The 144179-nt window shown below is 39.7% G+C and overlaps 2 protein-coding genes across 6 annotated transcripts; both read right to left on the bottom strand.

The window, feature by feature from the left end:
• Nucleotides 1-35758: 35758 nt before the first annotated feature.
• On the bottom strand, nt 35759-87215 carry MOXD1 (monooxygenase DBH like 1). The gene is made up of 12 exons (XM_005518636.3): nt 86919-87215; nt 72521-72667; nt 70930-71097; nt 70501-70584; nt 52945-53124; nt 50568-50670; nt 47754-47920; nt 46147-46338; nt 43425-43484; nt 41539-41681; nt 38866-39034; nt 35759-36201 (listed from the first exon to the last, which is right to left on the bottom strand). The coding sequence occupies exons 1-12, from the start codon at nt 87213-87215 to the stop codon at nt 36037-36039; spliced, it is 1875 nt and encodes a 624-aa protein (XP_005518693.2). The 3' UTR covers nt 35759-36036.
• An 18980-nt stretch (nt 87216-106195) lies between these two features.
• Nucleotides 106196-137089, bottom strand: STX7 (syntaxin 7). 5 transcript variants are annotated; one of them, XM_088053359.1, is made up of 12 exons: nt 136982-137036; nt 133599-133771; nt 131257-131287; nt 130460-130601; nt 115901-115970; nt 114279-114369; nt 112517-112654; nt 111787-111839; nt 111038-111128; nt 110334-110406; nt 109266-109348; nt 106196-107599 (listed from the first exon to the last, which is right to left on the bottom strand). In XM_088053359.1, the coding sequence occupies exons 4-12, from the start codon at nt 130539-130541 to the stop codon at nt 107507-107509; spliced, it is 774 nt and encodes a 257-aa protein (XP_087909485.1). In that variant the 5' UTR covers nt 130542-130601; nt 131257-131287; nt 133599-133771; nt 136982-137036; the 3' UTR covers nt 106196-107506. The 5 variants fall into 5 exon arrangements, with proteins under 5 accessions (XP_087909485.1, XP_014119165.1, XP_014119163.1 ...); XM_014263690.2 differs by lacking the exon at nt 131257-131287 and having other exon boundaries at nt 133550-133771; XM_014263688.2 differs by lacking the exon at nt 131257-131287.
• Nucleotides 137090-144179: the final 7090 nt, after the last annotated feature.

The following is a 144179-nucleotide window of genomic DNA, read 5'->3' as shown; positions in this document are numbered from 1 at the left end:
TCTTAGTCAACTTCAACAACACTAGACTTTCTGTAATAAAGCTGGGCACAAAGTTCAGACTGTGCCCAATAAAAGTTCCTGCAGGTAAAACAGCCATGGTCTGGGGGAATCTGCCTTGCCAGTAAATTACTATATGACACATCTTTCTTGTAGAAACAATTTTCACAATAAAAATGGGCCCAAATTCTGTCCAGATTTGGGCTGAAAAGTCTGCTGGTCATCATTTGGTCAGCAGGTCAGGAATGCTTTGGGACAGTCGGTTCTGTTTCTCCTTTTTAAAGCAGATTGTTTGCAGTGAGACACAGATGTTTACAGGCTGTCATACCATGAACTGAGTCTCCTATCAAATTACAGCCCTTAGTCCACAGAGTGAGTGTGCCATTTCAGTTACATCTCAGTGTGTTTTCCATGAAAACTGTGGTATTTAAATTTGGGTCCACCCTGAGGATCCTAACGGGACATAATTAAAAGGGTTGTGTCTAGCCCAGGGTCCCACCACCATGAGCAGGCTGCAGCCTTTCAGTGTTTCCAGGAATCTCTTTGATGTGATTTGCACTCACAGAGGCGCATAGTGTGAGTGCAGAGGTTCAGACCATCTGCAATGTTTGTGTGAGTGGGCACAAGGATAAAAAGTCTCTTTGTTTCCTGCCCTCATCTGCTCCCACACTCAGCTTTCAAATGTGGGTGCTGGATTCTGATGGCACTTTTCAGCACCTACAGCGGCGTGACTGATGCACTTTAAGATTAAACTGTGTAGCCTGTTTTCCAGACTGAGATATTTTGTGTAGAGCCTCATGTTTAAAAATTCATCAGATGTTAAAAGTTCAAAGTGGCTTCAAATTATCTACATCTCGAGGAGTCTGTAAGTGAGCATGTTAGAGTTTCATTTCTTCCTATGCCACCACCAATGAAACCTTCTTGTTAAAGTTTCCTTAGCTAGAAAAAAGGCAATAACAACTTAATCATTCACTGTATCAAATGTGCCATGCACAGCATCATGATGCTGATCAGTCTGAAGCCATTATTTTGTTATGATGCTATTTTTCATTCCAACAATTCCTCTGCTGCCTCAGGAACCAGGTTTCACCAACAGATCAGTACTTTTTTTATTGAGTGTTAGTAGTGTAGAGTGAATGGTACCTTGTTTTCCTTTCACAGCAAGGTCAGGGAGTACATATCTTCCCCTCAGATTAAGAATTAACTGCTAAGGGACCCGATGCTCAAAGGAAACAATATATTAGTGCAAAAATCATAAAGGTCATTGTCTTCACTCTCCAACTTCCAAATGTTTACTCTTGATAATTTCTCCATCACTAAAATTTCAAAATTTATATCCTTCCCTGGTCTTAAAGACACAAGTGAGGGCAAAGAGACAACCTACATTGTAGTAAAGCTCTTATTCGATGGTTCTTTCTCTAATTAACAAGTGTTGATAATTAGATTTTAGACTAACTAAATAAGCTATCATTTTTGTCTCACCAGGAGGAAGGGAGGGAGAAGTTGCATCTCTTTAGCTGTACCTTTTTGTTTCATCACATGACACACATCCTCACTGTCTCTCAGTGCCAATGACTTCAGGTACTGCTCCACACTCAGAACCTCCTGCAGAGCAGTGCTGCACCACACCCGGCAATGAGTACAGAGGGCAGGGACAGGTGAGTGTAGGAAATTTACAGTTCCAGTTCTCCTGGGTATGAACAGCCCAGAGAAAAAAGTGCAGGGGAGTGTCTGTTCCTGGGGAGCTTATGGATATTTGCCTTGAATATATTTGGCTTGAACATTGATATCACATGTCACAGCTGCCTAACCTAAGTGAGGTTTGGGATCTCATTCCTTAGACAAGACACATTTTAAGTCTTTAAATCAGTAACTTTGTCTTTCCATATGTTTCTCATTCAACCTAATGTGCAATTTCCAGTTAAAAAAAACTTGGCTTTAAGATAACAGAGAAAGATAATCAAGGCAGCTCACTATCCCACATCAAATTCCTCCCTTCCTCTGTGTTAACATTCTCTGGCTTGGGTCTGATGCCATTCTAATTGTTCCTGTTGTTAAATACTGTTTTCTTTCACCATCTCACAGTCCTCTTTCCCTAATAATAAGGTTGTTTTACGTATTCTCACGTAACCATAGTATTGTTCTGTCACTTCCACCCATGCAAAAAAAAAATCCCTTTTCAATGGAAAGAGATGCTGCAGGGAGAAAGCAGAAAAGAAAAGGCAGCAGAAGGTTAATGAGGGGAAATTAATGAGTTGACCCAAACATAAACCCAGAGGAAGTGCAGACCACCCTTCATGAGTCAAGGGGCATGTGCAATATTTCTGTTAGAGTGGGCTGACATGGAGGACTGTAGAAGCTCTACATATACAGATCTGGGTCATAGTAGCAGGCTCTAGAGGATGGACAGGACCTTTATATTGCCCAGCCCAATGTTGCTGAGGTGTCCAGAGGCCATTGGTTTGCATGGTGGGGCTGTCCTTCACCCAGAAGCAAATTTTACCATTTTTTAAAAAAATATTTAGCAGAAATCCTTTCACTTCAAAAAAAAAACCTGATGTTGACCACACCAAAACCTTAATGATTACTGTCTAGCTGTAAAATAATAATTACAATGACAATGTCAATGACATTGACATTAACAATGACAATGACAATGACAATAAAATAATATAATAACAATTTTAAAAATGCTAATTAAACACATTTGCAAGGTGAACAAGGGTCATGAAACACTCATGAAAAGGTCACCTTGTAAGATGACCGAGTATAAGGAATTCTGACCTTTAAAGCTGAATGTAGGCCTCTAAATGAGTCTGTTTTTCCTAATCCTGAATACAACATAAACTTCCAATAAATGGGCACTGGCTAAGGAAACAAAGAGATCCTGGGAATGAGACTGCTGCCCTTCTCCCAAAAAACCTCCTGTTATCAAGAGAAGTGAGTGGTTTGGAAGAAAATGTGTTGATGTCTGTCTTCCCCGAAGGTACTTCAAACAGTAAATGGACACACAAAATCCCATGTTTATTTTCTTTTAAATATATTTTTGAAAATATTGTGTGATCCAAAATATGTGTTTTTCAATTTTTCATGGCCCGGCCGTGAGTGATGTATTTTATCCATATTCATAACAGTGTACAAACTTTCTATTCATAGCTCTCTCTCCACAGCATAAATTTGGGTGGGCATGCTGGAATTTCCTTCTGTGGCATATGGTAATCCTTTACCTGAGGGCTTGCTCCAAATAAATGTTTACATTCCTCTGACAGCTCACTTGAAATGTAAAGGAACAAGGTATGTGAGTCTTCCATTAAATAACTGACTGCATTTACATGTTTGGGGGAGGAAGGCACATAGCGTTCTTACACTGGACTGGCTGCAGGAATGTCCAACCTTGTTTCCTCTCATAAATATTTCATAATAGAAAGGACCTTAAAAATATGCCAATCCAAACTGCGGATTGACCCTTCAAACTCCAGGCACCATAGCTAGGAGGGACTGAAATAAACACCACAAGTAAGCAGTGCCTGCAGTGGGCAGTCATCCGTGGAAACCACAGCCTCCTCTTTGGTCCTGGGGACCATCATTTCATTGGGAGGCTATTCCAGGGAGGGCTGGCTGAGAGGGAGGGTGGTGGGTGGCGAGGGTCACACATCAAAGGTGCAAAGAAAGGCGGAAATGATCTGGAGAAAAACTTCCTAGTCTGGGATAGGGTTTCATTATATTTTACACAGTTCAAGCAAATGATGTTTTTACTGATGTAGATGAAAGAATGCTTCAGCAGCTATGGATAAGCCTGCTGAAGAAGTAAACAGGAAAAATGTCCACACATGGTGATTATATCCAATTACAGAAGTAAACATGCTACTGTTTGCTTATTAGAGTACCAGGTCTTGAGCTCCTGTGATTCCAGATAGTCATGTGGGGGGTTTTTAACCTTTTAATCATTATTCATACCACCAGGGCTATTCACTTGGCCACCCTCCTTTAAGCTACTACCAGACCGAGGCTGGCAGGTTACCAACACATCCCCAAGAGAAAGAGCAGCACAGGAAGTCAGGAGGTTGTTATTCCACAGGAATCCAAACCCACAGCTTTCTCTGGTCACTCCTGCCCACCTTCCCTTGCAATTGAGTTCTAATAAGATATCCTTCAGCTGCCTTTGATATCCTTTACTGAAGGGACATGATGTTTAACCCCAGCAGGAAGGTAAAATACAGAGGCTCTTTCTCTGTTGCTCACATTTCTGCACAGTGAAAAATGTCACTTCTCCCAGTTGCAAGTCCTCTGTTTCCCATATGTGCTCATTGAGAGGCTACATTTGCTATTCCTCCCAACTGCTATCAAGATCACTCTTATGCCTCTCTAAAAGGACACAAGGAGCTTGGGCAAACTGAGTAGAAATAAAATTAGTATTGGTCTAGGCTGACAACACCCCTCAAAAGCTGAGAAGTGCCTGAGTGACATCTTGTCCAGGACACTTAAAGGCTGATATGTACCCAACAGCTTTTCTTTAAATGACGAAAAGCTTCATGGATGTTACATTATTTACACTGGCATAAAACTAGGGGAAGCAAATGGACCCTAGTAGCTACAGTAAATGATAATTATCAGAATAATAAACCCCAGCCTCTTCTCTGAGGAACAAAATTTCCTCTGCAACCTTTAATTAAGCTTGGATCTGAGCCTTTTGTGGGTGAATTTCCTGTACAGTGGCCAATTTACAGAGTGGATACCAGCTCCCATATATGTAAAATAACTCATCTGAGTGTGGCAGAAGAAGTCAAAGATACAGCCAGGGGTGGAAACAAACCAGACCATAATATGAATGTGCACAATTCCTGCTAGAGTCCAATAGCACATTTATTCAATCCTGGATTTTGCTCGTACCTACACTGGTACTCTCCCATAGCCGCTCATGCATATCAGTCCAGCCTTTAAACCAAAAACCTCCCAGACTACCCTCACATGATGTCCCCAAGGTTGGCAGGCTGAGATTAACCTTTTTTTTTTTTAATGGTGGAGATACAAATATTGACATCTAAAGATTTCAGCTGATTTTTTCAGTGGGATTTCATTGTATTTGGAGAAGTTCCAAATGTGTTTAGCTGGTGAGCTCTAAAACCCATCCACAACCCTTTACCAAACAGGTTCAGAAAATCATTGCAAAGAACAACCCTTAAAACTGGGCTAAGTGTATCTCCGTATTTTGTTTTGTAATCTTATTGAAGATGCTGAGACACACATCCCAAATAATCAGGACATTTCAAGGCATGTTCCTGCAGGTTTCAGCACACTTCTCACCACATGGTTGGTCACATGCATTTGTCCCCACAGAGGTAGAATTAAAAACCTGTCATTTTAAAGTATTCCTCTAGTACATGGATCATCTTTGTATATCTACAGCCTGCCTGCATCACCATTAAGTCCCATTAATGGTGATGGGACTTCACCACTGGGCTTCCATGTAACCCTTGTGTGGCAGAAGCCAAGGGAAGGGGCTGACGTTTCTGCTCTCAGGAAAAATATCCACTCCAGGGACTCTGCATTTAAATAAAAAATTGTCACTGTGCAGTAACACCTTGTCACACAAGCCCCATCCTTAAAAGAGAGCTGGGCCCACCCCCCAGCCACACAAGGGAAGCTAAGTAGTCTTGTATGGCAAAACTGAATAATAGATTACAAATTGCAAAACAGCAATCAGATAATCTAGGTCAGATTAAAGATGGGAAAATAAGGACTTTAAACAACCTATGTAGGCTTTGAAATTAGATTTCTACTGTCACATTCTGAAGGCAACAAAATCTGTTTGTAAAGTGCTTTGACCCTCCAAAGCAGCTCTTTGCATCTGAGTATTTAATACGGATTGAGGACAGACTATTTAAATTCTTTGAAAAAAAGGAATTTTCTTTTCATTCTTCTTTACCGGAGTGGAAAGTTACTTCACAACTTTCAAATATTTGCAAATTCATCCAGGTTTGAAAAAAAAAAGCCCACCCAAAAGACTATGTGAGATGTATAAAACCACAGATTCCTTGAGGCTTGTTTATTTTCAAGTTAAGAAAATGAAACATTTGATGGCTACAAGAAGAAGGGCAATGTGCTTTTGTGCTGGTTACCTCAAATACAGCTTACTATTGTCTGAAGAATAATTTTCTGTCAAGAAATTGTTTTAACTGGGCTTTGGGGAGAAATGAACTTTTTACTGTTCAATAAAGTTCTGCTTATCACTATCAACTCAGTCTCAGACTGTGAATCACTTCCATTTGCTAAACTACTTTTTATAGCTTTCTGTGGAGCCAGCAAACCCTCTCACAGGTACCTCTGCAGGCATCTCACAAAAAACCCACATCTGCAAATCAAAACACAATGGTTAGAGTAAATACTCTAGAAACATCACTGGTTTGATATATTTCATCTTTTACTATATACATATACACACATACCAAATTTTACCTGCATTCATATACTTTGGAAATTATTGGTGGGAGCACATGACTACTTTGGTGTATAATTCCCAGTGACTCACTCTGTCTGTGCTGGGAAAAGACAAAGCAGTCCACAAAGGACTGAGTGCTTGCATGTCAGATTATTAGTTGTGCATAGGCTGACATCTGTGCAGTACCAGGTTCTCTGTATTAGTGGTGTTTGTCCTCATCAATATCATTCCACTATCACTTGTGCTTTTTTTTCTAGACTCCCCCACTCAGATGCTGTTGGTAAATATAAGGAAAAAAAAAAAAAAGAAAAAGCACAAGAAAGTTGTATTTTTATACACTTTGATGTTTTAAAATCTGCCCAAGATACAGCTCATAAGCATAATTTAAAAACTATCCAGTTACAAAAAACCCTAACCCACATTTTTCATTATGAATAAGATTTTGAGTGGTGTTTTGGACCCTGAATGAGAGATTCACCCACAGAAGTAAAGCTGTACATTATACAGTCTCATAAATTTTGAGATTTCAGTTAATGGGACCTCAAAACACACAATCCTTCAGAAGTGGGGAAGTTATGTGATATGTTCCTTTAAAGAAGTCACATTAGTATCAGAAGTCAGTGCATTACAGAAACAAGAAAAGAATAAGGTTAGTAAGAATATCCAATTAATTATTGCTGCTGTACATTTTATTTTATAGAAAGTGTGTAAGGAAAATAAAATTTCAAACAACCCATGTGTTTGTATAGTAATATCTTGAACTACATCTGTTAAAGCACTTGGTTTCTGGATAGATTACAGCCAGCCTTCACCAACCTCTTAAGCATGGGTGAATGCAGAAGGGGGAAGGCCAAGTTCAGAAAATGCCCTTTTGTTGCCCACTTTTTTATGTGTCTTTCCAGGGCATTGTTCTGAATCACAGGGCACTGTATCAGTAGTGCCAGTATCAGCTCCTACAGCATCTCTCTGTCATCTCAGGGATGTGCCTGTTTTACAACTGATCAGGAAATGGAGAAGCACCTTAATAAAAACAGGAACAGAAACTAATCCATATTGCAGTCTGCTTCAAACAAGTCCTTCAAACCTCTTCATGTCTGTTGGACATGGGCAAGACCAGGCACTCACTCTGCCAGGCAGTTTTCTTGCAGATACACACAGCAGAAAAAGTCTTGTCAGCTATTCCTAAATGCATATATCTTTCTTTGAGCTGGAGGTCTGAGGTCAGGGATAATTAAAATATCATAGTATGTCCCATTATGCACTCTTCTTTTTAGAGGCTTGTTGTCTGTGACACTCTCCTCTCTGGCATCAGCAAGTGAAAGAATAATTCATCCTTTGTGTCCGGTATTATTTTTTACCTCACAAGGATGCAGAAGCTCTTTTCAGGAGACACTGGGTCATCTGAAGAATCATGCCCACAGCCTCCAGTAGACCACCTCCAAGAAGACATCCTCTCGAGATTCTGCTAGTTCTCTTGTTCCACAGTCTGAATTGCCTCTTTCATGGGGACAAGAGTTAATATCAGCCCTGAATGCTGCTTTTCAAAGACAGCCTTGTCATTACTCATTTTAAAGTAAACAACACTTACACTACACAGTAGAATGAGCTAGGTGTTTCTTTTTCTATCTACAATTTGGTGTTTTTTTCTCTGTTTTCTGGTTTCTTTATTTTCTATGAATAAAGGTCAGTAAAATGTGAAAAAAAAAAATATTTATTGCTGTACAGCTTTGTTGAAAAACTAGTTTTCAACATTAACTCACACAATGACCTTATCACCACTCCTTTTAATTAGAGTAATATTTGGACACAGTTAGGCCTCTGTCTTGAATACCTTGAGGACATGATGAGACATAATCTGACCACAGATTTGTTTCACTGGATTATGCTTGAAGGTTTATCGTTTTCTTCCTGTTCCCTCAAATTCCTGTTTTATTTTCCAATTTGTCTCTATTAAAAGTTCTGTCCTTGCCTCCCTCCTCAATGATTTTTTTCAAAATTCTGCTTTCATGTATTTTTTCCTCAACCAAGATATCTCAGCAAAGTCCTGTTCTTTCATAGGAAGCCAAGAAATGACAGTGATGGCACAACTCTAATAGCCAATTTAAACAGTGAGGAGTTTAAATGGCTCGTAGATCCTTTTCATAGTTCATCCAGACTCATTCTATAAGCTTCTGCAGGCATCATTACTGGTGGTATTAATGATCTCATCTCTGACATAGAAAACACAACAGCTAGTGGTCAAGGTGGCTGGGAGTAAGGAATGTACTGTATTTTTTAAACAGTAGAAGACCAAATGACCACACAGCCACTGCTGCTAGTTTAGAGGGGAAAAAAGAGAAAAAATGCACTTTTTCTTGAGTTTCCAAACTATCTTAGGAAATGTACTATTATTATATGTGTTATTTTTAGGAGATCCAAAATATCCTTGTTCCTTGTGATACTTTTCAGTGTGAATTCAAAGTAAGTGATAGGAACTATGTGACAATGGTTCATGGTCTGAAAAATCTGCTTTATTCCCAGACAGCCATCGCTGTTATTCTGTAAAGTGTTAGAAGGACCATCAGAGTACATATCCTGTTTGCCTTCTTCATATAGGTCCATACTTCTACCAAGACAAACCAATTATATGTTTGACTCATGTCATGCAAAAGAGGGTGAGTGAGAATATATTTAAACATTGTATTACACTGAGTTACCATAATAATCTCTCAGGTCTCTGAATTTTAAGAAACAATGCATGTCAGATCTGGATCACGGGGAGAAAAAAAAAAAAGCTGATATAAAACACAGGAAAAGCAATTCTCCAGGCCCTGTGTTTTCCATGCAGAGATTCACTTCTTGGTGGCAAAGGAGCGTTTGAGCCCTTCAATTGACTGACTGTTGTAGTATTTGTCGTTGTGGCTCTTGCTTGTTTTGCTAAAGGAAATGCTTTCGCAGGGAGCGCACACACAGCCTGGCACAAACCGGCGTGTGCCCACATTCCTGACAATGATGGTTTACTTAGCTGTGCAGAGGGAGGCTGTTTTCAGCTGGCTGGGTAGAGTGCCCGTTTTTTCCTGAAAAAGGGGAAACACAGTAATACCATGAAGAATCGTGGACTTGAGCTGTCTGATTTCACCACCAGATCTAAATTCTTCCAAAACAAAATACCTCAAGTCTTCCAGTGGGCAACAAGGTGTGTGTTTGTACACTGCTGTGGCAGGCTGTGGAGTGTTTTTTTTATAGGGACTTTTGGCTAGCTCAGTGTTACAAACCAGACACAGAGGACTTAGGTAACAATTGGTGTCCTGGATGTTAATGTAGAATAATGTTTTTTCTCCAAAAATTCTGCTTTACACTGCATAAGGGCTTTGTACTTCATTCATTTAACACTTAAAGGATTGGAAGAGGGTATTTGCAGGTCATTTTAGGGAATGAGACAGCTATGAGTTGCAGCAGGCTGAGATGGCTCACCTGGAGGGAACAGTATGGGTAAGGTTTGTAAGATGATGAAGGAAGTGGAGAAGGTGAGGGAGAAGGTGTTCACCCAAATTTTCCACTACTAGAACAGGACTCAGTTTTAAACAGGTAAAAGTCACTTTGCAGAGGAGGCAGTACACTTCTGAAACAGGATGCCACAGGAGTCACACTGAGGAATCAGAGCAAGCCTCCAGTTCAAAACAGGATTAGACAAAATTCAAGACAAATTAGGTCCAAAATAGACACCATAGGGAATGGGAAAGAAGAAATTTTCCCTGAGGTGCCATCAATCTAATAGAGATTTTTGTGCATTTTTTAATCTAGAAAAGTTAATCTCTCCACGATGGCTTCTGCAGAGCAAGTCATAGGGATTCTGTCTCCTCCTGGTCGCTCTCTAGTGAGATCAAAGATGCTGCTTCATTTAGGTTAAGTTAGCTTCAGTTTAAACCTCTCAGATAAAGAAAATTTAACTTAATAAGTCCATAACAAAACCAAAAATGGCATACTGTGGAAAAAAAGAAACCAAGACTATGAGCTATTTTTGGAGTGAAATAAATGCTCATAACCCAAAACTCTCAATGTCAAATTTTTCTCCCACCATGACAATCATCTGCTGACACAGAGTTCAGACACAGTGGCCCAGCTACCTCTTTGTCCTGTTGTGGCAATTGGATTTGAGAAAATGACACAATTTAGGCAAAAATGGTCAGCATCTTGAGCCAGGTGCTGTGTACTTTTGCCTGCTGGGAAACAGCACTGTTAGCCCTGCTTTAGCTGGTGAATAGGAACTAAGTGGATTATATTTTTACATCAGTTTCAGGAATGACATTATAGCCTTTGACTCAGAAATTACGCCCAATATTCATTTTGATACATTTCTTTGAATTTATTGGGTCTGACTTCCTTCACTGGGCAGTCATTGTTTTCCTCACTGAGCCCACGCCATAAATTATTTTGGTGTATTGCCTTTTGGTTTATCTTTGCTTACAGTAACCCCAAATTCCTTGATGAATGGCAATCCATGTGTAAACTGTCTGGAAGATAAACTCTTACTGGAAACTGTACCATACATAGCTATGACTCAGTCTGAACAACAACAGAAACTGCCTCGGTGTTTTGATTTGTCAGCCCCACTCCATGCTAACCCATCTTGATAATCCAGAGCAATAACACAGAATGCCTGATCTTTGTACCCTCTTTTGCACCAGAACAGCCAAGTTGCCCCCATTGAAGATTACATTAGGTGGAAAAGAATGATAGAAAACAGATTTACCCCTGGACACTCTTCTGCCTGCTGATTCCATGAGAGATGAAATCTTCACTCTCTCCTTCTGTAGAACTCGATGTTTTGGGCCTCACCTCCTTCCTGGGAAAGATATTTCATTTTGAATGATGCTTTCTGTATTTATTTCAATCTTATTCTTCCCAAGCTTCAGTGTGCAAAGTAGCCTGTTGTCTTTCTGCTTCATGCCTTGCTCTGAACTCCAGATTAGCACAGCTTTCTTGCACGTGCTGGGATTTATTGATACAATGCGTTTCACCAAGTTTACATTTCCAAGAACTTTGCCTCACATGCTAAGGGGGACTGTAGGAAGAAACTGCACATGAAATGAAAAACGTTCTGTTGACTACGGTAGGTATAAATTGAGGTTTGATTGAAACTCATCACAAAAAGTAATCCGGAAAGGATTCAGAAGTAAAATTAGTCATTGGCTTGGTATAGCTGTCTGCACTAAGTTCTCCTTGTATTTCCCAACAATGCACACAGTTTAAAAATAATAGTCATTGGAAACCAAGAGAAATATGACAGATACTGACTTGGTTGAAGTGTAAATGAAACAGCGTAAAAATTTAAAAAAATACCTCAAAGATAAACACATCTGTTTGTCTGGTAGTCACCTCTCACTTTACAGCAACCTTCTTCTTTTCTGTTTGCTTTACCATCCCAAATGGAATCCTGGCTTTCATTTAATTTTAATTAATTTAATACAAGCCATTTATTTAATGGCTTTTCTTGACTTAATTTTTAGAAATCTAAATTAACCAGTGTTAGCATATTCATCAGTCTGCATTAATATTGACTGCAGGAATTCCTTGGGCCTTATAAACAATTTTGTTGCCAGGATATAGGGGCTCTTGACAACAGTCAAGACTCAATTATCAATTGCACATAGGCTGTGGACATGCCCCCTCTTGGCTGTGGCTGCCCCAGCTGAACAGGTCACTGGAGCAACACCTCAGCCCCATGTGCTTATCAGCTTCTCTCCGTGGCCCCTATCCAACATCCATCCAAAAAAGAGACAAGGTTAAGAATTTAGAGATGACCACCCCTGTTATTTTGACTGAAACAAGTTATGGGAAGTCACATGTAGAGCCTGGCCAGCAGTTCAGAGGCATTGGTAACTTCCAGTAGCAGAGTGGGGAGGAGGCTGTGGCACTCATCTTTTTGTTGGCACAGCTGCAGCTGGAACAGGACATGCATCCATAGCCTTGCGCAAACACCAGCTGCAAGGGAGGAGACGGAGCCAGAAGAAATGCCATATGGGCATGTCAACGTGCATGCAGCTTGAGGCAAAACATCTTGGGCTTGCAGTGAACTTATTCCACTCCAGGCAGCGGGAGCTCTGCCATTTACGTCTGTGGCAGAAGTAATTCTGAGTTCTGAGGATGACTTGAACTGCATTAAGTGAAAGGACTGTTTATCACACATCATAAGATGAGTGTCAACTTGCTAAACCACATAATTAGATCATGTGTCTGAGCCCTGAATTCTTACTTATGCACCTAAAGAAATAGATTGAATTTCATAAGCACTGGGAATCCAGGCATCTCCTGTTGACTTAGTCATTCCAAGGGCAACTGTAAGGTACCCACATTTTGGGAAAATAAATCCATTTATATGGCCATGGAACCTACTTTTAAGTGTATTTGTGTCAATCTTTCAGACTGTGAAATTGAACTCAAGGAAATAAAGCCTTTTCGGAAAGGCAAATTTTAAATGATGCCTCACTTATTTCAAAATACTACAAAATCTGTAAGAATACTCATATAGACTAGAACAGCACAATTACAGTGTTTTAGATGAAGGTGGTAAGATCTTAGTTTAGTATCATCATGGTTAAATTACTTCTAGGTACATCATTTCTTTTCTACAGAACATAAACTGCTTATTCCCATCAAATACAGATCAGTCTCTAATTTCCAAATCTAAAAAGTGTGTCAATTACTTCAGAAGCTGTTATCTTTACATGTAAGTAAAGCTTCTTACAGCTTCTATGTTTAGTCATAAAAGAAAATACATAAATAGCCAATAGCAATCTCTGAACAAAGCAATGACATTTTGCCTCCTCACTGATTTTACTGTATCTTTCACAGTGTATTTAGAAATGAAACTGCCCCACTGCCAGGAACGGAAAGAATTACAATGGTTTTGTGCTCTAGACACACAAGATTCATGAGAGTGAGGCAAAGAAATTATTCTTGAAACTTGATGTATTATTCTAGATTTGAGTGTGCTTGGTAATGGAGACCCAGCTGTGTTAAGTGGTCACCTTGTCCAAGCTCAGTGTGCAATTGCTGTGGCAGCTGCCAAAGGCTGTGGAGCACTGTGTTGTGAGCATGGTGTAACCAGAGTGTGCTCTGGTGTAGAGGGGGCTCTTGACCTTGGGAGGAACAGACAGGAAAAGAGACAGGGAATGGGGAGGATGAAACTGAGTAGTAGGAGATATAAAAAAGAACCCCAGGTAAAGTCTCCATGTGTACTGCATGTACTTGGTCTCTTCCATTGCATCAAAACTATGTGCAGTATACCAGAGCACACTCATTTTTACAGGCAAAGTTATAGATATTGCAGTATATTGCTTTCCAACCCTCCTTTTATTATCTCTTTTCTGTATTTTAGGGATGCCATTATAAAGAATCAGATCTGCTGTAGACAAAGTTCATGTATCAGGCATCTGAATGTAATAGGTGGGAAAGGCAGCTCTGAACTGTCTTTATCATTCTCAAAGTGTCTGGACAGATGAGGGAGCAGTAACTTGTCTTTCCCCCTTTATGCTGCCTGCAGAAGCAGGGGGAATCTGTGCTGGCTGAAATCTGGAAGGAATTACAATGTTGTGTGCATTGCCCAGACAAGCAGGGCTGTCCTGGCACAGGCCAGCACAGGTCCCCATGTCCAAATCTTTTACTCTTTCTTGCCATATGATGTCATCAGGCAGTCAAGCCCCACCTTGAAAGTGTGTTCAACCCAAAATACCTTTATTCAATCCACAATTTAACCTTAACACACATATAAATGTAACAATCAATCACTGACTTTATAGATCAAGCAAAGGGGTGTCTGTTACCAGGAACATGTCATCTTGGGGACTGCTTGCCACTGCAAATATACAAGAGCAGCATGAGGTTCTTGCCACCCTTCCCCCTGATCTCTTTCTCATACCTTGACTGACCACTGCTATCGCCTCTTTCAGCACATTCATGCTGTGCTGGGATACTGCTCAGGTCCATGCAGACCATATTTAAAGTGGACACTTTTGGAGCAGCATTAAGTGAGCTCTTGCTAGCTGAGGAATCTGACCACACATTTGGTAGTGTTTTCCCATGCTAGGAAAGCTGGTGTTCTAACATGAATAGGAGAACTGTGGCCTTTCTACCTGCCATTGTCTGTGTTTGAAAATCAAACACTCAGACTTTGATGAATCCTTGAAGTTCAGATGGAGATTGAGGAATGAAAAGCTTTCCCACTTTTAAGAGTTTTCTTTTTCAGTACAAATGCTCAAATCAATTCAACATTAATGAATCAGACAATTAAGGTCCTGAATGAAAAGTCAGTTATGGATAAATTTAACACAACATGTATTATGGTTTGACTCTATGCGGAAAATATTTATGTACATGTTTGAACTGATTCAAGAACTACTGTGATTAGCATAAATAAAGTTAAATACATGTATTAGGACTTACTAGGCTGAAGTCTAAGACCTTGATTCAGTAAGTGATCTCCTCAGATGAAACACACTCATTGGTCATGATAGCTGCTATCTCAAGGGTGAGACAAAACATCCAACTTTGCTTCATATTTGCATAAACTAGGCATGTATCTCTGGTTAGTGACTGTATCTCAGCTGACTCTTGGCATCATCTTATATTATCATTCAGTTTCTCTGACTCTGTGAGCATTAAGCTGGGTTCACAGGTGCAGCAGGTCACAGGTCACAGCAGGTCACTGCAAATAACTCCAGCCTAATTGCTTTATAAGTGTCAAATTTCCAGCCCCTCTTGGAATTTACTCATCTGCTTTCAGCCATTGAAAGCACTTCCATTCTGTCAGATTTCTAAATCTTTATGCAACTTTACTCAGGCTAGTACCGGACTGCTTCACCCATCTGATCTGGCAGGTGTTCTTACTTCTACTCATGAAGTATCACAGTAGAAGTGTTTCCATCTCTGCCTCAGATAATATTCAGCTCCATCCTCCTCTTCCCACTGAACTGCAAGAAAAGCTCTGAACTGCAATGTGAGAAGTTCAGTCTCAATTCCACCCTCTTCTGAAAGGCATGTCCCAAACATTTGGAGGTGAACACCATAAATTCCAGGCAACAGACTGCTCTGAGATCCTCCTTGGTGATTTGAGTAATAAACTACAGTGAATAATCACATGTTCATTAGATCAGAGAAAGAGAATGAACAATTTTACAGACTTTTGGGTCTGATATTCCCATGGCCAGGAAAGCATCTCACATGCCATAGTTTTTGACTGCTTGATTATGCTGCTGGAGGTTTTACCTCTGGGGGAAGAGCCTCTCTTCCTTGGTTCACTGCTCTTCAAGGCAGTGTAAAAATGCTGCTTTTTGCCATAAACAAAGGAACATCTTGGAACATCTAATACTCCATCTAATACTGGTTTAATGGTTATCCAGAAATTCTGCATCCAGTTTTTAAAGGCAATGGAAAGGAATTAAATTTCACATTTTTCTCTCCTCTGGCCCTGTTTCTGTTAGCTCACATATTATTGGAGAAAGCTCAAAATGGCCATAATCTCTGTGAATTTAGCATAGCACAGGCAGATAGGGATTGAAGAGAGCTGAGGATAGTGAATTCTGATAAAAAACTCTTCCAATTTCCTGCAGTTTGAAGATGGTGAAGAAGTAGAATTTCAGATAATATTCCCTCTGTTTTATTTGTAGCCACACTGTTTTGTTTCTTTTATCTAGCTGATGAGGGTTTAGAGCTCTCTACATGTTGTGAAAGGAGGGTAGGATTCTTACCTTTCAGGCAGTGGAGTTGTTTAAGACATCTAAAAGACTAAAGCTGCATTATAACATTGAAAATTCCACCCTGAGCAGCATATTTTTAGTTTAATTCCCACTGATCCACATCAGTCTGGGTGCTTTTTAAAAGTTTATCTCTACAGCCTTAGGTACCAGGCTCTCCAGGGCAGGGACCAGCCATTTCATCTATCTGCAGAGCAATATCTATTCACAGGGTTTACAGTAATAGCAAATGCAGTGGCAGTCAGCAACTTACTATCAATTTAGATATATGAAGTACACCAGCCAGCCCAGAAGCATTTGTTCCTCCTGCCTTTCCCCTCTGCATGTACTGTTAAACTTCATCTGAGAGCAAAAGATTCATCACTATCTCCCTCCAATGGTAAAGTTTGGTAATTTCTTTTGCAGAAAGAAAAAAAAATATTAAAAGATATTACAGTACCCATTATTTAGAGTTATTTTCTAGTCTGATGAGTAGAGGGAAAGATTGATGACTTTAAAAGTCAAATGTCCCTTAGAACATTCAGTCACTTTGAAGAATGATTCTCATTTACTATGTATTTATTTATATATTATAGAATCACAGGGTTGAATCAGAGGCTGAGCAGGTATTTGTATTCCAAACACCTGCCCACAGCAGGGCCAGCTGTATCCGCAGACCAGGATGCTCAGGACTGTGTCCACTCAGGTGTGGCAAATTCCCAAAGGGTCCCATTGTCCTCAGCATGAGAAAGCTTTTCCTTACACCCAGCCTGGACCTCTCATTTCACCTCAGGCCCCTTGTCCCTTGGTCTCCCCTGGCTGCCTCTTCTCAACCACCTGCTCACAGGTGTGGGTTCTTTCTCCGGGCTAAACCAGCCCTGTTTCTCCATGTCCCTGTGCAGGAACAATGTTTTTTCTCAATGCTTCAAAGGCCCGTGCTGAGCTTGCTCCAGTTTGTCCGTGTCTTTCCCACAGAGGTCCCAGAGGAAGGCCGCACCTACGCAAGGTCTGACAAGTGCTGAGCTGAAACACCACCCAATGTAGTGTCTGTGCTCCCATTAATATAACAAAATATCAAACCTGAGAAAGCTCTCATTGTCTTTCTTCCATGCTCAAGAGTGGCTGGATGTCTCCAACATTTGGATGAAGGCAACTGGCAGCATTTATCTGGTGGTGGCAGGGCAGTCGCCTCTCTCGGGCTCTGCCCTCAGGGAGAAGAATTCATATGGCAGTCCCGGCCCTTTACAAGACCTTTCTTTTCAGGGTGTGAAGAGGGGGTGGGCCAAGGCAGAAACACTCACTCAAAGCATGTGTCTTTTACTGAAAACATGGAAAATATGAATGTAGCTCAGCTGAGAACACAGATCGCACAAGTCAAGGTCGGGTCTTGCTGTGGTTTCACTGTTTCCCGGTAGAAGTTGCAAGAATTTCCATGCTTTTCTGATCTGGATTTCATGTGGAAACTATGTAAATGGCTATTTTCATTGCTTGTACTGGCTTAGTCAGAAACTCATGCTGAGGAAGACAGGCATTTTCCAGAATTTTCACAAATAATAAAGCCATCATAGCTCACTCAAGAGGTGCTAAAAGAGAGGTTTGACAGCATAGCTGTGGAACAGCTCAGTGTGGCAGAGCTACTGGTTGTCACAGCTCAGCATGCAGCACTGTCAGGCAGCATGAGGAAGCAAAGGCTGTGCTATTGGACTCCAAAACTTCCTTGTTAATAACTGTGAATTTTCTTGCATCCTTTGTTTTGATATCCTATTCTGCTCCTGGCTCGCAGCAATTTAGTCAGCAAACTGGTAAAACAAATATTAAGTGTTCAAGTGTATGCAGTTTATACAAATAAATTCAAAGACAATGCTCACAGAATTTGCAACTTATTTCAGGGATTAAAATTATGTGTTTAGCGTTTGTGTATATATATACATAAATAAAGACATGGAATAAAATTTGAGGGGTAATTTATTCACAAAATCTAATTTGGCAAGATAAATTTTCAGAAGCAGCTCTGAGAACTGCAAGTCCTGGTCATTGTCACTGTCAATGAGACTGAAGTGTTACTCCAGCTAGTTAGTCTAGCAGAGAGTTGTCATCCATGAGATACTCGAACATCGTCACATCTTAAAATCTAAATGTGCAAAAGCAGAGACAGAAAAGAAAAAAAACATTGTAAGCAGAGCCAAAGAAAGTAATTTTGGTGCCCATGGTGGAATATAAATCAGTTTTTCCTCCTTCCCCAGCCCTCAGCAGACAGCAAACAGCTCACTCAAGGCAGCATCAACACAATTGAAGAATGCAGCAATTTTGGAGACGGGGTCTGATTATCTGAAACGCACTGGGAATCAAACTTTCCAGCTTCTGTTTGCCAGAAGACAGATGAAAGCTTCATTCCCTGTTCCTTACTACTTGTAGCTCACGGAGGCTAGGATCCTGGTGAAGGCTGTCAGTGAGCCAGCCAAGCCTGGTGAGAGGCACCTGAAATGGTTCACTATTTGAGCTTTCCCTGGTACTCAACACGAGGGACACCTTACAGTAGCGTATGCAAGCCTGGGAGATGTTCCTCTTCCCTTACCCTCCTAGGAATGCTTATTTCCTCTTGGCAAAAGAGCAGATCTGCCTTCTGGTGGATCCATACTGTGATTCTCTGTCAGATGATCCAAGACTATACCACTGGGGACACAAATCAGGCCTTCTCACAAGTCCATCTCTCCAGGATGAATATTAAGCATGTAGTGAACTAGATGCTGGATTCCTTACTATTTCTATTTCTATATATTTCTATTTCTATATATATATATATTTCTACTATACTATTACTATTTTCTAATGTATTTAGTCTGATGATGTTATTGTCTGTCACATTTCCCCTTGCCTCTTCCTGTGATAGATCAAAGTCCTTGGAAAAGAAATAAGTCAAATCTAAAGGATGCCATGTTTAAACTTCTTATCTGAAGAAAAATTCTTATCTAGACCTGAAGATCTATCTCCTAGTCTTTCACTGTACAGTCATAACATTCAAAAGGCTCAACATACCAAAATTACATTATTTTACAGATACATGGACTGAATTCAGGAACAAACCAGTCTAATAAAATGAAAAAAAAAAAGAAAAAAGGATTAAACATTAATTAATCATCAAACCATAATATATTGCTCACTCCTAAAAAAAATACATATTTTTACTATCATTGCTTACCATTCCAAATGGCAAATTATGAGTTTTAAACAAGGAATAATAGGAAACCCTAGATTTATGTCAACAGTCTGAAGAATTGTGTGATAAAATATTTATGCTAGGTAAAAAAAAAAAGATGATTTCATACATTGCAGAAAGAAAAGATAAAGCTGTCTAAAGGTCAAAAGGCAAAATGCCATTTTCAGGGGAGGAGGTACATACAAAATTCAAGCTGGGACCAATATTTCCTAGTGCTATGATTTTCTATACATTTCTTATGATCACAACTGCTTCTTAATAAGTTCCCCTAGCAAAATTTCACGCTAAGGAATTTAAAAATAAAACATATGTTACTCTTAAACAAGAACACAAAGAATTCTTGGAAAGAACACTTGCTCTCTCACTTATAAAGCGCTCTTAGGGAACTTACCTGATCGTTTGACATGGGGTGATCTGGGGACATTTACTTCTTTGATATCTTTTAATGACATGCAGTAGAGATTGCATAAGTAACCAAATGCTAATGATAAATTTTCTTAACTAGGCAGAACTTGCTAAATAGGCAGGTACTGTGTGATACATTCTTATCTGTATTCTAATCTCTTTTTTTCTCCATCATTTCAGTTCCTAAATATTGCTGAATTTTATTGTTTCTGGGCTCAAATCCTGTTTGATGTGTCTGAGTACATTTCAGCACAGTAAGGTTCCAGCCTTCCAAAGAGATACATTATACCTTATTCAATGTACAATTTGCAATTTATATAGTAGGTGACACATTAGCAGAAATATATTCTAAAGGCTTTTTTACAAAGAAGCAGAGAAAATGAGAAGAGAGTCTGAAGAAAATCCTGCACTGAACAACCAGGGAAAGGTCTGCCCAAGTCCTGCCATGGGCGTTTCTTAAACACATTATAGCACATAGTGTTCTCTATGGCAGGATGCCGCAGACATACGAGAGCACAAATATTTATTTCACAAATTTGGACTCTGTGGTGGAACATAAACATTTTGTATGTTGCCTGTAGCTTATTATCACGGATCCAATGTTACATTTCTCAGAAATCAATCAGCTAGAGTGCACTTTGTACTGAGATCCAGGGTAGACAAGGAATAATAAGGCTGTGTATTTCAATGATTCTCCAGATGCAAGTATAGGTCTGTCCCCTGGAAGCGTGCTGGAGAGCCCTGAGTGCCCTGACTGCGGGCCAGGCCATGGGTATTGTGCTGTTCATGGTCCTTTCCTCACATTCACAGCCAGCCCTGGAGCCTGCCCTGTCTGGACTAAACAAGAGAGCTGGGTGCCCTTGGCCAAGGAGTGGGTGTTTTTCCACATCTGAGACAGGAAAGGCTCAAGTGGGTACTCGTGAATGGAGGGAAATTGGACAGGTCTCTGCTGCTGGGAGGAGGTAACTCCTGGTCAGGGGTAAGCTGTCAGCAGAGGAAGAGAGGTACGCACATGTTTTTTGTGGAAGGAAAGACAGAAGCCTTGGTAAGAGACACACTCATTTCTCCACTGAGAAGTCTCATATCTGAAATCCCACTTGGAAGTCTCATCTGGCAGACATGAAGGGTCCTTTGTCTCATGTGTATCCACCGATATTTTCACAGTGGGGGAGAAGGTTAAGTGTGATTTTTAAAAGCATTTGAGATTCATTGGAATGAATCACATCTAATGCCAAACTACTGCAAATTAATTTACTCTTTTTCATTTCCTCAGTAGTTAGAATAATAGAATAATTAGAGGCAATACTTCTCCACCCACAAGACACACTCTGAATATGACTGAAGTAATATTCTATATGAAGTAATATTCTAAGAATATGACTACGTATCAGATAACTGAAGAATATTCACTCTGACCACAAGAAGTATCTATTTTATGAGTTGAAACAAAATATCCCTCAGTATTAGAAAAATGTTATCCAACTGACTTTAAACCCATGGGGGCATTGGAATCTTCAAAAATGTATGACATGAATTGCATAAACTGACTTCAAAAAATTTGCAATTTTTGTTCTCAAGTTATTGCACAGGGATAGCTACAAATCTCTCTTCATATTATGATACAACGTAACAGAGGATCTGTTTGTGATTTTGTTTTCTACAGACCAAGTTCCTCTCACCTTTTCTGAACCAGACATGAATAAATGTTGCAGTTTTTCTCAGTCTGCCCCAGCTCACCAGATCACTATCTCTGGCTCAGTCTTATTTGTTAACCATTTTGATTCTTGGCTGTAATTGCGGTACCCACAGCACAAATTAGGGCAAATTCATGAGCTGGTCTAATGTGCAGTCTCCCATCCATGATACTAGACCATTCTACTACCTAGAATTGCCCAGGAACAAGCCACCCTTTCTCACTTGCATGCCTTGGACCTCAGGAGAGTTAGAGTAAGGCACTAAAAGACCAATTGTGCTAACTTTATAATGCATGTGAGAAATACCCCAAGGTAATATTTGGGGGAAATTGAAGGCTGTTGGTGTTTATGCATACATGCTGAGAGGCACATCACTGAGGACCAGAACCTGTTTCTCTATGCCCCTGATTGTGCTGAAAGCCCAAAGAAGGAATTAATGAAACTCCTACTGATTTCTTATGCCCCAAGGACCCTGCAAATTAAGAGAATAAAAAGAATCCTATGTTGTTCCTTGATGAGAGAAATGGCATGATGAGATGAAATCTTTATGAGGTACCAGTATTGAAACTTGGATTAATACCCATTAATATGAGGATGAGGCAGGAACTGGCTCCTTAAGCCTCTCGGACATTAAGGGAAGTAGTAATCTTATGAAAATATCCAACATTAACTGAGATGTGAGTAACATTTTGGATACCTTTTCCCTTTGACTATAGAGGTAACATGATAGGCTGCTGCAGCCCTTCAGTGTTCACTCTCAACTTTACTACCTTAATTAACTTATTACTGGCAAATTCTGTCACTTTGTTTCACAGCCACTTTCTAGAGCACTTCTGGAGACTCTGAGCGCAGATTCTTGCAGAACACAATGGCTGACACCTTCTGTTGTGAAAAGCTGGCACTTCTCTCTTGGTATTATAATCCTTTTAGACCTGCAGAGATGCCAAATCTAAGTAGACAGCTGTGGCTCATTCCAGCAGTTATACCCCTCTGTCATGAGATAATCACCAATAGTATCCTAAACTATGTGTCACTCCTTAGATAGGTGGAGTGAGAGAAGGATAGAGATTTAGAAATCATGAACAGTGCAATGCATTTGAATAAGAAATTATATTTAGAGTCTGTAGGCTGATTTTTAAAGGTTGCATGAGTCAGTAGTCATCATGAGGCTGAATCAGAATTGTTGCTTATGAATATATAGGAAGGTATGTGGAATTTTTCAAAAATTGTTTTAGGTTCTCCTTGCCAGTGCTTTTGAGCACCCAGTTTGGATGCCTGTCAGGAGTCCAGAGCATCAAAATTCCCTTCAAATTAATTAAATTAATAAATGATCAGTGATTCATTTCATTAAACAATCAGTAGAAAGATCACCTGAAACTGTCTTGTGAAACTTCAGGAAGCTAAAACCTTGAGATGACATCCCTGCTGTTTTTAATTGATTTTTTTTTTTGTTACTGTCGTTAATTGTGTATGCAGCATGAAGACGCAGTGTCTTGAAGAGGATCAAAATTCACTTTTAAAATACCCCCCTGAGATATAGTATAAGATAAATGTTTCTTGTATTGATTTAAGATTGTACTTTTCTTCTATGACTTCTACAGTCTGCAATCTTCTATTTCTGTGGTCATAAATTAATTAAAGTGAGGTTAAATGAAGTGCAATTCACACGCTTTAAAATAAATTGTCCTTCATCACTTGTTATTAAAAGCGAAACTCATTTAGATGAAGAGAGTGGCTAAAACTCTAATTTAAAATAGGTGTAAACCAACTTGAAGATTACAGACCATCTGGGTAAGCTCAGATGCAGACAGAACATCTTGGCTCAGTCTGCATCCTTGTTCACAGGGCCAAGAAATGCCAGTAATAGAATAAAAAGAAATGTCAGGAGGTAATGAGTGATTCAGGCTGTCAGATATCCAGGCCTGTCTTTTCTCCATCTCTCAGCTTCCAGCTCAGATCCTCATCTGGCAACTCAACCTGTATGCTGCTGTCCTGCCTGCAGCCACCCACTAATACATCACAATGTATTATTATTGTAATATTATCACAATGTATGTGGTGAGACAAACTGCATCCTGCAGATAATGAACATTATTGGTTCTTCAACAATGTATGTATGTGTGTGTACAAAGAGAAAAATAAACTGTAGGTGATATGAAAAGAGAGAAAAAGACAAAAAGAAACAGAAAGGAAACGTTTGCTATTGATTAATATTTGTTATGAGGATGGCCTCTGTAATGAGAAAATATTTTCCCCATCAGACTGCTTTGGGGTTTTTTCCCAAACTGTAGCCTGAAGAAAACAGGAAGAAAGAAACCATCTGTTTTTCCAGATATCATACCAGGATACCAGCCTTTTCCTAGGTCAACATATCAACCTTGGTGATTGTTCAGCCCACTGTGATCTGCGTAAGTTGTTTTAACAGTTGTGTACCAACAGCAAACATTTGCCTGTTGCCTTCCTGTGTCACTGAGCTCCCCTCTTTGCCCAGGAACTCCTGGCCAGCTGCCACAGACAGTAGGCTCACCATCTTGGCTCAGTCATATTTGTTAACTCATTCTAGATAAACACAGCGGATCAGCAGCAGCCAGTGTCCCTTACTCAGCTGCTCTTCCTGACAAACTCTGTACTCATGAGGTGCTATGGAATTGGAGGGTGACTATCTTCACAGGGCTCTGGAGAAGGATGCAATCAGAAAGTGTGAGGAGTTAAAACACAAGGCTCCAAAACAAGCCCCGTGCACCTTTACAGCTTCTAGGAAACAACCTTTTCCAGGTTGACTGACAAAAGCGTGAATTAACAGACACAAGCTTAATTAATTCACTGCTTCCAATGGAAAATGACATTTCATGGCTTGCCCAAAGAAAGGATAGAATGTGAGTTTAAAGAAGAGAAAATATTACAGCTGAAAGGGCATAGTTATCTTCAGGGATGGTGATTAATTGCCTGGGAAATACATGGTCTGAGAGCTCATGTATAAATGTTTTGTAAGCACCCAAAACCAGTTCAATAAATTTCTTTGAACATAACTTTTGCCACACTTGTCAGTTTTGGCTTTATCTTAAAGATGCAAGGATGTCTTGCATTGAATGCATTGAAGCCACAGCTACAGAAAGGATGAGTGTCAGTCACTGATACAGGTACCTGGGGGAGCTGTTGCAGGGAATTGAGCATCCTGGCAGCCCCTTCCTGCCCTAAAGATGCTTCTCATCTGCAGTGACTCTGGGTCGCTCACACTTACCAAAATCTTGAGAAGCAGAGAGCTAAACAGTGAGTAAAATGATTGCCTGTTGTGGCTTGGTCTGTCTGCTGTCTAATCCTCTGCCACTGCACCAAATTACTTGCATTTTCTGGTTTGAATTTTTCATTCTAATGCTCTGAGCAGGACTATTAAATCTCTGCTAAAAAAGTCCTGCAAGAGGAGAGTGAGTTAGATAAGTGCTGATTGGTGATCCCCAGATACTACCAGAGGTCTGTTGTGGGAAGGAGAAAGGAGTATTTTCACCACTGGCAGCTGTAGCATAAATCTCTATTAGCTTTTTTGTATTTGGTTAAAATAGTTCTCAGCTGGGCTCTGCGTGGAAGTCAAGGCTACACATGCCCCTGTTTTTCACCCTGAATAGGGATTTTGTTCCTCAGATCCTCTGATGTCATGAGCTCAATTTTACTCTTGATGCAATGCCCACTTGCTCTTACCCTGACTGCCAGGAGCACAGAAACAGGCACACAAGGATGAGGGAGCCCAAGTGTCCAGTCACCTACCCACCAGGGCACAGGGCTGAAAACTGGAAAGGAAGATGAATAGAAAACAGTCCAAAACCCAGTCCGAAGGAGCTGAATAAAGCTACAGAACTGGATAAAATGGTCCCTCTTACCTTCGGACCTGCTGTCTCAGCTCTGGAGGCAATAACAAGCTGGCTTTGTTTTTGTGATCCAGCCTCTGGTTTGTGGGAGAAGGCTGGCAGCCAGAGGCCCTTGCCCCATGCTGGCAGGGAACACTCACTCCAGGACAGTCAGTGGGAAGATGGATTTAGACATATTGTGCAAACCTCAGCAAGTCCTCTTTTTACTAATTTTTTGTTGTTTGGGCAGTCATAAACCTTTCCAAGGAAGGGATGATACAGTAGAAACAATATGTGATATTTTCCAACTCTTCCTTAACCTATTATTTAATAAAAGAAATTGATCATCTATTGTTGACATATGCCCTGTTCTCCTGAAAAGTGGAGAATAGAGCAGAGGAGGGAGGGAGGCAAACTAACCGATTTTGATATGTCATTTTCTGGGTGATTTATATTTCTTTACACAAAAGCAATTTGTTAAAATTCACAGTTGAAATAAGAATGGACAGTTGTGGTAGAGTCTGGATAAGCCTGCAAGAAACTCAAGAGAAATACTGAATTTCAAGTTTTTAGTAGTTCTGACTTCTAATTATCACAATTCAGAAAAATCTTGCCAATTCTCCCCCATGTGATCAAAATGTTGAGGAACAGGATGATAAAAGTGAGTGGTATTATTTTATATTAGCTTCTGAAAAGTTCATTAATTTGTCTCAGCTACTGATGTATCTCCACAGAAGATGAGTTAGAAGACAGGTAAATATCAGCATTGATGAAAAAAGCTGTAAAAGAATCAAAACATCTCTGGTGAATTATTCACCATTCCAGCAAGATTACTCTAAAACTGCTGAACAGAATCAGTTTACTACTAAGGTTTCCCCATCTTTTCCCATTTGCAGGTCCTATTTTCAGTAGTGTATAATGTTTCTGAATGCTTCATTTGGACAACATTTTCCATGTCTTGTGTCTGCTTTAGGCTGCTTTGTTTGTGGAAAAATTCAGCCAAAATGATTCATTGGTTTCCAAGTAAGAGGCTAGTTAAAAATACATTGTTTTTCACACAGTAAAAATGTTCTGATCCCTTTTCCCTGAAGACACTGAGGTGTCCCTCTCATTTGAAATCTGGGATTTGGCTTGGCACAAAGGCTGAAAGGAGAGGGGTACTCAGGTGTACAGGTGGGCCTAGAGCACACTCTGATGTTTAGCTACTAAATCAGCAAGCCCTGTAGTGTCTCCTCACTGGGGTCCTTCCAGCAGGCGTCTGACAAATCTGTTGTTGGGTCATTCCTCCTTTTTCCCTCTTCCATATCTATCACTCCTGTGTGAGTGCTGTGCAGCTGTCTGCAAGAACCAGGGAGCTTTGTACTGTGTGTTTGGAATGCTCCCTGGCTGACCAAAAATTGCAGATGTTTCTCTCTTCTTGTCCAGGAGAAACTGAATTGTGGGCATTTGGCTGCTGAATTGTCAATACCTGGGAAAAGCAGCTGGCATTTCCATGGGCAGCACCTGGAGGTTTCTGTCTGATTTTCTGATCTTGCTATTTTTAAGGATGAAATTGCAGAGAAAAAAAAATTAAGAACATCTTCCAGGTTGAAAAGTAAGGCCTTTTGATCTGTGGTTTGTACAAGGTGTCTGCCTTATCAGTTGCAGAGGATAAATACAGGGAAATATGAATAATGCTGAGAACTGGCTGGCAGGTTTTAAGCAATTCACCAGCTGCTTATTTGGCATAAGAAAAAGTACATTTTTATGTGTCTCATCTCTTTGCACAGAGGGAGTACAGAGGTGTGGTGCTGGTGGGGAGTCCTAATGATCCATCAGAGAAATGGGCACTTCTGAGAGACTGCTGGTCCGTGTGCTTGTTCAGCCATGCCCTGCACTGCCTCAGCACATCCTGTCCTGGCTTCTCCCCCAGCTCCATTTAGAATTATTTCCTTCTGTAGGTGTGGAGGTAAGGGGGTGTAAGTGTCAGGAGCTAGAGCAGGACCACAGGCCATGTGTCCAGGTACCAGAACCCAGAGTGGGAGAGGGTTTGTGTGTCAGTGTGCAACTATCAGACAGTATTACACCGGTTTAGCTGCTGAGCAGGACAAGGGGCTTGCTTGGGAATTGAGGGGGGTGTCCCTGTGTTTTTGGACACCAGCAAATGAAGCAGGGTGGTGGGGCTTGGGGGCTTGCCTGTCCAGGAGACAGCTATCAGAAGGATTCCCATTACGTATATACAAATATTTCCCACTGATGGGTCTTCATCATGAACTGCTGGGGGGAGGGAACAGGGTTAGGCTGTTTGTGCTGTCTGTGCACCTGTCAGTGTCACTGCTGGCACTGCTTTTTGGGGTCGGTCTGTGCATTTGCATATAATAAAGCCTTTTGGGTCTATACACTTTGTCTTCCCACTGGCTAGACCTGGGGACATGCAGCAGCACCACCAGCAGCAGCAGCAGCTTCACCCCTCTTGGGATGCCAGATTCAGCAAATGAAATAGCGATGGTATTTGTAAATGCAGAGTTAACATCCTGTGTGCTAATGGGAAGGTGAAATGGACGAATAAAATAGGCAGATAAAACTGCTGAATGCATTTTAGTAGTTCCAATTAGGTGACAACTGAAATTTTACAGTATTTTAACCCCTCCCTCTCCCACAGCCTATCACTACTTTAAACAGCGACGGCTGTTAGAGGCACTGCTGGCTGCCAGAGCAGCAAGACCAGGACGGCTGCAGAACTCGAGTAATTCTCCCTCGGTACCACAAGATGGCAGGGCCTTAGTTTCAAATATTTTCTATTTTCTACCTTATTGATTCTGCTTTTTCTTTTTTTTTTTTTTTTATTTTTCTTTTTTTTTTTTTAATTTTCTGTCATTTTTGGGTTGCCTTACATTCTCAGATACTTCTATTTACATTGTTATACTTAGAAAGTGAGTATAAATGATGTGTCTTTAGTGCTGAGGTTTTGTCTGCATAGCAGCTTTGCTTTAGCTCTGGGGGGGATTAAACACTTCAAAAGTAGTTCTGCTTTATAAGTATAATTTGGTATAAGTAAGTATATGAACCTTTCTGGTTCTGTTTCTGTATTAATTTTCCCCTTTTCTTTCTGGGAATATTTGCCACTGCAAATATCTTTATACTGGTATAAATTACAGATCACAGTTTACAGCTGACATGTCCCAGCTTTTGTGCCTGGACAATACCAGTAAAATGACCTCATTGAAGAAGGCAGATGTTTAGCTGTTGTTGGAGGGGTTTCTATTTTTGTAAAGGTATTTTCTGAGGTGCACTGATACTGCCTGAGTTCAGCCCTTCCCCTCTGACCCCTGCACACTCAGCAGCAAAATAAACCTGATGGGGGCTGAGGATGGGGCTTTAATGGCTGAGTGTCCTTTGGGCTTTCGCTCCTTCCTTTCCTTCACTGCCAGCGAGTTCTCTCTGTTGCCTGGGGGGGCAAACAGCAGGGCTTAGTGCTGGCACAAAAGAGTGTGCAAAACCAGCTCTTTGTTTCTTCCACGGTGTGAAGTGCCCATTTTATTGAAAAGCTTAGAGCTGATACCATGTGCAGATCTCTCACAGGGCAGCAGAGAGTGCTATTCAATAAGCAGTTATTTTTTCAGTCTGGTTCTCTCTGTTCTAGGTTTTAAAGCAAAAACAAGGAAGAAACCATGAAAGTGAGGTGGGGAAAGAAGTATTTTATTCCTTCTGCTTGTAGGAAAGAGCCCTCCCTCCCCTGCAAATTAAGCAGTGTAATAAATACAAGCTGGATGTCCAAAAAAGACATGAAGAGCCTTACAAGTTTGGCAAGTCCATTTCTCCTGCCTGGGTATCTCAGCTGTCCATTACTTCAAGGCCAGTGGGTGGGCCGGGGGGTAGGTCCACTGCATATTGGGGGGAAACTGGAAATTACCTGAATTCCAGAAGTCGACACTTAAAAATTCCTCCTCTGCTGTTATCCCACTCTGTAAGCAGGAGCAGCAGAGAATACGTCAAGTATTCATCAGGGCCAGAGAAGAAAATAACAATTTCTTTGTGTCAGACAGAGTAAAATCTGTGGCTTAAAAAAAAAAAAAGACAAAAGAAAAATTGAAATCCTGTTAGTAACACCGTCATTAGGTGGGATCTTGTGTTACATGTTTTAAGGTAGCAGAGGAATAGAAAAATTCTAGCTAGTGTTAGAATAGGAAGGAAACCACAGAAAAGAAATTATAGTGGTAAACCAGCTGGGAATTAAATCCAAAGAAATGAAGATAACCCCTAGTGCAACAACTACTAATGGAAGGAGAACAGAAATACTTGAAAATAGAGAGTTTCCAGTGAAAATTAAACTTTGAAAAAGATGCTGTACAGATGGATCTATTTTACTCTCCCTGTTGGGGTTGAGGCTAACTAGAGAATATAATATGTATCTTTTCTAATATGAAATTTTTTCTCACCTTGTAATTTCCAAAATTTTTAACCCTTTGCAATGTCATACAAATATTTTTTACAGAAAAATAGAGACACATTCTTACAAACCCCAGTCTGGTTTAAAAAAAAACACTTTATCAAACAAACAAAAAACCAGAAAAGAACAGTTCTTAGGAATCAGTTTTGGCAGACAGATATTAGGACTTTAACACAGTTATATAGTTACAGAAAAAAGAGGCCCTTGGAAAAGTTGTGTTTTATCTTTCTATTTACAATAGAAAGATCTTGTCTGGTTACCAGAGTACCTTCTGCCCAGACAGGAATGTCCTTCAAAGTGGAGAGTTTTTTCCAAATCTATGATTGCCTGTCCCAGATAAAAAATTGCTAGAACTTGAACAAGAAGATGGATAGATCTCATAATCTGAAACTCCTGGCTACTTGTCTTTTCCAGCCTTCCATAATTTTGTTTTGCCTAATTGTCCTTCCAAAAAAGTCTCTTTAATAATTTTTTCACTTCAGCACCTATACTGCCTCTGTACATTTCTGGAGTTCTCTGTCTCCCTGTGGTATCCATTTTCACAGATTTATGCATCATCACCCCATCTTGAATGGTTTGGAGACATATTTCTGGTGATGGCATGGATACACTACTGAACTTGGGACTCTTAAGCTCATTAAATAAGAACTCAGTTGTTCTTTCAGTCCATCATGCTTTTTAAAAAAACCTACAAATTTCATATTCAGTGATTATCTCTCTTCTCTCTGTATCTCAGTTCTTCCACATGGTAGCTAAAAAGCACTAACCTTTGGTGGTATGTTCAGTTGGACACAACTATCTTTAATTTTTTCCCTATGGTGTGGTTCCTGAGATGCCTTTCTCAACTTTCTGACCTGCTTTTCTCTGTCTTGTCAGCCTTAGAAGACTAACTCCTCTACTGCTGAAGGAGGAGGTAGATTCATATAGCTCTATAATGGATTTGTGTCACATCAGCAGCAAATGCAACCTGTCAAATCTAAAAATGTGTCCAGGTTCAGTATTTCACTTAGAGTCTCCCAGAGAGGCACAATCCAGGAATAGCTTCTCCCAGATTTATTACATGATGCCACAAAGAATGGCCAAGACTCGAGTGGCTTCTATGGTTTGCACAGAACAGTGCAGACTTGTTATAAATAAGTTTACTGTATTCCCCAGAAATGCTTTGCAAGGTTTTGCACGGGTTATGAAGAAGTTTTCAAACCTTTATCCCTTTAAATATCTTAAGATAGCTTCTAAAGACAAGCTAGTCATGCAGTCTCAAGGCAACCTGTGAGAAAGAAAAATACATTGTGCAATGTTCTCTTTTAGACCTAAGGGCATAAATTCTCCATGAAAACAACAGAAGACTCACAGAAATGCTATCATGAAAACAACAGAAGACTCACAGAAATGCTATTTGTCTTAACAAAGTCATTTTTAACATATTTTCTCTTGTACTGAGAATGTGTGCTTATAGCCATTTGAGATTGTCACATTATTTTTATTCCTTCATAATGCAAAATGTTTCCCAGTATTGTGTCAAGCTGTAAGAACCTTTCATTCTCTAGTTCACAGGTTAGAGCAGGGGAAGGAGTTAGCAGCTTAAGATTTTGCCAAGTTTTCTCTCAAGAGATTAGAAATTTTTAGTGAAAAAATGCTGTTATGTTTCCTAAAAATCACTGCAAAGAGGGAGGTTTAAACAATGGCAATGTGCTCAGGAAGCACTTGCTCAAGTCTCTAAAATTAAAAGACGGAGTAACATTTTTTTTTTTATTTTTTTTTTTTTTTTGCTTTGCCATTATTTTGTAACAGAATTTTGTAACAGAGTTGTAAACTACAAGCAGTCTGGTCTGGTTTCTCTAGTGAGAGAAGCATATTCAGCTCCCAGCTGGTTTCTTGCTTGCTAGGATGCAATCTTGGAAGCCTTTACAAGGTGATGTATATGCAACCAACCCATGGGAGGCATCCATAGGAAATGGGAGAGCAGCCTCACAAAAGGCAATTTACTTTGCCAATAACTCTCCGAGTCTCCAGGAGTATTTACACAATCTGTTTATGTTTCACGAGAAGAGCTTTCTGTCTCTCGGAGCTCACCTCCACACCACAGTGTTAGTTGCCACTGGTAGTGAAATTGCAATATGTGGTCCTAGAGCAGATGCAAAACCCCAGGTTTCATGTTACACGAGTCTGTAGTTGCATGCAGTGCAAAAAAGACATTCACTTAAAGTAAATATTTTGCTAGTATGCCCAAAAGCAGACTCTAAGTCACATTTTTAGTCATCTTAAATTTTCTAATGTTTGCCTGGTACCTTACAGTTTTCCTGTAAACTAGAGACACCACAAAACTAAAAATTCAGTCTAGGTACGTAGTCTACTTTGCTTGATTTGATGTGCAGATATAAATTGTGCCCATGCCTTTTTCCTAGGTGAGTACCCTAAGTACCAGGCCTTAGGTTTTGGTAGATGGGGAAACTGCACCTGCACCACCAGCACTTTGTGGGGGCTGAAGCAGGGAAGCTTCATGGCTGTACCCACCCCCTTTGGCACCCTGTGCCTGCCTCAGTGCACCTGCAGCACACTGGTGTGGGGATGGCAAATGCTTGTGAGGGCACCTATGACCTAGGGAGTGCTCTTTGGGGGTGGAGGAAGCGAGCCAGAGGAGCTCTCTGTGTCACAGCTGTCATTTTATTCTCCCAGCTTTAATCTCTGCTAAAAGGTAAGTTTTCTCTCTCTCTCTCACACTCTTATGGAAGACACAGATGTATCAAAAATCATAAAGAAGAGGCAAAGGGCAGAAGGAACAAAAGTTCTTAAACATTCCAGTAGTAATAAGTGGTCTAAAAATAGTCACTTTCTGCTTGATGGGAGGAAAGATGAGAATGAGGCCAGTGTTTCTGCTGGATTTTATTAAATTTGTGCCCCTATAGCATTTGGGATAATATGGTCAAACAGGCCTCTTTTAAAGCAAGCCAGACTTCCCCAGTGAAAGGAATTAAGTCCAATACAGTTGCACTCCCACCAGCTGGGGCTCTGCCTCTCACCCTTGCACTGGTCCACACTTGCACCTTGCCTAGATGTCACTCCAGGCAGCCACGGATGGGCTGATATGGGCTTGTGTGATGGGCCTCCAGGGTGGGATATGAGATCAGAGACAGGGACAAATATTAGAGCTATGCAAATGCCAGCGTTCCTGTCTCAGACATCCTGCGTCCTGTTTTTACTACACACAAAAATCCCAAATGGTTCTCGATTTAGATAAGAGGAATATTTGAGGAGAGACACATGTTTAAATGGAAGCTCTGTAATGGATAAATAATACACCCAAAAGGGATTAAATGCTATAAACAGTATGTCTAGAGATAGTCTGCAGGTGACAGGTGACTGGACCATTTTGTGGGGAAAACGATTAAAGCAGAATGGGATTTTCAGCACCTATTGGAGAATGCAACCCACTGAATATTTAAACCCACTAAAACATTTATGTATTTAGCTTCTCACTAGAAACTTTTAGCACATTTTTTCACACAAAGAAAAGCATGAATGACATAATTGTTAAAATAACATATTATGCATAGTCATTTCTGGGCTCATCATCTACAAGTCATAGATTTTCCAGTGTATACACATCTTCTCCTCCACCACGGTTTGCTTGATAATAGTATTTACTGTATATGCTTTTATATATAACTATTATGAATCCTTTGGGTAGAAACACAAAGAACATATGCTTTACTAGAGCTCAATGATGAGAGAAAACCGCAGAGATCTGTGTCTGAGAGCTTTTTCATGTGCAGTGTGACTAGGTGTGTCCTTGCTATGTCTTTTCTTCAGTGACATAGAGTTAGCTTGTGGCATTTCTCGCTTTTATCCTTATTTGAATTGTCAACAATTTCAGACTGTTCTTTTTATTTGTTTTCTGGATTTAAGTTGCTTTAATAATGTGCTCACATCTGTCTTGGTTTCTTTTATTTTGAAATATCCTGGAACTGTATCACCGATTTCTCTTTTATTTACTTGTGAAGCAAAAATTTCCCTTCCATTCCTCCAGAAATCATAAAACACTTGTGAGTTAAACAAAAATGAGTGTAGTGCATATAACAGGTCTCTCTGAAGTGCTGGCAGCTATCTCTCACAGACATCCTTTCTGAGCTGGCTCAGCTTTACATCATCTTGTGCCATACTGGATGGCAAAAACACCCATCTGTTCACGTGTTCTTAGGATGGGTGCTCATGGAGAGGAAATCCCTGTAAACTGCATCAAATCAGAGAACAGACAGAACGGAAAATAACCCTAGATCTGCTTTATATTTGTTGCAAATCAAGTCAACCTAGGATGGATGCCAGTAGTAGCAAATGAGACACAACACTGCAAGTGAAAGGGCTCTCCGTCCAACACAAAAGCTCTTTTCTCATTTCATTCCCTGTTATTTTTCCACTTGCTCCCTGAAGAAAAGCTGTTAAAATATGCCCACCTTAGGGATGGATTTGAGCATAAGAAAGGCCAAGGTCCCTGCTGACTGCTGTTACAATAGGACACATCCTAGACTCCATGACATCTTAGATGGAGGATGCCTCTCACTTTCTCACATTCAGAACAGATCTGCACAAATAATCAGATTTTTCTGCCTATAATTCACCATGACTACCTTTTGTTTTTTGTTTTTCAATTCTATTTGGGAAAACAAAACAGAAGAATGGCTGCTGGCAGGAAGAAGACACCTACATAGTTACATTTCTTTGTTGAAACTTCAGGAGTTTAATCCCCCCAAAAAATGTTGTTTGGCATCTCTGCTTGAGATATTAGCTCCTTCAGCGCCTCTCTCCTGTCAGATATCGCACGCACTGTAATTTTGGCTACATGCAGAGGAGCCCTACTAGCTCTGTGATGCTTTCCTTCTCACTTCTCAAATTCAGAGAATACAGATCCAAAAGCCTCTCCCTGCCTTCCTTCTCATGTGGTATTTCTTTTCATAAAACAGCCTGCCCTCCTTAAGAGGAGGAGTTGCACAGAGAGCTGGTATCAATTGTTAACAGTCAATGAACAAAAATGGGCAGAAAACCATTTTATCTCAGCTCAGGGTTTGGATCTGCTCTGGGCTCACCACACTGCACAGAAGTGCTCAATGACATAAAAAGTACATAGCAAAGGCTGTGTGTAACAAAGTCTACAGAGGTTAATTGTAAAGCATGTGTTGCACCGATCAGGGAAGCACTCTCAGCATCGAGACTAACCTAACCACAGTCCAGAAATATTTATGCAATGCTAAAAAAATTATAGCTTATTGTAACTGCAGTGTGGCTACAAAAATTAACTTTTTTTTTTAAATGTTCAAAGTCCTTTTCTACTGTGTGACATAATTTCACTGGGGAGCAATAAATTGTGTCGCTTTCAGGAATCTTTCCTACCCAATACCACCTGAGTTGAAAAGTCGATTTCCAAGTATAAATAAAACATTGTACATATGAGACGGAAAGACAACTTCTTAATCAGCAGTTTGGCCTATTGCAATGCTCAGCGTGTGCTAACAATAGCTCCTGGCAGGCTCAGTTCCCTGTGCGTGCCAGAGCCTAAATGTGAGATAAATCTTTATTGCTCCTGCTGTCCAGGTCAAATATAGAAAAGGAGTGCCTACTTCTCGCCAAAGATTTATTCACTTTGCAAATATCTTAAGACAGAAGGAATACCCTGAACTACCTAGGATTGAGAAAAAGAAATGCCAACCAAGCCAAAGGACTTGTACAGGATTCATTATAGGGAGATTTAGGGTTCTGCCTGTGTTTTCGTCCCTTTAACACTCACAGCTCCCATGTGTCAGGAGCTGAGATGGTTTTGCACTGTGTTGCTTCCAGAAATGTCTCCTGAATGAATCCTTCCCATAGCTTTATGGCACACGTCAGCCAGACATGCCCAAATATATGTTTTCAAGGTCTGCCCATACAGCACTACTTTCATTACCTGCAGATATCAAGAACAAATAATACAACACAGACTGGACTGAATGTGGTTAACTAAGTTGCTTTTAGTTTATTAATTTTACCCATATACATAGACAACTTTGAAAGCACCACGTGAAAGAGGCAAGACAAAGTATAAGAAAGTGGTACAGGAAAATATTTCATTATGCAATGTGTCAGTGTACCTACTGTATTTCATACATATTTTACATTGAAAACAAAAAACCCCACAGTTTCCAGAGGATGTACACTTTTTTTTTGCTCCAACAAATTTAGTTCATTAATAAGTAAAAAAATAAATCTACAATAGCAACAGTGCAAACACATCAGAACTTGCGTGGCATACAGAACACAGATGAATAATTATTATACAAAGGGCCCAGTGTTTCCTATGGTACTGGCTGTGATGTATGCAATACACAAGAGGGTAAGGAATAAACTGCAACTTAAACAGGAAGATGAACTGCATATTACTGGCTCTGTCTTGTATGGCCGCTCTATTTCAGGAGGTAAAGCTGTCATGCCTTGGATCTGAAATTAAAATAACAAAAAATTATCAGAGTTTTGTCACATAAGATTAGAAAACTCATTTTGCTCTCAAGATAATTGACAGCTTGCCTGATAACATATTGATAGTTTTGTACTTGGGTTGTGACTCTCACTTGTGGAAACATCAAGCTCAGTAAAAATATGAACATACTGCATGCCAAATGATCAGCCAGTGTGCATATCCAACATTCTCAGCTTGAGAGCAGCAGTACACACTGGCATCCTCTCCAGTAAAGCAAGGCTAGACTTTGGTTGGTTGATTTGAATAACCTTACTTTGCTTTGTAGGGCTGTTTGGCAAGTTTGGTTGTTGTTTGCATTCTTCTGTCAAATAAGAATGAAAGTTGGCAGTGTCACTCTACTATGGATATATAGGATGATATTTGAATGCATTCATTTCTGTGTGCAAGGCTCACACTTGCATGTACAAAACAGCTAAAACTGTGTACACGTTGTTCTGTGGAACCACAGAATGGCTGTGGTTAAAAGGGATCTCTGGAGGTCATCTGGTCCCATGTCTCTGCTCAAGCAATGTCACATACAGCAGTGTCATATTGCTATATACTGAGCATTTTTCACTCCTCCCGTAGAACTCAGTGCAATTTTATGGGATTTGATGTAACTACATGTTTGCTATGGTTTTGACATGAAAGTAGAGACATTTATGTAATGCTCAGCTTGCTTTTCCTAAATTTATACCCTACATGTTAAAAAAAAATAAGCTCTGCAGAAAGCTCCTGGGCACATTTTTGAAAGTTTGAATGCCCACCTGTACAGCATATGCTTGCTTTGGGGATTTCATCTATGTTGCTATTATTCTGTACTGTAGAAAGAAACCCCAACTGAATACTGACTTAATCTTAGCAAACACAACACGAAATAAAATTTTGTGAAGGATTTATAGAAGAATGAAAGTATTTTTGATTCAGTTCCTCTGCTTCAATTTTTTTCAGTCTTGTAACAACTCAGGGATTGTTTGGCCATTCAGGTTAAATCTGTTACTCATTTTGATGAGGATGGTCATTGAAGTGTAATATCACTAATAAGTGAAAGGAAAGGAAGGAGTCCTAATCTTAGCTTTGAAGAATATGCCCATGACATTTGAAAAAGGAAACTGTGATTAAGGAAGAGCTAAGAACTCCCAGTTCCACTGAGATCACTCTTTGACTACATTCTTTAAGTTATGAGTATTGTTCCTTCATCTTGTAAGATAAAGAGGAACAGCATTTTCCAGAAAGTATACCATTAAAAAAACCTCAGCCTATCTCCTCTAGATAGAATTTCTGTGCTTTTCATCATCTTAACTTGTCCTCTGATAAATAAGCAGTGAAAGGGTGGCAACTACTACTAGCCAGCAGCTGTAAAGGTAAAGAAATTTAACTAAAACTGATGAACAGTCACTGGCACTGTCTGCCTACAACTACTTTTCACAGGAGGTCTACAATGGGACAAATAATACTAGAAAATAACAGAACCTCTTCTATTAATTATAGCACACAGTATTCCTGTGACATCCAATGGGCAGAACAGTCTGACGTGCTGGAAAAACCCAAGAGCACTGCTGCAGGAGGGGCAATTTCTTCACCACCTGAACGGATTGTGTGACATGCTATGAGGAAGCATGCGCTACCTTCTAGGGTGAGAGAATGAGGCAGAAGTCCTTTCCTAGGAAGTACTTAGTAGTATCTCATAACAGCTGTGCTATACTGGACTGAAATCACAATAGGAAATAAGCTGGTACAATGAGACTGCCTCTCATTCTGAGCAGAAAATCGCAAAAAAGTAAGAGCCTTGAATTTGGAGTCTGTAAAGGAATTCAAGGGGGATTACATATTTTTAAGCTTTGCTTTCAGGGATGATATTACATGCACTAGCCATTCTTTATAAATATACATCAACATTAAAGATGACAACTTTTCTCAGCAGTGTTCTGGTAAAATACCAATAGATATTTAGAATAAATAATTTATTGTGGGATTGTTTTTTTATAAGTTTTTTCATCAAGACGATAGGGAAAGTGGAAGACAAAATCTTACTAAACTGCACAAAGGGAACAGACTATCCAACTTTATTTTTCTGGCCCAATACTATAGACAATTCTAGGACCATTAAAAAAGCAAGACTTATGGAAGAGCATTCATACAACTTTAGGTTGTCTAGATGCCCAAGTTAAGAAGGTATATTCTTGGGGCTCCATTATACAGTCAATAAGCTTCCCCTAGAAGGTGTCTCAGAGAGGAAACCTGATTTAGGGATTTTCAATCATCCATTGCAGGACCTTAACATAAGTCTCTGACCATGGAGGAAGCCAAGGCAGAGCACCTTCCTGGCATGGTCACCAAACCTGGACACACATGGCTGCTCTCTCATAAGTCCCAGACCCACTGAAAGACTCCATCCTCCTATTACTGATCCCAAGTGCTGATTAAAGCTCCAACTTCTCTATTCATTTTAAAAGCTTCTGGAACTCAAGCTAGGTGAAAGCGCTGGTAGAACATTCTCATCATTTGCTATTGTACATAAACGAAATATAGCCGTGTAAACATCCTGAAGACATATAATCAGATATTTATTCACATGCATTGAAAAACAGTAAATCAAATTAGTTCCATGGCATAATTTTCTCCTTTTCAACACACAGACTTACCGACCATTCAGCATTATCTGTTTTTGAACATCTCACGTTCACAGGCAGTTTAAGCACAAGTTGATTATAGGAGAGACCCTCTGATTTGGACCATTTGAATTTGTTCATTGCATCCATAAAAGACAGGTTTTTATATTGCTTAGGACTCTTGATAATGAAAGGCCAAGTTCTAAAGGAAAAGAAACAATTAGATTTTAAAAAATAGATAAAAACTATTAAGTTGAAATGAATGAGGATAACTTTTGGAGAATCTACTCAGAAAAATAAATGCACTACTACTATGTATATTATGCCTAGATCACATTCTCAACTAAGTTCTCTTCTACTGAAAACTGATGCAGTTTAATTTATTTTGACAGACTTATGGAAGGCTGTCAGCAGTCAAGGCTAGTACTTGCTGCCAGATGCTTTTAGAAATGCAGGACTTCGAGAGTTACATTGCTCTTCTCTGATCTACAAACTGAATGCGCAAGGAATACAAAGCAGATCTTAGGTGTAACTTCTCAACAAAACCAAACCAAAAGAAAGCCACACCCTCTCCTAGGTTTGGCAGACCAGGTTGCTAAGAAACCTTTGACATTAGAAAGCTGCTTCCAGACAGCTCTGCTGAGCTCAGGTCAAAACTGAGCCTAGCACAATTTTGCTCTGTTATGCACTGGTTGGCAGCAGGTAACAACTGGTGTTGTGGACACTCCCTTTGGCATATTCCTGCAAGCTGGCTGCAAGGGCACTTCTGTCCAGGGGTGGTTAGACACCTGTTGAGCTGCTCTGAAAGATCTATCTGCCCAAGTGTGGGAATTGTTCTCATGAACAAATGGGGACAATCTCATTTCCCACCAGCTGAAAACATGGAAAGGGAAGAAATGAGATTTCATGTCTTTCATTTAGTAAAGAAAACTAAAAAAAGTAAGAAATAAAATTTTAAATAAAACAACCAAACAAAAAAACCCCAAACAACACAAAACAAAAAAAAACACACCCAAAAAAACCAACAAACCTTTTCCATTGTTTCAGCTTTCTCTTTGATTGACTTTGCTGAGATGAAGGGAAATGACATGGGGGATATATCAAACTTTTACAAACACAAAGTCAATACAGCTAGTGGAAGAACAAAAGTATCTAAAGCTTTATCAAGTAACCTAATTAATACTGTGATTGGAGCATGAGTTATCTTTTCAGAACACTTTAGACAGATCTGTGTTATCATGCAGTTGGGTGTCTCCCACTTGCTTTGCCTATGCCAGAGTTCTGCTCCACTCAACATCTAGGCGTAGAAGCTGTAATTTTAACCAAGTATTTTGGTACTTAGCCCACTACTGTGGCCCAATTCCTTTCATCTCTGCTCCTCATGATTTAAACCATTTTCTGTGTCACCAGACAGAGGAAAAATGTTTTAAAGTGAGCCACAATGCCTTGATCCTACTCCCAGTTTGCATTTGTGTGTAAGTCAAGAGAGACTGTGGAAGAGCCAGTGAAGCAATTCTAGTGTTAGACTGACACAAGAGAGATGAGGATCAGGTCATATATCCTTAGGCTGACAGAGTTTAATGAAACAAGAATTGTGGATTAGGTCATAAATACTAGAGGCATTAATAATCTCCTCTTCTAATTACTATTCCATTTGTGGCAGACAGTCTGCATACTTACTCTATTCAGAACATCTTTACTTCCCCAGGCCAAATGTGCATTTTTTCCTTAAGTACAGTTATCATGAATGAACACTCAAGACAGCACACATTTGTTAGAATATTTTCTTTCTAAGCTCAGAAAGACTCTTTTAGACAGGACTAATTTAGAAACTCTGTTCTCCCTGTACTAAAAGAGGTCTTAAATGGGAATAGTGTGGAAAATTATGTAGACATTGGTTGCACTGTGACTTCCTTCAAACTCTTCTTCCTTGAATATAAATTTCAGAACTAAGACCACTAAACTTGTGTGTCAAATTATTTTGCAATAATAGCTTCATATGGTTTGTTAAGATAAACTGTATAAGCAAAGATGACTTTTAAAATTTGTGATGACACACTATTAGTCTATCCATGTGATTTTAAAATGTTATTATTACCATAGTTTAGTGCAACTAACAATACAAATGTAATTCACCTTTCACCACAAAACGTGCCTTCAACTTTTTATTGTTTCATTATTTTACTGCATTTCATTCATTTGGGAACTTTCCACTTTTGATTGTTCTCACTGTTTACAATCTTCTGTTGAGATGCTTTAATTTTAAGCACTAAAAGGAACACATTTTTGTCATCAGAATTCCTGTCAACAAATCTACCCAGGGAAATTCAGTAACTATGCTCACTAACTCCTCTTCAAAATTATTTCTCTATATATGAAACATTGATATGTTTTAATAAATTGACAGATTTAAAATATTGATATATAGACTTTTTACAGATGTGTGTGGTGAAAAAAAAAAAACAAAAATAATGTGAATAGTATTATTTCTTTAAAAAAAGAAACTGCTTTTCTATCAGAAGAAAAAAAGATGCAAAATTATTTGGCAGGAGTAATAGCAGCACAGTATATTGACCAAAAAAGCAGCATGAGTGACCATGTTTCTTTTGTTTCTACCAGAAAGAAAGAAAAGTTGTATAAAAATGATACAAGAATCCCACAGACAGAAACAGAGGTGCTGCACATATTCATAAACATTTTACGTACCTGACTGGTCTATAGATTTCCTTAACGCCAATGAACTGGAGCTGCTCCATTATATCTGGAATACTCGCACAGCGGGTGAGGTTGATTCTCGGGTAATAGAGCAGATATGACAGGCACATTTCATTCCTGGTGCTCAGACCACCCTGAAAATGGGATTTTTCTTTAATCAGGGTAGCACTGGAATCCCACAGATTAAATCACTGATTAGCATTTAGATGCTAATGAAAGGTGTATCAGGAGGCCCAAACTGACAAGTTTATCTTGTACATGAGGTTATTAAGTAGCCAGAGGTTATTACATAATTAATTACAAAATACTCTGGAAGCTCAAGCAACAGATTTTAAGGTAAAAGGCATCAGAAAGAACAACTGTGAATAAAATAAGGCTCATATTATATTGAAGTTACTAACTGAGAAGTTTGGGTTTGCTTTCAGCTGTCCCCGAGGTACTTAGATTTACCACATTTCAGAAAAGTGGAACAGATGAAGAAAAAATCTTGTAGGATAATTAATCTGTTTAATAAGAAATTAAGCAAGCTTCGCCTAGTGAAATGGAGGTTGGACTGGAATATGAATCTATATGAACTCAGGTTCTAAGTACATATGCCAATAAAGAGCAAGAAGAAAAAGAATTATTTATGTTAACAGATAATGTTGACTCGAAAAAATGAGCATGCATTATAAAATCAGTAATTAGAATGACATTTCTAGAATTTCTAGAATTAGAGTAACAGAAGAAACAGACTCTTAAACAGTCTTACATTGAGAGCCATGGGGCAAACAACTAACCTAATTTTAATCTTGGTAAACATGGACAAGATTATAAACGGCATGTTCCTAAATCCTAGGTGGAAACAGTTTCCAAAAGTCTCATGGAATAGTAATGGAGAAAACAAAACACATGAGCCAAGAGTTAGAGTGGACCACACAGGAAAACAGGACAAAAACTCAAAAGCCCTCATTCTTGCTCTTTTGGTTTTCATTAAATAACTACTGCATGTGCCTACATGCAAGCCATGATTCAGGGAGAAGTATCCCCTTGCTCTCTGGATGCCAGAAAAAGTTCTTCCCTGCAAAACAGACACCTCTCAGGTCTCACTTCCCAGAGGTCTGGATCCAGCTGCTCCCCAGGAAGCAGAATTAGACCCTGGCAGAGGCAGCTGTATCTCTCCAATGGACATAGTGGTTTTGGCATCACCCTATGTGTTCCTAGCCAACTGGCACAGTCCAGCCCATGTCCAAGTAACCAAATTTGCTTAAGCTCCAAAACCCAGTGACTGCACTGCAATGGCCAGTGCCTGGTCTCCGTTAACCTATCAAGTTGCTTCTGGAAGAAGCACTGCCGTGTGCCAAACCAGAGCTGGACAGCCTCGGTAGGGTGGTTTCTCAATTCTTCTTCCCAACCCAAAAGACCTTTATTCTGCCTGGATTCTATGTTAGGCACAAAACTAAATAGTTGAGAAACATCCTGGTCACAGCTTATCTAAAAATCAATACATAAGAACTGGCGATTACAACTTCAGGGAGAAATGTGTAACAAGTTCATAAAAATAATTCATTAGAATACACAGAATTTTCATGTCAATACATGTTGTGAAGAAAGCACTCATTATACTAGAAAAGTTTGACTTAGAAGGGTTTTTTATGAACTGACCTGTTTATTTTTATAAATCAGCCATATGAATGCCTTACATAAAAGGTCAGACTAAGATTACAATAGTTCAGATGACTTTAAAACCTAAGAATCTATGAAAGGAAAGACAACAAATAATTATGTGCACACAGACATTAGCAAGTAAATTCACTTTTTTAAAATAGTGTCCTATGAAAAAGGTTTTAGTCCCCAATATTATCTGTACTATTTTGATCCATCAAAATATTGCTTACCCATGTCATGCGAATTCGGTCCACAGTACTGTAGTGGCATTCTGTGACTAAATTATCCCCCTGAAACATGAAATTTAGGAAGTTCAGAGTTCTGAAGTTTATCAACACCAGCTTCAGGTAACCAGAGATGACAGCAAGCACTTAAGAAATAAATATCGTAGCAGTCGATATGACTTTTTGAAAGAGTAAAGGATTAGGTAATTGCCATATGTCAAGGCCTTGGCACTTAGCATTCATATTATCCCAGATCCTCAGGGATCCCCCACGGATTTAAACAGAGTCTTATTAAGAGTGTTGTCTGGATTTCTTTTAAAATAGTAATGAAGGTACCCAGTTATCATCCAATTTTCTGGAAAATTCTATAGTAGACAATGTATACAAATGATTCTTGCTCCAAAACTCATCCAGTGCTACTTTATCCAGACTAATTTACACTGCCAACTTCAATAGAAATATTTGGCAAATGAGGAAAAGAAGGCTTTCCACATCACAAAAACAACTGTATCTCTGCCAAGCCTGCGAGTAGAGGAGTGGCAGGTGAAGACTTCACTGCATTGACAGATATGTATGGGAAAGGCTGAATACTTACCTTCTCAAGCACATACAATTAACTTTTTGGTGTCTTGACAAACTGATCTACTATTTGGCAATATTTTCACTCCCTATACCTAATCAAGGACAAATCTTAAAATCACCATGATAATCAAGTGGATTTTTATTTTGTATCATCATCTTCCTTTATCAACCATTATACTTCTCTAAAAATAAGCAGATCACCCTTCAAAGGCTGAGAATTTCTCCTTTCCTACAGGCTGCTTCTCCAGATCAAGGCTGGCAGAATCTGTACTCCAGACTGCTGGAAGAAGGTGCGTCAGCCTCATGTCAGCCAAATGGAGACAGAGGTTTCTGAAGTAGCATGAACTGGCACAGAGTCACTGCTTCCAGTGGGAATATGCTGTTCCCGGCAGTGAGGTCTCTGGTGCTCATATCTCACAGACTGGATAACATTCACTAAAACTGTTCCTTCTGTGAGACTAGATCTGCTGTTTCTAAATGGAGAAGAAAGTGCTGCTATCTGAAGAAAAATAATCTGGACTCCACAAACTGAAAGAAGGATACACTCTTGGGAGAGCTTTAGAAAGAGAAAATAACAAGAACTTACATGAAAAATCATACTATTAGTTAATTGATTAAACTGTTCTCTGAATTACACCAGATGATGTATGTAAAGCTGCACTGGTAGTTTTGCATAAGATGAAAACAATGAAAGGCATACAAGTGGTTCTCTTCAAAGAAAGAATTCCATCTTCTACTTTAGCTGGCTTTTTTGTCAAGTTGCTGTTACTATCAAATACCCTTTATAGCTTTTCTGTTGTTTATTCCCTTATGTTCTTGAATTTTAAGAAGCCTTTTGCTCTAATTGCATGTGTTTTCCTAAAAATATTACAGGCTTTCTCTGCAAACCTGTCATCTTCCACCAGCCCTCCTCCTAAACCGTTCAACCTTCTTTACTGAAGGAGGTAACATCAGTTTGTCTTTGAAGCCCCCAGTCTACAAGCAATTTGACTTCAAAGGGTAAATTCTGCACTTGAACATCCAGGTTTTGCTGTAGAAATTAAACTATAAAGTGAGCATTTTAGCTTCTTGTCTTTAAAGTACAAATATCAAAGTCTCACAGTGTGGGGTAAGAGACATAAGAGAGAAAGTGGCTTGAAGAGAAGCCCCTGAAGTTTAAAACATGGGGCTCCTGACCATACTTGAAGTTCAGTCATTCCAATGGCCTTTTCAGATCCATCTCCCTTAATGGTTTTAATTGTAAACAAATTCCATTTTTTGACATTTTGCATCTGGAAATTCAATAACATGCTTGTTCACATGCACTAGGACAAGCTGCTCTGCTGGCCAGATCTGGAGCACCCTGATTTGGCAGCTCTAAAATTTCTGTCATCATGCCAAAACTTAAAAAAGATAATGGGTGGAACAAAAGAACGGTAAAAAATTTTTAAATGAGTGACACACAAAAATATACAGACTCTTTTCATGCAATACCTATGCATAGCTACTGCTTAATAATATAATTGTAGCTGGAATATTTCTACAAGTTATGTTACATTATTTTCAGGAACACAGTAGGTAGAGTTGTATGATATCTTCTTTCAAAGTGTTTTGTTTACTAGTGAAAGATCAGGTGGAACATGAGCATGGAGTTTTACTCCCAACAACAAAAAGTGTGAAACAAACAGAAGACTTGGCTGACTTTTAAACATGTTTGTAAGTCTGGATACTTGCTCTGTGCAAATACTCAAGACATGCTACTTGATCCCACAACTCTGTAAAGCCATATGGTGGCATTTCCATTATTGGTCTTTCTGGATGCACAAAGATGGTAGCACCAGGCACATAAGGGATCTTCTAATCTGCTCTGTTCAAACATTTGTGATAGTAAAGTTCAAATCAAGTTATTAAGGATATCAAACATACCCAAAGAACAGCTCAATTTGGTGAACCAAGCCAGTTCTGTGGTGACTCATATGGATACTCCTGAGACAGTGAAACTTTAATGCATTAGTCACTCTGCAATAAGTGGAAAATTTAACAGAACATGAAAGAATTCTATGACGCTATGCTAAGAAATTCAGTAGCAAATTTGTCCTAAAGGTGAGAAAATTTTAGGCACATGATCTCTTAAACACTTTCAGTAGAAGAATTAAGAGTGTCGTACTGGCAAGATGGTTCTTTCCTCTTTCAGATACTGAAACTCCTGGAAATTGAAGTCAAACTCGTCATCATAAGCAAGTAGCTTCTGCTCCTCGCCGTTGTGGAAGTGGCGCATCCTGATAGCTCTGCCAGCAAGGTGAGCATGGAGAAGTACTGCAAACACTTGAATCCCAGCAGGTCTCTCAGCCCCTAGAGCCTGGCCAAGAGAAACCAACACCATCAGTGCTCCCAAATGCAAAGTAATGTAATGCAATGCCATCTACAAACAGAGTGAAAATACACTCATTAATGCATTTTGAATTCACTCAGTTTACTGAAAAAATGCAGTTCGGGGCAAAACCTGAACTGCAAGTGAAATTCAGAGTTTATGTACAAAAAAGGCTAGGGTTTTTTTCTGGGATTATTTTTTTTAACAAAAACATATTTTTACTCCTAATGCGCACATTTTTAAAATGAAAATCAACTGGACTGCAATTAATTCTCAATAGTTTTAAGACTTTCAAGGGAATTGTACTAAACCTGTGCATTATTTTGGTGCTAATGGCTGATACTAGTGAATGTGGATGTTTATTGTGAAAAGGAATTTCTATGCAGTTATGAATGATGCAAAGAGATGCACTTTAAATAGAGAAGCTGTAGTTCTAACATCCTATACTTTTCATCTTTAATTGAACTCATAGTGAAATACTGTAAGTTTACATCTAAAACTTTTTTCCAGGTCAAAAACATTTGCAAATCAACTCTTCCAAATTGACACAAATCTGACATCACTCCCACTCTATCTTAGATCTGCTGATCTAAACTTTGCATTTAGTATGCTCAACTTTTAATTCTTGTTCAGAGCTCAAGGTAGAAATAATATGTAATCACAATAGCTTTCAAGAACAGCCCTAGGGTCAGAAACCTCATGGCAATGGATTAATCAAGAGTTTTAAGGCTGAAAAATGCCAGGACAATACACAACATTTAACACCACCAAGAACAAATCTAAATTTTGTATCTAGTTTGGCCTTCATTGTAAACCGTGTTACTAATTCAACTTTTCTCTATAAATGACAAAGTATATGGGAATCTCCCATTATACAGTCACCACTGGTGACACCAATGGTGTCTATGTCAACAGACTTTAGACAATGCTTCCATTACCTGCAGAGATATATATGTTTTCTTAATGAAACCGAATACTTAATAAATGTTAAACCTGTTCAGGTCTTCAGTTTCTGTGGTTGAAGAATACTTTTCAGGCTTTCACTTCATCATTAGAAGCCTTTCACACATGCCCAGGTCTGAATTAATCTCAACTTTTTTTTTTTTTTTCTGGGCTAGCTATTCTGAATTATTAATAGCTTTGCCAGAGTATACTTACATATTGAACACAAAATTAAAACATTGCAATCTCAGTGTCATCCATTATTACTCAAATAAGCAGAGCAGCCTGAGTGGTGAGCATGCCAAATACCCAGTTCAAAAAGACATTCTGGAAGACAACATGTACCACCAGATGCCTTTGCTCACATTTTAACTGTAACTATCAATCTTCTCAAGAAGTTCAGGTAACTCTTCCAATTATTTCCATGAATGAAAACCAGTGGATTCAGGCAAGGGACATACCTCTTCCAGACATTCCAGTGTGCAGTGACCCTCTGACACAAATTCAGGCATGCCCGGTGGGATGTTGTGGAACAGACTGACCCAAAGACCGGCTTCAATAACCCCAGCATCGTATTTCCTTAAAACTGGAGTATAAATTAGCCTCAAACCAGAGTTATCTATTAAGCCTGCAACAAAAGAACACAGTTAGCCACGGCTAAAAATCAGTTTTTAAAGGAGAAAAAAAAAGCAAACCAAATTGCTTCATGTTTTTCATGCCATGTCATAAGTCTTCTACATGAAAATTAAGGAATCAACCTCAATAACATGGAAATGAGTGAAACCATATGCAGAAAGTTATTTTTTATCTTTACTATTTTCAAGCCACATGTTGTCTTCTAGTTGAGAATTTTATCTATTTCTTCATCTTGGGTCCTATCATTAATTATATTTTCCGTTTGGATTGTCTGCTACATTACACCCTACCTGAGATGAAAAAATACATCCCTTTTACAATCTCTCCAATTAAGAGAGCATCAATTAAACATGAAAATTGCCTTACTAAATCCCAGACTTGTAGAAAATACCCCCACCTTGAGAGAAGTGGACAAGAAAATTACAGAGTACTTTAATGTTTCCCTGACTCAAGGTCTTAACTTGATTTCAAAAATAAGCCTGCTGTTTGGAACCTGTGTCAAAATAACACAAATCTATTTTGTTCACCCACATATGTTTACCCATATGTGTTTGTTTGTGCATCTATTAATAATTTATGTTGCCTTTATCATCTAAATGCTTAGAATACTTGTCCTCTATTAGTAATTTTTATTAGTTAAGATATACACAAAAAAAGGATTAATTTGTGTTCGCACAGGAACTACATTCTGTCAGTTCACCTGTTCATTTCTTAGTATTTTTGAATAGTAACTGAAATAATTTCAATTTTGAAAATGAAAAATGAAAAAAAACCCTATCAAATACTGCAGAGAAGGTAAGATGCTTCCCAGTGACCTATCTTCTGAGAAACAAAACAGATGTAGCAGTGCCTGAAGCCAAATTTTACATCAATATGATATCAACAGTCTATTTTAAGATAAGCAAATGGCAGGGGTCTGTTACCCAGTCACTAAAATACCTAAGATGGAGTAGTGCATATAATTATTAAGGAACAAAGGAACTGCGCATAGCCAATGAAGAATGGTAATCAGGCACGAGACCTTCTGCAACATATGAATAATATTTAAGGTGATGTATCATGTCCCATAACGTCCCAGCTTTAGCATCTGGCAACCCGTACTCACTCCCCTCCTGGAGATACTTGTACAACCTCATCAACTTGCATTTTTCCTTTGTGGTATTTCTGCTTCAGAAATTGTTAGATGTTGTTAACGTCTAAATGTCAGCCATTCTTATGTATGGCATAACTCTGGTATATCAGAGTTTCTGATAAACAATCTCAAAAAAGGCCACGTTTCAAATGAGAAGTGAATGTTAAGGACTACAAAACCAGAAACAGTGAAAACCATCCATGTTAAACTAAAAAATGTTTGAACTCCTCCTAACTGGGAGCCAAGAGTCACTACCAATCTGAGTCAGTTAGGAAAACATTACCCCAGGTCACAATGTGAGGCAAACAGTGCAGCCTCTCATTGCAAGACCCAAACTGGGAAAACGCAGGTGCCAAAACACACAAATGAAGGTGACCCAGTGGCAGGTTTGCTGTTGCGTCAGGAGAACTCATTGGTCCCCATCTAAAGCAGATGGAGCACCCAGGTCTACCCTCTTGAAGTCCTGGCACAATCTCACACTGTATTTTGCCAGGGAGGAGGAGAAACGTGACCTGGATTACAAACACCCTCCTATGCCTACGCTGTGTGAATTTCCCAGGTCTTTAGGGACTGTCCCAGCAAGGCAAAACTATTCCTATTGCTTAAAAGAAAAGAAAACATTACCGATTTCCAGTTTTTCATCTGTGTTAGCTCAGCTAAACCAACATCATCATACAGCAGAGTCAATTAAAGCAAAATGATGGATTTAGTGACACAACCAAATCAGGCACAGTTTTTCAGCATGTGACTTCCTGGGCTTTCATGCACCATTTGATGAAAAAGCACACAATATCAAGGATGCAAATGAAGTTTATTGTATCCCACACACTGGAAGCACAAAGACAGTCACTAAATTCTAAAAAAATTAACATAATTAATTTAAAAGATGAAGATGGGAAATGACAGTAACGCAGAATGCCATACCCCACAGAACAAATTTTATTTTAACACATGGGGGTGTAAAGAAAGACCAGTACACTATGCTGCATTGGATTTTACTCTGTTCATAGGTAGCAACCACCACAATATTCTCATGTACAGTAGGTTAATAAACTTTTGTTTCAGAACAAAAAGTATCTTTCCCAAAGGCATCATCAAAGTCACCTTGATTTTCCTGGGATCCTTTGTTTCTTCCTTTTACTTCTTCTAAATATAAATTAAATTCAGGAAGAAGAATTTTAAAACACTATTATAAATTAAAACCTTATCTTTTCAGATAAGCTTATTTTACCCAGTGAATGGTCTAGAAACCTGAGTCTATATTACTTCAGAAATTGCCCACAGTTCAGGTAGATGTTTATATAAGAAATACTAAAAAAAAATAAAAATAAAAATATTCAAGGGCAATGGGAAAAACACTGTGAACCAGGAGCTATGGAACTATCGATCAGAAAAAAATAACCCTCAGCTTTTCGTTTGCTCTGTTTGCTATGCAGTGCAGGGATGAGCACTTGTGTGTAGTACATTTTCCAGTCCAGCACGTTTTAAAGCGTGTGAGGCTACAAACCTTCTGTGTATGATGGATTGTCATAATGCACCTCCATAAGGACGAACAGAGGGTCAGCTGCTGTGCCAATGGATAAGCCAACATGAGGAGGGTAGGTGAAGCCCTGGAAATCAATACACACAGAAATCAATACAGAGTTAAGGGTTTTTTTTGCCACAGTTAAGAGTTAATTTCTCTTTGTAAGTACATTGACTCCTTCTTGCAATGATATGATCATATTAATAACAAAATTTACAAATATAACTTCTTTTACAGCTTTCTGAACATGGCATTGTGATGAAATGTACCTATTATGTATTCAATAAACTTAGTAACTATGTCAATATAAAATACTAGATCATATGCCTCCCAGAGGACAAGGCTCTGAGCAAACTAGTCTAATCTCACCTCTGACCCTGCTTTGAGTAGGAGGCTGGATTAGAGACTTCCTGAGGTCCTTTCCAACCTGCATTATCCTGTGATCTTATGATTATTTATTCTGTTTGAGCAGAAAAGGAAAATTCCGTTTTAAATTTATAAACATTGCATCATCAAGCACTTAGTCTGACAATAAAACCCTTATGAAGAAGTGAATCAACATCTTAAATGCTCCCAGCTTCTAAAAGCAGTATTTCCAGGGAATACAGAGGTTGCATGTAATTAACTTGCTTTTTGTGCACAAGTAACTGTATTCTAAGTAAAATGGTTTGATGATCTTCATGGCTATGTTTCCATTAACTGGCCAATAGTGCAAGAGAAGTAGCTCTGCATGGTGAAACACTTGTGCTGGACCCACTGTCCCCAAATGATGCTCCTCTGGACAAGTTCTGGTCAGGTCCCATGCACTGAACCCCATTTATTGCTAAAGGTGCTGGGTTCATCCCTGCACGTTTATTTTAACTTCATCCCAGAGAGGCCTGTGAAAATTCTCAAACCATTCATGATGATGAACAAAGATTTGTAAGTGGGGATAACTGGGAGATTTATTTCAAAAGCTCACTCCCCATTCAAACCAAAACACCAGTATCTCCTAAGTGAACTCATTTACCAAATTCACTTTAACTGGAATTAATCTGCACCATTTTATAGTATATAGCTAATATTTTAATATGCAATTTGACGTTCTAACTTCCTGAAATGTGCAATTTGAGATTCCAATTTTTTGATGCTTGATGAACCTTAATGAATTAATTGTAGTATATAGTAAAAAGTATTATCACCTTCATTCTACATAAGGGTAAACTAAAGTTAGTGAAATGGGTACTTGGGCAAACCTGAATGTAACCCAGATCTGTCAGATTCCACTCTACGATCTTTAACAGGATCATCCTTGCAAAAACCTCCATAGGGCTTGTCAAATGATAACTTATTTATATGAGTTTTTAATTTCACTTAGATTAAGACAGCTGTAAGTACAAATACTAGGTCAGAGCATAGCTGATGGCAAAAATGCACAAAGCATACACCAGGGATAATGCTCATAGTGGATTAAACTTCTTTTGATGGGTCCATGTAACAACTCTTGCTTCCTCACACTGCAGCATTTGCAGATGGTTTTAGACTGCAGACTGGCAAATGAAGGTTCCAGAAAGTATCATCACCCCATCCCTCTATGCCCAAACCATCATTTGGGTGGGCACACAGTGAATCAAGGGCATAAAGAGCTGGGATTCTTTTGGCAGTCATGCTGTGTTATGTTAGCTGAAAGCATTAACTGTAGCCTAAATTAACATGAAATAAGCTGCAGACACAGCCTGGGGTGAGCATGGTATCACAGCTTGTATTTTCTGTAGATATGCCCCACTGCCATAAGCAAAATGGTCTCTTTATGCTGGCTCTGCACTGACACAGGATCTCTCCTACACTGAAATTATGTTCCTTTGGACAGGTAGGAAACTTCAGAATGATATGCCTGAATGGGGCAGCAAAATCAGGTCCTGGTGAGGCACAACATTAATTAAATTTATGTATAACTTCATTCAGAAAGTTGTGCCTCTGTGTCTTTTATGAAGTCACCTACAGATTCTTTCTGTCATTATCCGCAGGTAGCAGATAGCAGTCATTGCTGAAGGCACAGTATTTCCACATCAGATGGGAAAATCTGATACAGTGACAGATTTCCATGCTCCAAAGCTATCTTTCTCCCCTAAGGCATCAACTCCCTCTCTACTATTTTCATTACTTTTCGGTTGTCACTCAGGATGACCACCACATTACATACTTGAAAGGCCAAGAGGAGGTTGAGGATTTACTGCTGAAGCATTTAGGGACTGTGAACCCATACCCTTAAAAACAGACATATTAAGTAATCACTATTACACCAGGAAGAAATTTCATGATGATACACACCCTCACAAAGCCCCATTAATGAACCATGCTAGGCAGACATTTATCCTACCTCTCCTCCAATGGCCCAAGCAAAAATGACCGTCTCACACGTAAGAAAAGAGTCTGGCATGTTGGGGTGGTAACACTCATGCCCATAGTCCAGAACACTGTCATTCAAATTGCTGCTGCACTGGTAGAGCAGGATATGGTGCACCAGGTTCTCGTGGCCTTTCTGGATCAATGGCTCAACCTATCAATGGTAAAAAGAAAACAAAAGAAAAAAAGAAAACATATCTCAGTGTGACTATTTCAATGCAGATATGAAGACAGGACTAAAAATTCTACAACAATTTTATTTTAAAGGAGTAGTCTTGATGTTAGATTGTACTTAGCTTGAGATGTCATCCCAACACTCTGCTAACTCAAGGAATGAAGTTTCCAAAATTTTCATTTCGCCCAAGTACATCAATGAGGGGCAGGGAAAAAATTCTGCATCTGGACAAAACCTGTTACAATTTTTCTTGTTCTCTTTTCTCCCATCCTGGTCTTGCATCGTCACTTTTCTTTCTCCCTGCCCAATCTTGTTTAGCCACATTCCATCAAGAGGGAGGATATAAACTACTCAAAGGTTTTCATCCCTGTTTCTGCCTCTTTTGTACTACTTGAAATTACAGCTGCCCATAAATTCTGTATATCTAGGGTGAGCCTAGAGGTATACCCCACATTCCTCTGCAGCTCAAAATGGACTTGCAAATTTTTTTGACATCTACAAGAAATTAGACATTTTTATTATCATTTTTTTAATCCACTCAGTTGTAAATATTTTATTAACATGAAGTCATTCTCGAGAGGTTGGGTGCTTCAGCCTGTTTATGGCAGTGATGAGCTGGAGGGCTCTTAGTGGTGCCCCAGTGCCCCCACTTGAATTAGACCACAGAACTTCCACGTAGGCTAAAATTGTTTAATTTCCATGTAAGTGTTCACTCTCTGTTTGGATGGGTAATGTTAAATCATCTCTGTCAGAGATGATGTCCCTTGGGCAAATATGAATACTTCTGAAAATAATTATTTTGAATTTCAGAACAATCATATTCCACAAAATACCAGCTCTATAGAATACAGTATTAAAATGAAAGGAGTTCTTCCCTTGCTCCTGCTTTCAAAGATTTCATCCCATTCTGTCATACCTACCTTCAAGTTCAATAAGATAATGATTAATATTTTCACAAGAAAAGTAAAGCTTTGACAATGCAACTCTTAAGATGCAGGGTGCCAGGCAGTATTGCCTTTCAGTATTAGGAAAGAGGTTACTTTAAACAGGAAAAGAATATATATGCATCCTAAATTTGCATCCATTTCATTTTGCAAGCACATTCATGTGCTACTGGAGGACAAGAACAGGGTAAGCAGGAGCAGTTTATTACATTATTAAAATATTGTCAACACAATTTCTCTCTCTGCATTTTGTTCAAACTGCTAGATCAATTACAAAAGAGGAAGGGCAGGAGGAAGCAGCCAGTGTGCATCAAGGCCACGGTTGCTGACATGAATCTGCAAAGTACACTGAAATTGGGCTCTTGGGGACTTCAGATGCTGCTCAGTACCTGCATGTCCACCCAAGAAGAGCATAATCCACTTCAATGAACTTAGAAATCAGTGGAAAGATGCCAATTGATTCAGATGCACCAAAGTTTTATTCTGGAGGCAAGACTGAAGTACTCCATAGGGGATCATCTGTACTGTTCTCAGTAATCCCCATTTTAGTTAGCATTATCATCATTGTGAATTACTGCACTACAGAAGTAAAAGGTATTTTTGAAGAAGATGAGTCAGTTTTCCCATGAAATAAAAATGTATTTCCCAATATATCACACTGAATGACAAAGATTCAGAAATCCATTTCAGCTTGATGTTGCATCTTCCCTCTGCTCCATCACACAAATGCATATTTATCCAAGTACTGCAGAGCCCAAACACAGTCATAACATGGCAGCTTATAGATTAAATACCAAAATGTATCACAAGAATTTTGAAGCTCTGAGTACTGCATATGTTAGTCAAGGAAATGGTTATGGGAATATTATCCCTATATCCACCAGGAAAAAAGAGAACTTTTGTCCCAACTTGTGATAGTTCTGCCTTCTGCTACAGGATCCCAGCACCTGCTGTGCTTAAAATCACTACTTCAAAACCAGCTTCCCCTCAAACCATGGGACATCACCAAAATTAGAAACTCACATCCTGTCATTGGTTTTCAGTGTCACTTACCTAAACAATTACAGCACTTCAAAAAGCAGTTTTGTTTGGCTTTCTTAAGTGAAGAAAATAGAAACAAAAACTAGAACAAATCCTCACTCATCTTTACAATGCATCTTGTAGGAAAACTTACATTCTTCAGATGCAGAAATAAATAAGGAAGAGCAGCAGTGAAGTTATGCTTTTCACATGTTTTTACTACAACTTGATTAGAGAGAAATTTCTCTTTCCCCTTTTAAACAGCATATAAACAAGAAAGAAAGAAAATAATAGAGTGGTCAAAATTATATTTAAAAAATCTTAGAAAAATCTTATTAATACTGTAGTTTCAAAATGTATGGGAATATTTCAATGGCTAGCTCCCTAAGGCTCACAGCACAATTTCTAAATGAAACAAGAGAAGGAAGAGGGCCAGAGCCCTTAGACACTTCTCTGATCTGAAGAATAACTAACTGTATTTACTTAGTAGAATAACTTCAGCAGAAAAGAAAATTAAAAAATACAGTCCATACTCTATTGTAGTATTTAACTAGAGCAGGGGTTTAAATGTGCCATTCTACATCCCAGGTGAGTGCTGTCCTATTTACTCAGCTATTGGTCATTTTAGCTTATATAACAATAGAATAGATTGGTTATTTAGGCTGCCTCACACTGCCTCTCTGACTTTCCACGAAGAACATCTGTATAGATTACTGTACTCCAAGCCAAAAAGACATTCCCAAACCTCATTTTTTTTCTCAAATAAACAAAATCTTGTTTTCTGGACAGCCTTACAAGTAAAGATGAACAACTGAGTTTCTCAAATAAGGGGCAAAATTCAGGAAATCATTAATGCATTTAGAAGGGCACGTAAGTAGCCCTAGGTGTAAAATTAGTTGCTAAAGCAGGTATCTATAATTAGATATCTAGATCAGGGTGGCTGGTTTACCAGAGTACTTGTAGACTCAATAAATGATAACATACAATTTTCAGAGCTGTACTCTTCTTGGTCTCCAGTCACAATGATGGGGGACCAGCCCTGAAGAGTCACCATGACCGTTTTGTTAATTTGTGCAACTTTTGGGATACTTATGGAAAGAAAATAATTTGAAGTGGCACACTAAGGCAGAGGAGTGAAATATACACATAAAAAGTGAAAAAGCACAGTACATAATAGCCATTAAACTCGGCAGATTTAAGTGGATAGCTAATTTTTATTTGGATTTTTATTTATACACAGCCTTGTTAGCTCTGGTCTCTTACTACAAGGGGACTCTAAAATGACACTTTGAGCCAAGCAGTAAGATAAGCAATAATTGGGTAATTTAGATGGGTTATATTGAAAATGGTAATCCACCTTTCTTTTCATTAATTATGAGGAAACCTGTGACTTTGAAATGTATTTCCTTCCTCTGTCCTCTCCACTTCCTACCAACCTCTTATTAGCCAAAGAAGCAAAGAAAGAAACTGGAAGAAGACTAAAAAGGAATATGCATATAACTACCTATCTTCCCCGTTATACCTCATTCTTTGAGGCTCATCTGTGGAATTTTCACTGTTGCTGACATGCAAGGAAGACCCAGCTGTCAGGGTTCATCTCTTTGCCATGTTGTGAATAAGCCTGCAGAGATACTGCACCACCGGGCACCTCGGTGACTTCTTCCCCTGCAGGCAAAGTGCATTTTCTGCTTGACATTTCCTAACAGCCAGAGGCATGGAGAACAAAAGCCCTACATCCATCCTACATCAAAATGCCTAAAGTGTTCAGGATATTGCAAAACATAAGTGCATGCAACAAAGCACAACCTCTCCTGTTTTTCATGAAACCTGCAGGAAGATGAACACAGTTTATTATTCATGATCATCTGCCTTACGCTTCTTCCTCTCCACCCTTCTTGAAAGCTTGGCCAGAAAGTCTTTCAAACTAAGCACACTAACATACATGAACCTGGCTCCCACTAACAGAGGAAAAAAAATAATAGATGTATTACAAACCCCCAGCACTTCAAATCAGGGCTCCCAAGGAAGGAGTTATTTAAAATATATCACAAGTGAAGGCACTGACTTCTGCATCCAAAATTGTGGGTTACAGTCATGGTGCTTGGTTTGTACTCATCAGGCAGGAGGATGAGAGGTTTTACAGAGCTCCCTTCATGGTATAGAATCTCTTAGGACTTGTGAAAATGCTGACTTTCAAAAAATATAATGTAAGAAATTTTCTAGTCATTCTAATGTTAAACCAGATCACATGTGAGCTGTTCACCTCTCATTTTAACAGAAGCCCTATTTTAGTCAACAGGCTGAAATGTGAACAACGAAAATGTTTATATCTGCCAGGGCCAGCTTACTCATCCTCAATTTTTCTTCCTCTCTTGTCTGTTTCCTATTATCACTTTAACTATTGCACAATCTGAACTTTGTCATATGTTTTGGGATTTGTTTCCCTTATAAAAGAAGCCAAAATTTTAACGTAACAGTGCCTTGCATCTCAAGCTGATGATAAGCAGGGTCAAGATACTAATATGTCATGTATAAACAGGAGGAAAATGCAAACAACTCCAGTGGTCCAAGAAGTTAGATTTCCTACAAGTTAAAAACATCTCCAGAAACCTGGAAGTCTTTCTTGCTTATTCCTGTTCTTCTACCTTTTTATTTGTTCTGATTTCTTTGATGGTAACAAACATGGTTTGTTCTTTATGCCATCTTTTGAAAAGTTATTCAAGTCATGAAAGTTATTCAAATATATCCATAGTCTCACCTACAGTGTCCCTATTTAGAAAATATGGCCCACCAAATGTCAGAAAACAAAACCGCAACTTTATTTTTATATATAGAAATAGCAACAGGTTTCTGATTTGTTTGCAGCAATGTTTCTACACTAAAATGTCAAAGAAAATAACGATTTATTTTTTTTTTCTGGCTCAAACAGGTGGTTCCAAATTAATCTCATATTTTAAAGACACAGTATATTGCCATACAAATTATTCTGGATAAGGCTGCAGCCTTGTACAACACCTCATGTAGGTAGACAGTGGTGACACAGGGAAGAAAATGTAATTCTTTAGTCTCAAAATGGAGAGTAAAAATTTGATTTTTATACTAGCACTGCTACACCTAGGAGAGTTTCTAGTCTGTGGTTGGTTAATTCATTTATATGAACTTGCTCTGCCTCTGATTAACTCAGAGCAAAAAGCAATGGCTGTGAAACTGAGTGCTGGCTGAGTTCACTTGAAAACTTTTGCAGAAGACCAAGTTATAGGGTCCTTGCTTTCTGTACTTCTCATCAGAAAGGATTACTGATTACTTTGGTCTTTGTACTTCTTTTGAAAATGTATACCAAGCACACATATTAAAAAATTATACGACTTAGAAAACTTTCTCAAAGGGTGACATGATTTCTTCTAATTAGAATTCATCAATATTTTTTCTGAGTTTTTTTAAAGTGTAATTATGAAATGAAAAGTATTTATCTAAAACATCGCTTTTAGGGTTTTAGATTTTTCTTCAGAAAAGCAAATACTTAAAATATTTGGCTTTATAAAGTTGGGCCTTTTTTAAAAAAAACCAACTTATGTATTCCAGAAAAAAACTGTCAGTAATATGGCTTTATTTTCCCATAAATATTCTGAAAGAAAACCACCAGACATTTGCTGCCTAACACTGCTTCCTGCGCGAAGCCCAGAGGTGCGCTGAGCTAAAACAAGAGCTGGAAACACTCCTCTAAGCTGGGGTAGATGTAGAAATCCATGACTCCAGGGCGGACCAGGATTTTAACACTAACAACCAAACAGCTATCTCATGTTACTAGAAGAGCCTGCCTATGCCAGTGTCACATCTGGGACACAAATCTGGTGCAGACCTTCAGCCCAGAGTTAAGGCATTCCGGGGTCAGGCAAGGACCACCTTCCCCATGCCTCTGTCTGTCAGAAGGCATTAAATTAATGCCACAGAACAGTTAGAGCTGAAAGAGACACTTCCAGCGCTCAGCTGGCTGCAGTCTAGCGTGGACTAGCTGCTGTAATCTTTGCTGAGATCATCTGCACGTACACAGCTTATTGCTCATTCCTGTTTTCTGTACAATCAGATCTGTGCAATCACTGTACAATCCAGATCCTAAATTCAGTCATCACCTCTAACAAATCCCTTTAAATCATTCCTTATTCCAAGTGCTTCTCAGTCTACACTGTGCCACTTAGAAAGGCGTATGTTCTGGTGAGTTAATTGCAGGAGGTAAAGCAAAGCTACTGCTTCTGGCTCCCTCATGGTCATCAGGGATGATTACGCCTGAGATACAACAAGGAGCATTACTGCTGGACTTGAATTACCTTTAAAGGTAAAAATGTTAACCCAAATTATTCTCATACACATTTTTCATACCTTCCAGCTGGAGAAAAATATAACCAGAGCATTTAGTGACAGCTCTTGATTTCTGTATTTAAATAAAAACAGGGATGTAGACAAGAAACAAGAAACTGGCAACAGAAACCATGCCCAGCCCTAATCTCATAATGTGATTAAGTAAGGTTTCCTTGGAGGATGGAAATTTTCCAGACTGAAACTTCCACGCTATTTAAGGCACTGGAATTTGTGTGATTTGTACTTAATATGTGTGGAGGGTTTGTTTTTCCCCTAAGTGAGATTCAAATACCAGACATAATTTTAATTTTAAACACCAATGTTATCTGATTGATTGATTAATTTAAGCTGCATTGTTGGCATTTGGTCTTGACTGGTTTTGTGTATTCTTTTAAATGTAGAACAAAACTTCTAACATCACTGAGGAGGGAAGGTCCTTACTACATGGATGGAAAATAGTATTCATTGCACAGATATTTCCTGTTCTTGGTGTTAAAAAAGGATCTGTTTACTCTGTGACTGTGTTGTTCAATGAAGGCTCTTATACAGGTTTTATTGGTATACAGCATTAAGAAGTAATTACCATACCTCTGTTTTAAGGTTTAGAATTTTTATTGGAAAAGAATATGTACTTTCAGATAAAATTTAACTGTTGCTGTGCTTTTAGCTTGAAGAGAAGGCTATATATCTAAATTTACATAAATTCTTCTATCCCCATGTAGTGCTACTAATAATTATACTGTACATTCAGAATTTCTGCAGGTCACTCTGCCAAACAAATATTTTAATTAAGAAAGAGGACTCAAAAAACATAATACACAATAAAACCAAACATTTAAAAACAAGAGTTAGAGATGTGTTATGGACCTCTTGTTCTCTCTGCCATCAAGCCCATTCTTAATTTTTAATTTCTAATTAATTACCTGCAACTCTGCCACTTATAAGGAGTTTCAGACTTTAAATACTTACAGTAATTTAGACTAAATCCAAAAGATGTATACCTCAAAGAAATACCAATAAAACATTGTTTCTGCCTGAAGTATGCCTGAAGATTTAAGATAATGCATTTAGTAATAGTTAAAAAATATAACCCTGAGGAGCAATCTCATAAAAAGCTCAGGTCAAGCAAAAACATGTTTCATTTGGTGAATGCATCCTAGCAGTACACTCATTGTACTCCTAACCAGCAGAGCCACTGGCAGTGGTTGCGGTCTTCAGGATGGCCATAGTCTCGCAGCACAGCTGACACACTTCAAGCAGAATTAATTGGCAATTAATCATGAGCATCATTACTTCCTTATGAAAACAATATAATAATAAAGTAATATGTAACCAAATATGTTTGAGGTCTAAGGCCAAAATGGGTAGCCAATAAAGAGTTTGTATTTATTAAAGAGGAACGTGTAATTTGAATAGTGTAAATAATAAAGTCAGTGAAGGTACTCCCATTTGTTCATGGAATCACCATTCTTGCACAGCAATGTCTACTTCTTTGTGGCCGCAATGGAAGAGGTTTTAATTCTACTGTAGAATTGCAAAGCAATCCCCTCGATCGTGCAGCTAAATAATATTACACTTTTTCTCCTCCTGCTTGGGAGTGAGCACGCAGCTCTGCCTGAAGACAGAACATATGAGAATTGATAGCGTGTCCCTTTCTTGTTTTGCACATACAGAAGTACACTACCAGGAAACACGTTTTCTGAAAATGACATGCTGACTTCTGAGGGGCTACCAAAAGGGACCCTTAGGTGAGAAAGGCCTTAGGCATTCAGATACTGAGCTCCTAGAGGAGCCATTGACCTGCACACCCTGGCACCTTCAGTTTGAAGGGAAAGCAAGGGATAAAATAAGCACAAGGCTCATAATTTTGACATGACAGCCTCCAGAGCAACTCTCAGAAACTATTGCTCATAACCCTCTAAAAATTTTTATTTACACGGTTAATATGCAAGAATAAGAGGGCTTGCAAAATAAATGCAGTTAAGTAATGATCACATTAATACTCACATTTTCTCTCATTTTCCACATTTTCTCACCCAGAATCAGATCCCGGTATATCCTTTTGCAGAACTTCATCACCCATCAACACATGCAGGAAGTCACACAACAAGGGCTATTTTCAGATTACACGGCTCTTTTAAAGTCTGCGTTAAAATTATACCGTAACAATTATCTAGAAACCAAAACTGTGATTGGCACTTCATAAAACAGACACAGTTTCAGTCCCAGCAACTTAAGACACAGCAATGGAAAGGTCACAGCAGCACAGGAAGCTGGGGAAAGGGGGTTATGGTCAATTCATACACCTTGTTCTTCCCACCACTCAGGGAGACGAGTCTCTCCTGCTCCACTGTTGGGTTCCTGCCATGGGTGACAGTCCTCAAGCTTCTCCAATGTGAGTCCATCCCATGGACAGTTCTCCATAAACTGCTCCAATGTGGGTCACTTTTCCACAGGGTGCTGTCCTTCAGGCACAGCCTGCTCCAACATGGGTCCTCCCCAGGGTGACAAGTCCTGCCAGGAAAGCTGCTCCAGTGTGGGCTCCTCTCTCCATGGGTCTGCAGGCCCCTGCCAGGACCCTGCTCCAGCATGATTCCCACAGGTTCACAGCCTCCTCTCAGACATCCAGCTGCTCCAGTGTGGGCTCCTCCACAGGCTGCAGGTGGATCCCTGCATCCCTGTGACCTTCCATGGGCTGCAGGGCCACAGCTGCCTCACCATGGTCTGCACCAGGGGCCTCAGGGAAATCTCAGCTCTGGTACCTGAAGGAGCTCCTGCCCCTCCTTCTTCACTGACCTTGGAGTCTGAATAGCTCTTCCTCTTGTGTTGTCACTCTGTTATTCACTGGCCACAATTACATCTGCACAATAACTCTTTTTTTTTCTTCATCTTCTTAAATCTGTTAAAACAGAGGTGTTCCCACCATTTCTGATTGGCCCAGCCTTGGCCAGCGGCACATCCATCCTGGAGCCACCTCGGATTGTCTCTGCTGGGCATGGAGAAAAGCTTTTGGCAGCTTCTCACAGAAGCCACCCCTGCAGCCCCTCTGACACTAGAACATAACCATGCAAACCCAATACAGTCTGCTATCTGTGGACATGGTGCAGAGCCCTTCTCTGACCACTGTCTATTTTTCCACTGTTTCTAATGCGGAGTTTATGAATCTGTGCTCTGTTCATAGCTGTGACTACCATGCATTGCAAGTGAGAGCAAAGATGAAGAGAGTCATAATATCATTTTCTGAAAACTACTACCAGTAGCTGGGGTTGAGGATTAAAAGATTGGTACCAAAGAGAAATACTTCAGTTAGATCGGAATAGAAAGTTCTGCTCTGACTTAATTATCATTGGAGCAATGTAATTTGCCTTATTGAAAATTTGTTTCAGATGCTGCTACAATGTGATTTGTCTGAATTAGAAGGCTGATCTTCAGAAACAATGCCACCAAGATGCTAGTAGGACCAAGCTAGGTTTGTTCTGTAATCCATCCACACAAGCCCCATCAAGAGAGATTTTACTACCTACGAGCCTGCTGTTCTGGTATTCGCACAAAAGATGCTTTGTAACTGCACATCTAAGGCCCAATGCTGCTCTGTTGCCTGCTCTGATAAGAAGTGCTGGATGTTTGGCTGTGGACAACTTTCTTATTTTTTCTATGCATCATCTAGTCATAGGTTTACTTGAAAATCATATATAGAGCTAAGGATGAGGAAGAAAAAATAAAAACATGGCCCAGGACAAAATAGCATTAATCAATAGCAAAGGTCTCCTGAAGATCACCCCACAAATCCTCTCAGAATTGGGAGGTAAAACTCAGAGCTCTTCATAAAAATTGTACTTTCTCCTTTTCCATGCTTACTTTTGGTCACATTTTAAATTCAGACTGCTGTCATCTGACTTTTGTTTAACGAAAAAATCACACAGCACACATATTTTCCTATCACCTGCTGGCACAGTCAATACACTGCCATAATAGATGGAGGTTATTTTTATTTAAAAGTCAAAAATCAAAGAAAATTGATTAAATTAACTAGACATTCAACTCTGCTGATGACAAAAATGTAGTCGGTTATTTTTGCATGCTGAGTATGGAATAAATAATGCAGTAATAACTGCATAATTTAAGGATTCTTGTAGTGAAGATAGACAAGTGAAATGAAAGAAGACTACCACAAAATAAAAATATGTAAGAAATATAAAGTTTGGTAAGACAGTAAAATCTGTGGTCATACATAATTTAATCTGTGGTCATAAAATGGAATAATACCTTAAACAATTTTGCATATGAAATAATTTAGCAGAATATGAGAGAATAATGTATTTCTGTTATTTCCTCAGACAGAGCTTGGGAAACCTTTAATTTTCAGCCTGCTCAGTTGCATGAATCTTTAGCACTGCAAAGCCTTATGGGCCAATTCAGGCTTGCACTGAAAAGCCAGCCCTGCAGATCAAAGGGCAGATAGCTTACAAGCTCTGCAGCGTAAGATGCTTGTTTGGTTGCCAATCTAATTTACCGGGGCTGAAATTGCTTTGTAGGGGAATGCATGGGAAAATACAGAGCATTTGTTTATGTCAGGCTGCATGATGCAATTCACTAGAGTTATCACATTTAGCAAAATGTAAAAGTTCAGGCCAGAGAATAACAAGTCGTTACTGTCTGGTATCACTCAAGTTAAAAATCAGTGCCCTCATTTAGGTACTGCAGGCTACAAGCTGCCCTTCTGGCTTCCAATCAATCAGTCTCTTAAACTGGAGTCCCTTTGTATTTTCACACTGGGGTCTTTGGTATTACTAAAGCATTCCACTGTCAAAAAACAGAGTTACCCTTGGCAACAAGTTTTTTGGAGTTTTTTACTTCCTTATCAGTTCGCCCCGAAACAGAACATGAAGATTAACTGGCAGCTGCTGCTGTTCTAATACAGGCCTTTCTTTAATTGAAAAGAGACTCCCTCTTCTAAGGAGATCAGCAATGGAAAACTTTAGTGCTGATATAAAAATATGCCTAATGCAACACTTCTCAACTAATGCTAAATAATTAAGTTTTATTCTGGTTATATGATTAGCCTGTTTCACTATTGTATTGTATTGTCACATTGTAAGCTTAGTGCAAAAAAATTACACAAAGCTGTGGTTGAGAAAAGATCATTTTTCCCCCAGGCAAATTAAAAAAAAAAAAAGCATTATTTTGCAATTTTTGCTTTTCTCACAGTCTCTTTTCTCCCCTGACCTTTTTGGTTGGGATATGTCTCCCCTGATTCATTCATCTGGGAGTTACTTATCTAATACAGGCTGCTGGTCTGGGTTCTCTCATCCATCAGTGGAGAGAGAGATCAAACCACACGCAGGATGCTTGAGCTCATACATTTATGACAGCTCCTCTAGGATGATACAAACAGCCAGTTTTGCCACTGTAAGGTAAATTAAGCAGCTGGCTCAGAACAATAGATAAGTCAAGTTAGATGAGAGGAAGCCCATCTCTATGGCTGAAAAATTACTGTCTTTAATATGTTGCCAGAGTATCCGTGAGTTGTACTGAAGAGTTACTGAATTTTGACCACACAGCTTAATCTCCAGTGTGGGGCTTCTTCCCCATTTCAGCAGAGCTAAACCTGCTCACACCATTCCCATACGTAGGTTCAAATAATGCATGTGGAAGAACTGCTTTATACAAGGACCAAAACTTCTGAGAGTTTACAAAATGCAACTACTATCCTCCTTTCCAATCCCAAATGCCCTCTAAAACTGGGTGTCCTATTGAAAAAGTTCTCTTCCAGAACCAGAAATATTTTAAGCTCTTGGGCACAGCCATGTCACAGCATTTCTGTTGGTATTTCCTCTGACTATACTAGTTTTGAAACAACCTATTAAGTTTCAAACTAAGGAAAAATTAGTTATTCTTAGAGAAAAGACATGCAGATACAGCTAAGTGACTGTACTACCCAATTTTGGGGTTTCTTTTTACATAAAATGTTTTTCCCACTCTTGGAGTAAAATTCAATATTTGTCATGTTTTTGAGTAGGGGATTATTACTAATGAAGGGGAACTACTTTTCCTGAGGAAAACACAGTGTTTTTAAAAGAAACTAAGAAAACATAGGGCGGAAATTTACAGTGCTGGAACTAGCACAGGCATGCTATGCCAAAAAGCTTCACACAAATAGATTATGGCATGTCTGGCATGTAGGATATACATACCACTCTTTCACCATTATATACTATAAATTTGCAGTTTGCACACAGTATTAAACAATTTGTCAGGTGGAGAGGGAGACCACAGGTCTAGAGGATTCACAGAAAATCTAGAGACAGTAGAAGAAACACTGTATCTTAAGGTCTTTTAATTGAAGCAAAAATACCAGTCAAGCACGTGGAAGACCTGATATAACTGTGAAGAGAAAGTAATGAATCCTTAGCAGATGCAGTTATTTGAATAAGCAATACAGTTAAATTGAAGTGACAGAAAACATGGAGTATTGAAACCTAAACTAAAGCTAATAATAAAAGAGCTGCATCTGTAGAACTACAAGTAGAAAAAGCAGCTAAGAATAAGCTTTGAATATAAAGCAAGACGTGTATTTACTGAAATACTGGGAAGAACTTCTCATGAACATGAAACAAATTTTCACTTGCTTGCTGCTGGTAAACATCTTCATGATGCCTGCTCACAATAAGGAAAAAATAAATTCAGAAAATAAGCAGAAAAAAATTAACTATCAGCAAATAGTCTTACAACTTGTTAAAATACAGAGATGTGTGTCAGCACACACATATCCACACACAGTGATAATTTTGAAAATCAGACACCTCAACAATACAAAAATGACATGATTTCAAAGATCTAGTCTGCTGCCACTGAATAATTTTTATTTTTTTTTTAAATTTTTTTATTGAATGAGCGAAAAGAAAGACAAACCAGATAATTTACAAGGGGGAGGATGCTACAGAGACCCATTTTCAGGGTGTGCTTCCCAGGACGATCATCTCTGTCTCTGTCAGCCCTGCTCCCAGCCCTAGCGCAGTGGTGTCTCTGCCTGTGCAAGCTCTCAACACCCAGGGACCTGCCCTCAGCATGGCTTTAGCAGGGAGACAGAAATATTTTCATGCAGACGTAGGTGTGTGGACCTGTCTGTGTGTATGCTCTACCACTAGATCCCACTCTCCTTCCCTTTGAGAGCTCCTGCTGGAGGGGAGCTTTTTCCTGAGGAGCAGTTGGTGAAACCATATAATTTTCTTTAGGAATGTCATTAAAAGGCACATTCAGGACCAGTCAGAATAATGACATTTACAGAGAACTGCAAATAATCCCAGGAAGACATAGTCTTACAGCCATTGCCAGAAAATCTGGGATAATAAGTGGAATGCTTTTTTCTAAGAAACCTACTTCTGTGAAAACTCCCAGCTAACTTCTGCATGTGAGAAAAGTGAAAATGCCTTGGGTAGTGAGCCTGAGGCACACACCACTGCCTGAAGCTCAGAGCAGCAGAACAGGCCAATGAACACGTAGCTGCAGGAGTTTGCAGACAGGCAGCCATGTGCTCTCCCATGTGAAGAGCAGCCAAAGTCCACCACTCTGGGACCACTGCAGGGCCATCCTGCAAATACCTGATCTGAATGCCTGCTATTACCTCCAAGCAATCCCTTTCATCTGTTCTGCCTATATTATTTTCAAAATTTGCCTATTACACTTATAATTCGTTCTGTTAATAGAAAATGCCCTGCGGGGAAATCTTCTAGAAGTTTAATAAATTTTCAGGGAGCCACAATTCAGCCAGGTAGGCAGTTTAAAGCTGAGGAGTGATGTAAACAATTAGAGCCACAAAACCAGCTTAGTGCCTGGTTTTGGCTGTTTACTGGACAACTATTGTCATTATTATGCACAGCTATTGAGAAACTGTCTTATTCTGTTTTATTTCTTAGCATATGTTATTATGAGTTGCCTCTTCTGAAGTTCCTGGAGGCATTAGAAACAGAAAGCATTGTAGGGACATGTAGGAAGACACAATCTCTTCCCTGAGGAGAATGTTGCAAAAGATGTGAAACAAAAGATTTAACAGAGAAGTTCTAAACTTGGCTGTGTGCCCCCTTATTGCAGTGAAGATCTGTTCTCCATTGGTAAATGCAGCATAAGGAGAAATTACTTATCCATGTCCTTATTCTACCTATGAGATGAACAGAAGATTACAATCTTATCTCTTGCACAATTTACATATCATGTAGAGCAGCTTGATCAATGAAAATATGCTGTTTCCCATTCCTGTGATTCCCCGAAAGTAACATGAATATTATGTAAAGAAAAAGAAAATATCTAAGATCTTACATAATTTACCTTTGATTAATATTGAGAGCTCTTGCACTAGTTATTTCTTCATCTTGTGCAAACAGAAGAGACTAAAACACTACTGCAGGTGAACCCTAAAACCCAAGTGTTATCAGTTACCCAGCTGTGGCACTATTAAATTGTATTTACAAAACATATTTGTAAATACCTTAAATATATTCTGGCTCAAAGCATAATATTTTTTTAAATAATGCATCTTCAATAGGCATTAAAAAATCCTTTTAAATTCAGAATCTGAATTCAGAATCTGGTATTTGTTAACAAGAGACAACTAAAAGTTTTGACATCTACCTTTAATGACAGGTCTCATTTTTTTGTTTCCTTCATTAAAACATCATGCTTTCCTGATGAAACTGATATTTAAAAAGTACTTTATAATAAAGTGCTCAGAACAATTTTCAAGAGGAAGAAATGATAGAGAACAGTGGAACATAGGAAAAAAATTCCAGTTGTGGCTGTTGCACCTACTTGAGACCTCAGATCACCAGCAGATTTACCCATCAGTGCAGCTAAACACACACTGTTGATGGCACACACAGTCCAGCAAGTGCCAAACTGAGCAGTTCAGCGCTCCACAAAATCACACAGGAGCACAGAAATGGCCAAAGCCAGCTCACATCTACTCCACTGTAGTAGACTAAATTACGCCACAGACAAATCTGTACCATGTCTACACCTTCTTTTTCTGTCTGTAAAAGTAAGACGTGGAAGTTTGTGTGAAAACTGTGCTACAGAAGGAATCCAGAATCAACATCTATGTAAGTATTTAACTAACCCAGAGAGTTTGATCAGGCCAAAGAGTTCATCCACCCTCCCCTTTGTGAAACTCAAGCTCTGTTTGCACAGCTAATATCTTCCCCAGTAACCATAAGCCCCATCCTTTGTGTATGAGTAGGCTTTAGGAAATGTTTAATCAGTTTGCAAGAGCACATAGATACAATTCCACAACAACCCTCTATGTGGCATCTAAAAACATCACTTAAAGGAAAATTTAGGTCGTGCCCCTGAAAAGAAAGGCTAAGGAAGTGTTTCTACTTAAATCTACTCTCTTTCTGTATTCATTTTTCTCTCTGTAAAAATTTGTAAACAACAATATGAAATTTTCTTGCTTTTCTGAAGATGGAAAAATCACTGAGGATTCTACTCTAATTTTTAACTTTATAAAAAATATGCTGATTTGAAAATAAAATTTCTAAAACTTTAATATTCTTTATCCATTATTGTAAGGATAAAGAATATAAAATTATTCTGAAAAATTAGCCAGTGTATTTCTGAGCTAAAATCTTGTTTTAGCTTCAACCAAACACTAGTTTTTTAAAGACTGTACAACTATATGTGCAGTCATGCAAAGCATTTATAAAATAAATTCAGAAATTATGAATAATGAATACTTCTAGGGAACTTTTTAGCAGAACAGCAAGAATCTACAACTTTCACCAAATTTAACATGGAAAGTTTGATTATGATACTGCCATTTTGAAGGTCTCTCACTTGAAAGCAGAAAACTAGGGATCCTAACATACATATTGTAACACAAGCAAATTCTCCATTTCACACAGTGAAAGTACCTGTCACAAATTTCAAATGTGATTAAAGATCAAGTACCCAAAGGCAGAAATTTGGGCCTTGCAATTTTTCATTCTGATAAACCACAGAAACACACAATATTTCAGAGTAACTACAGGTATTTATATATACAGACATTATATATACATACAGACATTGAGGCCACATGTTAAAGTTCTCTGAATTAATTTAAAATTTCAGTATTACTGAATGCACTGAAGAAATATGACTGACAATTGTAACAAAAAAAAAAAGAAACAGAATTCTACACTTAATGCATTTGTGGGTTCAAAGAAAGATAAAAATGAGGGCCAGAACTATCTCACTATGCACATTAGAAAAATAAGAATTTCTTGGTTTATAAGGTCTCCAGTATATTGTTTTTGGGGAGAAATGTGAGAAACATTTTTCCCTCAGCACTCTTAAGCTTTCAATTTATAACAGAAAAGTTATAAAATGCATTATAGGAAAACATGTTCATGCATGTGGGTTTTCAAATCACCTAGGGTCCTGCTGAGCCTTGCGTGAATGTTTATTCAAACATTTTGATTTATTTTTAAAATAAACTACAATGTTAATCTCTTTTTTTAATAATATTTAGGTTTTAAATTGCTGAGAACATTGGTGTGTGTTCCTATGTGATGTAACCTGGCTCCACGTTGATCATCACAAGAAAGGTGACAGGAATCAAATAAGAACCTGGCCCTTTATTTGAACTAACATCACCATTTAATTATTTTTTTCGTTTAAAATTACTATTTGTTGAAAGAAATTCATTAAATTCCTATATAAAAGTAGAAACTTGATGTAACATGCTTTTAGACAATTTCCTTGCCAGAAATATTTACAGACAGAAATAATTTTCAATCTCATTTTCTTAAGGGAGAAAGGATGAAGGAGAAAAGATCTGCAAAAAAGAGGGTCTGTCACTGTGCCTCCCAGTTGTCAGGGCACACCTGAGCCAGGTTCTGGACACACATACACAAACACTTGATCCATATCTGTGAATACGGATAAGAGGTCCTGGTTTCCCTTCAGTTAGCAGTGAAAAAAACTTCAAAAGTGCAAGAACTGATTTGAAGTGTAATTATTATCTAAATTCCTCTAAATTTTCTGAGTCTGAATCACTCACCTTTGTCACGTGATGCTTTTCATGCTGTACAGGAATCTTAAACATTTGGCACCAATATGTTGTGTCCTTGTCTGGTACAGGCACCTGTCTTAATAAAAAGGGCAAGAACACAGTAGTATAGAATCACAGAATGGTTTGGGTTGGAAGGGACCTTAGAAATCATCCAGTTCCAATCCTCTTGCTTTGGGCATGGACACCTCCCACTAGACCAGGTTGCTCAAAGCCCCATCCCTTGAAAACTTCCATGGATGAGGCATCCACAGCCTCTCTGGGCAGCGTGTTCCAATGCCTCATCAACCTCATAGTGAAGAATTTCTTCCCTATATTTTATCTATACATAAAGGTCACACTACCCATTATAGAAGTCCAAGGCTTTGGCGACCACCTTACTCCCATCTCCACAGAAACCCACAACACGGAGTAACTCACGTCTTTGTTTGTCAAGTCAAAGTATGGCAAAGAGGCAGATGAGACTTCCTCTCTCTCAGGGTTCAGCAAACGCAGACTCTTTGTACCACGATTAGATCCATGGTAATTTTTACCTGCTTCTCCCATATCTTTGTGGTGATAGGCCCATATTACCCGCACTGTGCTCTCCTGAAAAAACAAAGCAAAATGTCCACAAGGGATAGGAGCAACATCTTCCTTACACAGTTCCTGTAATTCCTACAATAGCTGTGACATCAGTGTATTTAAACAATGACAATGTATTCCAGACGAGCAGTCATCTTCCTGCACAACTTGACCTTTGAAATAAATAATGGTTTATACTCAATAGTTTAATTTGAAATACAGAAAAATTAAATTGTTCTCTGATAGATTCCTTACTTATGTTGTGAACTGAAATCATATCTTCAAATGGCAGTGACTCATAAAGAAGTAACCAACTAAATACATTACAAACATTTTTCTAGAGATGTTACTTATTTGATCAGCAACCAGAATGTTTCCCCCCGACAAACATTTTCCAGGCTCAGGTCTGTGAAGATGTAAATACCTTCAGTGAACTGCTGCCCTTCAATACAATGGAAAATTAACATTCAATTACAGAACAGATTTACGTCTTAAAAATCAATCTACAGCCACTCCACAGATCAGTTCTCTGTAAACCATTCTCAGATTACAATAATAACCCTTGAGACAAAGTGCTATAATAAATCCTGAAGTGTCTCAAAATGCTAAATTATACTGAGAATTTGGAGCAGGTGTGCAAACCAGAGATCCACTGACTGCCTGGAAAACTGGTGGTTTATACAGGTGGAGTTTGCTTCCTGCATTTTCAGCCTCTCTTGTTGCTATAATTGCATATATTGTAAAAGCACAGACTATTAATATAGTGTTTTACTCCTATAGTAATGCTTCCAAAAGAAGCAGTAAACAAGCCAAAGCATAGAAAGCCTTGCAAATCTCTCTAACCTATCTGTCATTTTCAATACTGAAGTCATCAGCTTCATGTAATTTAAAATTATGCTTAGGAAATAGCACAGCAATCCCTAGGGCAACAGAAGAATTTACCATGAAAATTATTTTACCATGTAAAGTTTTACCATAAATTTTTTTCACTTTTAGTTTTGAATAAAGAAATAAAACAAACAGACCCTTTAAATGTATCTTCTCCAATTTTTTTAAAAAATCTGTTTCCAAGATCAATTACAAGTTAGTGCAGAATCTTAAAAGTATTTCTCAATTTGGCCTTACTTGAATGGTTTTAACAACTGCATATGGGACTTGATGGCCCAGAGGTATCTATTTCAGTCCTATGTACACTTGTTAGAAATTACAGAACATAATGTATTAAAGTAGAAGAACAAAGAAAGCTGAAATTTAAACATAATAGTTTAATAAAACTAGCACAAATATTTTACCTGGTTAATTTGAGCAAACAGATATTTTGGAAAGTGAATTTCTCTAATTCTGTCCTTTTACTAAAAAGAGATTTTAATTACCAGCTTAATAACTACATATACATTTATCTGGTGTTAATTACTTCATCTGTCTACATATAGTCAGAGACTCTTACCGTTATGCTCTTGTCATTTGTGTCGCAAGTGTGCAGCTCTCTGCTAAAAGCCAGTATTGTATGTGTACTGTTTTCCATGGCATATTCGAGATGGTAATCCTGTTGAGGGTCCTTTTTCAGTACTCTATTTTCATCTGTAAAATAATCCTGTTATAAAAGAAAGGTGGCCCATTATTAAAATCTAATATTAAAAATGAAACTCCATGTCTGCTACTGAAGCCTTTTTCGAAACATATAAAATTCTGCAATGTCAGTTTTGAATCAAACAATAAATTTGAAGTGACACTGAACTATTTTTTATACAAAATCTCCAAGAAAGCAATCCTCCTCGATAAACAGCATAAAGAATGTCTTAAGTAATTTTAGCAACATGCTGCCTGTATGTAACTGCAGAAATAAAGGTTGGATCCAGCAACCAAAAAGCTTTATTTATCATAACTGGGATAACATGAACTCCAGGAGAAATTACAGAGAGAATGAAATTCACTTAGTATTTGCACCAACAATAGTGTCAGTTCTTTTTCCACAACTTTTCCTGGTTTTTTCTTTCCCACAAAAAACAAACCTCTTGAATGAACATTGACTGGAACCAGAAACCCTAGGGCTTAACTAGCACGAAAAGTGCTCATTTCATACAAAAGCTGCTGGGATTAGGTTGAGGTTTTGGAAGAGGCAAGGGAGCTGTTTGTAAGAAAGATGCTTCCCATCCAGGGCTCTGCAGAGGCCCTGCACAAAGGAGTAGCATGGCAGCAACATCAGGTCATTAACCTCCTCACCCCGGATTCCTGCAGCCCTGTGCAGCTGGGACCCATCACTCCCTCCCCTCCCACCCTGGCCACCTAGGAAGGGCTGGCCGCTCACTGCCTCAGATGAACCTCCTCTGGTCACCCTCCTTTGAGTTTTGGGCTGTTTCTGCCTGGTTTGGGGTGGGGAAGGGTCTTTTAACTAACCAATGTATTTGTCATGCCAAACAGGCTACTGGCAGACACCATTAATTGTGTGGTGTCTTTGCAAAATAATGCAGCACTGTCTGGTCCCAGCAGGCATTTTTTGTAGCTGTTTGGACCTCTGTTCACTTTTGGGGAGATTTCTAGCTTTCCCCTTTCACTAAGGTTGAGGTAACCAATCTGAAAAACAGTAAAAAGCTATGCCCAAGTATTTTGATACCAGTAAAAAATAAATGAAATTTCATTAATTCAGTAAAGGGTCACTCAGGAGCTGTAATCTTAAACTCAATTCCACCCTAGAAATCTGTGTGTGGGCAAGACACCAGAGAGTTCTTCTTTTCCTGTCACCACCTCTTACAATGACAAATGATTAAGTACATACATGAGAGAATAGGCAAATGGAAAAATAATCACTAAGAAGAGCAAAACAAAGGCCTGAAATAAGGGACCTGAAATAAAGTGAACTGATGAGTTGTATTTGTTTAGAGAAATAACTTGGATTTGCTGTTTTCCAGACAGAAATAATAAGACTTGTTTTGCGACGGTTCTCTGAAGATAGATGGGATCAAAACACTCCACTTTAGCCCTGCATCAGAACTTGGAAAGAGGCAGTGTGTTGCCTATACACAATACCATTCCTGCTTCGAAAACGCTCTTCTGTGGAATCTCTGCTTCCATCTTTAAGTTAGTGTTTGTCAAGACAAGAAATGTAACCTTGTGAACATCAGTTTTTATTGAAGCGCTTAAATGTTACCTTAAATTGGAGGAAGACATTCTTACTGAAAGCACCCACACTTTGAAATATTGAGGAATACAAATTCAAGAGCAGTTTTTGCTCATGTGAACAGACTCAAAATCTCTGCCTGAAACCAGTGTGAAGGAAAGCTGAGAAACGTGAAGAAAAGGCATGCATACTCAAATGTTTTGTGGTGAGCTTCACCATTTCATCACAAGCATAGAGGACACAGCTCTAACTAGAAGAAAAAAACCCCTTGTGATATAGTCCTGATTTCCACGAGACTGAGGCAAGAATGCAAAAATAACACAAAGTTGTTCTGTAATTAAGGTATAAGCTCAGATATGCCTTGATAACGTGGCAGCATAACTATCCCACTCACCTGGAGGACAGTCAAAGACAGGTCACATCTCTGGCTCACCACAAGGGACTCAATTGTGGCTGCTGGCAAATGCTTTGGGGAAGGTGGCCCCAAAGGCCAGGCCCCCAGAGAGGACAGGCTGCTCCCCATGAGATGAGAGCTGTATTGGGCACCCACACTGCTGCTGCTCAGGCACTGACTGCCCACCCCTGCTGTTAAAAATGAACAGAACCTTGCTACCTTCAGTGATTTCACCTGAAATTATTTTGTGGCTGGATGTACCTAATGCTCTTTTCACTTCCTTTGTTGAAAATGATCTGGATGTTCATCATAAAAATAAAATCAAATAACGTCACACAAAAAAACCCAAAAAACAAAAAAGACCACAAATGCCCAAAACAAAAAACAACAGCAACCAACCAGCAAAAACAAAAAACCCTGAACAACTCAAAATTTGATTGCTCAGCTTCTCACATGAAAACAGTTTGTTTTCCACTTTTAAAGCAAAATAATGCCACATTGTCCAGGAACTACATGAATCTCTCTCTGTTTACACAGAAGATTTTAAGTCAAACTATGTAGACTTGCCCAATTTACTCATCAATGCTTAAAACCCTTTAAGATGTGTTTGTGTACAAAAGAGAATGAACAAAAGGTTTTTAAAAATTTTGACAGTGACAACCTGTGATCTTTTTCATCTTTTTCAATCTGGAAAAATCTGCAATCTGGAAAAGTAAAAAAAAATTAGATCTATCTATGTAGATACGTGTCTGTACTTTATACATATTCTATGCTTCCTTTCAGAATAGAAAAATAAAAATAAAGTCCTGCTGCCAAAAGTCCTTGTGCAAATTCAATCAAAACCATCACATTTGGACTGCCTACACTCCACTCTTTTTTCTAGTCAAAGGAGAAGGCTATGCATCTCTGAAGGTCTTTGTAAAGTGACAGGGCAGTGGATGGATCTATCACAGAGGCCAGAGAGGGTAAGGTGGGAATTTGGGCTTCAGCTAAACTAAGGAAACATAAATTTAATTTGAAACTCTTTCAGGTCCACACTACTGTAACAAAGAGCCCATCCAAATTCACAAGTTTCACTTATTTAATTCTGCAAAGAAAAAAGTGGGATGTTTTAATCCACAGCATCACAGTGCTTTGATATCTATCACAGATCGTTCTAAAATGAGCTTCGTACTGGAACAGTTTATTCTTCCCAACAAGCAGGGAAAGGCTCTAACATGGTACAATCTTTTTTTACACAAATCTGGTTTTGCCACTCCACACAGTTAGCTAGAAAACCTGTGTCTTTTGTAGGGTAGACTATACTGATACAAGTCCCCTGAATTTCATGGAGTCCTGTTGGGAATTACGTTTCTTTCCTTCTGTTCCTTTTTAACCATAGAATTTTTCCCCTTAAGTTGCTAGGAAACATTAACAACTGGGAACTTAAGAAAGCACAACTGGTGGCCAAGCTCAGGGGAGGAGGGCATGTAGTTGCACTTCTCTTACTGGGGAGTTTCTCTCTAAAGGCAGAGATACCCCAGGATTGGGCAGGTAAAGGATGGGGCTGGGGCAGCTGCGGTTTCTCTGTTGGCTTCAGAGGAGGACGGTCCGAGATGATGCTTGGAGAAGGGAATTTGCTTCTGCTGCCAGATCCCAGCCCGGTCCTGCTTCTCCTGCTGTGGGGTGAGCCTCTGCTCGTGAGAGCAGCCACTCAACTGGGACCTTATTAACACCCACCTCTCTAAAAGAGGGACATATCACCATCTGCCCCTGTGCCCAGGAATCCTGCGCTCGCCTTTCCCTGCCCTGCTGGGAGCCGGGCTGCCACTACCCCTCCCCCGCTGCTTCTTTGGTGCTGCTCCGAGCTTTTGCTGCACTGTAGCCCCACACCCCCTGCCTGCTGAGACATCTTGCCATTTCCATAAGTGCTGCTGGAACACCAGGACCAGCTGTCCCAGGGGATTTTGTGCAGCAAAGCCTCTCCCCCATCCCTTCCTGTCTGGGCCAAGCCGCCATTACCGCGTGTGGGCCCAGCCCGCGCCACAGCGCCCCCTGCCGGCCTGGAGGAATCCCCACCCCGCCCGGAGCCACGAGCTCCCCCTGGCGGCCATGCCCGGAACTGCAGCGAGAGCGGCCCAGAGGGGTCACTGGGGCCTGCTCTGTATGGTGTGAGTGCCAGAGCTGCTGCTGTCTGCTTTATTGTACACACCAGTAAAGAACTGTTGTTCCTATCCACACATCTTTGTCCAAGAGTCCCTTAATTTCAAAATTATAATAATTTGGAGGGAGGCTCCTGCCTTAGCAGACACCTGTCTTTCAAACTAAGACAAGTCCCAACAGATCTACAATAATCGTCAAGTCCTGAAAGCTGGATTTCTGAAATGCTCACTTGTGTGGATAAATCCACAATACGGATTTATGTACTGATTCAGTACTTGCACCCAGATTCTCCAGTTTCTTATACACAAAAAATAGGTATGTTTAATGAAGAGAAATTTTTCAAATTACATATCAGCTTGTCGTGGTTTTAAACCAATAACTAAGAAAATTACTTATTTCTTGCTGTGAGATATGGATTAGAACAAGAGCAAAACAGGCATAAAACTTAAAAGGGAAAAAAAAGAAAGTTTATTGACAAACTACAATAAGAACACCAGAATAAACTTCCAGAAAAACCTTTTCATCCCCTGTCTACCCACTATTCCCTTGTTCACATGACAAAAGAGACAAAAACTTTGAAACTTTGATGGTTAAAACAGTCCCAATTCTTGCTACAGTCTTTTCACCAGTCTTTGTAGAGAAACAGAAGTTTCTTCCTGTTAATTTATGGAGTTTCTCACAAGAAAAACTATTTTTGTTATAGTTTTCTATTGCCCTAATGTTAGCTGCCCAGAGCTGCTGTTATTAGAGCCCACTCCTCCCATTTTCACATCACTCTCAAGTGTGTATGGGCCATGAGTCTAGGGATGGGATTTTTAAGGATAAGTTATTCAAAGGCAAAAAGTCTTCTTCATCTGTTTCTGTGAGCTTCACTAGAAAACAGTTTTCTCATTGCCTCTCAAGGCTTCAAATCTTCCAGCACTTCACTGTACCATAATTACTCTACTTTTTACTCAAAATTTACACTTTGAACACTCTATTCCTCCCTATATACTGTCATGAATTAAAGGAGTGTTTTCAAGACCTTATTGTCCATTTCCATAGTTTTAACAGAAAGATATTTCAGCTTAATTAAAGCATCTTCTTAATTCTCTACCTTTTCTGAAGCTTCTTTTCTTTCCTGTCACTGGTAGTTTATAAAGTCTCTTTTCATGTTGATCACTCTCTTTTTCTCTCTCTGGATAAAAAGATTAATCCGCAAGTCTCATCTGGGAAATGAAAGAGTTAAAATCTTGCCCAGGCTGTTGTAGGTAGTTCTGTGGCCTCGGCTTGTGCAGGAGCTGGAGCCGTCTGCGATGGAAAGTTCCTCATGGCTGCTCTGGAGAGTGTAGGCGCCGCGCCCAGCCCGCTGCAGGTCCAGAGCCTCTCTCCTTCTTCACTCAGCAGTTTCTAGTGAATTTAGTTACAGCAAAAAACCTGCAGCCGAGCCAGAGATCGGCTCGGCCCAGCCCGGCCAGAGCCCGGAGAAAACCTTCCGCAGGGCCCGCATCCCCCGGCCGGGAGAAGCTGGGCCCAGCCCAGTCCCCGCCCGGCCGCATGGCCTGGGCAGGGAGCGGGAGGCCTGGGGCTCTGCCGCCCTTCCCAGCCAGGAAACAAAGAGAGCCAAGAGAGCTCTGGTTTTACACTTTAAGGTAGGGTTCACAAGTTGATCCCACTTTTCAATGGCCTAAACTGCTGTCAGTTCTCAGCAATGACCGATAATTGGTCAGGAGAAAAGACTCCAGACAGTTCCCAGCAACTTAAACTTTCTTAAAGGTAAAGTAACTCCATGACACAGCTTTACCAAAGTATAAGAATTAGTGAAAGAGAAGGGTGAAGTGACTATATTTTTCTAGCATTAATATCTTTGTTTATTTAAAGACTAAATATTTAAAAAAGCTTCAGAAGTGTTATTGGTCATGCTACATGATAATAAAGATGTCTATTTCAGGATTTACTTATGTAAATTAAGTACATGTGAAACATTTACATTTTGTACTCCCTTTGATAATATTGCATAAAATTGCATATTGAACTCTGGACTAAGTTGTGCAGTCCATCAAATAATTAAGTATCTCCTTCCTCACATTACCTAAAAGTTGAAACAACAAATGGAAAATGAAAAATTTTCCTGACATTACAAGATGTTTTATGCTCTTTTCCAGATGTGAGGCAGATCATGTTATACTGTTTTTCAGATCCCATTAGCCTCTCTCCTTCTTAAAAAAAATATTTTGTGGTATATATGGTTTCTGATTTCTGTTCCACAAAAGTCAGGGAGAGTAATTTCTTAAGGATGTGAAAAGATGCTGGTTTCTCCTTTGAGAATGCAAGCACAGCTGCAGAGGGAAGCCTGACCCCAAAAGCCCTGCCAGCTGTCCTCACAGACTAAAACAGGTGTTTATGGGACCCCCTCCCCAGATCTTTACAATGTACAAGATTGTTTTGTTTATGATATCCATTTCCTGTCCTAAATTATATATATCCCCTTTCAACCTCAAGGAACATAAAATAATTCTCAGATTGTGGCCCCATCCAGCAATCGCCTTGTGGGATCAGCTTGCGAGAAACTCAGTCACCCCAATTTATGTGTGCTGCCCTTTGCTAACTGGGCCATCACTGCTGTTCCAGCAGCAGTCTAACATGTAAAAATGAAAAAAGGGACAAGTCAGGAATGGGAAATGACAGAAAAACAAGCTGTGTTTCAACCTGTCCTCCTTGATGTTCTATAGCCAACCCACAGAGCTGAAACATCCCTGTCCTGGCTTAGGGCAAGTTTGGGAGGAAACTTCCAAAGTGGTTCCTCTAGAAAGCAGATTCAAGTGGCCCCTCCCCCAACTGGTTTGGGAAAAGATTTCCTTGGAAAAAAGTGGGGAAAAATTATTTATTTAACAGATTATTCACAAGCATAAAAAAATTGAATAATATTAAACAATAAAGTGTTTAATGTCGCTGTTCTAAAGAGATGGCAAGTTCAGAAAGTCCTTGTCATGGGATGTAGCTCAGCTTGCCCAACCTCTTATCACTCCCTCTGGCACTGGAATGCTTCTCAGCTTCTCAGGCCCTGGTGGGCTACAGATGTGAGCTCCCAGTGCTCTGGGTTTTCAGTCCAGAGCAAGGCTGATCAGTTCCAATAAAAAGAAAAGCCACAGTCTGGGGAAATTCTCTGCCTCAGCTAGCTAAAACCTAACAAACAGCGAAGGAGAGCTCTGTCCCGCTGTCCGTGCTGCAGACAGCACAGTCCAGGAGCTCTTATCCTTATATTTTTGAATACAGCCACCTCAGACAATCCACTTCTTCTTCTCCCCTGCTTCACTCACAGATCTAGTTTTAAAGGTGCAGAACTGAATATCAAGCACAAACAGAACAGATGACTGGGGATATAAGCATCATAAAGTCACCCTAGGACAATCCCCAAATTACCAAGCTGATGCCAATGACCAGGACCAAAGAGAAGCTTGGCAAAAAGGATCATGAAGCTGTATGAAAGATGAAAGTTGGTGCAGGAGAGGATTTATCTTAGTATAAATAGGGTGGATAGACTGCTACGGTAAGGAAAAGAACTGAACAAAACATTTGTTTGAAATAAGCACCAAGTTATGCCTTTCTGGGTTTCCAAAAAAATAATTGTGGTTAACATTTCTCTTTTTTTTATTGTTGCATTCAATTTAAATGGAATCCTGCTGCTCAAGGTTCCAGTACACACTAGATGTTACCACCTAAAAGAAGCTGGTTTTACACTGTATTTGGCAAGAACCAAACAGAGCATGAGTTTACAAATAAGCAAACCAAACTGTTTTGCAACCTCAAATAAATTTCAGCTTGAGTTTCAGGCAAAGATCTTAGCATGCTCTTATGCTGGGGAAAAGCAGAGCCCACTCACAGCAATCTAACACGAAGCAGGAGCCTGAAAGCATTGCTGTGCTGTGTAAGAACACCTTGAGAGCATTCCAGTTGACTGCACCAATCTTGAGATTGGCTGCAAATGAAAAAATAACCATACAAAGAGTACAGCAACAGCAATCAAGTAGTTGCAGTTAAGTTTCTAAAGTAACTAGGATCAGTAAGTTCACAGCCACTGTCCCATGAGCAGTCTGTTTATAATCGATTTACTAGTTTGAGGGGGGATGGGGGTGTGTTGCATTTTTTTTTTTGTTCTGGATTTTTTTTTTGTTTGCTTCTGGTTGTTTGGGTGGGTGGGGTTTTGGGGGGTGAGGGGTGGTTGGGTTTTTTTGTTTTGCTTTTTTACCTACACAGCAGAATAGCATGAAGTGATTCAGTCCCTGCTAGGAAGCCTGGATCTCACTCACGCAGGCAGTTTTGAGAAGCTGTACATAATTCCTGCTACAACTCCTATTAAACTGGCTGACATACACTAGAGTGTGGATTATTTACTTCAGGTGCACTACTAACTCTGACAAGGACAGAAAACTTTTATCTCTAACAAATAACTGTGTGTGTGTCTGTAATTTATATACAGACATACACATATACACAAAGACGCACATTTCCACTTGTGTATTTACAGAAACGGATAATGCCTGCATATGTGTGTGCACATGTTCATGTATTTTCTTCACAAAAAAGAGGGCTTGTATTTTTTATATGTGAAACAATTATTTACTTCAAAATATGCCTTTTCTCATTCAGACTGGGTCACTTGAATGCACTTCTGTATATTTCTTATATCCAGTCAAATGCTGCCCAGGGTGGCCTACAGCTGGCAGTGGCATCCCTTTGTTCCTGTGACATTCCTGAGAATTAAAACATGTATCAGTTTCTCTGCACACAAATGAAAACACTGAAGTGTGGAGTCCTGTCTAACTTAGCACAAGAAGGTGTAAGAGGCACTAGTGGCTACAGGTTGAAATATGACATTGCATAGCGACCTGGATAATTTGACATTGCGGTGGAGTCCCAAGGCTCTATACAAGTCTTTACATCAAGAATAAATGTTAATTTAGGAGTTTATATTCCAGTTATATCAGAAGATATAAAGCTAGATTAAAGGCTGTCCTAACACAAAGAGACTAGACAAAACATGTAGCAAAGTGTTTTAAGGGAAAGAAAATCATTGAGGAGATACTTCATGATACAATCTTAGAACTGCACTTTATCACAAGGAACATTTCTTACACAGGGGCTACATTTATCCAGTACAAGTTTTCTGGCTTTAATTACTTTAATTACTTCAATTATGAGGAAGATTAGAAATATTTAGGGGATTTTCAAGCACAACAATTAGGGATACTTGTTACCAAAATTTCTGGATCTGCCTCAGAAAATTTCCCTTCTTCCCTTTCCTGCTTCTCTGATACTTGTTTATATTGGGAATTAAATTATTCCCCCATTATTTTAAGCCTTTGCATCACTCACAGTGGCTAAAATTCCATATTTTTGCAGAGATATGAGAAAATTTCATTTTCTTAGTGTTTCCAAAATCCAAAGGAGAACAAAAAATAAAGGGAAAAAAAAGGGAAAGAAAAAAGAAAAGAAAAACAATCCCAACCAAATTCTTGAAAGCAGTCCCCTGAAGGCCTGCAAATTACAAGCTTCAGAATTCTTCTCATCTTTTGTTCACCAACTGTTGCTTCCTTGTCCTAACTATTGTACCTCTCAAAGGGAACTACAAAGCACCCAGCCAGTGGAGATGTACACTGGAGTGTCTCTTTATGCCGCTCATTGAAGCCAAGAGGGAGACATTAGTCATCTGGAGATTCTGCCCCAATGCCCAAAGGCATGAAATACCTCCAACAAAACACCGACTGAGATATGTCAGTGTGGCACTCGCTTCGCATCTCTCTATTGGTGCCTTTCAAGTTGTTTTCTAAACACTTCTTTTGTTGCTGTTGGCATGAGTGCACTTAAAAGCGGCATATCGTTAAGTACTGAAAATGCTCACTGTTTTCTGTCCTTTAAAATTTCCTCCAAGTACTTCCCTGTGAGCAATTAAGCTAACTCTATGGGATACATTTGATAACAGATATTCTTTAGTTTGGGTGACAGTTAACAAGCAAGGCTCTAATGAATAATAAAGTACTTTTCAGTGACACACAGTCCCTATTCACCCTGAGTAGGGACTATTTTTGTGCAAGTTCAACAGAAGATTCTAACAATGCAACCCTCTTGTATAACTTGCACAAAATAGGCATTCATCAAGGAGGATTACTCTCCCCAAAATGGGGCTCTCAGCAGCTACGTGCTGTGGGTGGGGATGCACAATTCCAGACAGGGGTGGAGACCAAGGAAAAGGCATGGGTCTAGCAAGAAAATGCATGCTGTGTCAATTCATGAGCACAAAAGAGATGCATTAGGGAAAAAAAAAAAAAAAAAAAGAGAAAAAGAAAAAAAAAAAAGAATGAAAAAAAATAGATGCAAAATCTAAGGCTGCCCCAAGGTCTTGTATGAAGAGTAACACATGCTGCAAATGACCATGGAAATATTTCAAGGTAACATTTTGCTAAGTATGAACTCTCCTAAGTCCAACTCCTCCCTACAGAAACAAAGGCAGCTCCCAGCCTTCCAATACCGACCCCCATTGGTACCTTCTTGTTCTCAAACATGCTCAGACAAACACCACACAATATGCTACTCTGACAGCACAGGCTCTCAGTAGTGTGTGAGAATAGTCTGTTCACTGATCTCCTTTTTCTCCTTCTGCTCGGTGGAGGTGTTTCCCTCACGACAAAGCACTAAGTCATGCCTGCATGTATACACATATCCATGCTACGTCCTCTGCATCCTCCCAAAATATGTTCAGGTTCCCATTTCAAATATCAAACTTCTGACATGTTAGGACAATAAATGACCATGATCATTCCAACGCTCTTCAAAAAACTACTCTGGTACACCATGAAAGCTTGTTCTCCTTCTTTCATGACATCATAACACTTTTCATCTTGATATATTTAGACAAAACTAAGCCACAGACTTCCAAATTGTTTTAGCCTTTCCTTATGTCAGACACACTTTCAGATTAAATACAGCTCAAACATGGTAAAGCAAACCAAAACAAACAGCTCATTACATCCAAGTTCAGGATACACTGAAAACTGTGGAAGAAAAACTCAACCCTGAATATCCAGGACTTTGAGTCACCAGGTTTTTTCAAGGCAAGCACTGCCTGCTGATGGTGGGAATAGCATTTACTTGCTCTGAGAGGATGAGGAATAAATGACAGAGGAAACATTTTCTCTCTTTTCTCTGAAAACTATCTGGCAGTTTTCCTCTACCCCAATGCATGGATCTTCCACAGACAGGAGTGTGTGCTTTTACCCTAACTGGCAGCTGTAGTCTAACTATATTTACATGTTTATTCCCAGAAGAGAACTCTTACATCTGAGAACACTTTCTATTTTTAAAGAAGGAGAGAGAATTTGGGGAGGAAAAAGGCAAAATTGACCCAAGGGATCAGCAATTTCAATGCCCACTTGAAAGGCTATAAAGGTGTTTCAGAACATCTGAACATCAGGCCACTAACAAGCATCTCAAAACTTTCAAAGAAACCAAAAAATGACCCCTCTAAGAGTTTAGACCACGATGCGCATTTTCCAACAGATGGTCATGGAATAAAAACATTTTTCTAAAACCAAAAGGAAAAGTAAGTTCATTCATTATAGGGTGTACATATTTAGTGGAGTGCAGCTAGGCATAAAACCACATACTTTCAAGGGTGCTATCTATGAAAAAATCTTTTTCAGTAGTAAATAATCTAAATTATGATGATATACACTTAACACAGAATGTATTTTTAAAATATTAACTGTATTTGTTTGTCCAGTAAATTATTATTATTGAAACAACATCCTAGAACAATTTGTTCATTTTCTAGTGATCCCTGCTGCCTGACCAGAAAAAGCCTCTGGAATAAATTTTGTTTATCATCTTTGTTTCTGGCTGTTCCTTGCTGGTGCAAGCATGGAAAAATTTTAACTGAGCAACTTTTTAAAAACCTAAGTTCAGCTTAGAAAGAAACCATGCTAACTAGAACTGAAGAAGGAATGGGGATGGAGCAAGCCTCAAGTGGCACACAAGCACAACGAAAGTATTTCTTCTGTGTTTTACCTACTCAAAAGTGCAACAAAATAACTCATAGCCCTTAGCATAACAAATTATATGCTAAATTGGTGTTTCAGGAAAAATATCAGTAGGTTTGTATCAGCAGGCATTTGCTGCAGTCCTTCTCTATTTGTAACAGAATACTGATGGATAAAACCTGTGGAAGAACAGACTTAGTATGGGGCCATTTTTAAGGATGTTGAAAACCTGTGAAGGGTGCTGAAAAGAGCCACAAGAGTGCTTTGAGTGCTGGGGGAAATGTCCTGTGATGCTAAAGAACTGAATCTATTTATTTAACAAAAAAGAAAATTGAGGAGTGACTTGATTGCAGTGTATAAATAACTTTATGAAGGCGGTATGCAGGGGGAGTAGAGTTTTTAATATAGTAGAAAACACATAGCTGAAAGCTATACCATGACAAACTAATCCTGGCAATCAGGAACAGCAGAGACTTGTTAGTGCCACAAACTATCAAGGTTAATGATAGATCCTCCACCACTGGATGTCTTTACACTAGGCTTGGATGCCTTTCTAAAGGACTTGCTTTACCCTACCAGGATCTATGAACTAACCAGGAAAAAAACTGGGTTTCTTTTAATGGTTAATAGGTGCATCTTCAAAATTGCAGAGCCCTTCAGAAAGCCTTTCATTCTGTGAGTGAATGAAATGCTCAATGAGCAGACTAGAGTGGGGCTTTTTTACTATTATTATTCTTTTATTTATGCTTCAAGGAAAAATATCTTCATTTTGAAATATGGAGAAAGCAATAGTCTGAAAATCACTGGTCTGAACTTAAGGAAGAGAAATATTTGCCTAAACTTCATACAGCAAACTAATGGGGGAAAGAAAAAGTATAAGAAATTTTAAAAAGGAAAATATTTATACTAAAAGCTCGATTCTTCTGGAAAAGTTTTGATTTTATAAAACCTTGACAAATAGTAGGGAGATAATATCATGCATTTTGTTTTCTTATGGTGAATTGCTAATAGAAAATTAACTTCTTAAGGAAAAACCTCTTAAAATTTAAGCAGCAGCTTCAAAGATCAACTAGCTCTAACATAATGAAGGGAAGACAGATGCCTTCTCCTAGAGCATACTCTTAACAACCACTCTGCTCTTGAACTGCATCTCTGAGTTATTATTCAAGCAGCTGGGGGTGACAAGATGTCGTTCCCAGCCTGATTCCCCTTTCAGTCATCCGTGGGACAAGCTGTCCTTGCTCCCCCAACCCCACAGCACCTCCTGCCGGCTGGATCCCAGGCTGACGAGAGGGGACCACAGGTGTGGGTCCCCTCCCCTCTCATGGCCCCTGCTCCACCAGCCACCAGTGCCTCTTGGAGTGGATGACTCGCTGTAAGCACCAGCAAGGCCTCTGTTCCACACTCCCGTTCCCAGACGTAGCCTTGACTATATCAAGACTACTACAGAAACATCCCAAGAAAATTATACCAGTAGAGTTGGGCACCTCTGAGGTTGCTTTACCTCAAACCAAGGACACTACCAGGAGTCCTCCCAGTAGTTATTCTGCAAGTCCTTTCCAACATCTGGGTCAAAACACTTCCAGGTGAGGAGAGGAGGAACACCAAGAACAGGAGCAGCACTAGCTGTGCGTCAGCAGAAGGGGACGTCAACAGGTTTAGAAGCTGGCGGGATGTTGTCCTCATGCCAGTGGGATTAGAAAGAGCAAGTTCAGGCGGCACCAGGACTGCCAAGCTCTGGCAGGGTGAGGGGAAAGGTGCCACACCTTCCTGGGGGAGACTCTGCCCTCCCACCCCTCTCCTCCGCGGGTCTAGGCTCAGCGGGCAGGTAGCACAGAGTGCCCAAAGGAGAGAGAATAGGGCTGTTATATCTTGTGCATAAGGAGGAAAAAAAACTGACACCTTTAACGAAATCCATATAGAAGTTTAGAGGGAAGGTCGGCAGGAAGCGGATCGAAAAGAAGTATCTCCCCCAGAAGAAGGGAACGCAGAAGAATAGGGATAACCCGAAGAGTGGAAGGAAAAAGTAAAGAGATACAGGGATGCCGAGCAAGAAGTCTGCAGAAGAAACGCGGGGCAGGGAAAGAAGGGCGTCCCGAGAGAGGGACAGCGGGGGGAAGGTGGGCGGACAAAGAGGACCCGGGTCGGCGGTCGAGGGGAAGGAGCAGGGCCTTACCTGCAGGTAGGGCTGGCCCCTCTCCACACCTCCCACCACGATGTCTGCTGAGGCCATGCCGCCGCTGGCCGAGAGCCCGAAGCCCACGTAGCCGCGGGTGCGCACCTCCAGGCGGAGGGCGAGGGCGCTGCCGCGGCGGCCCCAGCGCAGGCGGTAGGCGCCCGCGCCGTCCAGCACCGCGCTGTGCGGGTAGCTCCGCAGCGCCGGCCCGGCCCCGGCCCCGGCCCCGGCCCCGGCCCCGGCCCAGGCACACAGGAGCCCGCCCAGCACCAGCGCCCAGGGGCGCAGCCGCCGCATCCTCTCGCCGCGCACCAGCGGCCACCGGTGCGTCTCGGCGTGTGCCCGGGCGCGGTGTGCGGGCGCGGGGGTGCGCGTCTGTGTCCGTGTGTCTGGGCCTGTGTGTGTCTGTGTGGGGAAGGGGGGCCGGGTGCCCCGGTCACCCCGCCCCCGCTGCGGGCGGCACCGCGCCGGCCCCGTCGGGGCAGCGCGCCCTCGGCAGCGCTTTGTTCGCTCCCGCCCCGGCCCGGCGCTGGCGGCCGCCCCCGGCTCCCCCGGCCGCCCGTCGGGGCCGGGCCTGACCCCGCCGCGCCGGGAGCACCTGCCGTGGGCTCGCCGCGGGGACTGCTCGCTGAGATGGTCGGAGTTTGCGTTAGCGACCCCAAATCCTTCTCCCGACAGGGGAAGCGGAGGGAAGGAGGTGGACGGGAGACCTCCCCGGCCCCCCAGCAACTCTTAACTCTGGTGGAAGAATTCCACGGGAGGAAGCCCGGAGGCAAACGAGTGCTTCCCCACTTTCGGCCGCCTCCCCGCTTAGTGCGAGCGCACGGTGCGGCGGACGGATGGAGCTGAGCAGGTGATCCCCCGTCGGGAGAGCTCTTTTTGCGTTGTAAATGAAGAATGAAGACCCCCCCCGAGAGGTTTGCACTGAGACGGCTACAAAAGCACATCTCGAAACCGCACTCGCGTCCCCTGACACCCCCGTGCCCGGCGGCACCGCCACTCGGGCAGCTCTGCCATGCGGTCCCCAACACTCCCGCAGCAGAAGCTGCCTTCCTTTCCCCTGCTCTCAGCACCACAGCCATGGCGGGGGCGAGAGCAACGAGCAGAGAGATGCTTTTGGAGGAATGTTCCCCTCTCGCTGCAAATCTGGATGGAGACAAAAAATAGCATGGCACCCAAAACAGGAAGGTTAGGGCCCATAAGGAGTCATATTGGCCCTTGAAAGCTCCGAGCTATATGAAATAGGTTTTGAAAGGAAGTTATGCTGTGTGAAATGTGTTTTCTTCACATTTAAATGCAAGAGAAAGAGCCTGGTACTCAACCAAAATTGCATTTTAATTCAGTAAAAAAACAATCAAACCAGTATGTAAAGGAAATTAATGTAACGCTTTTTTTTTTTTTTTTTTTTGGCTTTTGCATGACAATATTTCACAAGTGTCACTGGGGTTTCCAGAATACAGCCACCCACTGTGATGTGAGGGATATATGAAACTACAAAACAACTTCTAGAAAAGAAAATGCTCATGAAAGGATAAACAGCAAAAACTACTTTTACCTAAGGCATCATAAGAAATGAGAGAAAAAAATATAATTAGATACTAGTGAAATGAAAGCAATCTTTAGAAGGAATAGATTAGTGTGACCTTTCTTCCAATTATAGCAGTAACTTCAAAGGTACAGACTCAGATGACTGACAAAACAGAAAATTGTGAGTTGCTGAGTGTTTAGATTCTCTTCTACAAAATTGTTAACAGCTGCAAGTGGATATGGATTAATTTAAGGAGAAATTGCAGGTATGTGATAGGCCTTGTCAAGGCCAAAGGTGTGACCTCAGCACCTAACTGGGGGCACTCAGCCTTTGTTAAATTGTGTGCTAAAGGAGGGATCCTTAGGACAGTTCCAAAAGTACACATTTATATTTTCTGAGGGTAAGGATGATGAAGGAGTGAAGACTGTTTCTTAAATTCAGGTTTTTTTCTTAATTTTCTAATAAGACTGTGCCTTATATTCTTAGATGACAGAAACCCCTAGATCAAGTTTCACATGGAGATGACAAACTCACTCCTCAAAAGAACGATTGCATTACACAACTAGTACAAAATTGCTGCCTTTAAAGCACAATGGCGGTCACTGAAGTTCAACTAGTGTTTCCCAGAGCATGTATTGTATGAGCATTTATACATAAGAGTGCAAAATGCTCACTGTGAAGTACTCCAGTGCACCTCAGTTTGGTAAGGGTGGTGCTGATGACATTTTAGGAGCCTGTACACAGTGTGGGATGTGTAGTACAGGGAGGTATGATGGCCTACCCTGCACAGCATGCTGTGCTGCACAGCACAGCTGACAGAAATAGGGTTTCCCAACTAGCCTGGATGCAGATGCCATGGGGGAAGCAAAGCTGGATATAGGTGTACACTGTAGAGGCTGTCAGAGGAACAGCTGCACAACCTCTGCCCCCTGCATGTCCAGCTCCCTGCTCCTCTCACAGCAAACAGGCACTGAAAGAAAACTCCAACACACAAACTTGTGCTTGGCTGGGATCTTCCCGGTCACTTAGCCAAAAGCCAAAGTAGTGGGACCACCTAGTGCCTTGGACACACTGCAGTATCTCAGGCAAGACAAGCCAGAGTTTTATTATATACAGTCTGGTAGAAATGGTAACACTCATGGGAGGCAGCTGTGCTATTTCTGGTGAGCTGCATGGAGGGTGGACAGTTCCACCCAGCCCAGCATGGGAGTCCCATGCTGGCAGAGCCAGTGGCCAGGCCATCCCTATTCCATGGCTCTAGAGCTAGCACCAGATTGCTCCTGAGATTGCTCCTTACTTTGCCTATGCAGAGAAAATTGGCATTTTGGAGGCTGAGTTGAAATGGAAACAATATTGAATTATTGAAATCTCCTTATGGGACTATATGATTTTGTCTCTGCAGAGCTCAAGGGTCAATCTGCTGCTTCTCTGCAGCCCTGAAGCCTGTATATCCCAACTCCTTGTGACTTCCTACCAAAACCTGGGAGTGATGTTATCCTGTCTTCCAGCAATATACCACTCTCAGCAGCACTGCTCACCCCATTGTGATGGTAACGTTTAGACTAGCAGAAGTACAGGAATAGCACTCCTATTACTTTCCAATTTCCATTAAAATAAATCATCCAAACAGTTTTACAGAGCTGCACACTTGATCTACAAATACTGTGACAAAACCTACCTTTTTCAGCTTGCTGCTATTTATAATCCCAAGAACAATACTCATGTAATAAAACATTCTTAGTAGAAGAGGCACTTTGTGGGCAGGGCTGTGCAATTCCCAAAAGTCACATTAAGAGACTTTGGCAACTTCACCAGATTTTTTTTTGCATCATTAGGAGGCCAAACATATCAAACATATGAAGAAAACAGTCTAGATCAGTCAAATCTTAGCCTACAAGCAATGCTGCTGGCAGGAGCACAGGGAGACATCAGGTTACCATCTTCTCCAAACAGAATTCAATTTCACTGCTCTTCTAGAGGAAGGCAGTCACCTAAGCAAGCCCAATGAGTGTTTTTCTTATTCAGCAAGTGTTTTTCTTTTTAAAAAACTCTTACTTCCATTACTAAATATTGGCTTGTCCATTTCCCCCTCGCACCATTGCTTTACATGGTTCAAGTACTGATTAAAAAGTTGTAGAATCATAGAATGGTCTATGTTAAAGATTGGCTAGTTCCAACCCCCCTGCCATGGGTAGGGACACCTTCCACTACACCAGGTTACTCTAAGCTCTATCCAACCTGCCCTTGAACACTATCACAGATGAGATATCCACGGCTTTTCTGGGCAAGCTGTTCCAGTGCCTCATCACCCTCACAGGGAAGAATTTTTTCCTAATATTTGATCTAAACCTACTCTTTCAGATTGAAGCCATTTTGCCCTGTCCTGTCACTACGTACCCTTGTAAGAGGTCTCTCCTCTTCTTCCTTTCTTGAACTCCCTTGAGGTACTGGAAGGCCAAAATTAGGTTATCCCTAAGATGTGTCTTCTCCAGGCTGAAAAATCCCAGTTCTCTCAGCTTTTTTCTTCTCATAGGAGAGGTTCTCCCTCCCTTGAATCGACTTGGTGGCTTGATCTGGACTTGCTCAAACAGACCGATGCTCTTTCTTGAGCCAGATATAGCATCCTGCACTTGGAATTGTTAAACCACATGAGAGTCCCTTGAGCCCACTTAAACTTAGCCAGATCCCTCTGGGTAACATCCAGTTTTTCAAGTGTGCGCTTCTCTACTGTTCTTTAATGAGTCAAATAATGATGAAGATTTGGCCCGATCATGGGTAGTGACTGAATACCTGGTTTATCCCTGCTGGTGTATTCTGGCATTGAGATGTTCTTGCTAGAGAGCAGCCCAGCAAGAGCTGTGTGTCCTGTCCATTTGTAGGCAGCAAGATTTCTGAGAGGCATAAAAAGGTTTGTCTTATTTCTAGTGTACGCTGTACTCTGTGGCATGCTTTGAGTTAGTTGCCTTCTGGCTTTTCTCTTATGGAATTTAGCTTCCATGCAGGAAATTTATGAATATTGAACATTGATTTTATATTAATAATTAATGCAAAGTCTTATATAAACTCTTTGTAAAGTAGATAGCTAATATCTACATCATCTTTCTAATAGAAGGCAACAAGAATTCTGCTCTCACCTGTGAAATGTAAATTAATCACCTTTTATTTACCCTTTTAATATAATAATTTTTTAATCCTTGGAATGACCTCCATGAATCCAGATTTTGACATCAGTGCAATGCAAAACGGTTAGAGAAGCATCTTGCAGATCCAGCTGGAAGCCTTTTACAGTGGGGTAATGCTTATGCAGAAAAAAACCAGCTTCACTGACAATCCAGTTTGTGTTCCATGTGGGTAGGGAACTGAGAGCAGGAAAGGTTTTGGGTTGAACTGGATGTTGTCTTTGGAATGCTGAGCCAGCAGGATGGGTTCCTAAGGAACATTACTGCACAGGTAAAAGGAGTTGGAAAACTTTTCTGTCTTGATCCAAGTCCATTGTTTCAAGAAGAGCAAGGTGGACACATTCCACTCATGCCTCTGTCAGCATCAAATATTTCCTCAGGCACACATGATAACCTGGCTGCTCTTAAACATGTTTTAAAGCACATATCTTAAAGAAAAAAAAACTTCAAATTTTGTTTGTTGTCTTAACCTCCTTAACTGAGGTGAGAGGACAAAGCACCATGCTTATTTTATTAATGTTGATTAAAGATGCACTGGAGAGAATAGCAATATAGCCATGTAAATACAGCAGAAATTGTGTGGGGTTTTTTTAAAGCTTATTTCACAAATACTTGAAAATTATTTTTACATTTTAAAGTGGAAAATGCCTACAATTTAACTGATCACTGTAAACAAAGTAATTGTATGAAGGTTTTCAGAATTTTTTAATTCTCATTCTATGCATTTAATGTCCTTATTTAGAATTTTTCTTTTCTTTTGCAGGGAGCAGCAGAGAAGACACGGTTGGTTTTGCTTTCAGATAGATATACTAAGGAGATGCAAATTCTTCTTATGAAGTAATATACCAGAGCTGGAAGCAAAGTTTGGGACCAGTGAGTACAGAGGTAAACCATTTCTGCCTTTCTTTCTTAATGCAGCCCAACTTTGGCTCAAGTTAGGAAAGTTTTGGAGCTCCTGCTGTGCTACCTACAATCTACATTTTAAAAGTTCTGTTAATCTCAAACTAGTATAAATAAAGACTAGTATGCTTTCAGCTATTCCTATGATGAGTTTGGACTCATGTCTGTTGATGTTTTAAATTACTTGCCTGAGGACACAAAAATAAAATCATTGTTAGAAAAGGAATATTTATCCAACCCTGTGCTCAGGGCAAAAGCAGAATGATTTAGCTTTCTTTTTCTCATCAGCAGACTGGTTTCTGCAGATGTTGCCAAATTTCCAAATACCTTGACTCAAGTTCATAAAAACTTCTTACTTCTCTTGGGAGAGAAAACTGGAGGGCAAGAGTTTTATTAGACCAGCTGGAAAAGCCAGAAGGCTTTACAGCAACGAGTTTCTCATTTCCCTCAGTTGTGGTTGTTGTCTTTTCCCCTCTTTTACGAGCACCTCTGCAAAAGGAGGCACTTAGGTGCAGAGTAATCCTGGCCACTGATTCATAGCAAGTCCCACAAGGGGATACCTCAGCAATGGCATTTCTGCACAGTCAGGTCTCCTCAGGTGTGGGGAAGAATTAATTCCCTTTCATTTGAATTTAACCTAATTTCAGGTTTTGAATTTTCACTGAGTGCATCTGCTCTGATGCTGATGAAGAGGAATAGCTTTTAACATATGGACTTTAAAGGATAAGTACCATTTTTAAATGGTTGCTTATGCTTCATATATATCTTTGCTAAGTTAATTACAATTCTAGCTGTCTGTCACACAGGACATAAACAGTGTAAATGCTTTTTGGCATTGGATATTACATATACAGATATAGATATATAATACTTACATATTAGGAAAAAATTCTAAGTTTGTGAGAGTGCCGAAGCACTGGAACAGGTTGTTCAGAGAGAGAAGTGGTGGATGCCCCATCCCTGGAAGTGCTCCAGGATGGGGCTTTGAGCAAACTGGTCTGGTGGTAGCTGTCCCTGCCCACAACAGAGGGGCTGAAACTAGATGATCAAGGTCCCTTCCAACCCAAACCATTCTATGAATCTATGATCCCTGCTGTTTGCTCCTCAGCTCCTATCAACATCTGGGAGCATCCTCAAAAAAGGTAAAACCAGGAAGCGAAGTGCGTCTCTCATTTCCAGAACTCGTTAAAAGTCTTTACCTGAGTATTGCACTTCTCAGGTGACAATTAATTTTCTGAGACCACCTAAGCCAAACCCTGACTCATGGGCAGGATCACCTTTGTCCTGTGTCAGACCTGAGGGGCATCTGTCTAGCCTTCCAATTATGATGTCTATCAGTGCCATTTTTTTTCTCTTCTCCTTTCTCCTTCTCCCTTTGGGTAGAATCAGTTCTGATCCACCATCATTCTTCTCACTTGAAAGCTGTGTTAGGTGACTGGCCTTGGAAGCAGAAGTTTAGACCCATAACTGCTGTTCTTCACCTTATGTATTTATTTGACTGTGGAAGCCAACTCAACTGCTTTTGGAGGGGAGGAAGGCACCTCCTGGTCCCTACCTCTCACTGCCTTGTTTTCTGTCTTGATCTGGTTCAGAAAGAAGATGGTAGATATAAGTTTTCAGCCTGTGTGATTTTTGTAAGAAAATTAAGAGCATCCCTCCCGTGCAGCCTTCCCAAAGTTCAATAGTAACTTCCCAAAATTCAATCCAGTATTCTTAATCTAGATGAACAGTCTCTACTTTTTTTTCCTAATTGGACAGATGGATTCAGAGAGCATAACTGACCTCTGGGTTTAGTTTTGCCCTCTTATTTATAATGCTAAAATTAGCAGAACAAACACAAAACAGAAGGAGAGCAGGAGGAGAAACTTGGTGCCTTTGGGGGTGTATATGTTGCTCTGCAGAATGGGAGAGCATCCCCATGGCCTACCCTCTGTGCAAACAGCCAGTCAAAGCTATAAATGCATGCAGAAACCAAAAGTGTAGCAGTAAGAGGGTGCCAAATCTCTGCATCTTCTGGACAACCACTGTGACATCTGTCTTTCCCACAAATTAAGATTAGCTCACAGTTACTCTATCTAATGAAGATGTCTCCAGCATTTTTTGACACAGCAAAATATTGAACTCAAAACTGTTTTCACTGAAGTCAGTAGTAAATTCCTAATGCAAACAGAAGTAACCTTTCTTTTGAGAAGGAAGACATTTTTTGGTTTCTTAAACTTTTAAGCATTTGGATGAGCTTTTTTTACTTTGAACTGATGCAATACATTTTGCTCCTGCATATATTATATTCCCATCCCCGCCCCCAGGCACTTACACACACATGATGACTTGTATTGAAGCAAAGAAAATTCTGTTGAAATGTGGAGTTTATAGGTAAAGTGTGTGCATATAAAGTGTACACAGGTTGAGGGGTGAGATTCTTGCCTGCTGATTTGACGTTAAGTTTAATGTAAGATTTCCAAGAGTTGATGTTCAACATGGCCATCATGAAAGTGTCTGGAGCTTTCACCTGAATTTGTTGAGTTACTTGTCGTGGTCATGGATATTTTGTCAAATTTACAACCTAGAATGACAAGCACTCTTACTAAAAAGTGAGAGGAATATGACAAAAAGCAATGAAATCGAAATCCCTAAAATTAATAAATGGCATCACCTACTGACATTGTCATCAATGGATCCATAACACCCAGGAATAAAACAGCCTTGGAAAAGGAATGTAAAAATGCAGGACCACAAGATTAAGTGTAAAAAAAATGAATCCACAGGTATATGATAGAAAAAGTAGCCTGAAAGTTGTGATGCTGAAAGAGACTGACCTTTTGTATTAACCTTGGTAAATAATCTACTCATCAGGGACTTCCAGTGTGAAATGACAGGACAAAGTAGAACTGGCTCTGCCACCAGGGAAGAGGACAATCGTTGCTGCTCTGTGTCCCCTCTGCCAGGATCTACACACTGAAAAGATTGTTTGATGTTCAGTTGGGTTATTTAAGAGTTAATCTAATGGAATTATTTATACATTAATGTTCTTACTATTTTATAAAACAGCTATGCTGAGGATACAGTGTTACCAATACATATTATTTTTCAAATCACAGACATTTTTTCAAAGACACTATGCAAGTCCTGCAGAAAAACAGTAGGTATGATGGAGAGATTCCTGGAGTTTTTGGGAAAGTTGAACTCTAGACCACAGCAGATTTTGCTTCTAAACATCAGGAGAAAAGCAGCTTCTGATGTTCCCATACGAGCACTACAGTACAGATTTGCAGCTGTCTGACTTTCCTAGGAATAATTTTTTTAAATTAGGGCTCACTTCACCAAATTTGGAGTATTTCAAACATAACTAAACAAATCATTGCTTGGAGCACACAATACGAATCCAAAGCATGAATACATGTTAATTCAATTTCTGGTGATGACAGGTTTGTTAATATACCCATGAGACTGTAGCCTGAAACAGACTTACATAAGCAACCTTTGGACATGTGACTGTACCAGCTGAACTCAATAACCACGGACTATTTGTGGGGACTTCTGGGAGGAGCTGCAGTTAACACTTTCTACAGGTGATACCAGTTTGGGTCCTTGTTTGCTTTATAAGCCATCATATGTCTCCAGGCACGCTGAGCTGTGTGGGTGAGTGGGGAGAACAAACATCATGCAGAAGCATCTGCCTCTTTGCTGGCTTTTGTCTTAACCAAGGCTTTAATTCCTTTTGTATTAGTCACAGGTCATGATATTAAAAAAATACAGAGATAACCCTATTTTGACAAAACATTGATAGGCTGTGGAAAAAAGCTTCCTCTTCAGGTAACCAAATTTGCTGAGCTGCAGCTTTTTAATAGGAAACGGTGATAAAAAAACCCCAAAACATCTTAAGTGTGAATTTTCATTTACAGAAACACTTTCTTTGATTATGAAGATCAAGACTGATTACTTGATTCCTAAATTTACTTCAACTCAGACTCCGTTATTATCTTGTGATTGGGTTGGAGGAAAGCAGGGGGAGAGGTTGCACAAAAAGAAAGGGAGCCCTGCTGTTCCACTCTTACTCCTCTACCGAAACACCAGAGCAGGGGTTGTCTTTTCCCACTGCCAAAGAGTAAAGATTTCTGTGAGAAAAAGATGTAAAGATAGGAAAACAGCTCTCCCCTATTCCTGCAGGATTGTGAAGTCAGGTCTAGTCTACAAGCTGTAAATTAACAGGGGTGCTCCTTTGACAAAGTCAGTGACTCTGGTGTATTCAAAGCAGACTTCAGCAGCAATTTCACATACAAACCATTAACAGTGAAAATGTAAGAGCAGTGGCTTTTGCACAACCCAGATATGTGAATACATGTGCACAAAACATCCTTCTCAAATGTCCCTCGAAAGGGAAGTCAGAGGCCACCCCATTATTCATTTTTGCAAAGGATTGAGGGGTTTTGCCTTAAATGTTCTGTGCTGGTGTGAAGATTTCAAGCAGCTGACTTGGGCAATGCTGTGTGATGATGGAGTCTGTGAAGCTCTTTGTAAACAGAAAATTCTCCCCCAGTCCATGATTTCTTTATGATACAGCATTTTGAAGACAAGTTATGTTTTCACACACTATCAGGAAAAGAAGTTGTTTTTTTTCTTCTTCTTTTTTCCCTTTTCTTTCAATCAGCAGGAGAAAAATATCACTGTAGTGAAATCAACATTTTCTTCTGGCAGCCTAACACTCTGGAGGTCACATATCTGGACCCATAATGGTTCTGCTTTAGAAACAGAGCTCCTCAAGGAAAAAGTGAATTCAGCATCTTTCCCAGACCCTCTGGAAGTTGAAGAAGGCAGTCATAGTACACATCCATTTGTGGTCACAACCTCAGAAGGCTCATTTGATACCAATGCTGTTGTTGAGCTCTTCTTTCCAACCTAGATACACCACGTGTCATTTTCAATAAGTAGTGGCATTTCACAGACTTTAAACCATAATGACTTTTTTTTTTTGCTTAGCTTCATTCATCTCTCTCTGTTCTTGCAAGCCTGACATTGCAATAGCCAAACTCTCAGTTTTCAATTAAATAGAAGGTCTACATGAGATGAATTTTAGTTTGTTGGTGCTGTACTGCAATCTCACAGTGCTAATTATAGACCAGAGTCTGACTCCTCAGCATTTTCAGGAGCATCTGTGTTATTTTAGCACCATGCTCTTGTTATCCCTGGTAGGATGTGAGGTTGCAGTCCAAACCCAGACTTCCCTGCAAATTAGAAGTTTATTGCTCACAGCCTCTTGTCAGAGTTTTCTCTGTGAAGTACATCACTGCCAGCTCAAGGCACAGTCACCTGTTTATTCTTCCAGAAAACCTGCGTCTAGACTAATAATTTAAAACAAAAGTTCTTGAGAGTTTTACAGACAACATCTGCAGATCTTGGGCAGATCCTGCACTGTGTGTCACCAAACCTTGCTCTTACATCTGGTGGGAAAAAAAGCCACCAGTAGGGTGATTGGTGTGGAGCTTGTCCAGGTTGCTCTGATCCTCTTTGAGGGAGAAGACAGCCTAAGTAGGAATGCCACAGCATCTCAGGCCTCAAACTCTACTGCTAGGCTGTTGCCTGAGTTTCAAGCCAACATTTTGGGTTTGTTGATTTGCCTTGATGGTTTGTTAGATTTTTAAAATAAATGATTTCCCTATCACTACCTCAGAAGCAGCCCAGTTCCAAGGTGCGGTTGTCACATACTTGTTCTCACCCAAGATGATGCTCACACAGCAGCCCAGACTAGCCCCAGTCCTGTGCCATCCTGTTAAATCTTCTTCATCCCCTTGCCCACAGCATCTTTCAGGGAATAAACACTCAATTTATCTTGGCACCCATTAAAAGCAAATCGGTTCTATTAGCACCATAATGACTAATAGTCATTAGGCACTACTCAGCACAGTGGGAAGTATTCTGTAATGAGTATCCATGGAAAATTTTACAACACTGCATAAGTAGAAAAAAACAAAACAAGCAACTCCTAAAAGGAGCTCATATTAGAACTGGGTGAAACAATTTTTTAAACAATTTGCATTTTCCTTTCGCATTTTGATTTACAAACCCTAGATGTCTTTTCATTATCAGTCAGTTAAAGAAAATTTTATCAGACAAAGGGTTTCCTGGTAAAGCATTTGATAATGTACTTTTTGCCTTCCTTAAATGCTTTTGGTCTGATTTTGTTAAGGACCTCATCAAAAGATTTTCTGTGTACCTACATGGCAAAACCTAATGAGGAAAGGCACAGCATTTAGCTGAGGAACCTCCTCCCTTTTCCCTCTAGAAACAATTTCTGAAGGCCAGCCCAAATTTGTCTTAAAAAAAAAAAGTGTTTGGTTGCCAGATGAAAATATTCAAGGTGTCCTTAGTATCAAAGAGCAGCAAGTCAGATTAGCATAAGATTTTACTACTTCTTCCATACCAGCCATTGTATTTTGTACACACCTTTCAAATTATATCAGTCTTGAAGAGTCATGTCCTTGCATTCCTTTGGGGATTGGAATTGCTGCATACAAGCAGAGAGCACAGCTTGGGGCAGAGTTCTTGTTAGAAACATCCCAACAGAATGGAACAGGAGTATTGGAGATCTGATTTTGGTGCAAAGGAATCATGTTGAAAAGCACAAATGAACAAAATTGCATAGGGAATACTTCATATTTCAACAGCACCTTCCTGGCAGAATGGCAGAGATGAGGCATAAAAGTAATGAAGAACAAAAAGTAATTAAAATACAGCACCTCTGACCTTGCAACTTCAAGGATATTATCAAGGCAAAAATATTTATGCCTTCTTGAAATTTTGAATACAATTTAATTGTCTGACTTGTTAAGTGTTTAAGTTTTTGAGACTGACATATATTTGTGTCATAATAACTCATGCATAACCAAACTGAATTATGGCTGTATATATCAATTTCTTCATATTACTATGATGCCATTACTTTGGTCTTCTTAATCCTTTTACAAACCTTCCTAACACATCCTGCTTCTGCTCCAGCCCTCCTTGCATTTTTACTCCAAATGCAGCCCTCCTAGACAACAAGAAATTAACTGTCAAGTCAGTAAAAGTTCAGGGAATTGACCACTTCCCTAGAGCCATAGCCAAAATGACTCCACCAAACTACTGAATCCTCAGGAATCAAATGAAACACAACATCCAGAAGAGCTCCTGGTTTTCCCCTCCCAAAGCTGTAAAACAACAACAGCAAAGATGGTTTTTCTGGCTGTAGAGAAGGCCAGCTTCAGGAGGCTATTCACAGAAGAGTAATTTCCAAAATTTGAGACATCTGTACAGAGTGACAGTCAGCCACCCTTTATTGCCCAGAGCAATGTTTCAAGAGTACAACCCTTCAGTCAGGTCCAGTTCCTCAGACCTACAGTTGTTACATTTGTTTCTGCCCTTCTCTGTAGCACAAGGTTTAGAAAGATCCTTTTCTGTCTCCCCTACCTCATCCTCTCCTCTCAAATATTTTTCTTACTTTCATTTAATCTTGTGGTCTTTTTGTAATATTTCTGAGTTTTCAGAACTCTTCTAGTCTATGTACATGGTTTACAAAATATCCCTTTAGCCTGTTTTTTGGAGAGCTGTGTTTGCAAATGGATGAATCATAAACCTCATTTTTTTTTCTTTTTTTTTTTTTTGAAAAATAATTCTACCTAAATACAGAGGAGTTGCAGTTTAACTAGTGTTTATGGATATCTTATGTCTGAGGGGAAAGAAACTTGAGGTCAAACTTCTATGGTCCTAGTAATGTTCAGAAGTAAATTTGGGATTGAGGGTGGGGAGAGGAGATGGCAGGAGGGCCAACTTGCAAGGAAATGTTTGTCTTACTGTGCACTTGCCTTTTTTCAGGTGCAGCTCCATTATAAAATTAGAACTGCAAGGATTAAATAACAAAAATTCTCACTCCAGTGTCTGCCAGAATAAATAATATGAGTTTTTTTCTTTACTGGGAAGCGTATGCTAAGATCAAGGCTATTACTGGTTGAGAAATTCATGGAAGTTTCTGAATGGATGATGTCAAATTGCTTCATCACTGAATGCCTTTGAGTGCATAAAATGTTTGCTCCCGGCCTAGAACTACTGATTAGCACAGCAATCACATAGCCAGCCTAACTGACCTTATTTGCAGAAAGAAAGTCATCACAGTGGGATGGCCAGAGCCTTAAAGCAGAGCTGGTTCTGCCTGTACAGGCTGCCAGGCAAAGGCTGGAGCTGAGGAAAAGTTGTCAGTACAAAAGGCAAGATTGGGAAAAGTCATGCAGTGTTGCTTTCAAATAAAATAACTTCCTGTTTGGGTGAATTGATACAATGTAAAGATCTGATTATTACATTTATTAGAGATGCCTTTGCCTGAATGAAAGTGCAGGTGAGACCATGTGCCAAAGTCAATAGTATGGATTTTATTTACCAGTAAACGTCAGGTAGAAAGAGAGAAAAATAGAAGAGAGGAGAAGATGAGAAACAGATTAAGTAGGAAGATAATCACCACCCCCATGGATACAGTGGCATTCCATTGCTCCTCTTCACCCTGCTCCCAGTGGTGTGGGTCCCAGGAAACATGGAGATCAATGGATTATTATATGTTCAGGTACGTGAAGGAATGCCCAAGCACCTTCCTGCAGGGAGCAGACCTCTGGTGGAAGGCCTCAATATTTGGTCTGGGGGTCTTTGATGGTTTATGACCCTTCTAAGACATGACAGCTGCCTCCTTTACAAGTGAACCAAAACTCCCCAAACACCCCCAAACTCTCCTCCTCCTCCTCAGCTGCGGGGAGAGTCTGCGCACACCTGGCCTTAGCGAACGAGTCTGCGGGATATGGCCTCTCCCCACCACAACCAGACAGAGATTGTTTTCAGGAGAGCTACTGAATTGACTTTCCTTGTGGATACATTTTTCTCCCCCAGCCTTGTTTACTTCTCCTTGGACTCAAAAAAATTGAAAATTAGTAATGCCTTGTTCTTTTGTGTGGCCACTCAGGTGCCAGATTGCTCTTTTCCAGGGATGCCACTGTGGGGTTAGAGTAGATGAAGGATAGCGGCTCACTGCTGCAGTCAGTGATGCACACCTCTTCTCCTCTAGAGTTTCAGGCCTTGCAGTCCCTGCTTGAGAATTTACAGACTAGTTTGTAAGCTACCAAACAATACATACAAATCAGGGACAAATGGTCTACTTTGCTTTTCTATTTTAAAGTTCTCTGATTAAATAATGATTTACAGAAGACATCAAAACTATGGCTGATACAGATAAGAAAGCCTCAACTTGTTTTTGTCATCTTACAAAGACAGTATAAGTTTACTTTTTAATAAGCATTTCTGATCCCCCAAACTTCTTCAGCCTAGTTCTCCCTAACAACACCATGGCTAATCTCCAAGATAATAGTTGTACTTTATCTAGTTGAAGAAAAGCTGATGGAGAACAGCACATTAGACAATGAGGTATCTCCCTGTTTCAGTAATACTGTGGCAGAGAAGTTCTTGAAGACAAGATACAAAGGACCCAATTTTGGGGTTTCCGTTTTCTTCTGCATTGAGAACATCTGTATCTATGAGAGGGGCATGGGGGTGGGTGGGAAGGAAGCAAACATGGTGCAGATGGCAGGGAGTATATTTATCTACCCCTCTCCCCAGATGGCTGGCTGATGTTTTCCTTTAGAAAAGATCCTCTCCCTGTCCCTGCTTACCTCCTTTGTCTAAAGGTCCATCCAGCCTGCAGGACTTGGGAGCAGCTGAAGCTGTTGCTGAGGAGCTGCCTGTGGGTCTTGGAGTCCTTCCTTCTAAGATGCAAACTTGGCAGCTACAGTGAGCTCCAGGAGCTTTTATGAGTAAAGGTGGGAAGGTAGATTATCATTTATACTGCCTGGATTATGCAGTGTGCCTACTCCTTCCCACCTTTATTACCTCTTCAGACTTCAATCTGTACTGCCAAAGACCAAATATTTTCTGCATAAACATTAAATAAAGAAAAAACACAATTACAAATCAGTCCAGAATGAATCTTGAAGGGGGAAGGAGGATTGAACAGCACAGTGCTGCTAGTGACTTCCAGTTTTCTTTGTGTTTATTTTTACTTTTCCCATTTTAGTTTTTTTTTTTAAATATGCAAGACATATTTTAAAATGTGACAGTAATAAAAAGAAAAAGCTTCAAAATTATTAATTTTCTTGTGCTAACAAGCATTTTAATCTAGGATTATTTTTGTTTTAAATCAGAAAAATGTATTTTATCAGCAGTAGCAAAGAAGTGTTGTGTTCATATACAGAGATATTAAAGAGCAGACACTTACATTGAATATTTATTTTTAGGATATTCTTGCAAATACAGAATCATTGAATAGTTTGTATTAGAAGGACCCCTTAATGGGGACTAGGACCTTACCTAGTCCAGCCCTCCTGAAATGTGCAGTGACATCTTCAACTAGATCAGATTACTCAGAGCCTAGTTCAGCCTGGTCTTGAACGTTTCCAGGGCTGGGTCATCCACCACCGTTCTGGGCAACTTATGCCAGCATTTCACCACCCATATTGTAAATAATTTCTTCCTTATATCTAATCTAAACATACCCACTTTCAGTTTAAAACCATTCCCCCTTGTCCTATCACTACACATCCTTGTAAAAAGTCCCTCTCCACTTCTCTTGGATTACTTCTTCAAGTACAGGAAGACCACAAAGAAGTCTCCCTGGAATCTTCCCTTCTTCAGGCTGAACAAACTCAACTCTCTCAGACCTCAGAAAAGAGGTGCTCCAGCCATTTTGTGGCCCTCCTCTGTACCTGCACAAGTGTGATGCATTCCCTTACCCCGAGTACCTTTCTGATAATTTGAAATAGTGATACTTGGGATAGCAGCAAGCCAAATCACTGCAGCTGTGTTCAAGACTAGATAGTCAATACAGCCAACAGGAAAAGCTGAGAATGAGTTTTATTAAGAAGCAAGTTATAGCATCATTTGTTGCTCTCTGTCTCTAAAAAATGAAGATTTTGCTACATTTTCTGGTTATTTCTGGGTTTGTGGAGTTCTTTAGTATTATGCAAACACGACTCCCTTTATCACAGAAGGATATCACATATCAGGATACACAAAGCTAAGTAAATGCTTTGTTATGTGCATTCTTAAGTTAAAGAAACCTCTACAGCATCAGGGGCACCACCAGACTCCTACAAGGACAAAGATGTTTGGAAGCTGATTGCTTTCAGATATTTATTCTTGCAACCAACCCTTATATTGCAATAGCATCTAGAACGGCTCTGCAGGTGGGCACCTCATCAGAGGATAATTAGTCCTTACTCCACAACAGCTTTGGGTGAGAGCTCTGGACTTAATTGCAAACTGAAAGGGAAAGCTGCAAGGTACCCACTTAAGCACCACTTTGCACCACAGGTACCATAAGAAACAGAAAGTCATCAACTGTTGATATCCAGCAGTGAGGAGATTTGTGCACTTTACTCACTCACAGGTGCTCTTGAAATCATCAACGGGGCTCAATCAGAAATAAAAAAAAGCAAAGCAAGTAATCTCTTTCAAATTTGACACCAAACAACATAGCCTTTGAAACATCCTAAGCCAGCGATTAACCACAAGGGTATTGGTTCAACTTCACTAACAGATTATGTCATTCCCTCCCTCCCCCCACCTTTAGACCCCTTACTCCATCTTTTTTTCGTGGTTTCAAACTATTGATATCCAAAATCTAGACCACACCTCTGACATCAAACATATTTGCTGACAGTACACACACAGTGTGCAGGTGGGTGACATAAGAAGTCTCCTAGGTATGAAGTTAGCTTGGGGATATTGCATACCTTGCTGATTATCAGAATAATTTAAAAGGGGGGAGGTGCAGGGAAAAAAAAAAAAAAAGAAAAAACTTTAAAAAGCTGTGTGCTCTTGTGATTTTCAGCTCTTTGAGAAAATAAGAAAGAAGAGAAAAGCACCCCTGGTGTGTGGTTAAGATAACTACAAAGGAACTATTCTTAGCATGTTCCTTCAGTAAAATGAAGGGTGCTTTGATTGCATTTTTTTGCCTTCCTAATCTGACAGATATTGATGGATAATTCAGAACAGCCAAAACCTTTCTTCTAAAAACATTGACTCATACGTCTTACACCCAGTGTTTTATTGGGTTCTTAATAGATACCAAAGCTTCCTTTAAATACTTGGAAGTTGCATTTCATACATTTAAGAGTGTATGCATGTAGGAGAGGGAAATGATAGAGAGAAGCTCCATTCTAAGCTTCCAGCTTAGAAAGGCGTATTTATGCCCCTCAACGTGGACACTCTAAATACAACCCCTCCCAGCACTTTGTTTCTGCCTAATCAAGTTTGAAAATTAACATCACCAAGATCCTTAATGTGCAATTAGGGCCTTGCAGGCAGGTCTCTCCAACAGGTACAGGAGCTTGTGTGTAAACACTCCAGCACTGACCTCCCGACCAGACCCTGCCTCACAGATGGGGCGGCAGCAGCAGCAGAAGCCTCCACACCTGCCAGAACCATCCCTGTGACTTCTGAGAGCTGGCCCTTCATCATTTCTAGAGGTAAAGGGCTCCAGTGTCCCACCTCCAGTGGGATTCAAGGAAGAATTCTTTCATCTGAGAGCACATGGGGGAGCCACCCCCACACCACAACAAGCAGGTTTTTATTTCAGTAAATCATAAATGAAAGCAAGCAAGGCACCCATGGGGACTCTCAGAAGCACTCTTCTCCCTCAGTGTGCCCCAACCACTAACACCAGAGAACAGCTGAACAGGCACAAAACTGAAAACAGAGATGATTCCATGTGGGAGATAAAGACATGCAGACAAATCAGACACAGAAGAGCAGAGACTGCAGGTTGCAGCAGGGGTTTGGGAAATGCAACACTGTGCCTCTTGCAGAATTTCCAAGTTATTTGGTGCTGTTGCCCCAGCCTGATTCTCACCAGCTCCTCATAGTGGATGCTTTTATGAACTGGCTATCCCACCTTGCAGTCACTACTGGACAAACTCAGTAAAGAGGGTAAACATCCCTTTATAAGGTAAACAGTCAGTAAATACACCATTTCTTCCCAAGAACAGTATTTCTCAAGGTGGTATGCATTTTAGCAGAGAATCCTCCTAGTAGAAAACCTAAGACAAATGCAATGTAAGAAATATCAAGCATAGAGTGAATTTCTGATCTGTCAGGAGTCAGAGCTGAAGTTCTGCTACCAAAGAGCTATTTTCATTCCTCAGCATGTCAATGGAATCAGTCACTAACAAAGGCAGGTATGAGGTATTGCAACAGAGAAAAGATTCTCCTGGCAAACAGGATCCTTCCATCCTTCTGGGCCTGTTTGCAGTAGTGCAGAGTTGGCTGAACATTAAAGCCAGGAAACTCCCAAAGTCAGTTTTAGACATCTTACTGGTAAGAAAGCTAAACCTGACTAAATGCTGACTGTTCTTGTTTAGACTAGTGTAATATGAAAACAAAAATCCCAGGGCATTAGCATCACTATGGGAATGCAAGACCCAGAAGCATTTTCATTAACCATGTGAAGTACAGTACAGGAAGAGAGGTTCCCTGGGGCCTCCTCCCAGCTGACCTAAAATTCTCTGGAGTTGTTCAGAGAAGTTTCAATCATTCACATAAAGGCAAAGACAACAACTGTGCTTTTAAAGATGGGTTCTAAAAAAAAAGCAGCTACTAGAAAAGTGTACTCTTTAAAAGACCTTTATTTTGGTTGCATGGTTACAATTAATTTATGCTTACAGTTAGATTGTTCCCAAATAATATTTCATAGTTCACCATGTACACAGTGCATTCTCTGTCCATCTGGTATGGAAGAACTTTATAAAATACAGATTAAGTGACTTTGTACACTTTTAAGATTAGTTCATCAAGATTAAGTAAAAAGGCAAATAGTTTAATTGGCAAAAAAGTGTTTTTACATTTTTAATATATTAGTAAAAAATGGCACAAAAGGAAAAGAGGTCATTTTAAAGGCTATAAGCATCAAACTTTTAAAATGCTTTCAGTCAGATTCAACCGATTTTAACTTAATTCCAAATACCAGTGTTGAACTTGGAATTTAATTTGTAATCTTCTTTCCTTAAGCTGTGTAAAAGACATCATATACAGCTTTGGACCTGTTCGTGGGGACTAAATCACAGCAGTTTCAGAACAGTGACATTCAAGTGCAGATAGGAAGTTGGGAATTTCTTTTCTTCCCAGTAAGTCTCTGAAGTCACAGACTAGAGCATATTTTCATCTAACCAAACCCACTCATGCACACTTCAGATGCAAAGATACCAGATGTGTGCAATAAAACACAGTATTTCTTAATGCAAGGACTGGAACAAAAAAATTTCACGTAATTACATCGTTCGATCTACCTACCTTTGCAGGAGGTTTCCAGACATAACCATATGTGATGCCAGATACAGAGATAAACAGAACATTTATAAGATTTCAAGCAAACTGAAGGCTTAATTCATAGGCTTCAGGTATAGAAATCACATCGACTTCAGCAACTTACATTTTATTTTTGAACCACCCATCAAATGGGTAGGCGAATGTGATGGAACAGAGAGAAAAAAATATATTTCTAACTTAAAAATAAATTCTGAGATGTGAATTCATTGCCTCAAGCAACAATTCAGGAGTTTGTTTTGGCAGCAACATTTAGCAATATCCCAAAATATAATTACCCACCCTGTCAACACAAATTATCATTACTTTGATTAGCCCCCTAAACCTTAAGATGTTTCATGTTTGAGTTAATGGAACAGTTTATGAACTTGACTGTTTTTTTCTGGTAAGACAGCACCCACACCTGAGAGGGCAGGCAGTTATACTGATGGCAGTAGTGAGAACATTATTTCTCAGGTTAAAACAAAATGTCTTATAAAAATGTAACTGTGATGAAGTACAGAACCACTATTTTACTCAGCTTCACAATGAGCAAACCATGACTATGAATTTCCTTTCCTAATTTAAATACAAATTACAAAGCTTTCTCCAGAGACTTATCTTGTTGATAACCATATGATGATTCCAATAAGCAATGCTCCAATAGCAAGTATAACAACCAGTATGCACATCTTCTTTCGGGATCTTTGCTGCCAACAGAGAAAAGAACAAGTCGATTGAAAACTGTACCACATGAGAACATCAGAAAACTATCAGACGCTTTTATGGTCCTACTGCTTGCGCAGTCTAACTAAATTGTGTCCTTACATACAAAGATGGTCAAGTCATCTGAGGATGTTCAAGGAAAAAAAAAGCAAAAGCAAAGTTATCTACATTACTTTATGGCTGTATTAGTCAACAGAATTATTTCAGTGTTATTTCTGGTACACATAATAAACTAATGAAAGAACGCACAATAATGTAATGAATGGATGTAATTAGAATGCTGGGGGAAAGAACATGAGCATAGGTGACAGCACAGAGAGGAAATGGACAATCAGTTGTACAACAGAGGAGGTAGAAATGGCCTGCTAGAGAAAAAAATACTATCATTATATGTACAGAAGGGAACAATGGACTACAATTTTAGACTGCTGTGTCTAAAGTTATTTTAAAAATAAAATGTGTCTAAATGTGTCTAAAAATAAAAATGTGTCCAAGTTATTTTAAAGGTGTTTTTGCCAAGTTTCTTAGGTAGAACCTGCTCTTAAAGAAAACAAACAAACAAAAAAGCCCAAACCAAAGAGACATTACTAGCGGCCCACTTATATAGATGTCACTACAATATAGTCTAAATTATGAGCATGTTGAGAACTTTCACATTTTCCATACACTTCTGTAACTTGAGATACCAAAGCACTCAAGACCAGCACTCTGTCATCCTTTCCTCCATAAAATAAATCATGAAGCTTTTAATTTTAAATTTCAACCACAAAACTTATAACTTACATTGAAATTTTTGGCTGCTATTATTTTCTTTCCTGAATTTTTTAAGTATCAAAATAGGAGTCTTGAAATGTACTTAACATGCCAATTAGCCCCACTCAGAATACAGTTCAAGGATGCGCCCTCTCCCACTTCTGAAATCAGTAAGACAGTCTTTCAGACATTCTGTCACTCATTTACTGTCCTAGCTACTACTAACACACATAAGAAGATTTTTTAAAAGGAAGTCTAAGGACTAACTCTAACTTAAAGCACAAGATTAATTACTAATGAGATTATTTATAATAAGTTCCAAAAATGTTATAATGAAGTAGAATTTAAAGGTATTAGAAGGCTTTTCAAAAAACTTTGACAGTTTGAAATATGTTCTCAGCATCAGAGTAGCAAATAACAAAAGCTGGATATATACAGCTTTGGAAAGATTCTAGACAACAAAAATAAATGCTAACTGTCCACATCTTCAGAAGATTTTCCTTCCTATCTTCCCTACTCCTCCAGTGATCTCCAAGGGCTTGCTCTCTTCCCTATACAGGAGCCTTTAACTTCTTGAATTATACAAGTTGGAGTCTGTTTGTATAAGGTTTTTTGGTTGGTTTTTTGATTTTTGTTTGTTCGTTTATTTTAAGTAAAGAGTGCTCTCACAGAATCTCAGAAGGCGCTGAAATAGTCTGGCTGAAAACAGCTTCACACAAAACCCAAAGCTTTCAGAAGTCACTGACTTTTATTTTCTATTGACCTAGAAACAGCACTGTAGTTTAACATAAACCTTTAAGTCTTCAACCTTTGAGGAACTTGCTAGACAAAATCCAAAGTGCCTAAGAAAGTGTAAGTCAGGACTACTTCAGGACAGTTTCACACAACTGGCATTACCTGGTAGTTTGCTGCTCTTGACAGCTGCTGGTTTGCTTGCTGCACATGTACATCTGCATTTTCCACATTGGCTTCTATGCTGTCTTTGTTTTGAAACGAAAAATTTCAAATTTTGGTAAGTCATAAACCAGTCAAAGGTTTTGAATGCTAAAATATACTTGAAAGCATATACAACAGCTGTCCCAAAATGCTGGTATCTTCATCAGCATCAAATGCTGGTACTCAACAATGTACCTTGTATTATGAAAGCTTGACCCATCCTATGCCTGAGTCCACTCCAGAACTGCCCAGGCAATGATTGGCTAAATTCATGTCAGATAACAGCTCTCCTGTTTCACATGCAGGGCTAAAATTTAGATAACAACCACTGCACAAATTTTCAGTACTTCTGCTTTTTTTTTTTTTCCTTTTTAAATTATCTTGTCCTCCAACTTGCTACTGATTACTCTCTGCTCAGATTAAAAGAAGTCCTAAGGTTTATGAAACAGAGGCAACAGACCAAACAATACCCCAAGAGGCATGATTCTAGTTTGGTGTTCTACCATATTGTCACAGATTGTATTATTTTTCAGTAAAAAGAATATGAACCGATTATGGATCAAGGTGATAAAAAAAAGCCCTGAAAATATATTCTGGACATAGACAAGAGCATGGTTTAGCAGTTGACGCAGAAAATGGATTCTTCAATCACATTTTGTTAAAACAATAAACCTGTTTGCATGAAAGGCAAAGTATGAATCTGCTGAATTTACACTCTTAGATCATTAACAAACACAGTAAGGTGTCCCACAAATTCCAATTTTAAGTACAAACAGTTCAGAAAACTACTTTAAAGACATTTTATACACATGAAAAATTACATGCTTTAAACTAGATTTTAGGCTCTCTTTCTTACTGCATTCCCAGTAATCTCAGCCAGTTTACTCATTATTAGGTTGTACCTGATTTGTTTTAGCATTGATAATGTCATTAGAGGAATTTTTCCAGCAAAAGGAAGTTCTACACTGCAGCTCGCCAGAGAAACTGAATTTAAAAATTTCATATTCATAATATTTGAATTGGACTTACCTATCACATCGCCTTGTTCATGAATCATCATTCCTAGATCTTTGAAAATTTCATTGATGTCCATAATATCAGCCTGCAAAATGAAATCATTAATGTACATCACACATTTTAACATCTATGTGCATTTAGATATAAATACTGTTCCTTCTTCTCCAGGGTGTGCATCCATGACTCTTTATACTACAGGATGAAAAAAAATATTGTAATGTGCTTATTTTGAAGGTTTTTCTGGTACTTTGAGATCAAGTTTATGAAGCCCTTGCTTACAAAAGTTTCAGTGAAACAGAAAATCTCTGTATTTCCACTTAAGAATGAACATATTGAACAATACATTGGGAAGACATGTAAGGAGAGGTATAATTTTGCTACATTTCTATTCACTGTTTCAAATAGTTCTATAATATGACTATATCAGAAAAAAAATATACATACTTTTTCCTTGTAATCACATGAGCATTCCTATTCTATAGCAGAACCACTGAGGTTAAACACAGCATATCAAGACATGGTTTTCTTACAGTAGATTTCAAATGTACATTTCAGATCTAAAGAATATTTGCAGCTTTGAAAGGAAAAAAATCACACCCACAGACAAACCCAAACTCCTCAAGAGTCATGCTTCCAATTAATGCTCATGCTCCTTTAAAATGCTACTTATTTGGAACATCAAAAGCATATTCTGCTGTAAAACCACTTATACTTACTTCAAGCTGCCTAATGGAAGACTCCCTCTCCTCGATAAGACGGAGGTCATCTTCTGTAATTTCTTCATCTTGCACTTGTGCTTGTGGTTGACTACCAGACAAAAAAAAAACAAACTAAAACCCATGCAGAATTGAACAAGCACAATGAGAAATCATTCAGAAGGATAAACCTACAGCTAAGTATATAGCCCATTTTACATTATCAGTTAATAAAATATGTGTTTTTACCCTTGTCTGTCCCTGGCTAACAGAAATGGTATAACCATCACAGCTTTGGTGTAGCAGAGCTCCTGAAGCACTGCTGCACAGAGTCAGTGGCTGACTGGAAATTCTAAGTATGAATACAAGGTCAAAGCTCCTTCTGAATTATCAACTGCAGAGTTTACGTCTATCTGAGCAACAAAAAATAATCTGAGACTGAAAAACAGTTCTTGGAGAGTATGGAAGTAATGGGAGTTCTAAGTAAATACTGGGCCCTTATCACAAGAGCTTTACTATATTCAAGTTGGACTCTTCTTCCCTAAATTTGGGTCCCAGAATACCCAAATGCAGCTAAAGGACATGGCTGCAGCTGAAGCATCAGGAAAAAAAAGGAGGGACTTTATGTGAACTGCTTCTTTCTCTCCCCATGTATGCCATCAAAGTATCTTCTTTATGCTAAAAACCAGAAAAATCATAGGCAGCTTGCTTCCCTGCAAGCCATTTATTATTTTGAGCTAGATTAAGGCATATTAAGTAATTCAACCTACCTGTCCCAAGAGACAAGTGTTCCTTCTTTGTAGTTATCTTCTGGAGCCCCACCCTACATGATCAGTGTTTAAAAACAAAAATAAAACATTATAGCCCTGAAAAGAGTACTGGTAGCATTTCTATAAGGAGACAATATTAGAAGGTTTCTAGTAAGTCAAACTGAAGCATGATTCAACACATTCTCATCCTGATTTTGCTTTATGCATGCATAAGGCTGAAATACAAGCAAAAGCTCAGTAACTGCCTGCTACAACTGACAAGTACAGAATGTGTATTTGGCACAAAGTGAAAAAGCAAAATTAATATACTGACAAGGAAAAGCTCAACATCTGAAGCTACTCAGCACTTCTCCACCTTAATACTCCACTGAAATCTGGCAAGTCATTCTTCCCCAATGGAAAAAATCTGTTGATATCTAAAGATAAATGCAAAAGCATTTCAAAATCTACTAGAAGTTGCTTTTGCAAGATTACAGCATGAACACAGCGGCAGTTCATTCTTTTGTGTGACAAAGGCAAGGAAAAAGTAACAGTTGTCCAGGGAGGTTATTACAACTTAATGCAGCCTTTACTATAAAATCATATAGCACGTGTTCTGCAGCATTTAGACTCAGCTATAAGCTAAGTAAATTTGTTTTAAGTAATTTGCCTCCAGCGTGGAGGCAAATCTGACACAGAACAACACTAACACCAATGTAAAGAAAGCAGTGGCACATTTTCTGATACTTACAGACACCCTTGAGCTGGCTCTTACTCTGGCTACAAAGTCTTTTTCCTTCTCAGCAGCTTGCCTTTGGAGTCTTTGGAAATTTGTTAGCGCTGTGGTGAACTCCCCCACAAGACGGTCTTTCTGTATTTTTCTTTGACGCTGTAGGAGAAAAAGTTTTACCAAGTCAAATGAGCTCAGGCTTTCCAAGGTTTTACTATTTCCAGTCTGCTAAATACCAATGCATATATATTCTAAATTGGTCTAAGGGAAGGCTGTCAACAAAGCCATTTGCAATTCCATGGACAAACGTTCTTTCCTTCTGGGATCACATAACCACACAAATTAAGGCATTTAAAAAGGAAATCGATATATTTATTTTAATTTAACAGCTGGAAATGAGAAACTAGCAGTGATTAGAAAACTTCCACCTTCCTTATGATCTGCTGATTGTGAAATCTTCTGCTTTGGTGTGAAATATTTTGACACCAGGAATGCTAAAATATGCAGAGGTGATTGAATTTAGAGGGGAAGAAGGGTGCAGAAAAGCAAGAACAGAGCACTTCATATGTATTTTACATAAATGCTGGAAATACATATTAAACTGAATCCAGAAGTGGGTTCACACCCCTTAAGTCCTTTAGAACAGATCCAGAAATACTTGTTCTAACCTTTCAGGTTCAGGGTGATGTAGTGAAGTGAAGGGGAATATTGGGCACTCAAGAGAGCCTCCACCATATTTTCTCAATAGATGCATATATCAACCCTTATAAATTTCTGAAAGGTTGTCATTTGCCATTCATGAATCTGTTATTTATGCATTTCATTAAGAAACAGCTTTGATAAAAGCATAAAATTAAACAGTAAAACAATTCACTGTGAACTTTTCAACTCCAAGATAAGCAGACAATAAAAAACCCAACAAACTAAGGATACTTTGGCTGAACTAGAGGTTATATACCAAGGCTAAGTTTTAACACTGCTCTTAGAAGTTTACAGCTTGACAGGATGAGCTGTATGGATCATGGCCTGTCATTTGAACTCAGTGTTTCAAGACCATTACTTTCCCAAAAGCTCCTTAGTAACCACCCTCAGACCTTGCAAGCTGACAATAACCCAAATCCATGTTTTCTAGGATCCTGTTGTTCTTCCCTTAAGTGACAGCTTTTGCTAGGATAAGAAACTACAGGAGGGCAGACAGGAGTGTACTAACCACAACAGCCACTTCACGTGTTCCTAACGGAAAGATTTTACACAGACGTCAGAAAGAAGCAGTTTGAAGACTGCAAAGGTTGATTTAGTAACAGCTCCTGTCTAGTCCTCTTGCTAAAGGAAAAGTCTGTGACAAGACATAGCACATATGCTGATCTGAGTGATGCAGAACAGACATACTGTAATGATCAAATTAATTAGACAATGGGTGAACAGCACTTTGGCATACAATTCCTTGACCCTGGAAGTAGTCAGAGTGCTGGCAGAGTCAGATACAGCATCACTGCAATGGATTACAAAGTGTCCAGCTACCTGAAAAATCAGAAAGGCACAGCACACTGCCTTGATTCCCACTACCTCAGTCACACTACTTCACTCCTGATACATAAAAACAACTTTGGAACAAGTCTGGACAGCAACAAAATATTCTTACATTTTAAGTATTCCCGCATTGTGCTAATGTGTTGACTAACTAAACAGTGCTTTGAGAACAGGAATAAAGAAATGAAGTGACTCAGCTACTTTACATGAGCCAACATAATAGTCAAACAAGCCATGCTTTTTGTTTTTATACCTGTTCACTTGTCGCAGGCAAAGATCCAAACTCTTTAATGTATTTGTCAGTTTCTTTGGCAAGTTGGTTGGTGTATTGCTGCTTCTGTTGCCTAAAATCAAATGCAAATTTTCATTAGAGACCATTGGGTTACTTCACTGAATTCCACTGATTCTCAGAAAAACATCAGTACTAAAAGCTTCTCTGAAGCACACAAAGCCATCTTTAGTCTGTTCTTCGCTGTAAAGGCAAGAAATCATGAATTCCAGGCAGGACAGGTGCTGAAGGTGTGTTGCTCAGTGTGACAGCATTATTAATAATTACCCACTTTTTTTTTCCCCTTAGGTTTCTTCTAATTTATTTGTGTAGTCATTATGAATACATAAATATACTTCTGATATTATCACACAATCCTTTACCAATAGTCTATTTTTTTTTCTTTTTTTTTTTTTTTTTCCTTTTTCCTGAAGCAACTCAAATTCTTTACCTGCTTTGGCATCCTTCCTGCCCAGTCTATATAAAAAGGTTTTTCCTGGAAAGCTATTATCAAAGCCTTCAGCATCGGTATTTTAAATAATCAAATAACTCTTGGAAAGGCCAAATATTCAGACAAGTGAAAAACAGATAAAAACTCAAGCAAGCTTACTATATATACATAAATTATCTCAATAAGGGTCTGAATCATGTCCTTAACAAGAGTTTCTGCTCTGTTTAGGTGTGAATTTATGCCTAGATCCTGTTGGGTTACTGCATAAACTGTGTATGTTGCTTTTTACCTATTTCCAGTCCCCAGTAGACTATCTCCTGTGGATTGTACCTGACTAATGTTACGGGCCCCTGAACTCAGCTATTATGAAGTAATTAGGCTCTTCACACAAAACGAACATCATGACTTTGGTCCAACACACCTCCCCCTACTATTCAATGGCTGCAGCACAGCATAAAACACACAAAAAGTGCCAGGGTGAGCACAACATGTTGCTTACATGCATTTGTGGTGCTGAGATTAATGTGCTAAAGGAGTTTAATGAAAAAAATCATACTGGTTCATAGACCATGCAGAGAAGTAGAGAGCAGCTGCTGTCTCTCCTAGAGGCGTATTAGTGAAAGTCCACCTTTAAGTGACTGAACTCCAGCAGAGCATCTGCCTTGGAGTCTGATTTCACTTCTGTTACTATTTCTGGTACGTATTTTTTCTATAATGTCATCCTTTACTGTAGCTTCCATCACTAAAAACGACATTCCCTTTCCTCTCCCAGTATCCCACCTCATAAAAAACACACCCCAATATATTTATTACCTTATGACACTTCTACAGATTGGAAACGTTGATGAGTGGAGGGGTGTGGGGGTATGTTTTTGAGCAGCGATATTGCTTTCTGGTTGTGCCACTTTGCTAACAAACAGCACAGGTTTTATAGATGCAGTGATACTGCAGGCAACGTGCACGAGCAAACAAGCTGATTCGAGTTTACAGACTATCCTACTTTTAGAAAGCACATCTCAACATCTAAGTTACAAATATTTCTCTATGCTCGTGTTTCTCAGGGAAATCAAGCACTCTGCCTAACAGAAATCCACTTCATCACCTAAGAGGAGATTGTTTACTATGCAATGAAATTGTTTTTGTGTGAAGTACTCACAGCTGTTGCCTCAGCTCAGGCGTGTCCTGTGGTGTTCCAAGCTGATGCAGTATTCTTTGTATTTCAGCAGCTGTTTGTGAAGAGGAAGAAAAATTTGAATGAGGCAGAGCCAATTGCTACTCAGTTTTATGCATTCTTGCTTGACAATTCTAAAGCCATATAAATAAATTGACAGAAATGGATATGCCGGACTTTTTTAACCTACAACAAAGACCCTATTTGTAAGTCCCAAAACAACTACTGAATTATTTTTGCCATGTCAAAGACAAAACCTGGGGTTTCTTATGAAGGATGGGATTGTATTCAAATCTTTAGGTAGAAACAGGCAATTTAAAGACTATTCCATTTCATTATACTATGTCTAAATCAGCACCATTCTTATTCTGCTTTATTTTATGCACATCATTTTGGAAAACCATTTGGAAGACTTCTATAACATTATCTTACACAAATATTTCAGAATCCATGCATCAATGAAGAGACAGCAACAAAGCATTCATGGGTTTACAGCACATTAAAAAAGGAAATAAAACTCACGTGTCCAGGTTTAAATTGCAGTTTTGAGACTCTTATATTTTTAAGTCTAGGATACAAACTGCCAGTGATTTTCAAGTGTATTTCATGAAACATTAGTTTTGAACTGCAAGAAGTGGCATATTGTCTGAGCCTTATTTTCAGCCTAACATATTTTATTGTCACATGAGAAAGCAAGGAGAGAAACGGACAGAAACTTAAAGAAAGGTAGTTTTTCACACTGAAAATCTTGCAGCTTCAAGATGCTCTATCTCAGTTTAACAATCTCAAGTTCTAAACAGAAAAATAAATATTCAGAATAACTCATTTTACTTGACTTCCGCTAGGAGTAGATTTGTCTTCCCTGTATTTCTGTGACTCTCCCCAGGCAGACTGGTGTGCCAGACAGATACATATAGTAAGATATTATGTGGAATCCTCACTTCATTGGCTCACTATTTTTTTCCTAAACACAGTTAAAAATTAAGTAAGTGACAACCCTACATAAGGAAGAAAGAACATATTAAAAGAAGAGTGTACTTTTCCATTCACTATAGAAGCACTCTGTAGCAGACAGAACTTCAGGTAAAATAAGAAAATAAGCTACGAGTTACGTTAACCAGTTAGAAAAAACTTGCAATTCCTTAAAGCATTTTTAGCAATAATATTAATTCTGATCTTTGCTTCATAACCAGTCTTCAGTGAATGTTTTATAGATAATACTGGATTACCTACACTACTTTACAAAACATCCCAATGCTGACAACTGCTATAGCCAATACTTGATGTGCACACCCTGGTAATGAATACATCAAAATGGGAAAGTTAGATTTACATGAGGTAAAAATTAAGATATTTAAAGCAAGTGTTTTTGAGAGAACTAAATGGCATAAAGTACTAACAGAACTTCTGTGGGGAACAGCACTGTAAGATGGGTTTCATGCATCTTGTATTTTAACTGAGCTGAAAAACAGCAAAACACGAGAGGAGATTTTTGATTTTGGCTACCCCTGGCTACTAAGGGCCAGCCCTTCCCTGCCTCCCGTCTGCTGGGCGAGGCAGTGTCCGCCTGCCCGCACTTCTGGGCAGCTGCAGCTGCTCACACACACTGATTAACACAAGCTCAGGGCAATTAAGCTTCCTTTTTATGATCAGTATAATGCATTGTTTAAAAACAAACAAAAAGATAACTGGTTGTTGTTATCTTGAAGAACACAGTGTTTTAATATCTATAAGACTGAACACTAATTTGTTTCTCCCTTCTGACTCCAGAGCCGAGGAGCTCGGTTATTCCGTATGTACTTTTAAAAGTGAGAGTAAAAAGAAAACCGAAACAGATAGAAAAAGTCCCGGTGTGGCCTGCCGCCACCTAGAGGTGCATTACTTAACTGCCAGTAAAGAAAACGCAGGTTTGTGTTTTAAGTAAAAATTCCCTAAAACATGTCTTATACTTAAAATATTTGCATTCCAACATAATTGCATACTTATCCTACTTCTAAAGCTGAACACAAGTAGATAAATGAGAGAAAATTAAAAGCCAGCACTGTTGAATTGGTCAGATATACAATTCCAGAGGCAGAGCTCATGGCAGTTCTGGTCTTATGATTCAAAAATTTAGCATAAAATTAAAACACATTTTACCATGAAGTCTGTAAGTATGCATAAAAATAGCAAATTTCCAATAGGACTTCAAATCACAAGGGGAAAAAATAGAGGAAAAAAATCCTAAGGACTGAAATTATAGCATTTTTTATTATGCTTCCTGTGATTCAGTATTTTCCATATTAATCTTTCACAATAATGGTTATTATTGAAAAAAAATTAAACTATTTGTTTATATGATGTATACCACATAGAAAAATGAAAATGCTTATTCAAGTAAGTAAATAGAAAAAAAAAGGCAGAGCAGAAAAAGTAAATTTTGGCCAATAGTCTTCAGCAGCGCTCTGGAAGATGCTTCAGAAAAAAGCCAAAAACAAGTTGGTAGGACCAGTATAACAAAGTAAGTAGAGAAGCTGACTTTCCAGAAATCTTCATTTAAAGTATACACCTACAGGTTGATGAGTTAAAGAAATCCAGTCTTTGTTCTCCTTTGTATTAATATAAATATGCTGGAGTGTATACCAGACTAAAAAATACACTCTTCATAGTCTTACAACTCTTTTGGTTTGGCTTGTTCTTACTGATTTCTCACTGTAGCTACTTCTCATTCAAATATTTGATATAACATTATACATATAATCATAAAGCCACCTAAACTACAGACATTCAGTTTATAGTCACAGTTTCATGAACCAAGTTTTTTAACAGGATTAAAGATGTTACCACAGGGATCACAGAGGGAAGGGTCCTCTTCCCTCACATGCACACATAGATCTCACAGAATCCGATTAAAAGCAAAGACAAGCTTTACAACTTCTTGAATCATAAGACAATATCCCTTCCTTTCCTTAAGGGAAAAGCAGGGTAGCCTTAGTGTCTCCTACTAAAAGTTAGATTGCAGAAATACCTCTGCTTGCTCCTTCCACTGCTCCATTTGTGAAACAAGCAGGGAGAAGAACCAAGCATGCAATGAAGAGCAAAACTGCTGGAAATCTGGGATGACTTTTTGGAAAACAGAAGTTCCTAAATTCCTGATTTCACTGCAGATAGTTGTATTTATAAAGGTACTGCCTTCTTCATTTAACCAGCTTTTCAGCCCTGTGTAGGGAGTTCAGGCTGGCAGGTGACAGCACACAGCATCTGCTCTGGTCCCCTCAATCTGTCAGCAACACCCAGGTGTCCCAGAGAGCCAAAGGCTTAGGCCTAGCCCACAAAGCCCTAGCACTGCACTGCAAACATATTGGTAACAGGGACCCAAGATCACAGCAGAGTTTTGACAGGTTCCTAGGCTGCTTCACTCTTTATGGTTTTCCCTTCCCCAGTTCCCCAATTCTTCAAACATTCCAAGGAGTTCCAAAAGACAGGAGTAATCTAAGGTCCCTCCTCTCCTGGACATTACCAATACTGCCATTGAGACTGACTGGATCCTGTGCATGATTTTAATTCATTTCAGTGCAAAGTCAGACACAGGCTCACATGAGCACTTGGGCATACATAGGTGGCTGCTGGACTTTGCTCAGGAGCTGCACAAGGGGACACACCACGTGTGCATACAGGCGTTCTTTACCAAAGTCACCAGGGTATGACAACAGCCTGCATCACAGGCTGGAAACTCCTGCAGCCACTTCACACTGCACATCAAGGTAGATGTTTGCATAGAATGAAAATTAACAGCTCTGTAAGGACTCACACTCCACCAGCAGGAACAGCACCTTGCCAGCTGTGGATTGGCAAGAAAAGAAAGCAAGTCCACTTTGGAAACTGAGCAGAGCAGGAAGCAGGGTACATGACACCATACAAGCAAAATGCACTTTTTCGCAAGAAACTGCTCTCTTGCATGCAAAGGAAGGAATCTCATTTTTTCACCTGAAAATTAGTCTTGTCTTAGAAAGAAGCAATAACATAACATTAAGAAGACTTTTCATTTGTCTTTGCAGAATTCCTGATCTGGATCTCACAATACACAACTATTAGCTGATAAAAGCTACTCAGCCTCTCTAAGGCTGGTCACATGCTCAGAAACAGGTCAGACATGGTTAATGATGAGCCAGAGAAACAATTAAGACCTAACCTGAATTCCTACAGAGAAAATTATTCAAGAGTCAGCTCGTGTTTATTTTTACTAAGCCAAACAATGGTTCCATTTCTAGTCAGTGGAAGACTCTTCCTTTAGTTAAGGAGAACATAAAAATGAAAGTAGTGGTCTCTGATATAAAAGACCTCCTTTTCTTTACGAGAGTCAACAAAGTAGAGATAGTTGCAGTGGAAATATTTACTATGTTTAACAGGTAGGAGTACTTGAGAAACGTGTTCCTGACTGAACTGTAATACATAGAATTTTTTTCATAAATAAAACCATGTTTCACATACTGGATCACACAACTACCCTTGTTTTAGAGCTGGCTAGCAAAGAAGAAAGTTTCTTCTCCTTTCTCCTCATCTTGTCTTGTTTTTCAGCCAGATTTGCAAAGTTGTTCCATTACTATAAGTAAAGCCATGTTGACATAACTGCTGGTTCTGGTCCTTGAAATCAGAACATTTAAAAGGTGGCATAGGAACTTTTAAATGTAAAATAAAGGCACAAATAAATTAATACAATGAAGACCAAAATATAAACAACTTATTTCCTCTAAGATCATGGGCGCAAATATTCTTAATCCTGAACTATGAATTAGAAATCACTGTGCAAGCTGTAACACCACAGCATTGCTGCACTAGGAAAGGTAAAAAAAACCCTACCCAAATCCTTCAATAAAATCCTAATGTTTGAAAGGCAATGCACTGACTAGGAGAATGGAAATGAAGAACAGAGTGGAGGTCACCCACCCTCTCTGGCATGGTTGAGAGGTGTCTGAACACTGTTATTCATGTTCATCTACAGCATTAGCCAAAGGAAACTGAGGATGGTCTTACTTTGCAATGTTTACCAGTAACTCCAGCTACAGGAGAGAAGCTTTCTCAAGCTACCTGCAGTCAGCTGTCTTCCTACCTTAAACTCTGTTCTATTTCACATTTGGAAAACCAAACTTTAAAACCTCAGGTGGTCAGGATGAAGCTTGTTGCAGCTTTAGAGATGGAGAATGGCATGTACCAACAACATAATCCTGAGAATTCTAAAAATATACCTCAATATAGAAGCATGAAACTGAGGGCAAATATGTTTAATGAGTACTACTTATTACCCCACTGCAGTAATTTCACTTCTTACTTGGATTGCACAAGACTGCTTTATAGCCTTCCAGCAGCTGCTTCCTTCAGCCAGACCCACCACATTGCCCAGTTTCATAAAGCTATGGTCTAATGCTTCCACAGAAAATGTGGCACTCACGGGGTGTGCATGGAAGAAACACCAACAGCAACATGAGCAACAAACACCAAGGCACTGCACTGTACTGCAGAGAACAAGAACCAGACAAGCAGGCAGAGCAAGCACAATGAAACCTGCCTCACAAAACAGCAAGTATTGGGACCTCACAGGAAGAAGGAGCAGAACAGCTCCTCCTGAATGTTAATTGTAAAGGTCCCACCTCTGTCACCATCCTATACTTAAAAAGGGACAAACAGGGTTTTAGTAACTGTCTGAAGTTCTCAGGGTTAAAACAACAACAGGTATTTAAAGACATTGCTTTTCAGTCATTTTTCTTATTCCTGAGCCCAAGAAGAATAAACAGAATCAGCAAAATGTTCCTTTGCATGCAATTAACGCAACATTTGATTTGCTCCATGTGAGCCTTGTGCTCCAGCTATGGCTTCATAAGGCAAATAGGCAGCAATTACAGCACCAGCACAGTCACCTTGCAGAAATGCTTTGTCAAATACTTCACACATGCTGCAACCGGCTGGGTAACTATGAAGAAATCTCCTACTTCTTTCCAGCTGAACAAGTGAGTCAACAAACAGCACATCCAGTTACAGATTAATTTGTGTGGAATCTAATAAACTTCAGAGTCCCTTCAGAGCAGGTTATTGGAACAAAATAATTATTTGTTAAAATTACACCAGTTCAAGGTGCTTTTTCCTGGGGACAACAGACTTCCTCAATTTATTAAAATCCAATTCAATGTGTTTTCCTTCTGCACTTCAGCTGAGGGTACTTGACTAAAGATGAAGAGATGCTGCAGAAAACATTCCTGGATCAAGGAAAATGGAGTGTCCTTTTACAAGGGCACCTAATGACTGGACAAGGAGGAATGGCTTCAATCTGAAAGAGAATAGATTTAGGAAAAAAATTCTCTGCTGTGAAGGTGATAAGGCACAGCAACAGGTTGCCCAGAGAAGCTGTGGATATCCCATCTCTGGAAATCTTGACAACCAGGTTGGATGGGGCTTTGAACAACATGATATAGTGGGTGGCATCTCTGCACACAGCCAGGGGAAACTAGATGATCTCTGTAAGATCTCTTCCAACCCAAGCCTTTATACGATTCAATGATTCTGATTTAGTTGCAATAGCTTCATCAGATGAAAGTCTTCTGTGTAAGATCCTCTTTAAAGCTAATAGTCTAGTTTACACTCCCTCAATTTTTACATAAATTACAATGCCACAGTGCTGCCTTGCTAGCCCTACTTAAACCAAGAGAGACAGTTGATCAGAGGAATCAAATCCAGAACACAAGTCAAAAGATACCAGTTTACACTAAAAACATCCCCATGAACCCACCGAAGTGGAATCAAATATCTAAAAACTTCAGCAATTTGGTTTTAAGTAATTTGCTTTATTCTGTCTTAACTCAGTGTGTCACACTGATTATTCTAAAACAGGAGAATGCATCAGCACAGAAAAGCAGTAACTGATGTAGGTGTGGGAAGGAGAAAATAAAATGAGGATGGGCCTGAAGATTGTCCTCTGCGCTCTAAGGACTAATGACACAGTAAGCATGAAGAGTGGGAAAACATCCCACAACATCATAACCTTTTCTTTATATTTTGTTACAGCTTCTGTCATTTCTAAATAGTACCATACACCAGAGCGACCAGGAACACCAGCAACAATGTCTCGAGTTCAGGATCTGCCCTCAGTTCTTTCAGTGCTGTTGTAATTATTTCATTCTAGTCTACTCCCATGTATAATGGTCTTTCAGTGACGCAGTGAAGAGAGATTGTATTGGCTCTAATAAGGGCGTAGAACACATTAAGTGCACAATAACTGATCATGAAATCAATTATTACAGCTCAGCCAACAGGAAGTCATTAAATCAATCATTTTATAGTCTTATCCTAAAGTGTCCCTGGTAACTTTCTGAAACCCAGAAGTTTGAACATTTCTCTAAAGAATACCACTAGCTTATTAAATTATGAAAATGAAGCATAGTTATGCAGTAAACAGTAACTGCACGAACACCATAACCCAACCCAGTTATAAATGAAAGAATTCTAGTTTTTAAGAGGCCAGGTCATTATTGCAGCTACCTCAGGAGCTGACACGGAAGGAGACACAGCACACCACAGACTGGTCAACACAAGCAAGTAGCTGCTACTGCAGGGTCACTCACAATCGATCACTGACGTGGGTTTATCCCAAGCCCTGACAGGTGTCCAGCCCCCAGCATAGCAGTTTTACAGGAGATTTGATAGAGGGCTCTCTGTATAATCAAGCTGCTATGCAATCTCCTGCCCACAGGGAGGAAAATCCAACAAAACTGAGCTGCAACAGGCACTTTAAGTATCTTAGAGAGGATTTGAAATACAACTCTCTAGAGACAGGAAGAAGCATGAAGACCCTGGCCACATCCCTTCTCCTCCTCTGCTGCAAATGCAGGCTGCTTTGCAAAAATTATCTTGTCAAGGTGAGTCCATTTATACTTGCTCCATCAACAAAAGCAACAGTTGCAGTAAAATTGTGGATGTCTTCACTGGACACCTTACTATTTATAATAATTGTAATGCAATACAGTGTCAGTCAGGCAAAGAAAAACTCTGCCTTTTCTGCACATATTAACACAAACTGTGCAGGGGCATACATGGAAGACCCATTTTTTCATTCTATTCTGCTGCTAGCATAAATAAATCCCTGTCCCTCTTGTGAAATGTCATCCAAGTAAGACAAAGATAAGACAAAACACAGAAAAATATTTTAAAAATTTTCCATATTCATAGACAAATCTGTGAGGCATGCTTTCTTAAATGTATATGCTATTTCACATATAAAAAAGCCTTTAAGAACTGTATGGAAATTATTCAGACTTGAGATTTTAAGAAATAGTTTACTTCTACAAGAACTTTATAACTTCACCTCATTACAAAGACAAACATTTAGAAAGAGCCAAATTAGCTAACTTTCTCTTCAATTCCTCAGTCTTGGAAGAAGTCCACAAAATGAAATGTGGAAGAACATAGCGGTGCTTAAAATCCCTAAATAACCGGCCTTTCCCAGGTTTTATAGAAACTTCATTCTAAATCCAAGAAACCTTCTGCACAACAGGAAAAATAATAATAAAAAAATTGTTTCAGCTGGTATGTTCCCACAAAGTTAAATCTGGTTAACTGCAGCTAATTGGAAATTTCTGACAATACCAGTGCTAGAAGTCTCAACAAGCTCTTCTGAGAGCCTATTTTCTTTAGAGCCACACCTTATATACAAAACCACACTCTATATACAGAAAAAACAGAATTTTGTTTTCATACAGGCTCTGATTTCAACACCTCAGTGATCTCATTTACTTCCCACGTGCCCATCTGTGCTCTTCTTTAGCCACGAGTAATCACGTGAATCTGCTGGTGTTTCAAACATAGTGACAGATACAGATTTTGGTGAATGTTTCAGCCTTTTAGCAGAAGACATTAACTACCTACTGGGCTTAAACCACAACATAAAGGCATCTACCAAAAGTCTTAATATTTTTCATTGTTTAATCGACATTTATGATTTTCTACAGTTAGATAACGTTACAGGCAAAGTCATAAGATTGATCTCATTTGACTCCCATTTTAACAATGTTCAGTGAGAATAGTAGCTTATACACAACTTGAGATGCAAAAGAAATTGAGAAAAATTGTTGTCACAGGACAGGTATCACATGACATATGGATCTCTGCTGGCTTAAGCTGACCTTCCTGGAATATGCTCTATGTGAATTGATGCTTGTGCTGCCTTAACAAACAGCAAAGGAAGTCAGCAGAAAGCAGAAGTCCCTATGAGAAAGTATCTCTCAAAGTCAGCCAGACCCCCTCCAACCGTATGTGGATTGTGGCTACTGAATTTTATTTTATTTTTATTACCTTGAAGCATGCAGAGAATGTGTTTGTTGAGCTGGGCTGATCTTTAGTGTGAATGAACAAGTCAAATATTCTAGCAGTGATCTACTGTACCAATACTGAGCAAGGGTAGATTACACCATTCTTACTGGCTTTGCAACCAACTCTGCACAAAACACTGACACAACCTGGAGGAGCTGGCAAGCAAAGGAAGGCTTTGGTGTGGAAGGAATATGAATGCATTACTACAGTTAGTGTAGGTTCTCTAGCTGCTTGCTTACTGTTTGCAAACAAAAAAAAAGGTGCTTTAAAAGAAGTCTTTTAAAACCCAAAGACTGGGTATATTTTACAAGTATCAGGCTTTGTTCTATGTTCCCAAGCAAAAGCCTAGGCATTCCCGAGCATTCTAAACTGCTTCTAAATGGACAGCTCACGAAGCCCAGCTCAAGATGCCAGTGGAGACTTGATAGTTACTTATCTAGCCTGCACCATTCTTACTTGTTTTCAGGAACTGCTCTCAAAAACATATTTAGTAGCTACAAATAAAATATTAACTACAGAGCAAAACAAAGGCATACTAGCCTGCTTCCTCAATGACCCACACACAGCAGAGTTATTTAAGTATATGGGGAGAGGAAAAAGCATGGCTGGCTACTTCTTGCACAGTTCCTGTCAGAGACTTGAGTCAAATCTTTCCAGCTGAGCAGAAGAGGCACCTACTCCTCTAACAGTATCCTTCCTACTTTTATAACTGTGGAGTTACTCCTGTAGAGGAATGCAACTACCATTTTTCTCCCTCTTGGGAACATCTTTTTAAATATAATGCTTTCCCTCTTTTAGCCACACAAAGAGAATCAATTCTTTAAAATGCAGAAAATGGTCAGATTTCAAAGAACTGCTCCCTCTCATCTTCAGTTGTGAGAAGTCTGAAAGTTACACATTTTAAAGCCTTTAAATCAGGCTTTTTGTTTGTTTCGCTTAATGTACTTTCATCTTGGAAAGTACAGACGGGTACTTTCTGTACCAATTGCAAGATCAGATTTGTACAATTGTATGCCCTTCCAAAAGAGAGGGAGAGAAAAAAAAACCAAAAAAACAAACAAACAAACAAACAAAAACCAATCACATATGGATTCAATGCACTCACATATGGATTCAATGCACTCATCCTCCTAGGCATATCCCAGCAGGGTAAATGAACATGGCTGTTAGAAATACAGTTTTGGAAGCAGGCAGAATTTGTTTTGTCACAGAGAAATATATTTTGATAGCTCATCTTGTGCATCACACTCATTCCTTGTCTATCCAGTTGCTGTAAAAAAGCAACCAAGAGGAAATATTTCAGGAAGGCATTCAGAATTGTCTCAAGTTAATAGCACTGCCATTAAGCTACCAAATAAGTGAGAGTGCTACCTGTGAAATCCAGTTCTAGAACAACTGCTCCTTCAGTAAACACTGATTAAACCACCTTGATAATAGGTTCTCTGTCTGCAAAGGCCAGACAGGTTGGAGTTTTACATCCTGCATATATTCTTCCATACATTCTCTCCTCCATATTTTTGTTTTCTGTATTCAGAAAGTTAGGGATAAAACTCAACCACCTTTAAATGCACTGGCCTTTCAAAATATGAAACATAGGTCACTTAGATTTTATAAACAGATATAATATAGGCCTGGAATGAGAATTGCAGTTACTTTGGACTAGAATCCAGACAGATCATCAAACCTTAACCATCAGTTGCATTCTAGTAAAACAGAAATTTAACAGCTGCCCAAATCTAGCTCATTATACACTTCTTTGGCTTTATTATTTCAATACAAAGTTCCCTTAGCTGTTTGAAGATCTGCTTCTCATCACTGTTAACACAGACCTGAAACCAAACCAGTGAGACATGGCTTGCAGGCATCGCTGACCCACCGCGGTTCAGCACACAGCACTGCAGCTCATTCGAGCACATGTGATTCATACTCTCCAGACTTCAGAGCACTGCTCAGAGTCACATGGATACTCTAAAAACTCCAAGAGTGGGTCTGAGAGCCCAACTCTCCCTCTCCTGCCTGAGCCCTGCCACTCTCTTCGGATATCAAGGGCAGCCTTAAGTTTTGCAACTCCAGCTTCTCAGTGAAACAGTTGTAACAAAAGTAACAGAGAAATACCCCACAGACTAGTTCCCTAAATCTCAGCTCAGAGATGTCACTGATAAAATGTGAGTTTCAGGCTGAGGAAAGCAGATTGTTCTCTAGATGTTGTTAAGTGATGTTATAATCACTCATATCTGCAGAAATGCTGGAAATGTGAAACAAAAGAAGCACATCCTTCTCTAGAGAACAGCTGAGAGAAGCTTCTATACACAGAATGTTCTGGGGTTGGGGATCTCAAACACAGGCAAGTGTAAGAGAACTCACAGTACAGACAGCAGCACATGCTGCTTCCCGTTAGATAGCTCAGTTTCAATCTTCAAGGTCCTAAAAAGGACTCACTAACATCCTTTCCTCCAAAGAAACTCAAACAGCCCAGTACAGATAGCATTTATTGCAGTATTCAAACAAAGGTTTGTACAAGACAGAAGCAATTTATAGCTCTCAACACATCTTCAACCAATCAACGGCATGATTGGATCAACAGATAAAAATATCTGTTCTTCAAAGTTCAAAGGCTAACATGTTACCAAACACAAATGTAGGCCCTTCCATTAACAAAGAACAATCCAAACCAAAAAGAATACTATCTTGCAACTGATATAATTATTGAAGTACTGTGTTAAACCAGCATAGAGAGGAGCTTTCCTAGTCAATCAGTAACAGTGGGCTAGATGAACTAGAAAAGAAATTAGAGTATTAATACAGCAGCAGCATCCTGCCCATGCATTATGAAGTGTGAGGTACTTAATACATGTATTTTATCTTAAACTGATCAGATTTATTACTTGGAAGGCGAGTATGTAACAATTCAACCTTGAAGAAATGTTAAAAATTGCTGTTCTCACCCATGCTACTTCCTATAAACTCTGGTGTATTACAAAATCTTGGCTGCACAATGTTATCTAATATAGGAAATTCTGTATTTCTCCAACAAGTTCAAGGGCCAGCTTATAGCTGGAAGGGACAGTTTCCTTTCAACTAATCTGTATCTCATCTCCATCTCTGTTCCCACTTTGCTTGCATGTTAGCAGAAGTGTGAACTAGTTTCAAGGTACCTCCTGAAGTAGCCTGGTGATCTGAAATGAAATTATCTTCCTCTATTGATCTCGCTGAAAACCAGAGCATCTACACACCTCCAGGTTAACCAAGAAGAATTCAAATGTGTTGATGCCTCTCACAAATGCTTAGCATGTCTGGGCAGAAGAGCAAGACCAAGTCAACTGCATTGATGGAAACCCATGCATTTAGGGTCAAAATTCCTGTGCCTCTCCCCCTTCCTTCCTAACCAAGATGATAAATTGCAGTCTAAAAAGACATGCTCAGCATCTCACTAGCACTATAGGTGCCTAAGCTTGCAGGTTTATTTCTTCCCATCTGACCTGGAAGTCCCTACAGCTCACACATTCCAATAGAAAGCTGGACAGGTATTACACACAGGAAAAAAAGGCTAGAAAGGAGTCCTTAAGTCCTTAGAGACCTCAGTTCAGGAAACACATTCAGGATGTCCATAGGATCCAGATCCTCATAAAATCTAGCAGAGAATGGACTGCAAGAGTAACTGAGTGGTTACAGTTCAGTCTGATGTACAGAAGAGCAAGAGATGGAATCCAACTGTGTCCCTGCCAGAACTAGAAAAGTGCTTGTCTGGAGCTTTTCAGAGCAAAGCTCCTGTTTCTGAAGCCATGCAGCAGTGGGGCCAGGAGACATTTGGGCTCGGGTCTTTGCATGGCAGTAGCAACTATCTAATGCTCAGACTTTAGCCATCTAAATCTCAAAATACCAAAGACAGCAGGACAGCAGATAACTCTCCTGGCATATCTTCTATCTATCTATGGGCAGCTTGCTCTTAGCGTGCCTTGGGGAGGAAGAAGGAAGAGAAGGAAGGAAGAAGGAAGAAGGAGGAAGGGGAAAGATGAGATTAAGGAATCACCAAGTCCAGCACAAGATGGTTAATTATGTTCAGCAACTTTCACAATACTCCAGTTTCAATCACTGACTTTACGTTTTCACCTGACAGAAATGTTCTTTTACATCTTGGAGCCTCAGGTTGGCAGCTGCCTCTGGAAGACCAAGTTAGAAGCCATCAGACTGAATGAATTCACTGAGTAGATTTTAGGAAATAAAGCGTAAGGACTTTTACAGAGTTGGTTTGTTAACTTTAGTTTGTGGAAATACCTGAAGTATGAAACCCTGAAGTACAGAAACATTTCAATAAAGCAAAACTGCAGTTCTTGTCCCTGTCTTGTTCCTGTTGAGATCTTAAGAAATTATTTCTGGAAGAAAATATAAAATGGAACTGAAAAAATAGAAAAAAATCCAATCTGTGCCACTCACCTGTGCTACAAATACCCATTTCTAGCACTTGTTTTGCAAAGCAAAGATCAAAATTTTGATAAAAACTGACATACTTTATTGTCCAGAATTAATTTGAAGTTTTAACATTAAATACCCATTTCTGCAAGCACTCTGCATCCTGCACAATATAAAACACATGTACCACAACTAGCCAGGTGCTGTTCATGACTACCTGCCTTCTGATGAACCATATACTTTACAAATTTGTGAATCAAGTTGCATTTGCTTCGTAAAATGGAAAATGGTGGAAAAAGGAAAAAAGATTGCAAATCCCAGCAGCCTAATTAACCTCTAGCTGGAATACCCCAGTTTGGTGGATAAAAAATACTAAGTAGCATGAAACTAAGCACTGGTATATTAAAACTTGCAGAATCTTATTTACATATCTAATACAAGGGACAAGGGGAAGCTGCAAGGCCACAGCTTCTGTCCCTGCTAAAAAATTCAAGCTTCAATGAATATTTGATGCAATCCTTGCTCATCAAACACCTCAGCTTACCATCTTAAAATGCCCTTTAAGTGCCAGGACAAAACTGAATACAGACTGATAATACACTGCACTTGCCATGGCAGATCACTGCTAACCACACACATGAAGGAAGGAATGCACATGCTGAGTGGGGTGCCACAAGCCTGCCAAATGAGTAGGCAGAGTCAGAGTTAATTCCCATGAATGAATCTGAGAAACTCACCTTGAATGGGGGCACCACCATTAATAAAATTTTACACAAAACATGCACAAATGCAACTTACAGCATTGTGTGATCTTCTGGATGTTAGAAGTTATGCGTTGGGCTAGTTGATTATGATCCCCAAAACCTGGTCCGTACGACATGGCTGAGTAGATCTGCTGTCACAGTCATCCAACAACAGGAAAATGACAGGCAGTCTCTACCTACAGGAAACAATAGTTATGTTTTGGTCATTGGTTTATAAAGTCTTCAACTTCTTAAGGAACACATGGGAGGAGATTAAACAAAACTCCATACACTAATATTCATCCTCTCCAAAAGCAATGTACTTCAAAGATAGAGTTTATTCTTTCTCAAACTACTTATGCATTTTCCCCACTGTAATCAAAGAAAGAGTGTAATTTTCATTTACTGCCTTCCAGAAAAAAAAAAAAGAGCTGTATGTTTAATCTGAAAATGCCAAACCTTCTGAAGAATTACATCCCAAACCAATTATATTGTTATTAACATATCATATATCACCCATCCCAGTACAATCCAGCATAAGTAACCACTGTGAAAAAAAACTCAGCAGATATCACACAAGACATCAGAAAAAAAGCAGCACCCAGTTTCCTCTAAACACCAATCATTTGTATCAACTTCAGTTTTGGTTTAACCCAGTGTCACCTAAATTCTACAAATTAGCACTTCATCCTGTTTCAGGTGCTGTGTTTGTCAATATGAATTCATTTTTCAACGACCTGGGTATTCAAACACATTTTTAGGGGTGTTTTCCCACCAAAACAGATCAATTTTGAGCACAAGTTCATGTGCTCATATCCTAAATTGAAATTAACAAGACATGGATTACAATACCTGTGGAATCAAAACTGGAAGTTTATCTGTTCTGCAATGAGAATGCGAAATGATCAAGCATATACACATCCAACACAATCCCACAATTTCATCCAAGCTGTGCTCTTCTGCACGTCACCTTCACAGGTTGAACATTTTAACTTCACCACTTCCCCACATTTCCACTGTTCAGCCCAAACCATGTGCCTTCCAAGCAAAGTCCTTTTTTCGTGGCACATCAGCTTCTGGTTAAGTGACACCACTAAAACTCAGTTTCAGGTATAGAGAAAAAGAAAGAACATTTACTGTGTGAAAAGAAGGAAATGAAAAGGCCAACTGATCTGTCAAGTATGACAGCAGCTGTGCTACAATTTGCAAACTCAAGTCCTTATAAACTTCTTTTTAAATACAAATAATTAACAGTCCTTGTTGCCAAATATTTCCTTTGGAAATGCCTGGGCAGCAATACCCTGACTGTTTTAAAACACAACTGGTTTCATATCTCTGTAACACAAAACGATCTCTAGTGGAGCCAAGACACTGGACTGGTCCTGACATTGTACATCCCACCAAAACTTCACCAGGATGTAACCACATAGGTCAGGCCCACCCCTGCTGCCCTGCAGGTGACAACACCTGTGCCCCATGAAAAAGCTGCTGCTAGTGTGAAGACAAACCCTGCATGATTTTGAAATGGCTGCTTCACTATGATCCTAAACCCTGCTTGGAGTCTTCAGCCCCTGAGGTATCCCCTTGTAATGAACAACCTGACTGCAGACGAGGCGACAGGGAGCGTATTTGTACTTTTCTACTTGCTGCACTGCTGCCTGAGAGTCATGATAGCTGTCTGCAATGTCGTTTCCTGTCTTTGTCTGTACCACATGCAGATTCAACTTATTTTGACTAAAGTCTGGAGTCAGTCAGGCAGTCAGCATAAATCCCACTTATCTGGGCCAAGGCTGGCATTACAACCCTTGAGCTTTTTGGAAACTCTAGGCAACATTGCACTGAATTTTTATTGTAAGACCAAACCCACGCAAACTTTACAGCAAATAAATGGCTCTATATCTTGGTGGATTGACTAAGTAAGGAAATCTATTCAGTGAAAAATACAATCAATCATAGGCATAAAATCCAAAGAAACCACCTAAAAACTAAGTTTGAAAAAGATTTCTTAGAACTGCTGACAGGTTTCTTTAAAAGTTATGACTATTTCTAGATACCTTAGTAGCATGCTAACTACAATGCTACTGACTAAAAAACTTTTTAGTTAAATATTATATTTAATGTTAAAAATTAAGCGTACGTTTAATGGAAATGTTAAAATATCACTGCTAAGAAGAGATGGCAAAAGGCCGAGCTACCTTGTGTAGAATTAACTAAAATAGTGTTTCATGATTGGTTTTTCTTCTTTTGTATTTATGTTTGCCAAACAGCTGCCTCTAACACTGTTCTCAGGAACACCTTTACAATCAAGAGATATGCACTGAATATTTCATCCAAGTCTTGACAAAAGCAGTTACTGCTTTTCTTTGTCTTGCAAATTTCTACAGCTAACAGTTAATTATCTTTAAAGAAGTTACACCCCACTGACAAATGTACAGATTATTCAACACATAAGAATTTTCAACTTTCTACTACAGCGAAACACAACAGATAGCAAGATGTTCAGATGACAGACTGAAAAGTCCATAGGATATAGTTCAGCTTTTCATCTGCACATGTAGCTCTAATTGTTGACACAATTCATTTTATCAACCCACATACTTAAGGATTGAGATTTGCAGTAAATTTTAGGATAGCCATGTAAATTCACAGCTGGTTTACTCCATGCACATTCTTCCATTAATAGAGCTATTCCTGACTATTTCAATAATACAGGTTAGTGACAGAGTAGGCAACTGGTCTGAGGAAAAGACAAAGAGAGGTAAGAGGACAGCCATTAGCTGTCATCACCTTCCAGTCTTCACCACACTTTCTCCCTCTAGTTCTCACAGTAACACGGGCATTAGAACCAGAGGAACACTATTTCCACTCACAACCTCTTCACTTGTTAGTGCTGAGTTACTCAAACTCCTCTGAAAACACAGATAAGCTGAGCCCTTGGAAAGTCAACTGCTAATGACCTAGACAAGGTCAGGGTTTCAAAGCACCAAGAAACAAAACAGGCATCCACCAAGCACTTCCTTCTGTCCACAATGATAGGAGCATTCATCAAGACACTGAATTTCCATAGAAATTACCCCTTTTCACTTTCACAGCATTTACCTACTCTGTCATGACATATTTTGGTATGACTGGCTGCACAACTTACAAAACAGGGAAGTTAAAAGCCTGCTGCAGTTGCAGGAAGTGCACTTCACCTTCAAACTGGAACGGAGCTGCACTTGTGGTAGTCTTCAGTTCCTCTAAAAGTTTCAGTCAGGTGTGAGTTTCTGATTGTATATTTTATCTTCTGCTCAACATCTCTGCCTCTGAATAGGAGTTTACCTAATGCCAATTCATCTTGTCAAGCTTCTGTAGAAAGTCCAAGGAACTACAGGCACAAATGAAATGAAAAATCAGAACATTTTATTAACACTAACTGAAGCAGGACCTCACTGTACATTGCAGTTTAAAGAATCCAAAGGACTGAATACATTTCTCATAATTTCTGCATTAACTAGTTCCTACATCACATGATCACTCCATACCAAAACAAAAAATCAACCTTAATATCAACATATTTTCTATAAAGGTGTTTGGCAGGCATTAGAAAAAATCCACTTTTCCATCAGCTATGGATGTAGAGACAAGAAAGTCTCCACATCTAAGCAGCTCCCCAGTGTCATTCCTGAAAGCTCTGTCAGGACAAAAGGAAGTGATGTGACAAGCACTGAACATGTCAGATTTCACAGCAGTCACACAAATATTTTGCAGACTCCAGTCAGCTACAGTCAACAAGCGCCTAATCTACTCTTTATTTTCTCATTTAGATATTCAAAGAATCCTTCTCCAAGAAATCTAGCCCAGATACATTAGGATAAAACCCTTAAGTAATAGTTTTACTGTTTGATCAATATTGTAGCACTAGGACCTAGAAATGCTTACATGGACCCTTAAGTTTCAGAAAGCAAAAAGTACATACTGCATTCCATAGAACACTTGAAAATTTAAATCTGATTTTATGCCTTTAAGTATCCAGAAGGAAGTCATGGGGCTTTCCTTACAGGGTTTTTTTTTTTTTTTTCCTAAATAAAGGTCACAGTAACAAAGCTTCTCCTAAGCAATATGTGGCTTCCTTTATAAACTACCCCTCCGAAAAAACAGAAGCGCAAAATTATTCAAGGAGGGTAAAAACACAGGCAAAAGTCATAAACTCCTGAAAAACTTGGGGAAAAATTTCAACAAGTCACAATGTTAGCTACAGAAAAGATAAAGACCTCCTGCTACAGCACCTGAGGGATTCTCATACCTGATTCATAGCAACTGACTTAGTAAGATACAGGTCAGCATTAAAACTGTCATTATTTTTGCTAGGGGATGAGGGAGGTTTAATTTTCTTCCTGGACTTGTGTATTTTTTTCCTTTATACTTAAGCTAAAATATTTAGAGACTGATGCTACATTTCCCACTTTCTGTGTTTACAGCTCCAATCCTGGTCCACGGGCAGGCTGAAGGACTCCATACCGTGGAGCATAACAAATATGCAAACAAAGTAGCAGTAAAACAAAATTCTTTTTGCCTTCTTAAAAGAAAAGTTTCCGATTTATTTTTTTTTATCCTCTAGTTTCATGTAGGAGTCAAACTTAAATCCATATATGGTACGAAAAAGCAAAGTTTACTTAAATTGTATCAACACTAACAGAAGAGATGTCAAAAGGTAACTTCCTACCCACTTCCTACTGCACAATTCCCTTAGCCTTGCCACCTTACTGGTGCTGAAATCTACCAAAACCACGCTTGCATCATCTAACAGCTCTATGTTTGGGGTTTTTTGAAGTAATTATTAAATTGTGCCACTGGTCAGTGTTTTAGTAATTTTTCCTAAAAATTATTCTCTTGAACAAAGATGCAATTTAAAGCAGTGACATTTAAACTGCTCAGCAGGAAAAACTAAATTACAGAAGCTTGAAATTCTACTAGGCCTAATGCATCACCAAGGCTTAGCACATATGGATAAAAATTAACATGCTTATAATTGTCTGATTCATCCACACTGATATTTATGATGAACTAGGTGAAGGAAGCGCATAGCTTTCACAAGTCTAAGAAAACATGTTAGTGCTTGGCAAAATGCCTTAAGAGAATTATGTTTCCTAGGAGCACACAAGGCATTTAAAGGCCTTACGATGAAGCAAGGAATAGGAAAATGAACACAGGAGACTGGAACCATGAGGGAAGAGAGGGAACAGAAGAAAGGGAATGGGAAGTCTGAAAATGGACCTGAGATGACCATTTCAAAGTGCCCAGTTTCTTCTGCAGCTGGTAGGCAAACAACATCTTGTGGGAAAAGGAAGATGGATGAGAAGCCTGACATATCTGGTGTGCTGTTTGTTCTCACCCAATTCTCCCTCACAGTAGCTTGTTCATATTGAACCAAGTGCTCAGATCAAGAACACCAAGGGAAAAGTTACCTTTGCACAAAGCCTGATTGCAATGCATGCCGACTGTCTCTGAAGCCTACCAGGGTGCTAATGACTACATAGAGCCTGTGATCTCCTTTCTTCTCTCTCAAGAGTTTCACTTCAGCATAAGCCACCAAGAAGAGTGCTACCTCATATTCTTCCCAAGACTACAAAAGGCGTCTTCGTGAAGCAAACGCAGACACAGGTTATAACAATGCCACCATTCAGCACCACTTTCTTCTAATTTAAACGTATTTTAACTCATTTTTTGGTCCCCTTTTCCTTCTTTCCCATTAAGAGCAATTGCATTGTCCCCAGGCTCCAAGCAGAAGGGCTGCACTGCCGGCAAAGCACAAGCCTCTATCATGACCCGTCAGGAGGGCTCCACTCGCCCTCTGCCTTTGAACGGCTTGTGGAGGGGCTCACAGCACTGGCGCACATTGCTTCTGGCCAGGTATCCTGAGATTTTATCACTGGGATTCTGCAGTTAAGATGCAGTGCCCTGAACTGCATGCCAGGCGGAGTGAAACCTTCCACTGAATTGCTGACTTTGAAGGAGCGCCCGTTCCTGATGCCGCGGCGAGTGATTCACCAGGAAAACAGCGATAACGCCGGCCGGCGCGCCAGGCCCGGGCTCACTATTTACATCGGCCACTTTTATCATGTCCCCTCCTCCCGCTGACATGCTCGCCTCGGACCTGGAACAGCAAGGGGAGCATTTCCACAAGGCGGGGGTGGCCGTCCTAGCCTACGGCTCCACTCCAGCTTCTATAAAACACCTGCTATAGGCCTCGACCCTCCCCCGAGAGCATCGCCGAGCCCCAAGCCCCGGTACCGCGGGTGTCACAGGGGAGGGTGCGGGGAAAGGAGCTGGTGCCGGCACCACCGCCCGCGCTCCAACACCGCGCTCCCCTGGCGGCCCCGGCCCCGCCAGCCCCGCCTCGCCCACAGCCGCCCCGCTCGCCCCACGGCCGGGCACGGGGGCGCGGCCCCGGCGCCGGCGAGGCCCTTCCCGCCGCCCTCCGACAGGCTCCCCGCGCCTGACAGCCCCTCCCCGGCTGGCCGGAGGCCGCCCTGGCCCCTCACGGCTTCGGCGGGCGGCACCCCCGGCGCCCCAGCGGAGCTCCCGCGGCTCTTACCCGGCCAGACGAAGCCGCTCCTGGGGTGCGGCGGGGGGCGGTGGCGGTGCAGGGCGTGGAGGGGGGGGCCGGGCCGGCGCCTGCCCGCCCCGCCGTGACGGGGGAGGCGCGGCCCCGCCCGGGCGGCTGCGAGAGCGGGGCCGGGCGGTCCCTGAGGCGCGGCTTCGCCCGGGCCTGCGGGATGAACCCTGCTGCTGACCGGCTGCCGAGGGGAACGGGGCAACCCCGGCAGCCGCAGCCCTATGCGAATGGAAAAAAAATAGGCTGAAGGGAGGGGAGAGTGTAATTTAGGAAAAGGATGCTTTTGTATCAGGAAGCAAGGGGAAAATATGGGCAAGGATACGGTATCGCAGTGAAAAAATACGATGTTACTATGTTAGTAGCCTGTTTTGGCAGCCTCGCCTTCAGTTTGGGTCATTTCTTCTCTAAAGGGGAATGGACAATTCAAAGAGAGTGAGTGGGGAATCGTAGATCTCTTTAAAGGTGCCTTTGAATGCTGAGGTACACGATAGACAGCTGGGAGAGGGGACAGGCGATGCCGGGAGCATGAAAAACGAAGGATGGATTCCCGCTGCTGCCGGTACCGGGCTCGGGAGGACAAGGAGGATGCTGTGTAGCCACAGCGCCAGGGCTCCTCCTGGCCCAGCCCCCTGGGAAGTGACAGGTGAACTTCTAGGCTACATGCACAGCATTTGAGGAATTTCTACATCCTCCCCACTTCTTCAGAGGGACAATGACAGGGCCAAACCGTCCCCGGAGCCCCGGGGCTGAGCAGCTTCGTTTGCAGGATACCCCCGTGCGCATTAAATAGCACGGAGCAAACAGCCTGGAGCACCCGATTGCTGGGAATGCCGCCTCCTCCGCACTGCCCAGCCTCGCCTGGGGAAGAGCTGAAGAAACTGGGAAGCACGAGTTTAATTCTGCTTCATCATAGATCTTGGTCGTTGCTAAGACTTAGAAATAGCTGAAGCAGTGGAAAACTCGCTAGACATCCTAACCCAATAATAACAGAGAAGTCTAATAAACTGCAAACACAGTGGAGGGTTAAGTTAAAGTTAAGTTAAGAAATAGGCAACACTACCCTTTACCTTACATGGGTGATTCTTGCTGGGTCTCAACGCATGCTGAGAGACAGCATTGACTCCGAGACTTGTATGCCTACATAGAGTTCTTATGTTAATTGATGGTTGGAAGTGTCATTTTCTCACTTTCATGAACTGATGTTACTAAGGAAAAAAACCATTCTGATATGGCTTTTTGCTGCAGAAATGCTGTATACACAGTCAATCTATTTTTACTAGGCTATTTTTATTAGCATTGCTACGTGTGGGTGTTTTCCCCATGATCCCACTAGATGGTGCACTAATGAGAGTAGTTTCCACACTCCAAATTAAGGGCCTGCCTTAATTATTATCTCTGTCATATAAACTCCATCGATTGACTCAGTCACTCCTGCTTTATAAAACTTCAGCAGAGATCACTGTCAGTTTTCCTCCAGAAAACAGTACATTTTTTACTATATGATTTCAAAAATGTATTTTCCCTTAAAAATCAGTGAGAGCACTTTTCCTGCAGATCACCACTCAGGTACTTTTTTTTTAGGCTTAGAGGTAAGATCCAGTCATCACTGACCAATGCTCATTCCCATTCTACAGAAACAAGGTACCCAAGTGCTTTGCTAGTGAAGCTGTGTACTTTATGAAGAAAATCCTGTTCTTTGTGTGCTGTTAGCTCACTTATAAGCATTCATCTTTTACTGTTAAATATCTCAAGGTCATATGATTATTTAAAGTAACCAGTTGAAGAACAATATAAAAGCCTGAGAGGGAAAAAAGGATTATAAAATTTTCAATGAAATGTCTGTATAAAAATACCTAAATAGCCCTTGTAATAGAATCATAAAATAATTATAAATGTACAGTTACTAGACTATTGATCATATTTATCGATCAGAACTGCTAAGAGCATGGTATGCCTTCAGAATATTTTTGTTAACTCCTATAGAAAAGCCATTGACTGGGAGAACATGCCCTATTTCAGCCTTTTAAATAAAACAGGAAGATTCCTTCAGTTTCCTATTCCAGCAATGGTGCCTGGACAGGGATTGTAAAGAAGCCATGTCTAAGTGTTATCAGAGATGCTGATGCATTTGTGTCTCTAAATGCATTTCATTGTCTCCTCTCTAGAGCTCTCACACCAGCATTATCGGCTGATTGAGTTAAGAATCATCATTTTCCTTTCCTGTTTCTTGTGGAACATAATCAGATTTCAAATGACTAAATTAAATGGGGAAAGCTCTGGGCAAAGAAAAGGGGAAATGTTTAGCCCCTGCTATGCACAGTCACTGCTTACCATGGAGGATGCTCTGGATACTTACTGACTGAAGGTCAAAGTGTTTGCCATTTATATTCTTGTAATGTGTGTAAAACTGAAATAAAAGGATGTTGTGTTTGGGGATCCATGCCCAGTATGGTGTATAACATCTGACAGAGATGGAAGTTAAGCCACACCAGCATAGTGTGATTTTGAAAAAGTGCATCTTCCTCCTAGCCCAGTATCCAAATCAGGACCCACCTTCCTGACTGTATTTCTGCCTCCCACCTCCTGCTCCTGCCCTGGCCCCTCATGGGCAGACACACAGGCCCGGCAGTGTGGGTGGCACAAGCCCAAGGGCCACCAGTGATGCAGAAATGAGGCACTCATTTCCATGCAGCTCCCTGGGCTGGCACAATGCATGATGAAATGAAGGGGAGCAGCCCAGCCCTGGCCTCGTGCTCCTGATGAGTATTCTCTTTCCAAGGCATGAGCAGTGCGTAAGCGGTGCATAATTTACCGCATGGGCCAATTTCATTCTCTGCTATTGCATCTCACTTGTGCACCTCTGGCTTTACATAGGAAGAGTAATGTTTTCAGTATTTGGCAAAGAGTCTGGCAGAGCTTTCCAGACAGTTATTACTGATGCATTCCACCATCAGCAAGAATTCCTGTTATTATCGTTGTCATCCCTGTTTGCTAATTTAATCAAAATATCCACTCCAGAACCTGAAATGAGATTAGATTCCTATTATACCCAGTCCTGTACATAATTATGATGGATGATAGCTTCTAGCTTGAACAAATTTATGGGTTAATTAAACTCCAGAATGACATGTAAAACTGCCTAATTAAAAAAAAAAAGAAAAAAAAAAAGAAGAAAGCATTGACCATTTGCATGTTATTTAGGCTGGCACTTGCTCTCCAGCAGCAGTAATTAACATAGTAGTACATATTTTAAATAAACAGAGAAATCTATTCCTGATATTGATAACATTTCCTAAAAAAAGAGAAAAATATCATTAGCAACTTATTTTTAAATCTTTCTTTGCCTAACAGCTTAATTTTCAAAGACATGATACACTTTCATCTGAAGTGGTGAAATAAGCTGACATTATTATTTCAAAGCCCTATGTTTAATTAAGTAGTACCTGAAAATACATAATTTCTCTAACTTCAGACAGACCATATTGAAAACATCTGTAAAAGGCATAAAATGAAACAGCATTACTTTGTTCAGATATAGAAACACAAAACTACAGAAGAAAAAAATATCAAAAATAAAAGAATCAATGGACTGCAAGTTCAGCAGCTAGCTCTGATAGAATCCAATAGGTCTTCATTTGGAAAATGAGGTCATTGTTAGCAATCAATATTCATTATTTTACAGCTCATCATGATCTTTGTCCTCCTCTTCATTTTCAATTCATAATTACCTTAATTACTTCCTGGAAACACACAAAATAAAAGAAGAAACTCACACAAAGGGATCTTGTCAGAATTTGTCTAGGTAAACCGAACAGACATCAGAGGCAGGGGAACACAGGGTGGAGCTATAAAGGTGAGGAAAATGTTTTTTAGTATTTCAAAAATACCATGTCAGAAAATCAGGAAATCTTGGCTGCTCCCAGAATTTTAGCAGTATTTCCTCCTCACTTACCTGATCTGGCATTGCTACTGTACACATCAGTACTCTGGGTTCTGCTTTTCCCTTTCTCCATCATTCCAGCTTGCAGTTTAGTCGAAAAGGAGACCCTAGCAACAATCACAAGACATTATGGTACAATTCTCACATCGCACTATAGATGATGGTCACCCACTGAGAGACTAAAGCTCATCCACTTCCACAGAAGAAACCTATAAAAGCAGATTATGCTGCAAATAAAACAAAATAAAAGTTACTGCATTCATGTCATATATGTTCTGTAATCTGTTGGGGACAGATAGAAAATATGTCAAAAAACAATTAGCAACTTTATGAACCTCCCCTTTCTCTGCAGCCTTGGCTCCAGTGAGTTCAGAGCAAAGAATGTCGAAGTTAAAAAAAGTGTCAATGTTGCTACATTGCCCTTAGGACATGACTCAGTTTGAGGCTTGCAGATTTCTGCACAGCTGAATGTCAAAACCTCTGTTATGTGCCTTGCTTAAGCCTAATGCTTCCACAGAGAAGCATCTAGTTCAGTTTTAGGTGCCCAGATGTGTCTCACCTGTCTCTCAGCTACTGTGTAGACTTCTCAGGTGGCATTTGGCAAAAGATTCATATTTCCTGAATAGCCACTCACCACAATAGCTGGAACTTAAACAGCCATTCCAGCTGGAGCTATAATCAGGACTCAGACACTTACCAGAATTATAATTGCCTATTTACAAATTTAAGAGTCTTAATCTTAAAATTCATCCCATAGTCTAGGTCTTCTAGTGTGTACCACAGATGTCCTGTGTATTTTTGCGGTAATTTGGCACCAGACCTTTTATAAGAATTCTATTCCGTGCTTCATTCTTCAGCCTGATCCTGTGGATTTGGTAAACTTATTATAGAAAACTTGCAACTACGTGCAGTATGGGATAGGTTTTTACCTTCTGCTACAGCATGAATAGACAGAGGAACGGTAGAAGCAGCTTTGGCTTTTATTCCAAGAAACAGTGAATATTAATCTAGCAAAATGGGGGGACATTGGACACTGGGAGAGCAAAGTAAGATTGAATTACACTCCAACTCCAAGCACAAGGCTTCCTTTAAGTCGCAGTTTAAAACCACCAAAATTTTATGATCACTCTTTATGATCACTATTCAGGAAATCCCAGAAATGTTATATAAGCCCTCTTTCTTGTGTCCTTCCTCTGGATATTTGGTCTAATTTCAAATGTTTTGAATACCAATATTTTTTTTCTGCCCAGAATCTTAACCATATGGACAAAACCAAAAAGGATTTGAAATAAACAGATGTTAGAACAAATTACATCACCTCAAAGTTGTAAATAATTTGTACTAGGAAAGGAAACTGTTCTTGACATTCAAAAAAATAATGATAGGATAAAACAGAGGGGAAAGAGTTTTACCATTTATATTATTGCACATATTAAAATATGTAGCAGCTACAGCAATCACTGTATCGCACTGATGTCCTACAGAATATCTACTGTGCCATTCCTTTTTCTAGTTCTTACACATGTAGGGCCTGATTCAATTGCCTGCTGCATGTTGTGAAAAACCACTTTTCAACAGGTTGTCAGGCATCTGCTGGTCTCTTGCTGTTAGCTGCGTGCTTCCTACAGCTGTTTTTTCTTCTAGTGTGTGTGTTTTTTTTCCCCTCTTTTCTCATCTGATCATGGAAAAAGAGACCAGTTCACAATCAAGAGAAGGGTAGAATAATGACAATTTACATCTTTCTACTTTGGAACAAGAAGAGATTTTTATTAAATATTGACTTACAATGTTAAGAATACTTTCACAAAATTTAAAAATGCCCATCATTTCTGTTCCTTCTCTTTACCCTTCCTTCTTCAGACAAAATTGCTGGCTACAGTCTCAAACTGAACTTTTGTTGAATGTGCTGTGCAGCCCAGCAATCCACAGGAAAACCTCCAAAAATAGGATATGTGTGCTATCTGATATGGTTCAATCTGCAATGAAGTCACGCATTGCCAACACCTTCTTTTATTGAAACTGCAGCACATAACCTCTAAGATCTAAATACCTCTAAGCAACCTCTGAATCTGAATTCCTTAAAATAGAACAAGACAATTTCAGAGGATTATTGATTTTCTAAAAGGGCTATCATCTGTGCCCCTTTGCTGTGATTTTTTTTCCTCACAGCTACCAAAAGAGCCAATATGGGATCTTTAAATAGAATATAACAGCTTGAGAAAGCTATGGGCTTACTAAAATGTCCTACAGAGAGCTAGAACATTCGTATCTCAAATCTTCCATCATGGCTATTACAGCCCATAGTGCTGGCTTTTGCTCTCCCTTAGTAGTGAGCAGTGACCATCTCTGAAGAAGTTGAGTGTTTTATCATTAATTCAGAGTGGTGGGAATGTTTGTAGAGTAAATACTCCCTCAGCTCCTTTTAAGATCCTGCTAAGTGTAGCACACCCCACCTCCCAGACAGGGGGTCTCCATAGGGTATGGTATTTCTCTTCATATTTCTTGCAAAAAATGTAAAGATTTGACCTTAAGCTTTGTAGCTGGAAAATTCTAGTCTAAAGCACTTGCAAAAGATTCCTCCACCTGCTGGATCCTCTTTCTGTGTAACTTTTGCTTTTATGTTTTCCTGCTTTTAGTTATATTGATCTGTTTTCTGCCTATTCAGCTGCTCTTGTAGGACACACCTATAGATCAGCTTTAGAAGCAGTACCTCTGTAAGTTAATCATTGCAACTTAAACCATGTTAAAACTGAATATGGAGAGAAATCACTGCCTTCTCCAGCTGTAGCATCTTTGTCCAAATTAGCTGAAGAATTAGAGAAGGATTAAAAAAAGGATAATTTGGTTCAGAAAGTCAATAAAAAGAAGAAATTCAGATACTTTGTCTCTTATCTTTGAAATTAACAGTTCATATATTCACTTCACTCTAGGATTGTCTTAATACAAAAGAAAATGTTCTTTCTTTCAATTTACTGATCCTGTTATTCTTTGTCTCTTTTTTAACTTATGACAAATTTGCAGATATTAATCTCATAATAAAGTGAAAAATACCAATATTTCATCACATTCAAGACTTTCTATTTCATAATTTTTTTTCTGTCCAAACTTATTCTGATTGTGATCCCAAAGTACAGGTTTTTAGTGATTATTAATGAAGTAGAGGAATTGCAAAATATTGACAAAATATGTCAAAATACACATAGAAAAGAGTTGAATAGTTGAATGTGACAGTCTTTG

The sequence above is a fragment of the Pseudopodoces humilis genome, chromosome 3 (genome assembly GCF_049639895.1).
Source record: "Pseudopodoces humilis isolate 2021_Gansu_Grassland_sample_001 chromosome 3, ASM4963989v1, whole genome shotgun sequence".
NCBI lineage: Eukaryota > Metazoa > Chordata > Aves > Passeriformes > Paridae > Pseudopodoces > Pseudopodoces humilis.
Note: the sequence above shows the minus strand (reverse complement) of the source record. Positions and strands in the feature narration are given on the sequence as shown.

Coding starts and splice junctions, on each gene's coding strand:
- MOXD1 (XM_005518636.3), bottom strand. CDS start 87,215: ATGCGGCGGCTGCGCCCCTGGGCGCTGGTGCTGGGCGGGCTCCTGTGT. Junction 53,125..70,500: donor AAAAGCATCACGTGACAAAG/GTGAGTGATTCA, acceptor TACCATTGATAG/GTTGAGCCATTGATCCAGAA. Junction 43,485..46,146: donor AGGAAAGAACCATCTTGCCA/GTACGACACTCT, acceptor TTCATGTTTCAG/GGGGATAATTTAGTCACAGA.
- STX7 (XM_005518353.3), bottom strand. CDS start 130,541: ATGTCGTACGGACCAGGTTTTGGGGATCATAATCAACTAGCCCAACGC. Junction 111,129..111,786: donor ACACTTGTCTCTTGGGACAG/GTAGGTTGAATT, acceptor TTTGTCTGGTAG/TCAACCACAAGCACAAGTGC. Junction 107,600..109,265: donor CAAGAGCAGCAAACTACCAG/GTAATGCCAGTT, acceptor CTCTGTTGGCAG/CAAAGATCCCGAAAGAAGAT.